The sequence below is a fragment of the Canis aureus genome, chromosome 7 (genome assembly GCF_053574225.1).
Source record: "Canis aureus isolate CA01 chromosome 7, VMU_Caureus_v.1.0, whole genome shotgun sequence".
Taxonomy (NCBI): Eukaryota; Metazoa; Chordata; class Mammalia; order Carnivora; family Canidae; genus Canis; species Canis aureus.
Window position 1 is genome coordinate 66,988,508 of NC_135617.1, and position 123,735 is coordinate 67,112,242.

Sequence of the window (123,735 nt, forward strand, 5' to 3'; positions counted from 1 at the left end):
TAGTATGAATAGACAACACTACTTAAACTGTAGTCTAGCCAAATGTTTAAATTGAGTTTCTTCCCCCCTTAGGTACAACTTTTTTTTTTTTTTTTTAAGATTTTATTTATTCATTCACGAGAGACAGAGAGAGAGGCAGAGACACAGGCAAAGGGAGAAGCAGGCTCCGTGCAGGGAGCCTGACGTGGGATTTGATCCTAGGTCTCCAGGATCAGGCCCTGGGCTGAAGGTGGTGCTAAACCACTGAGCCACCTGTGCTGCCCTTTCTTCTTCTTCTTCTTCTTCTTCTTCTTCTTCTTCTTCTTCTTCTTCTTCTTCTTCTTCTTCTTCTTCTTCTTTTCTTCTTCTTCTTCTTCTTCTTCTTCTTCTTCTTCTTCTTCTTCTTCTTTTCTTCTTCTTCTTCTTCTTCTTCTTCTTCTTCTTCTTCTTCTTCTTTTTTCTTTTTTTCTTTTTTTTTAAAGTAAGCTCTATGCCCAATGTGGGGCTTGAACTCAATGACTCTGAGTCAAGAGCTGGCTCTACCAGCTGAGCCAGCGTGGTGCCCCTAGATACAACTTTTAATTTACTGTAAACACAAGGTGCAAGATAAACACTGGCACAAGGAAGTAGACAGAGAAATCAGAAAGTAGAACATTCTGGAGGACACTGAGCCTGTTCTCTCTGAAAGTCAACTTCATGACAAAAGGAGAAGAAGCCGTTAAGGGTTGTAACAGCCAGATCAATGAACAGTACTGCACCCGTCCCAGTTTCTACAAATTTACTCTCTGAGAAGGACAATTTGGGGGAAATTTGAATTTAGTTTGGATATTAGATAAAATAAAAGTTTCAAGTGTGAAGAGGAAAAGATTGGTGACTGAAAAACAGTTGCAAAATAATATAAAGGAGATATATTTTTTAAAGATTTTATTTATTTATTTATGAGAGACAGAGAGAGAGGCAGAGGCAGAGGGAGAAGCAGGCTCCATACAGGACTCGATCCTGGGACTCCAGGATCATGCCCTGGGCCGAAGGCAGGCGCTCAACCGCTGAGCCACCCAGGCGTCCCACTAACAATATCTTTAAAGGAATATTCGGATTACACGAGACAACAGGTAATACAGATAAAGCACTTGGACTATGTTAGGTACACCTATGGCTACTTCACCAGGTCTACCACTATGATCATAACTAAGATTTATTAAGGGTCCACAGGGGTGCCCCCTCTACTTTTAATTGCTTTGCCTGTATTCATTCAGGGGTTTTCAAACCTTTTGGATGGTGACTCACAGTAACATTTTACAAAGCAATGCAGCACATTCATATGTATGTACTTTTAGGCCATATACAATGGAAACAAAAGCTCTCAGAAAACATAACCTTCCGCTACTATGTGTGATGCATTCTAATATCATTTTGAAAAATGTATTCTGATTTTACTTCATTAAAAAAATGCTGGTTAGGGACGCCTGGGCAGGGAGTCCTGGGATCAAGTCCCACATTGGGCTCCCTGCAAGGAACCTGCCTCTCCCTCTGTCTGTCTCTGCCTCTCTCTGTGTGTCTTTGATTAATAAATAAATAAAAAATATATTTTTTAAAAATGCTGGTTAACGCATTAAATTCATTTCATGATCTACCAACGGGTCATGACCTACAGTTTGAAAAACCCTTTTAACTTATTTAATACACACAGACATACATAAATTCCTGTGCAGTAGGAACTATTTTTATACCTATTTTTCAGAAGAGGAAATTCTGGCACAGAGAGGTAAAATAACTTGCCTAAGCACACACGGCTAAGGATGAAGTGGGGGAACAAGAATTCTAACCCAGGGAGTCAGGCCCAAAACCTGTCCTTTGAACCAATCTCTTACATTCCTCTCATCCCACCAGACACATGGTGAGAAATGAGTATCTGCTATTACATGTCTCTGATTCTCCAAACAAGTGATTTACGTAATATTTGAACAGAGTGCTCTGTAAAGGGTATTGGTGTATTATTCACAGTTATACAGATTTAGGAAGCATATTTTCTGACTTTTGCATTTTGTGATGAATAAGAGTTCTGTATGAAGAGCATAGATTTCAAAGTCAGATAATTCTGGGTTCACACAGTGACTCCACAGCAGGGGCAGATTCAGATTTGGTGGGGACTAAACTTTAAAAGATATTGAAAGCTCCTTTTAAGGAGAAGAATAAAGCTTATGGATACAGAATTAGGTGCAGTGTCTGGAAGGAGCTCCATGTAAGAGAGGGTACCTTCAGTCTCCTTAGTTTCATTAGCTTCCTGTTAATTTGCCTGTGTCTGCCCCTCATTGGCCCTATCTTTCTGACACTCAGTTTTTAGGTCTCTTAAATAGGGTTAACAATGCTTATTTCTTATGGATGCCAGAAGATTCGCCGGAGGCCCTAACACAATGTTTATGAGTAGGTATGCAATAACTGATTATTAACAATAATATAATAATAATGATTAAAAAAATAGGGCAACCCTCTAGGGTCCCCTCCCTCTTTGGGAGCTTTGTACTCTCTCATTCAATAAACTTTACTATTGCTCAAAAAACCTTGCTTTGCTGCTGACCAAAGGGGCGGGGGGAGAAAGAAAAGAAAAAAGAAAAAAAACTAGAATATTTCAATTAAAAGCCAGTTTCTAACCAGGGTTTTGAAATTAAAAACATGATGTGGAGAAAATTAGTTTGTCAGTTCATTTAAGCCTCAGCTCTGCAACTCAGCTCTCCCTGGAGTCCAATTATTCTGGTTTCTCTAAAGAGAAGTCTAAGTAAGAATAAGAAAACAGGGCGTCTAAAAACAAAGGCAGATAGAGTATCATGGGAGAAAGTCATCTGTAGGGGCCCCCAAAGGCCAGATTTCCACTGTGTGGATGTCAACAAGAAGAAAAGATATTTAACCATTTTAAGTCTTTCTCAATCAGCTGAAAAATGGTAGACTTCAAGGTATACTTTGCTATTGAGAGAGGAGGAAGCTGGATAGACCCTATCCTGGTCTGTATCAAGTTTTAGCCACCAGCAGACAGACACTTTGTGCTCGTTGTTCAGTTGTGTCCTGAAGGATTATCATAAACCAAGAGGCTTCTGGAGCTGGCTTCCTGCCCCCCTGGAAAACAAGCAGTATTTGAAGAAAAGCATGAGGTCACTTTGCCTTCAACTTGCATCTTCCCAGGGTTTGAGGTTCTAAACAACAACAACAACAACAACAACAACAACAAAAAACTATGCTAATACAGAATTACATGAAAATAAAATATAATGGGAGTCTTTCTCAACCATGCAGCTTCTCTTGGCTATCTGTGGGGTTTTTGTTTGGGGTGATCATGCTGTTTCATTTAGGTAATACACCATAAATGGAGATAGGTGGGAAGAGAAAGGTCAGAAGATGGTAGGAGGTAATTAGATTAATTAGATAATTAAGGGCAGATATGTGGGTGATGATTAACTTTCTTGCTAGCTACATTTAGGCACAAGTACATGTTTTATTTTCCTTAATGTTTACAAATGACTCATACCCTCTGTGATTCAACAATCACAAAATCTTCACATTTTCCTCCAAAAATTTCTCTGTGTAATGCCGGAGATCAAAGGGCCCTTCTTTTTCTACTCTCTGGCAAAATGATTTTTTTTTTCCTTCTGCCATATCTGTTTATTGCCTAAAGACATCAGGCAGTTCTGGATACATCTATTATCTCCAAACCCGTATTTCTCTAGATTCTCAATATCCACAGTACTGCATCAGGAGGCTCCTTTGGAATATCAACTCATGGCTTTTGTCCCCAGGATATTTTTTTTCTGCATGGCCTTTTTGCCCATTTGGTGAACTAAATCTTTGTTGTCTCAATTCAGGGCAGGGTGGACCCAGCAGAAAGAGGAATCTCTTTCTGGGGCTTGGGAGCTAGGACCCTGTGGGAAACAAAAGAGACTCATGTGAAAAGACAACACTCAAGGTTTGGAAGAGTCTACTCGACCTCTAGGTGAGATCCTCTAGGTGAGATCGGTGACCTCAGTGGTGGTTGTTAGGCATAATTTCATACGAAGAGGCTGTGTGGCCACCATCAGGCCACTCTCAGGGACTGCTGCTTTAATAATTTCCCGTGATCACTTTGGATAAAGCCTGGAAAAACAATTTAAATGTGTGAGGAGAATGAAGGAGAGTATTCAGATCCTTTTAAACTAGTATTCATGAGGACTGTAAACTCTTGGTACGTTTCGGCTGGAGAGCACAAGAAGAAATGTGCAGGAGCAGAAAGCCACCCTCCCCTGTGTCTTGTCACCACAGCAGTCTCTGGATAGTAGATACAACTCAGGGGGAAGGCTGGGGTGTAGAATGACCCTAACATATCTAATTGCAATCTGTGATAATTGCTACTCAGGTAAAACACAGAAAACTGTGCACACAGGTCTGAAGGAAAAGGGAAGGTGCTTTTGCTGAGATCTGAAGGGTGAGTTAGAGATAACGAGGTGTTTGTGAAGGGAGAAACCAAATATAATCTCTGGGCTGGCATTTACTTGGTGAGCCACCCAGAACCATTTATGAAATGTTGTCATAAGGAAAAGAGCAACAAAACAAGGAGGAGGGAGTGGTTGGTAGTGGTGAACACTGCAGAGAGGTCAAGCAATGTGAAGACCACTGGATTTAAAGAATACAGAAGACATTGGTGTTGACTTTGTCAAGTATAGTCTCAGCAGATGGCAGGGGGAAAAACAAAATTGCAGGAGGCTGAGACATGTGTGGGAGATGTAGAACTAAGGATGGTAAACAGAGACAACTCTAATGAAATTTGGCTGTGAAAGGAATGGTAAAGGGCAGTAGGTGAGAGACAGATATGGGGTCAAAGGAAGGGGCTTTTAAGTTGGGGAGCCTTTGAACATGCATACACATTGCTAGGAAGCAGCAAGAAGAGCTGGTTAGGAGAGAGGGGATGGAGTTGGGGGTGGACACTTAGTAGCAAAGGATTCCTAAGGAACTAGAAGTGATATAAGCCAAAGCCCTGGAGGAAATTGCCTGAATTTAGAAGAGAAAAGGTTGAGGGCTTGGGTGTCTGTAGATTTGGCGGCAGAAGGTGAGGGAGCTGTCTAATGGTCCCTGAAAAGTGGGAAGTGATAGAATCTGCTAATTGGGATGGGTTGGTGGGTGGGAAGGTTGGCAAAATCTAAGAATTGAGGAAGGTAGAAAAGATTCGAAATAGCTAGTAGAGTGGGTACAAATTTCAGATGCACACAAACCCCCTTCTATTTCAGTACTTTTACTCCTATTTTGAGCTGTCATTCCTCTAGGTGGCAGATGCTTCATCTCAGTCAATTTAAGCAGGGCTGACAGGAGGTCGGATTCAAGCTTAGAGAAGGGATATGGGCTGAAAACATCAATTTGGATTTCATCAGAACATGGTTTGCCCAGGAGTCATTGACATATTTCAGGGAGAGAAAAGAGGAAAGAGCCAGACTTGGAAAAACTCTAATATCTAAAGGCTGAGTAGAGGAAGAAGAATCAGCAGAGGAGATGGCAGAGGTAGGAAGCAAAGCAGAAGAACGTCATATCTCAGAGCTAAGGAAAGTGAATATTTTAAGTAAGTGAAATAAGAGGTCAACTAGGATTAGGATTATAAAATATCTGTGGGTGTCCCGTCTTCTTTCTTTGAGATTGGGCACACACAAAAAAGTGATAAGATATATAGTAACCACAATGCCCACTCTTTATTGAGTCCCAGCCCCTGATTATATCATTCAACCAACCAATCAGTCATATTTACCAGAACACATCATATGCCAAACTGTGCTAAGGACGTGTTTCCTCTCATGCTCATCAAGGCTCCTCAACCATTCTTGTGGCCACACATTAAAAAAGCAATAATATTTGGGGCACCTGAGTGGCTCAGTCGGCTAAGAATCTGCTTTTGGCTTTGTCTTGGGCCCTGATCTTGGGGTCCTGGGATCGCCCCCCTTCCCACAACTACATTAGGCTCCGTGCTCAGCTAGAAGTCTGCTTCTCCCTCTCCCTTTGCCCCTACTCCCCTTATGCTCTCTCCTTCTCTCTCTCTCAAATAAATAAATAAAAATCTTAAAAAGTAAAACAATAATATTTGTACATCTCTTGTGGTAAATGGATGATGAGGCTTCCAAGGCCACCTGGGTCCCTTTGGCTACACTGAAGGCTGGGAAATGCCATTACCCTTTACCTGCCTCTGATCAAGGTCTTTCTTTCTTTTTTATTTTTTTAAGATTTTATTTATTTATTCATAGAGACGCAGAGAGAGAGAGGCAGAGGGAGAAGCAGGCTCCATGCAGGAAGCCCGATGTGGGACTCGATCCTGGATCTTCAGGACCACGCCCTGGGCTGCAGGCGGCACTAAACCACTGCACCACCGGGCCTGCCCTCTTTCTTTCTTTTTTAAAAGGTTTTATTTATTTATTTGAGAGAGCGTGAGTCAGAGAGTGAGCACACCTGCACATGAGCAGGGGGAGGGGCAGAGGAGAAGCAGGCTCCCCACTGAGCCCCTGGCCCAATGCCTCCAGGGCTCCTTCCCCGAACTCTAGTATCTGGATCTGAGCTGAAGGCAGATGCTTAACCAACTAAGTGACCCAGGGTCCCCTGATCAAGGTTTTTCTTGTTCTTATAGTGAATATGATGGTAGAGAAGCTTTATTGTTGTGAGGGCAGAACTGGGAACCACCCGGAATAAAAACTGCCAGTGGTCATTATGAGGATTATTCAGAGCTTTGGAGAATGAGGGAGGTTTCAAAAGCTAGATGTTAAAAAAAAAAAAAAAAAAGCTACATTGGATTGTTCAGCTTTCAGTAATGAGGAAGGGATGGAGAAAGAGAGAGAGTAGGGGAGAGAGAGGGAGAGAGAGAGGGAAATAAGTTTATTCCAAAAATGAGGAACATTAAGACTTGAGGTTCTTGAAGCAATCTGAGATTCAGCCTTAGCAGTTAGGAGGTGAAAACACTTGTGAGTTTCTGTTTGGCACAGATAGTGCCAATAGTGAGCTCACTATTGAAAAGAACCCCCTGGGATCCCTGGGTGGTGCAGCGGTTTAGCACCTGCCTTTGGCCCAGGGTGTGATCCTGGAGACCCGGGATCGAATCCCACGTCGGGCTCCCAGTGCGTGGAGCCTGCCTCTCTCTCTCTCTCTCTCTATGACTATCATTAAAAAAATAATAATAATAATGAAAAGAACCCCCTTTAGATGAATTCATTTTGGTATATTGGTCATTGGAACATTATATAACCCTAAAAAAATGAGGCAGTTTTATTTGTCCTGATGTAAAATGATTTCCAAGATGTATTTTTCAGTGAAAAAGCATAAGGTGCAAAACAGTGTGTTTAGAATGCTATTTTCTTTTTTTTTTTTTTTAGAATGCTATTTTCAAAAAAGGATATATATGAATGTGTTTGCATATGTAAAAACTATGGAAAGATACACAAGAAATGGACAACAAAGATGACCCATGGGGAGGGAGGAGAACATGGTGACCAGAGATGAGGGTGGGGCATTTTCATTGTGTACTCTTTTGTATTTTGTACAAGGTATTATTTATTTAATAAATAAAATTTTATTTAATTTTAATTAATTTTATTTTATTTTATTTAATAAATAAAATATTAAATACATTAAATAGATAAATACATTAAAAGATGACTTGGTGAGTCATTTTGCAAGGTTCATTTGTAATACAAACAGCCACTCCCTCATTTGCTTTGGAAATGTTGACATTTGTGTTCTGGATTTTCTTAAAGCATGAAATACCAGAGTCTATAAACCACACCCTGAGTGTTCTAAATTTGAGGTCAACTGACAAAACTAGCCATGCAAGTGTGACTTTCCAAAAGACCAAACATTGCCAAGAGAGGCAGAATGAGTAGCAGGGGGCTTAATGTATGCCTGGCTTGTGAGAATGTCAGAGCGGCAGGCGAAGAGATTTGAAACAATATCCTTTCTTTATAAATAGGGAAATTAAGGCTTGAACAGGAAGAGACTTGCCTGATGAAGAGATCATGCCATTCGTGTAAATAAGGGAAAGAAATGACTCTATATGCATATGTGAATAAAGAACTCTGGAAGGAGGGGCCCTGGCTAGCTCAGTCTAAAGATCATGTGACTCTTGATCTCAGGGTTGCCCTGTGTTGGGTGTAGAGATTATTAAAAATGAATGAATGAATGAGTAAATGAATTTAAAAAAAGAACACTTGGGGTGCCTGGGTGGCTCAGTGGTTGAGCATCCAACTCTTTTTTTTTTTTAATATTTTATTTATTTATTCATGAGAAACACAAAGAGAGAGAAGCAGAGACACAGGCAGAGGGAGAAGCAGGCCCCATTCAGGGAGCCCAACGTGGGACTCGATCCTGGGTCTTCAGGATCACACCATCGGCTGAAGACAGGCGCCAAACCGCTGAGCCACCCAGGGATCCCAAGCATCCAACTCTTGATTTCAGCTCAGGTCTTGATCTCAGGGTGGTGAGTTTGAGCTCCACATTGGGCTCTGCACTGGGTGTAGAGCCTACTTAAAAAAAATGAGAGAACTCTGGAAGAAAATACAAAACACTAATAACAATGGCTAACAATGTGGAAATGGAAAGTAAGGTGCATGGGAGACAGAGGTAGGAATGAGACTTTCACTTTGAAATTTGTATAATCTTTGATCTATTTTTTGAACAATACAACCCCATTTTATTTTATTTTTAAAGATTTTATTTATTTATTTATTTTACAAAGAGGAGAGGGCAGAGAGAGAAGAGATTGAGAATCCCAGGCAGACTCCATGAGACACAGGGCTCTATCTCACGACCCTGAGATCATGACCTGAGTGGAAATCAAGAGTCTGATACTCAACCAATTGAGCCACCCAGAAGCTCCCACCCTATTTTAAAACTTTATAAGGAGAGATGGGCCATGACATCTACATGACTTAAAATTCAGTTTTCAAGGTAGACGTCATGAAGCTATGGCCTCAGAGATAAATGAAGAATCTGGTGCTGAAATCATGGGTCAAATCCTGCTGCTTCAAATGCCAATGACTGTGATGGTCTGAATTATTTTATCATATTGCAGTTTCTTTGAGATTGTATGAGCCACTAGTTGGTTTAGATCTCATTTTTGATAATAGACATATTTGTCAGAATTGTGCAATGACAGCCCATTGAAAGTCTGTGGATTCAGTCATATGGAGAGAGGCACCAAAAAGCAGGAGAAAGATCAATGGACAGGAAGTCAGGAAACCTGGCTCTAACTGAACTTTGCAATTTAATGTACCCATGATTTTGGGCAACTTAATTCTTGTCCGTAGGCCCGATTCCATCTGTAAAATGGAAGGATTAGTTGAGGTGATCTCTAGGTTCCCTTTTAGCTTGGATGATGTTGGATTCTAAAACATATGTTAGCAATTGAGAACCAAAGGGGAATTTATGAGATCATATTTCAAAGCCAGGAGGTGGTAACAGGCTGTTGGGTCTCCTCTTGCTCCTTTGGTCAGAAGCTACACAAGAACTAGCAGGTGATCCTGGCCCATCTCTCATATATCTCATATAACCATCTCCCCACACACACATACCCTGGTGGTAACTATCTAGTTCTGTGTTCCTCAAAGCACTAGTTTAGGGATATGTTAACTAGTGCTCCAAGAAACATCTCAGATACATCTATGGATTCCTTTACAATAAACGTTCCTAATGGAGAGTCACAATGCTATTAAAAGTCCTGAGAAGGCCTGCGGTAAAGAAACTCATATCATTATACTTAACCCAGTTTCAAACTTATGGATATAGAACATTTTAGTATGTTCTATTATGGAACAAATGGGCTTATCTATTTGGAACAAATGGGATTCACATGCCTCCACTTTTAGGGAATGTATGACATCAGCTATCAGTTGGCAGTTTGGACAGTTCTGGGCCCTCGGCAAACATGGAAAATTTAGTGCATTCCTAAGAGAGCCTGGGAATCTTAAGATTCTTGCAGCCCCCCACCCAACCAGTTAAAAGAAAACCTTTCAATAATGGGAGCCTCAGGAACTCCCTTGTTTTACAGGAAGTTTCCCATCTAAACACAATGAAGTCAATGACATCCCTTTCACTTCTGGTTTTGATTTATTTTTGCTTTAGGGATGGCTTCTTGGCCTTTTGGCTAAGATCAAGTGTATTTTTGCTTTGGGTAACCTGTTTTATTTTATTTTATTTTTTTAAAGACTATTTATTCATGAGAGATACAGAGAGGCAGAGACAGAGACAGAGGGAGAAGCAGGCTCCCTGCAGAGAGCCCGATGCGGGACTTGATCCCAGGACCCTGGGATCACATCCTGAGCCAAAGGCATATGCTCAACTGCTGAGCCACCCAGGCGTCCCAAGGAACTCGTTTTCATTACTCTTTTTGTTCTGCAGTTATTATTCTCTTTCTTTCCTTGCTCTATAAGGTTCGTATAATTTCTTCCCTCCTAATATTTCATACCAAAGGTTAGGTGGGAAAAGTTTATGCATCATTTGGTTACTGAACCTACCATGCTTCACATCCTTCATTTGTTTTTGAGATTTTTCACCCTCAATCCCCCAAAAAACATAGACTCATTATCATACACACACACACACACACACACACACACGGGTATACACAGTCACTTGGAAAAAAATGATTTAAAATCTGTATTTCTTAAGACTTCACAATTATTTTGGCCCCATCTTTAAGTAGTTTAGAGAAAATAAAAACCTCTAAGCAGGCAAAATCATATGATCAAAACTATTATTGTACTACGCGTTGGCATAGTTGTAAGTCTGCACCTAATAAACAATATGAAAAGCTAATGATTGCCTTTATTTTTTATTTATTTATTCATTCATGAGAGACACAGGGACACAGGCAGAGGGAGAAGCAGGCTCCATGCAGGGAGCCCGACGTGGGACTTGATCCCCGGTCTTCGGGATCACACCCTGGGCCAAAGAGAGGCGCTAAACCGCAGAGCCACCCAGGCTGCCCTAATGGTTGCCTTTAGTGCTTTCTTTATTGAGATTTTCAGGTTTGTAGCCTAAGCATTGGGCTAAAAAAGACCAGTAAGACAGCTGTGGCAGGCCCAGTCAATTATACTTATGCTTCTGAAGGACTGCAGCTGCAAATAAATTCTCCTCCTGGCCAGGCATGGTTATTGGCAGTTACCAGAGCATATATGCTGTGTGAGCTCTGCACTCTTCTGCTCTCCTAGGACTGTGGGAAAGAGATGGAGATGAGAAGGCAGCTGGATGGGGCTGGAGCAGGTGCCCAGTGACTCTCCCAATATTTATCTATTTATTTATTTTTTTAAGATTTTATTTATTTGTAAGAGAGAGCATGCATGCAAGCAAGGGGGATGGGTAGAGGGGGAGGGAGAAGCAGACTCCCCACTGAGCAGGAAGCCCCATGCAGCAGGACTCGATCCCAGGACCCTATCCCAGGACCCTGGGTTCATGACCCAAGCCAAAGGTAGATGCTTAACCGACTGAGTCACCCTGGCACCATGACCCTTTCAATATTTATATATTATGGTTGATATTGAAAGGGGACGGCTATGAAATTGAGTGGGAGGGGAACACTAATGAGAAAATAAAACCATAGTGGGAGAGACCACTTAGGAGGATGGTTAATTTCAGGGTTAACTTGGCTAGGCTATGGGGTTCAATCTGGCCACAAATACTAGTCTATATGTTGCTATGAAGGTATATTTTAGATGTGATTAACACTTATAATCCTTTGACTTTAAATTAAGCAGATTACCTTCCATAAGGTAAGTGGGTCTCATCGAGTCAGTTGAAGGCCTTTCAAGCAAAGGCTGAGATGTCCCAAGGAAGAAGCAATTCTGCCTCAAGATGACAACATAGGGGCAGCCCGGGTGGCTCAGCAGTTTAGCGCCTGCCTTCAGCCCAGGGCGTGATCCTGGAGACCCGGGATCAAGTCCCGCATCAGACTCCCTGCATGCAGACTGCTTCTCCCTCTGCCTGTGTCTCTGCCTCTCTTCTTTCTCTCTCTCTCTCTGTCTCTCATGAAGAAATAAATAAAATCTTAAAAAAAAAGATGACAACATAGAAATCCTGCCTGAGTTTCCAGCCTACTGGCCTATCCTGTGGACTTCAGACTCAAGACTGAAGCATCAACTCTTGCCTGGGTTTCCTGCCTGCCAGCCTGCCCTACCAATTTAGGACTTGCCAGCCCCCACAATCATATGAGCCAGATCCTTAAAACAAATCTTTCTATCCTATTTCTCCGGTTACTCTGGAGAACTCTAATACAGAGAGCTCCATGAAGGATGACCCTAGAGAAAAAACTGGAGCTGATAGACTGAGTTTGACCATAATATGAAAAAAGTTTTCCAGTTTTGACAAGAGAGATTGCAGACTAAATTAGTGATACATTTTTTTAATTTTAATTTTTTTTTTGAGAGAGAGAATGTGTGCACAGGTAGTGAGTGGGAGGGAGATGTGAGGGCAGAGGAGAGCGAGAATCTTAAGTAGGCTCTATGTCCAGAATGAAGCCTGAGGTGGGGCTTGATCTCAGAACCCTGAGAATCATGACCCGAGCCAAAATCAAGAGTTGGATGCCTGACTGGCTAAGCCACCCAGGTGGCCTGATGATAAATATTTTAAAACAAAACTGAACAAAGGAAAAAAACTGAGGCAATTATTAACTTTAGGGAAAACAAAAAATGGTCCAAGAAGGCAGAGTAATTATTCTGTCTTGTTTGGTTTAGTTTTTTTTTTTTTTTGGTTTAGTTTAAACACTGAATATTGACTTGAGAAAAGCAGTGGTGAAAGTTGTGTTGTGAGTTCTATCCTCACTTTCACTGTGAAAATTAAAAAAATTTAAAAAGACTGAAAATTTCAGAATCAGCAATGTTATTTAGAAGCAAGGAGGTAAAAAGCAGAAGAAACAACTATGTGTTGAAAACAACTGCTTATTATTATTTTTTTAAAGATTTACTTATTTGAGAGTGAGAGAGAGTGTGTGCGCACAGGGGGAGGGGCAGAGGGAGAGAGAGAGAGAGAGAGAGAAACTCAAGCAAAGTTTGAGTGCAGAGCCCAATGCAGGGCTCAATCCCAGGCCCCTGAGATCATGACCTGAGCCTAAATCAAGAGTTGGATGCTCAACTGACTGAACCATCCACGTGCCCAAAAGTAGCTGCCTCTGCTGAGTGAACCTGGTAGGAGTGGATGGGGCAAGGAATTGCTGTTAACATAAGTCTTGTAGATCGTTTTTTCCCCCCAGGTCTATATGTGTATTGCTTTGATAAAAATAAACTAAATTAAAAGTTATATGGGTACAATGTGGAACATTTTGAAAGAGAAATGTATGAAGAAGAAAATAATAGTCATTCATAACTCTTTCACTCACAGAAAGCAACAATGTACATTTTACAGGAGTAGGATTATTGAATGAATCTGAGATTTGGGACACCTGGGTGGCTCAGTTGGTTAAGCATCTGCCTTTGATTCAGGTTCTGATCCCAGGGACCTAGGATGGAGTCTGGCATTGTCCCCGCCCCCCTCAGTGGGGAGCCTGCTCCTCCCTGTCCCTCTGCCTGCTGCTCCCCTGCTTGTGCTCTCTCTCTGACAAATAAATATTTTAAAAATATGTAAATGAATTTGAGATTAAATTGTCAGAGCTTGCGGTTTACCAAATATCACAACTTAGATGTAAATGAATAAGAACAGTATAATACTGTGTGATATTGTAGGTATAATTACACACAATATAATCATACACCATATAATCCCCATTTGTTGATATGTGTATTAGAAAGTAGCCTGGAGGTGGGGTGCCTGGGTGGCCCAGTTGGTTAAGTGTCTGCCTTTGGCTTGGGTCATGATCCTGGGGTCCTAGGATTGAGTCTTGCTGAGCAGGGAGCCTGCTTCTCCCTTTCCCTCTGCCTGCCACTCCCCCCTGCTTGTGCTTTCTTTTGGCCAAATAAATAAAATCTTAAAAAAAAAAAAAAAGTAGTCCGGAGGGATAGTCACACCAAAATGTGACTTGGTAGTGAGTAGGGTGGGCAAACAAGGTGCTTGTATGCACAATATAAGGAGGCACTCACCTCATGGTCATGTAATGAAGTTGCTGAACTTGAGCCTAGGTGCCTCACTTGCCTCACTCAAGTCTGGCCATGGTCGGGACATAGGGCTGCTGGATCATGGGCACTTACTCCATATTTTTCACTTGGGTGTATGTTCAAGTTCCTTCCTACTCCAAATGTGGTACATGGACCTCCAGCATTAGCATCACCTGGGAGCTTGTTTGAAATGCAGACTCTTAGCTCTGCCCAGACCTTCTAAATTAGAATCTGTATTTTAATCGAATCTTCGGGGATTTGTGTGCTTGTTAACATTGGAGCAACCCTGGGCTAGCAGGCACCAAGAACAGTTCCTGTCTTCTTACTAAAGGAATATTCAGAGGCACATTGACAGGCGAGGTGAGACACACTGACAGGCGATAAGACGCCTATTCTTCAGAGGATTGTGGTCTTTGACTAGAGGATGAGCTTCAGCCAGTGAAGCAATTGCAGATCAACCTGATGGATGAGAAACAGGTGAATTGCTTGGGACAAAGAACAATTCGGGGCAACCTTTATTTTATTTTAAAGACTTATTTATTAAATATTTTATTCATTTATTCATGAGAGACACACAGAGAGAGGCAAAGACATAGGCAGAGGGAGAAGCAGGCTCCAAGCCTGATGTGGGACTCGATCCCAGGACCCCAGGATCGGGACCTGAGCCAAAGGCAGATGCTCAACCACTGAGCTACCCAGGTGCCCTATTTATTTATATTTTGAGAAAGGTGAGGGAGATGGGGCAGCCTGGGTGGCTCAGTGGTTTAGCACTGCCTTCAGCCCAGGAAGTGATTCTGGAGACCCAGGATCGAGTCCCACATCGGGCTCCCTGCATGGAGCCTGCTTTTCCCTCTGCTTGTATCTCTGCTGCACACGCATGCACTCGCGCTCTCTGTCTCTCATTAATAAATAAATAAAATCTTTTTTTTTTTTAAAAAGTAAGGGACAGAGAGTTCACTTGCTCTCACTAGGGGTGGGGAGGGGCAAAGGGAGAGGGGGAGAGAATCTCAAGCAGACTCCCTGCTGTGAGCAGAGCCTGAGGCAGGGCTCATCTTCTTGACCCTGATATCCTCACCTGAGCGGAAACCAAGAGTCTGATGCTCAATTGAGGGAGCAACCCGGCACCCCTGGGGCAACTTTTAAGCAGAAGGAAAAGATTAGTCCGTCTGAAACTGGGGAAAAGAGCAAGACAAAAGTGTTAGTATTTGTAGCACCTGTAGCACCTGGCTGGCTTAGTTGGCAGAGCATGCTACTCTTGATCTTGGGGTTGTAAGTTTGAGCCCCTGCTTTGAGCATAGAGCTTACCTAAAAAAAAAAAGTGCTATTATTCTGACCAAGTAATTCAAATCCATGGGGATGAAGAATAACTTAGTATACTATAAGGTTGTTGGTTTTCCAACAGCTTTTAAAGATATCTGTAATAGAACCGAGAATCTTGCAGGGTGCCTGGTTGACTCAGTTGGTAGAGCATGTGACTCTTGATCTGGAGGTTGTAAGTTCGAGCTCACTCCTTTGGGTGTAGCAATTACTTAAAAATAAAATCTTAAAAACAAAACCAAAACCAAAATGGAGGTCTCTTGCTGCAGCAACAGGAGTGGGTGCATCAGCCACGGGGCTCGAAGGGGAATTTCATGGATCGCTTTAAGAAAATGGCAGACAAGCCAGGCATGGGGGAAATCGCCCCCAAGCTGAAGATGGACCCAAGAGATGGTTGAATGGAGAAGTGGAGTGAAATTTCCTAAGAACCTTTAGGATTCTCTACCCCCAGTCATCTTCAAGACACCTCAGTCCTGACGTGGAGGAAGAAGAATCACCTGCAAGATGGACGTAAGTGCATGGTGAACCCGGGCATTCTGTGCTGATCCCACTGGCCTGTGGGTCTCTCAGGGGACTCCCAATCAGACTGCTAAATTCTCCACCTTGCTCTGGGATATTACAGGAAATTATTTGTATGGTGAATGAAAATAACATGTACTTTGTGGCAAAAAGATGTCAGAAAACCAAAACCTAAAACAAAACCCCCCAAAATAAAACCCCAAACTGAGAATCTTGAATAGGTGGATTGTATTGTAGTTATAATTATATGAGGGCAGAGATAATACAAAATAGAAAATAAAAAGGGATGTTCCCATTAACCAGTAGTCAATTAATATGGGTCCTGTAGGGGCACCTGGATGGAACTCCTGGAGAAGCATGTGACTCTTGATCTTGGGGTCTTGAGTTCAAGCTCCATGTTCAGTGTAGAGCTTACTAAAGAAAATAAATAAAATTTAAAAATAAAGCATCCTGCAATATGCCATTCTGCACTTAGATTAGGAAGTTAGAGGGATCCCTGGGTGGCGCAGCGGTTTAGCGCCTGCCTTTGGCCCAGGGCGTGATCCTGGAGACCCGGGATCGAATCCCACGTCGGGCTCCCGGTGCATGGAGCCTGCTTCTCCCTCTGCCTGTGTCTCTGCCTCTCTCTCTCTCTCTCACTGTGTGCCTATCATTAAAAAAAAAAAAAAAAAAAAGATTAGGAAGTTAGATTAAGGGGGCAACTGGGTAGCTCAGTGGTTGAGTGTCTGCCTTTGGCTCAGATCATGATCCTGGGGACCCGGGATTGAGTCCTGTATTGGGCTCCCTGTGGAAGCCTGCTTCTCCCTCTGCTTATGTCTCTGCCTCTTTCTCTGTGTCTCTCATGAATAAATAGATAAAATCTTAAAAAAAAAAAAAAAAGGAAATTGGATTAAAAGAGAACAGCAAAGTAATGTATACTCCATGGCAGTCATTATTGGCTGGATCACTCAACATCCATTTTCACTTCCTTTCTTTTCTGTCTGCCTCCATTACAGAATATAACAAAAGCTGAGTACTTGCTTTCCCAGAAAGGGTGGCCGTGTTACACATGACCATCCTGGTCTGAGATCTCTATGAAGGTCTCTAGAAACTGTATGTAGCAGCTACCACTCTGACCAGAATGGATTCAGAGTGATCGTTCCAGGGTCTGGAGTAGGGTGAGGTGAGCAAGACACTTACTTCCCTTGGTACAAGATTTATGAGGGTAGCAAAAGAATCAGTAATCAAGATAACATTTTAATGCAACATTTAAAAAAATAAAAATTAATGCAAAAAATGCATGATGAAAAAAATAGCAGCATTTATTATTTTTTAAAGACTTTATTTATGGGATCCCTGGGTGGCGCAGCGGTTTGGCGCCTGCCTTTGGCCCAGGGCGTGATCCTGGAGACCCGGGATCGAATCCCACATCAGGCTCCCCGTGCATGGAGCCTGCTTCTCCCTCTGCCTGTGTCTCTGCCTCTCTCTCTCTCTCTGTGACTATCATGAATAAATAAATAAATAAAAATTTAAAAAAAAAAAAAAAAAAGACTTTATTTATTTATTCATGAGAGACACAGAGAGAGAGAGGCAGAGACACAGGCAGAGGGAGAAGCAGGCTCCATGCAAGGAGCCCAATGTGGGACTCGATCCCAGGCCTCTAGAATCACACCCTGGGCTGCAGGCGGCGCTAAACCGCTGCACCACCGGGGCTGCCCAGATGGCATTTAAAATAAAAGCGGGATCCAACAACACAGTATTATAGGGAGGCAAATAAGGCCCCGTCCTGTGGGTGTAAGGGTCAGCTCACACTTGCTTCTGCTTCCAACTCACAGTCTGGGGTGGGTATAAGTGACTGGTGGCACTTAGGTTTTGTTTCTATTTGCTGGAAGTAGAGAAGAGCAGCATATTCTGGTTGAGCAATTTTGAGTAAAATTTTAGTGTTTATTAGAGTTAAGGTATAGATAAATTAATATAGAACTATAGAGAATAGAGGATGGGATATGTATCCTCTGGTGAAATTGGGAAGGCTCCAAGGAAAAGATAAGGTTTCAGCTGGGGAAAGGGGAAAGCAGAAAGAACATTGGATTTGCAATCAGAGAATGAGTCTCCTCTTGCTTTACTAGCTGTGACAATTCAGGCAAGTTCCTTCACTTCTCTCAGTGCTAGTTACTTTATGTGTAAAGTTACTCATCCTATGTGACCTGCCAAAGACTTGCGAGGATGAACTGAGATCAGATGAACGAATGGGGTTTCTAAACTGGAAAGTGCGCTAAGCAAACATCTTGCACTGTTATTAAGTCATTAAGGACTGGTAGGACTTTGACAAAAGGCATTGGTGGAGAAGGGCCTTTGGACAGAGAATGAAGGATGAATTCTTTTTAGTTTGAGGCGACACAAAGGAAACAGGGCTTTGAAGTCTAGGAAGATAAAAGCAGTCACGGAATGCCTACGTTTTTTAAGACCATTAAGGAAACAAAGCCCAGGACCCCAAGTTTGAACGGCAAAACCAAGCTTTATAGTCTTAGAATAAGCCAAGAATGAGGCACCAAGCTAGCACAAAATACCCTAATGAATGACTTACACATTTTGCTACCTACATGGTCTTTTTGAAGGCAAGCAGGCACCCTATCTTACTCATCTATAATGTTTCCAGGAGCCTGACGCTTTCTAGTCAAGAGCTCTGTGCTCCTTTCTCAAGAAAAGAATGAGCGTCCTGAAGGCTTGGGGCTTCTTTACTCGGGGTTGCACAGACTAAGCGGTTGCGTTGCCTTGAAAAGCAGGTTCTTCTGTGCAGACTGGGATGCTCCCCCCCCCCCCCCCCACGCCATAGCCTGACGTTACGAAAGCTCTCCAGATCCCAAGTAAGTCCTTAGTGTTAGTCCTTATTTTAAGGAAGAGTAAGATGGGGTGGGGTCAGGGGTTCTAGCCGACTTATTGCTACGATGATCAAAAATCAGGGGAAGGCGGGGGATGACGACTACACAAGTAATACAATTTAATACAACTACAGATGAATGCGAGCACGCAAGCACTCACAGACACACCAACGAGTGCATGGCAAACTGGTAAAATCCGAGTAAGGTCTGCAATCTAGTCAATCGTATTGGTTTAGTTAGTTGTGTTGTGCCGATGTCAATTTCCTGGTTTTGATCATGTACTAGTTGTGTAAGATGGTGAGGGAACTGGGTGGGTGATGGGTACACGGGACTTCCTCGTATTAGCCTTGCAGCCTTCTGCGAGTCTGTAATTATCTCCAAATAAAGCAAACAAAGAAACCAGAAAACACAGGGCACCTCCCCCGAGCCCGGCCTAGCCCACCCCGAAACCCCCACTGCACACGGCGCGCTGCCGCCCTCCGCACCGCCTCCCTCTCCCTCCGACCCTCTCCCAGGTGAGGCGGGGAGGATGGGTGCGGCGGGGCCGCGCACGCGCAGTCCCGAAGCCCCCCCCCCCCGCCGCGTCGCGGGGCAGTCACGCCTGCGCAGTGCGGGCCCCCGGCCCCCGCGCCAGCCCCTCTCCGCGGCGGGGGACTGGGCTGCCTTGGCCCCTCCGCGCTGCCGTCTTTTCCGGCGGTTGGAGCGCTTCCTGTTGTCCTTACGCGCTCCCGCCCCCGGCCGCAGCCTCGGAGCCCCTTGCGCGTCCCCCGGTCGTGGCTGGTCGGCGCGGGGCTGCCGCTGGGGCTTCGCGTGTCTGCCGGTCGGAGAGGTCGCTGGCCGGGCGGCGTCCGCGGCCGTCCGCCGTCCCCAGCCCTTCTTTCCCGGGGCTCTGGTGAGTCTTCAGCCCACCCCAGGCTGCCCCCTCCTTTAGGGGCTCTCCCTCCCCCCGGCGCCCTCTTTCCAGCCGTTGTGCGGGCCGGCCCTCGGCGGCTCTCCTCAGCCGCTGGCACCCCTGGCACCCCTGGCACCCCGCCGCGCCCGGCTGCTCTCCCGGTCGGTCCTCGCCACACTTCCCCCGTCGCAGGCTCCCCACCCCATTCTTTCTTTCTTTCTTTCTTTCTTTCTTTTTGTGCGGTTGGGGCGGGGAGCCGGGCTCTCTTCTCTTTTTCCGTGTTGCCAGCTTTGCTCGCTGCTACAGCTCAGGTCTCCTCTGGGATCGCAGTCATTACCATTTTGCACCTCTTTTCTTTTTTCTTTTTTTCTGGGGTCTGAGAACCTAGGAGCTGTTGTGTGAGGCAGAGATGTGGAAAGCCCACGCTGGGGTGTGGCTCCTTCGAGTGTGCCCCCTTCCCCACGGCGAGTCTTAGGGTACAGGGCTTCAGATCATCTTAAAATCACAGGAAAATTGAGTGACGGTTTTTTGTTGTTGTTTTTTTAAAGAAATAATGGAAAAGGAAAGTGTGTATCACAAAGTGTGCAGAAACAGCTACTAGCTGATCTACTAAAGATCAGATCTCCCAGTTTGCACTTTGAATCGACTAAAAGACACAAAGAGAAGCCTTTTTTTTTTTTTTTTTTTTAATGTGCAGAGGGAGGTTGATGTGAGGCACACCTGCTGCTTCCTCTCCCTTTCAGCTCACCTTGGCTCTGAATTAGAATTAGCCAGGCAGTAGCTGTGGTTTCCCTAAACAGACGACATCAGGCTAACAGGCTCCGCTGGTAAGAGGACCAGAACTTCATCCCCCAACTTGGCGGAGAAAACCATTTCACCTCCCAATACCGTTCCTGTCCTACATACATATTCTCAGCTCCCAGGAATGGTGAGGAAAGATGAGTGCTTTCTTGGCAAATCTTTTATAAGGTGCTTACTAAGTACATTGAGCATGAGATGGGAGAAGGATATTAAGAGTAGTGTAAGACAGATGCTTGCTTTGCCTTGGCTTACAGTTCAGGAGGAGAAATTCAGATACATGATTCTTAAGGAATAGTCTTAGCATCCGTGTTCATTGGCCCAAATGAAAGATACAGGATTGTCTGTTACAAAGAAGTAAGTAAAGAATTGGTGAGAGAAGGGGTCTTCATTAGAGATGACAGTGCCATTGTAGAGTTAGAGCCAGTCAACCAAGGATAATCATCTGGGTTGAATAAAACAATGCATTCATTCAGTCTACTTTTATGTTTACACTACCTACCCCTAACTTCTGAAGATCACATTCTTTTAAACTTTTAACACCTTTAAGGATTTTTTACCTACCTGTTCCCTAATCCTGCAGAGTTGGAGAATGAAACAAATAGGACAGGGGCCTCCATTGGCTTGTAGGTCAGGGCATGAAGGCTTGAATGATCAAAAAGTGTGAGTGTGATCCCTGTCTTATAAAAAGTACTTGGTTGACCCAGTAAAGCTATAAATTGCTATAGGGCAATAGTGATTGTATCTTTTGATGAAAGGTTATTAGAAAAGGCTATACCTTTTATGAGTAGAGGAAGGGGAGGAGGAGGAGGTTTTGAAGAAAGGTCAAAGGGAAGGGCAGTGCCACCTTTGCCATTACATTAGAGACTATCATTCTACTAGAAAATTTGTTGGTCTGTTATATGAGCATCTTTGAATACACTTATCTGTCGATCTTTTTAAAAGCTTAGAAAGCCATGCCAATGACTTAAATGAGTCAAAACTTTCTTCACCCCAGTATTTATATACAGATCAATGTAAATGTAATTTTGTTCTTTAGTTTTTTTGACAACCAAAAAATCATGAACTTGCTCAACTTATATTTATTAACAACCTATTATATGAAAGACATTGTTTGTCTTAGGTTTAAACACTAGTTGCATTTTTATGTTGAAATAATTTCAGTTGTTAGAATGTAACCACATGTATGTGTTATATATATATAAAAGGGTCTCTAGAAGTGTTCAGGCAAGGGAGGAGTACAAAGCACTCCCTTGCTTCAGACTTGTTTTTAAATTTGGTTTAAAATTTCTTCACCAGACTTAGAGTGCATGTGGTTTTCATTGTGGGTGGAGGGGGTACAGGCTGACAAATAAGGAACCACACCCAAGCTTCATAAACCAGAGGTTTTTAAAAAATTCTACTGTTATCCTAAAAATATTTGGGTTAGCTGTTGCTATTAGCAGAAACCGCCCATAAAAAGTAACAGTAACGAATAACATTGTAAGGTAGAGCTGAGTTCACTTTCTTGAATTTGTGATTACTAATCATTTTGGCACATCATGAATAAAAATGTTTGAAGTAGAGCCTTGATCTTGAATCTCTTTGCTCTGAAAGGATTATTCTTTTACGTGACTTTTGCCTGAATATCTTTTATGTTAAGCCTTTTGTCTTAGTAATAATAAGTGCACACTCCTAAATAGCCTTAATCTAAGAAGCTGCTAAGTATTTTTTTTTTTTAAGATTTTATTTATTTATGAGAGACACAGAGAAAGAGAAAGAGAGGCAGAGACACAGGCAGAGAGAGAAGCAGGCTTCCTGCAGGGAGCCCAATGTGGGACTCATAATGTGGGGATCCCGCATCTCCAAGATCACGCCTGGGGCTGAAGGCAGCGCTAAACCGCTGAGCCACCCGGGCTGCCCGAAGCTGCTAAGTATTAAGGGAAGAACCTTAAGGAAACTTTCCATAAAGTGTACTTTTAAAAAAAAATTGTTATATTTCTCTTCTCTTCTTCTCTTCTCTTCTCTTCTCTTCTCTTCTCTTCTCTTCTCTTCTCTTCTTTTTTTCTTTCTTTTCTTCCGACTTTGTTTATTCATGAGAGACACAGAGAGAAAGGCAAAGAAGTAGGCAGAGGGAGATGCAGGCTCCCTGCAAAGAACCTGCTACGGGACAAGTTCCAGGGACTCCGGGATCACGCCCTGAGCTAAAGCAGGCAGATGCTCAACCGCTGAGCCACCTAGGCGTCCCAAATGTACTTTTGAAAATGGCCCTTGGTCGCTTCTGATTTTTACTCAGCTTCATATTGGGATGAAAGGACAAACTTAGAAACAGGTCATATTGGAGGAAGGCATGATAAGGTTAAAATATCTAGCATTATTCTCAACCCTGGAGCAAGTCCAGAGTGGTGAATGGTTTGGCCAACTGTGACAGTATGGGCTGGGGAAAATGAGATTTAAATTTAGGGAAAAAATGGGGGATCTCTGGGTGGCTCATCGGTTTAGAGCCTGCCTTTGGCCCAGGGCGTGACCCTGGAATCCTGGAATCCTGGGATCGAGTCCCACGTCGGGATCCTCGCATGGAGCCTGCTTCTTCCTCTGCCTGTGTCTCTGCTTCTCTCTCTCTGTGTCTCTTGTGAATAAATAAATAAAATCTTTTAAAATAAATAAATTTAGGGAAAAATGTTCTGTAAGTTGTTTAAACCGTGTTGGTATCAGTTTTCTCATATGTAAATTAAGTTAGGGTTTCTTGTTTTTAATCTATCTTTTATAGCTAAAATTATGATTCAGGTTTTTTCTTTGTAACATTGTTTTTATCATAGGTTTTAATTTAATTTATAAATCCAAATAGCATGCATTTATCAAATACTATAAGACATGTCAGAGTACATCTATACCTGCAGATAAGCATTTTATTTTATTTTTTCTTAAGATTTTTTTTAAAAAAGATTTTATTTATTTATTCATGAGGAACAGAGAGAGAGACAGAGATACAGGCAGAGGGAGAATCAGACTCTATGCAGGGAGCCCGACCTGGGACTCGATCCTGGGTCTCCAGGATCACGCCCTGGGCTGAAGGCGGTGCTAAACCACTGAGCCACCCAGGCTGTCCTTTTTTAAGATTTTATTTATTCATGAGAGACACAGAGAGAGGCAGAGACATAGGCAGAGGGAGAAGCAGGCTCCCTGTGAGGAGCCCGATGTGGGACTCAATCTCAGGACCCTGGGATCATGACCTGGGCAGAAGGTAGATGCTCAACCACTGAGCCACCCAGGTGCCCCTGTAGATGAGCATTTGTTATAGATTTTTAACTGTAGAAAGTTTATAAATTTAAAAATTATTGATAATTTGGGGCACCTGGCTGGCTTAGTCAGTAGAGCATGCAACTCTTGATCTTGGGTTGTAAGTTTGAGCCCCACGTTGGGTGGAAAGATTACTTAAAAATAAAATCTTTAGGGACACCTGAGTGACTCCAGCGGTTGAGTGTCTGCCTCTGGCTCAGGGTGTAATCCCAGGATCTGGTATCGAGTCCCACATCGGGCTCCCTGCATGGAGCTTGCTTCTCCCTCTGCCCATGTCTCTGCATCTCCCTCTCTCTGTATCTCTCATAAATAAATAAATCTTTAAAAAAAATCTTTAAAAATTATTGGTAATTTAGTAGCAATAGTACATGCTCATTTAAGAAAATATATAAAATAGGGATCCCTGGGTGGCGCAGTGGTTTGGCGCCTGCCTTTGGCCCAGGGCGCGATCCTGGAGACCCGGGGTCGAATCCCACGTCGGGCTCCTGGTGCATGGAGCCTGCTTCTCCCTCTGCCTGTGTCTCTGCCTCTCTCTCTCTCTCTCCTCTGTGACTATCATGAATGAATAAATAAAATCTTTAAAAAAAAAAAAATATATAAAATATGGAAAAGCCCACATAAATGATCTTTATGCCACAAAAGAATGGCATTCTTACTGCCTAAAGTTAAACCATTAGTCACATTTTGATACATATTTTATTTTATTAAAAAATTTTTTTTAAAAGATTTTATTTCTTCAAGGTAGATTCTTGGATGGCAAAGTTTTATTCTGTGTCTATATTATATATTCTTAGTATACATTTATGGTATTGTGATCTTGTTCTCTTCCTTTTTAAAGTTATAGCATATGTTTTAAAGATATATTCATGTCACTTTTAGGTACAGATAGATTTGCTTCTGACTGCTGCATGTTATTTCTTTATGTGCATCCACAACATTTTCTTTATTTCCTTACTGAATTGGCTTCAACTTCCTATAACACAAATGAGGGCATAATAAACATTGTGTATTATATACATCCTTGTGCATTTCTTTCTTTTTTTAATTTTTAAAAGATTTTATTTATTTATTTGAGAGAGAGAAACACAAAGAGCATGAGAGAGAGAGCAAGCAGGGGGAAGGGCAGAGGAGAAGGAGAGCAGGGAGCAGGGAGCCCAATGTGGGGCGCCATCTCAGGACCGTGGTATCATGACCTGAACCAAAGGATAGACGCTTAACTGACTGAACCACTCACGCACCCCCTTTATGCATTTCGTAAGAGCCCGTGTGACAATTTCTTTAGGTCTTATACCTAGCAATGGTATTTCTGGGTCATAGGACATTAATATATACTTATTTTCACCAAATATTCTCTTTGTCTGGCTTTTGTTATATATTATATGTTTGTCCTCCAGAAAACTTAAACAAATTTACTTTCCTACCAGTGGAGTAAGAGAGTACATAGTTGGTGGGTTCTTTTTTTTTTTTTTTTTTTTAATTTTTATTTATTTATGATAGTCACACACAACACAGAGAGAGAGAGAAAGACACAGGCAGAGACACAGGCAGAGGGAGAAGCAGGCTCCATGCACTGGGAGCCCGACGTGGGACTCGATCCTGGATCTCCAGGATCGCGCCCTGGGCCAAAGGCAGGCGCTAAACGGCTGTGCCACCCAGGGATCCCTTTTTTTTTTTTTTTTTTTTAAAGATTTTATTCACTTGGGCAGCCCGGGTGGCGCAGCGGTTTAGCACCGCCTTCAGCCCAGGGCGTGATCCTGGAGACCTGGGATCGAGTCCCATGTCGGGCTCCGTGCATGGAGCCTGCTTCTCCCTCTGCCTGTGTCTCTGCCTCTCTCTCTGTGTCTGTGTCTCTCATGAGTAAATAAATAAAATCTTAAAAAAAAAAAGATTTTATTCACTTATTCATGAGAGAGAGAGAGAGAGGGGCACAGGCAGAAGCAGTCTAGCACCCCTAGTTGGTGGGTTCTTTTTTTTTTTTTTTTTTTTTAATTTTTTCTTTATTTATTTATGATAGTCACAGAGAGAGAGAGAGAGAGAGAGAGAGGCAGAGACACAGGCAGAGGGAGAAGCAGGCTCCATGCACCGGGAACCCGACGTGGGATTCGATCCGGGGTCTCCAGGATCGCGCCCTGGGCCAAAGGCAGGCGCCAAACCGCTGCGCCACCCAGGGATCCCTAGTTGGTGGGTTCTAATCCAAAACTAATACCTCTTCTTTTTTTGTTTCTAGCAGCCATGGCAATGACAGGCTCAACACCTTGTTCCTCCATGAGTAATCACACAAAGGAAAGAGTGACCATGACCAAAGTGACACTGGAGAATTTTTATAGCAACCTTATCGCTCAACATGAAGAACGAGAAATGAGGTAAAGAACTGTGTTTGAGAAAATTGTGTCATGGTTTTGGCATTCATGTCTAGTATCATAAAACACATTCATAATATTGTTGAAAGGAGATAAGAATAGCAGCAGCCATGCAGTAGCTATCCCATTACAGTGGAAGGACAGGGTCATTGATTTCCAAAACCCTTGCTATTTAACCCACTCATTTTTACTACTAGTCATAACACAGGGACACCTGGCTGACTCAGTTGGTAGAGCATGTGACTCTTGATCTTGGGGTTGTGAGCTTGAGCTCACATTGGGTGCAGAGATTACTTAAACTCTTAGGAAAAAGAACAATGCAGAATTCCATAGTATAAAAATATTAATTGGGTCAAATCCTTGGATTTATTGTTAAAACAGTATGATGTAACGGAAAGAGCAGCCCTTACGGAATCAGAGCTGCGTATAGAGTCATGCTTTTACCATTTATTAGCTGTCTGAGTCTGGAATAAGTTTCTTAGTCTTTTTGTGTATCAGTTCCCTATCTGGAAAGTGGAGATAATACTTGCTTTGCAGGATTGCTATGGGGATTATATATAACATATGTGAGTAACCACCATAGTGCTTCTCACGTAGTAATCACTTAATCACTTGGCACCTGTTGTTATTGATCTGGTGTAGAGTATTCATGTGGTAACTTGTAATTAAAATTTTATTCCCAGCATTTTATTATGAAAATATTTAAAAGTGCAGAAAAGTTGAAGGAATAATATACTGAATACCCTTATATACATCAAGATTCTACGTTTATTGTTCATTTTATTACATATTCATCTATCCATCCCTCTATTCATTCATTAAACCATCTTGATTTTTTGCTATACTTCAAATTATGATGGAGATGTCAGTATGTTTTACTTCTGAATATGATGTCTGCTTATATAACAAGTTCAATATTTATATATACGTATATATTTAAGAGAGTGTAAATTTTGCATACAATGAAATGCACAGTCATTGTTTTTTTCTGTCTTTTTAAGTAATCTCTTTTTTTTTTTTTTTTTAATATTTTTTTTTGGTTTTTTTTTTTGTTTTTTTAAGTAATCTCTATACCCACGTTGGGATTCCAACCAAAATGCACAATCTAAGGGTACCATTCAGCAAGTTTTGACAAATGGAAATACCTGTAGAACTTAGTCCTATCAAGACAGAATGGTACCATCGTCCCAGAAAGTTCTTTTATTCTTGGAGATGTTCCTTCAACCCCAGGCAACCACTGTTGTAATTTTGTTTCTATATTAGATTACTCTTGCTGGTTCCATGCAAATGGAGCATGTAAATGGATTCATATAGTAAGTACTCGTTTGAGTAAGGCATCTTTCACTCATCCTAATGTTTTCAAGGTTCATCCATGTTGCTCTTGTATCAGTAGTTTGTTCCTTTGTATTGGCTGAGTACCATTCTGTTTTCTGACTATACCTCTGTTTTTACATTCTTCTGTTAATAAACATCTGGGCTTTTCTCAGTTTTTGGCTGTTTTTTTTTTTTTTTTTTTTTAAAGATTTATTTAGGGATCCCTGGGTGGCACAGCGGTTTGGCGCCTGCCTTTGTCCCAGGGCGCGATCCTGGAGACCCAGGATCGAATCCCACGTCGGGCTCCCGGTGCATGGAGCCTGCTTCTCCCTCTGCCTGTGTCTCTGCCTCTCTCTCTCTCTGTGTGACTATCATAAATAAATAAAAATTAAAAAAAAATAAATAAAGATTTATTTATTTGTGATAGACACAGAGAGAGAGAGAGAGGCAGAGACACAGGCAGAGGGAGAAGCAGGCTCCATGCCGGGAGCCCAATGCGGGACTCAATCCCGGAACTCCAGGATCGCGCCCTGGGCCAAAGGCAGGTGCCAAACCGCTGAGCCACCCAGGGATCCCCAGTTTTTGGCTGTTTTGAATAAGTTTCTGCTGACATTTGTGTACAGATCTTTTTGTGAACATGTGTTTTCAATTCTTGGGTAAATATTTCAGAGTGGAATTGCTGGATCATAAATATACATAAGTATATATTTAGTTTTATGAAAAACTGCTAGATTTTTTTTCTAAAATATTACCAACAATGTGTGAGAGTTCCAGTTGCTTTACATTTTTGCTAACAAAATGTCAGCCTTTTTTTCCTCTTAAGATTTTATTCATTTGGGATCCCTGGGTGGCGCAGCGGTTTAGCGCCTGCCTTTGGCCCAGGGCGTGATCCTGGAGACCCGGGATCGAATCCCACGTCGGGCTCCCAGTGCATGGAGCCTGCTTCTCCCTCTGCCTATGTCTCTGTCTCTCTCTCTCTCTCTCTCTCTCTGTCACTATCATAAATAAATAAAAATTAAAAAAAAAAAAAAAGATTTTATTCATTTATTTATTTGAGAGAGAGAGTGTGTATGTGCACACACTCATGAGAGCTGGGGGGAGAAGCAAAAGGAAAGGGAGTGGGAGGGGAAAGAATCTACAGCAGATCCCTTGCTGAGCTCACAGCCCAATGCAGTGCTTGATCTCATGACCCTGAGATCATGACCTGAGCAAAATCAAGAGAGGCCTAACTGTGCCACCCAGGTGCCCCTCCTGTTTCTTTTCTTTTTTTTTAAGACTTATTTGAGAGAGAGGGAGAGAGAGAACGAGTAGGGAGAGGGGCAGAGGGAGAAACAGACTCACTGCAGAGAAGAGAGCCCAATGTGGGACTTGATGCCAGCACCTCGGGATTATGACCTTAGCCGAAGGCAGATGCTTAACCGACTGAGCCACCCAGGTTCCCTCCTGTTTGTTGTCTTTAGATGAGCAGAAGTTTTAAATTTTGATGAACTCTAATTTGACATTTTTTTCTTTTATAGTTCTTGCATTCTGTGACCTCTAAGAAACCTTTGCTGCCCCCCAAGTCATAAAGATATTCTGTATCTTCTTTGGAAACTTTTATTTTTTTATTTTATTTTATTTTTAAAGATTTTATTTATTTATTCATGAGAGACACACAGAGAGAGGCAGAGACACAGGCAGAGGGAGAAGCAGAGGGAGAAGCAGGCTCCATGCAGGGAGCCTGACGCGGGACTCGATCCCTGGTCTCCAGGATCACATCCTGGGCTGAAGGCGGCGCTAAACCACTGAACCACCAGGGCTGCCCTTTGGAAACTTTTTTTTTTTTTTTTTTTAATTTTTATTTATTTATGATAGTCACAGGGGGAGAGAGAGAGAGAGAGAGGCAGAGACATAGGCAGAGAGAGAAGCAGGCTCCATGCACGGGGAGCCCGACGTGGGATTCGATTCCGGGTCTCCAGGATCACGCCCTGGGCCAAAGGCAGGTGCTAAACCGCTGCGCCACCCAGGGATCCCTGGAAACTTTTATAATTTAGTTTTTACATTTAATTCTATGATCCATCTTGAGTTAATAAGTGTATGAGATGAGAACACTAGATCTAGATGACTCTAATCAAGAGTCACATGCTCTACCAACTGAACCAGAAATTGAACCCTAATATGGTTTTCTACTGTCTTTCATTGATCATTTGTCCTTCGGCCGGTATCATACTGACTTGGTTACTGTAGCATTGTGGTAAGTTTTGAAGTCATGTAGTGTAAATCTTCAACTACATTGTTTTGTTTTCTTTTCCCCCTAAGATTGTTTTGGATATTTTAGATTCTTTGCATTTTCATATAATTTCATTTTATTGTATTGTATTTTAAGGTTTTATTTATTTATTAATGAGAGACACAGAGACATAGTCAGAGGGAGGAGGAACAGCCTCCCTGCAGGAGCCCAGTGCAGGACTTGATCCCAAAACTCTGGGATCACGTCCTGAGCCGAAGGCAAACTTTCAACCACTGAGCCACCCAGCCGTTCCTCACATACATTTTAGAATCAGCTTGTCAATTTCTAGAGAAAAGCTTGATGGAATTATGATTATAATTGTATTGAGTCTGTAGATTAGTTTGGGGGAGAATTGACATCAGTATTGAATCTTCTGATGCATGAACATGGTGTATCTCTCTATTCTCTTAGGTCTTTAATTTTTCTCAGCAGTGTTTTGTAGTGTTTACTGTGGGGATCTTACGTGTTATTTTGTTCATCTGTTACTAGTATTTTGGAGTTTTTTTTGAGCTGTTAATTGGATGTTTAAAAAATTTTTTCCAATTATTTGCTGCTAGCATATAGAAATATAATTGAATTTTGTATATTGACTTTATATCCTGCAACTTGCTAATTTACTTATTCTACTAGCTTTTTTGTAGATTCCTTAGGATTTTCTGTGTAAACAATCAGGTCATATTCATTTTTCTTAAAGATTTAGTTTATTTATTAGAGACGGGACAGTAGGGAGGGGTAGAGGGAGAGGAAGAAGCAGACTCCCCACTGAGCAGGGAGTCCAATGTGGGGGCTTGATCCTAGGACCCTGAGATCATGATCTGAGCCAAAGGTAGACACTTAACTGGTTGACTGAGCCATCCAGGAGCCCCTGGTTTTGCTTTTCTTAAAGACCAAATTAATTAAAAGATCGTAAGAAGGGAATATTAAACATTTAAGAGGATTAGAATGTTTTTGGTAATTTTTGTTATCAAATCATTATTTTTCATTAAAAAAAAGTAGTAAATACGTTGAAGGTCTCAGATATCCTTGCTAATCTTTTTCATTTAGTGCCCCCTTTTTTTGGTGCGCCCTTTTTGGGAAATGAGTTGATCTTTGTTGTGGGTTTGTTATACCAATTGATAAGACTATTTAGGTTTTATTGCTAGAAATTTTAAAAATTAAAAAAGGAAAACAGCGATTGGCAGGAGTTACTACCACATTTAGAACTACATTTAGAACTGTCAGATGGAAAAAAAAAAAAAAGAACTGTCAGATGGGGGGTGCACCTGGATGGCTCAGTGGTTCAGCATTTGCCTTTGGCTCAGATCGTGAATCCTGGGTCCTGGGATCGAGTCAGGGAGCCTGCTTCTTCCTCTGCCGGTGTCTCTGCCTCTTTGTCTCTCATGAATAAATGAATAAAATCTTAAAAAAAAAAAAAAAAAAGACTGTCAGATGGGGAACTGAGTTTCTTAGTCAGTTGTGTCTGACTTCTGATTTCAACTCAGGTCTTGATCCCAAGGTTGTGAGTTCAAGCCTCAGACTGGACTCCATGCTGGGTGTGGAGCCTACTTGGAAACAACAACAACAAAAACCCTATCAGAAATGGATTTTCAGGCTTTTTGATGTTATGGATGGAAATGTCATAGAACCTTGAGAAATAAGCAGAGTTTAAGTGATATGAGACACTCATTGATAAAGAAACTTTTATTTATTTATTTGTTTATTTATATATTTTTAAAAATTTTTATTTATTTATGATAGTCACAGAGAGAGAGAGAGGCAGAGACATAGGCAGAGGGAGAAACAGGCTCCATGCACCGGGAGCCCGACGTGGGATTCGATCCCGGGTCTCCAGGATGGTGCCCTGGGCCAAAGGCAGGCGCTAAACCGCTGCGTCACCCAGGGATCCCTTATTTATTTTTTTTAAAGAAACTTTTATTATGAGTATATCACTAATATGTGATGATGAGTGGTTTGAAATAAGTATTGCTAGTAAATTTTGAGATCAGATTGTAACAAATTTTCATTTTGTTCCTCCCTTGGATGCCTTTAAAATCTCTAGCATTTCTGCCACATACATGCACTTTTGCATTGTTCCATGTGTAGTAGAGCAGTAGGTTATATTTGAAACAAAGTACCTAACGGCAGGGGAGATGAAACCAAAACCTAGAGGTGGGGAGACGAAACCAAAACCTAGAGGTAGAAGAAAGAATAAAAATCATTTAGGATTGGTTTTCTGTATAAAAGTAAAATGTGAGAACATTGGCTGGGATTGGAAACATTACAGCAAGTTCTACTAATGGATTTAAAAACAATTAAACCCCCTGAGTCTGGTGTCTGATGGTCTCCTGTTAATGCTACTGGTAGGCTATAAGCTGAATCCCCTCAAGAATGCAAGTTTCTCTTCTTTATATATATATATGGGTGTGTGTGTATGTGTGTGTGTATATATATATGTATATAATTTGTATACATACTATTTTTTTTGTATACATACTATTTTTTTTGTATACATACTATTTTAATCTTTGTTTTGCATCTGATGGTAAGGTTATCTAAGAATAGCAGTTCTCCTTCTATTCTCTCATGTGACCCTAAGTACCCAGTAAATATTGATAATTGCCTAGTTTTTCATATAAAAAATATGATTATAGCAGCCTGAAATCAAAACTGAGGAAGCTGGAATTTTTTCTTATTAAATATTCTGTGTTGTTTCTGTTTTTCATAAATACTGTTTTGGTGGATTAATTAAGGCCACAAAAACCCAATTTTTTTTAAATTTTTTTTTTAAATTTTTATTTATTTACTTATGATAGTCACAGAGAGAGAGAGAGGCAGAGACACAGGCAGAGGGAGAAGCAGGCTCCATGCACCGGGAGCCTGACGTGGGATTCGATCCCGGGTCTCCAGGATCGCGCCCTGGGCCAAAGGCAGGCGCCAAACTGCTGCGCCACCCAGGGATCCCAAAAACCCAATTTAATAGGAAGTAATGGTATGCTTCCCTCACCTTCCGCCCCTAAATCAAATAAGAACTTTTCTACATTTTACCCTTTGAGAACCAGCACTGTCTGCTACTCCTTTTAGATATTCATTCTTACCCAGGTTTTCCTGTGTATTTGGTCTGATCTGATACGGAGTTGCAATATGTGATTATTATTAGTGAGCAACTGTCAGTTTTTTGGGGGTTTTTGGTTTTTTAAGATTTTATTTATTTATTTGAGAGGGAAGGAGCAGGGGGAAAGGCAGAGGGAGAGGGAGAAACAGACTTCCTGCTGAGCAGGGAGCCTGAAGTGGGCCTCCATCCCAGGACTCTGGGATCATGACCTGAGCTGAAGGTGGACACTTAATAGACTGAGCCACCTAGGTGCCTACAAGTGTCAGTTTTATCTAAGTCCTAGGGATGAGTAAGTCTTGACCTTTGAATGTTGTTCACTGATTAGATGTATCAGTCAAACCAAAGTAATTTGTTGAGTTGTATGTATGTATGTATGTATGTATTTATTTATTTATTTTGAGCACACACCAGGGAGGGGCAGAGAAAGAGGGATAGCAGACTCAGTGCTGAGCATGGAGCTGACCTGGGGCTCGATCTCAGGGCCTTGAGGTCATGGCCTGAGCCAAAACCAAGAGTCATACACTTAACCTACTGTACCACCCCAGCACCCCAATTTGTTGAGATTTTTAAAAAATCTGTGTAATATTTATTTTTAGGGTATTTCTTGAGAATATTTTCAATTTTAATCATAGAAATAACAACTAGTGCTTATTTCTATACTATTTTTACTGGATTTTCAAATGTCTCATCAACAGAAATTAGAAATATTATCTGGTCAACTCTCATAGAATGGACTAGCCCTTTTCTCCTATCCCTGGAACCTCTGAATCAAGATGTGCTGTGAGGTGAACTGAAATCTTAGCAGAGGGAGCTAATTACACATAGTCATGAATGTGTCTGCACATCATTACATACTCTGATTTTCTTTTTCTCACCCTTTGGAAACATAAATTTTATAAAGTTGGTGTGTACAAAGCACTATTAGTGGAAAAGAAGGATTCAGATATGGGCCATCCCTTCAAAAGAACTTACTGTCTCATGAGAGGTGGGCTCACATGCAAGTAAATGGAGTTCATGGAAGGCCATGATGGAGTTAGGTTGAGTGTGGCCTGTAAGTGTGAAAGTGGCCAATCTCTTTCCCGGGGTTCTGCTCTGGATCATTGCAGTTGAGTGCAAGAGTGACTTCACCAAAGCTTGGAGTGTTAGCTAAACTGGCTCTTCAATCAGAGACATACCAGTGGAGGGGCCTGCTTTTCTTTTTTGTTATGAACACTTTTAAACACACACATAGAAAGATTAATACAATGAACCCCTGTATATTCATCCCTCAGATTCAGTAATTATCAAGATTTTGCTAAATTTGTTTCATCTGTTCCATTTTATTTTTTCTTGCTGTGTGTTTTAAAGCAAATTTCAAACATTTATGATTTCTTTTTTTAAAATTATTTATTTATTTATTTATTTATTTATTTATTTATTTATTTGGGACAGAGAGCGAGAGAGAGAGAGAGGCAGAGATACAGGCAGAGGAAGAAGCAGGCTCCACGCAGGGAGCCCGACGCGGGACTCGATCCCAGTCTCCAGGATCACACCCCAGGCCAAAGGCAGCGCCAAACTGCTGAGCCACCGGGGCTGCCCAAGCATTTATGATTTCAATCCTATGTATTTCAGTGTACATCTCTAAAAATAGGCCATTTACTTGTGTCATTGCAGTGCCACCATGAATCTAACAAAGTTAACAGTAATTTCTTCATGTCATCTCATAGAGGATGTCACTAGTAAGCCTCATTTTAGGTTATGCTTGCCATTTTGGGGGTCTTTAAGGTCTTCATTGGCTTGGGCCCAATAAATTATTACCATGGAGAATTCTGCATGATAGGCTTTTTCTGGATACTTTTTCTAATGAAAGAATCTGATTGTGTTCAAGGAGTTGATTCTAATAACTTTACCCTCAGGTAGGTATTCTACAGAACCCATTTAATTACTCTTGCAAGTATACTCAAGCTACGGAAAACTTCTTAGTTTGAATTAAGATTTAAATATAGTCAGAAGCAACTGTCTCTGGGTCATTCTTTGTATGATAGCATATTGGACTTCCCACTCTGGTATGGTCATTCAAAAAAAAATATAGTCAGAAAGTATGATGGTGTTTGATATTCAAGGCACAAAAAGAGCTGACCATGGTGGAGTTATAGTTCTTGCCATGATGTTTTCTTTCTTTCTTTCTTTCTTTCTTTCTTTCTTTCTTTCTTTCTTTCTTTCTTTCTTTCTTTCTTTCTTTCTTTCTTTCTTTCTTTCTTTCTTTCTTTCTTTCTTTCTTTCTTTCTTTCTTTCTTTCTTTCTTTCTTCCTTCCTTCCTTCCTTCCTTCCTTCCTTCCTTCCTTCCTTCCTTCCTTCTTTCTTTCTTTCTTTCTTGATTTTATTTATTTATTTGACAGAGCACAAGCAGAGGGAGTGACAGAGGGAGAGGGAGAAGGAGACTCCTTACTGGGCTGGGAGCTCGATGCAGGGCTCAATCTCAGGACTCTGGGATCATGACCTGAGCCGAAGGCAGACACTTAACTGACTGAGCCTCCCAGGTGCCCCTCTTTGATTATTTTTACTTCAACTAATTAACTTATACTCCTGAAAGTACCAGCAGTATAGCCTTATCCTTTTAACACACATGCAGACAAAGATGTGTATCATAAAATATTGTGGGAACTCAGAGAAGTGAAGTAGGCAGACTGGGAACCATGTAGGGTTTTTTTGTTTTTTGTTTTTTAAAGATTTTATTTATTTATTCATGAGAGACACACAGAGAGAGAGAGAGAAGACAGAGACATAGGCAGAGGGAGAAGCAGGCTCCAAGCAGGGAGCCTGAGCCACCCAGGGATCCCCATGATCCTGTGGATTTGTAATATGATTTCTAACACAATACAAATTTTAATTACTATTATTGCAATAATTATATATTGACCAAAATTAATTCCATTACCTTCACATGGTCCTTTCTCTGTGTTTCCTGTCTTGGTTGGTGGCATCATTATCCCCCCGCCCATGAGAAAGTCTAAGATTTTTCCTTTGACTCCTACTACCAGTTAGTCATCTTTGTAGTAACCCCCTTTACTTCATTCTGGGTTTCCAGCTCTTGGTCCAGATCTTGACTCTGAAGAATCATTAGGAGAGCTTTCAATTTGCCTTAGTCTTTGTTTGTTGCTTTCCCAGCCAATCCATCAGCTCCTTACTGCTGGCTGTCATTTTAAAACAGAAATCTCATCACATCACTCCTTTACACACCAACCCCTGGCTCGGTCTGTAGCCCTTAGTTGTCTACAGACCGAGCCAGCCCTCTTAGTGTGACATTTGAAGTGCTGTGTGCCTCTGCCACATTAGACTACATGCTGTTGCTTCATGTATTTCCTACTTTCTTTACTTTTTTTTTTTTTTTTTTTAAGATTTATTTATGTATTTGAGAGAGTAACAATGTGCATGCCCACAGATTGTGGGGAGGGAGAGGGAGAGCAAGTCTTAAGCAGACTCTGTGCCTAGCTGGAGCCTGACTTGGCCTGATCCAATGACCTTGAGGTCACAACCCCAGCTGAAAACCAAGAGTCGGGCGCTCAACTGGCTGCGGCACCCCAGCACCCTATATTTCCTACTTACATTCTTCCCTGCTCTGTCCACATTGCCTGTTATCTGGAATGCTGATAAGGGATAGAGATCCCAGTCAATATGCTTTCGTTTATTATGCTAAATAAATACAGGTGGAATCAGTTATAAGGAAGTTTTTCTTGTGTCTTTGAGTTTTATCAAGTCAGTATGAGACTATAGATCAAAAATATTCATGGATGGGGATTCCTGGGTGGCTCAGCAGTTTAGCACCTGCCTTTGGCCCAGGGCGTGATCCTGGAGACCCCGGATTGAGTCCTACGTTGGGCTCCCTGCATGGAGCCTGCTTCTCCCTCTGCCTGTGTCTCTGCCCCCCCCGCCCCCCCCCTCTGTCTCTCATGAATAAATAAATAAAATCTTTAAAAAAAATATTCGTGGGGCAGCCCCGGTGGTTCAGCAGTTTAGCGCCGCCTGCAGCCCAGGGCGTGATCCTGGAGACCCTGGATCGAGTCACGCTTCGGGCTCCCTGCATGGAGCCTGCTTTTCCCTCTGCCTGTGTCTCTGCCTCTCATTCTCTCTCTGTGTTTCTATGAATAAATAAATAAAATCTTTAAAAAAATATTCGTGGATGCAGTTTTTAAAGTTTAATACTCTACGGATTTAGAGCCTTAAATTTTAACAGTGGTGCCAGTTGCCTGTTTTGATCATTCCTGCCCCCCCCCCCTTGAATCTCTAAATTCTGCCTTTACTATTGTTTATCACTCTTTGCTTGTGTACGGAGGGGGAGGAAGATGTAAAAATAAAGGAAGTAGATTTCAGTCAGGGACAGAGAGACATCCTGATAGAAGAGGTTATCAAACACCAGCTGTTTGTGGTTTGCTAAGGAGGAAATACTTTTAAAAAAGAGAGAGAACTTTTCATATTGAAATAGGATTCTTTGTTGCATTAATGTCTTATATAGTCTTTTTCAAAATGTAGAACTAACAAAGGGTGGGGATCTTTTTAGTTGTCTTAGTAACTGTAATTTTTTTTTTTTTAAAGATTTATTTTTGAGAGAGAGGGTGTGTATGCATAAGTAGAGAGGGCAGGGGGGAGTTGGGGGTGGCTGGGGGCAGAGGGGCAGGGGAGAGGGAGACAGAGAATCTTTATAAACAGATTCCTTGCTGAGGGTGGAGCCTGATGTGGGGCTCTGTCTCACAACTCTGAGATCATGACCTGAGCTGAAACCAAGAGTTGGTAACCCAACAGACTTCACCACCCAGGCAGCCCTGTAATTGTTTTAATGAGGCATTTTGAGATTTACCTGTTTATATCATTAAAAAGATACTATGTTTATATAGACTTTTCAGAAAAGTATTCAGTTATTTCAAATATCTTTATTTATTTTTAGACAAAAGAAGTTAGAAAAAGTGATGGAAGAAGAAGGCCTAAAAGATGAAGAGGTAATTCATATTGGGAAATTTTTCCTTGAACCCAGCATGGCAGATCTTGCCCAGCAAGTTGTTAGCCTTGGAGCATAGGGAAAGGGTCTTGGCTTAGTAACAGAAGAACTTATGAGAGCTGGTGTACTTCTGGATTTAGGTATTTATGCAAAGGGAGAAATTAATTACTAAGTACCAGGGAGAAGAATATTTATCTAGGCACAATTATAGTAAATTAACTAGATTGAGAATTCTAAGAAAGAGATGAGATCACATTAAAATTTAAAAAAGCAAATTATAGCATATTTACAGAAATCATGGGAAAGTCTTTAAGAAGTAGTGCCAATTTCTGAAATCATTATCAAGGCAAAATATCAAATCAGCTCTTCCCCCAATGCCTACAGATGCAGTAGGAAAAAATACAGTTAAACTGTGCAAAGAACTGAAATGAGAGTGGAAATGCTTTCAAAAATAGGAATGAAAAAAAAAATAGGAATGAATCATAGAATCCAGGAAAACCCAAAAAACCCCAACAAACCCAGAAGGAAATTTAAAAAAGCTCATACCCTTTTATTTTATATGCAGAAATTAAAGGAAAACATTGATTGTTTATTCTTCCTTCATTAGAAAAGTTCAAATAGTTGATTGCCAAAGTTGGTAGAGTCCTCAGAGGAGGCAGGCACCCATCTGTTCTCTATGGTTTGGTTATTGTGTCCAAATGCTGGGGAGGGGAGATTTGACCTCTTAAGGGTTCTTCTGTTCCTCTTAAGAACCCTTCTTAAGGGTTCTTCACGTGTGAGAAGGTTGTGCTTAGTCTGTGTGGCCCTGCTTTCCAATCACAAATAAGACTGTTAAGGAGTTGCAGTGTTTTAGTTCCTCCCCTTCCCACCTCTCTTTCCCTTTATTTAAACATTAGAAGCGACTGAGGAGATCCGCGCATGCTCGGAAGGAAACAGAGTTTCTTCGTTTGAAGAGAACAAGACTTGGATTGGAAGATTTTGAGTCCTTAAAAGTGATAGGCAGAGGAGCATTTGGTGAGGTAAAAAAAACCACAGCTACTTATCAGATATAAAAACACCACAGAACTTTGAAGCTGCTGACATATTCATGATTCATGATTGTTAATAGAACTGAAATATGGGGTAGATAGGTCAGGCATGCCAGCCCCACATTTTAACTGCTCTCTCTGTCCTTTCTTTCTTTCTCCCTCCCCTGTCCCAGATCTCTGATTATTCTTCTGTTTTGCCAGAGATGATGTTGATGTTCTAAGTATTGATCTAGAGGGAGAGTTGAAAGGTAGAAGGAAATCAGTATTTATTATTTACTGAGTGCTTCTCTCCTACAAGAACTCATTTTATGGATGATGAAATTAAGACTCAAGGGGGATATATAATGTTCTGTTGTCACATGGCCATTGAGCAGCAGCCCCAGAAGTTGGGCCCAGGAATTCCTGAATTTTTCTTAAAGTTTTTTTTTTTTTTTCTTTTTTAAGATTTTATTTATTTATTCATGTGAGACACACACAGAGAGAGGCAGAGACACAGGCAGAGGCTCCCCACGGGGAGCCCGATATGGGACTCGATTCCAGGACCCTGGGATCACAGCCTGAGCCAGAGGCAGATACTCAACCACTGAGCCACTCAGGCATCCCTTTCTTAAAGTTTTTAATCACCCAGTGCTCATGATGACAAAGTGCTCTCCTTAATCCCCATTACCTATTTCACCCATCCTCCTGCTCACCTCCCCTATGGTAACCATCAGTTTATTCTCTGTAGTTGAGAGTCTGTTTCTTGGTTTGTCTCTCTCTTTTTCCTCCTTGACCCATTATTTTTGTATCTTAAAGGAGTTCCTGATCTTACATAAGCTCTTGCTTTTCCCAGCATCACACTGCCTCTCTAAGAGCAAACTAACAGCATATCTGTACCCTTCATTTCTTCCCCCAGATTGCTATTGCTCTGAAAATAGTTCCAGGAGACAGAATTTATAGAAATAGGTTATGCAGATAGTGGTAGAGAGCTGAAAGCATCTGCAGCTTTGTCCTACCTGGTCTCGTAGATGCATCCTGCTAGGTCATAAGGGCAGTCTGGTGGGGAGGGTTTGAATGAGCCCATGTGAGGTCATCATTGTTAATGGTAAACACCCAAAGTGGACTACTTACTGATGCAATAGTTTCATTAACTTTGTATAAAAGGAGTAGCATATTATTAAAAACCCATACCTAGGGGAAATGTGAGTACCTACTGAGAAGCACAAGTCAAAAAATTAAATTGATCCCTCAGTGTTCAGAATCCCTGTTGGCTCCTGGGGAGAGGGAAAGGTACGGTACTCCCTCTGGAAGGACTGTTTAGTGAGGAAGGGACATCAGACTCAGGAAAAACAGGAAGAAAGGTACAGGGGGAAGAAAGCATACATATCTTATGAGGGTAGGGGGAGGATGTGTGGGGACTTGCCAAGAGATTTGTCTTTGGGTTGATAGACCATTAGTTTTCTTTTCATCATAAAATTATCTGTTCTTTCTAAAAACATTGGAAGATAAAGAAAAAGGAAAACTGCATAAAACTCCATTTCCCTAATTATACCTTTTAGGTTTTTTCCTTCTTGACGTTTTTTCTACCCATAAGCTTTTGCTGTTGTTTTAAACATTGTTGTAATTGATTCCTTAGGTTTTCTGAGCTGACTGGATGGATATGTGGCATGGGTATAATGAATCCTTAAATTTGAAAGTGAGGGTTTTAAATTAGATGGATTTATTCAACGAAGGAGTGAAACCTGTTCAGATGTGGAGATGTTTGAGAATGTTTTCAGGGCTGACTTCATGATATTAATAAATATATCCATTCTGGAACATTAAAAAAGCGCTTTTTTCTGCTTTGTTATTGCTGGTTGCTTGTATTAATAGTGTAATACTTTTTCAGTTTAAATTATTTCTTAAAACACATGAAAGCGTTAGCATGGCATTGTGGACTTTTGACTTGACATTTCTTTTATAACTTTTAGGTGCGGCTTGTTCAGAAGAAAGATACAGGGCATGTGTATGCAATGAAAATACTCCGTAAAGCAGATATGCTTGAAAAAGAGCAGGTAAACCACAATTGTAGGAGTGATTTTAGTCAGCTGATAAATTTTGTGTCATGTAAAACTGTTCTTTTTGTTTATTTGAAATGTATTTTATTACAGTTTTCTTTAGCACTGATTCATGTATGAATGTACATATAATTACTTTTCTTTCCCCAACGAAGAAGCAGTTACATTAGTACAACTAATGCCTTATGTTGTATGGTCTTTTAAACGTTGTAAACCTATTAGAAGCATCTGCTGTTCGTGTCTCCCATTTGATCACAAGCTGTGGTTGTCACGAGGAGCCTGTTTTTGAGGTCACCCTTGCTGTGGTACCGTGTTCCTACTGAATGCTGAGAGAAATTGTATATATATACCTTGGAACTGAGACTTAGGAATTAGCAATCTAAAATGTGTCTTAATACGCTTCATTCTGTACACTCGAACCAAAGTTGGGTCTTCTGACCCACTCATTATTACCCAAGAGAGGAGACCCGCTCATTATTACCCAAGAGAGGAGACCAGTCTTCATTCTGAGTGAATTTGAAAAAACCTAATGCAAACGGCAGAGCAGTGCAAATTCTCCTTTAAGGAGTAAGAACGCTTTCTAAAACCTAAACCTACTTTGCATTTAGATTTAAAAGATGCAGAAATACTTTATGCAAAATAAAATGTTAAATATTGGACAGTATGTTAAAAACAAAAATGCAGCCTTTCTGTAAATCTAATATCATCAGCAGTTTGCTTAAGAATAGATTGTAGTGGGTGATGCCTGCATAGGTCCTGTAAAGGATCAGATGCCCTAGGAGAGAACAGAGAGACTGTGGCAAGGAGAGCTCTGGGTATAGAGTGTAAGAGCAGGAATGGAGACCAGCCTCACGCCCAATCCCTTTCTGCCTCATGAAAGGAGGCATAATCACTAAGGCTTCTCTGCCCTTCTTTTAAGTGCCAGTCACCATTTGGAGTTTTTATTTTCTCTTTAATTTTCATGTATTATCCATAAGCTTAGACTCATGGTTATTTTTTTTTTAATTTATTTTTATTTTTTTTATGATAGTCACAGAGAGAGAGAGAGAGAGAGAGAGGCAGAGACACAGGCAGAGGGAGAAGCAGGCCCCATGCACCGGGAGCCTGACGTGGGATTCGATCCTGGGTCTCCAGGATCGCGCCCTGGGCCAAAGGCAGATGCTAAACCGCTGCGCCACCCAGGGATCCCGACTCATGGGAATTTTGATTGAGAGTATCAAATACTCTGGCAGTGAACCTTCAGACACCATAGCTTATGCTAATACCAACCTCATTCAGAATGCTCAAGAGCCCTGTTTGTGTATTATCTAAAAATTAGTGTGCACTATGGGTATAGGCACTGAAAGAGTTTCAGTCTTGGAAAGGGAAAAGTACAACGGTATGGATTAGTCACTATACTTTGTATTTCACAAGTAAGCTTTATTTTTACAAGACCTATTTCCTGTAGTTTTAACCAACGCTCGAAATGTTTCTTTATCAAAGAGTGTTCAGAATCAAATTGTAAAAAGAAGTGTGCATGATGACTTTCACTTATTGATCCCTCATAGTTCGTGCCAGTTGCCCAGCATAGTCACAGATGGTGATCCAAACATATGGTGTAAAATATTTTTTCAAGTTGTACTTTCTTCAAAAATCATTTTCGAAAGTTTTCCTACATGAGAGTAGAGGGACTTTGTGAAAATTAGGGTTTTTATTTTTATTTTTTATTTTTTAAAGATTTTATTTATTCATAGAGATGCAGAGAGAGAGAGAGAGAGAGAGAGGCAGAGACACAGGCAGAGGGAGAAGCAGGCTCCATGCAGAGAGCCTGACGTGGGACTCGATCCAAGGTCTCCAGGATCATGCCCTGGGCTGCAGGCGGCACTAAACCGCTGCGCCACCAGGGCTGCCCAAAATTAGGGTTTTTAAACAGTGCATTAACTGAATTGTTAGCTCACCTTGCTGCTGGACTCTGCTCCCTGGGTTGAGTCTCAGTGTGGTCTAGTTAAAGTTTCTGGCTGTAGACATGGCCTGGATCAGCCATCTTGAAGAAGCATAGTTTGTGCTAGGGTGTGAGGGGAGGTAGACCAACCAGTGCAAATCCATTACTTTTGGGTAGGGCTGACAAAATTTAGATTCAGAGCCTAACTTTTTGTTAGGTAGAGTACCTTATCCATAGGAAAAGTTTTTTGTTTGCTTTTACTAAACTGAATAGGAATTAAAGCTACTCGCTGAGAGTTCAGGTTGTTATTCTCATCCTTAGGATAGAAATTTTGCTATCTGGAAAATTTTAAAGGATAAGAGACCAGCACTTAGTTTTTTCATGTGTCTCTTACATTGCAAAAGGAAAACCTCCAGTTGTGATGCCAGTATAGTATTAGGATGGAACAAAAGATAGACTTATCTCTGCTCTTTTCTTTTAGTGTTTAGGATAGCAACTAGCATGTAACTGTCCACTCCATTAAATATTTATGGAACAAGGAAAAGGAATCTCTGATGTGAATTGCACCTCTGGTTCTTCCCTCCCTGATCCTATATTTACCTGACTCCACTACTATCTGGATCTTGAGGTTCCTAGCTGCTGTTTCAGCCCCAGGAAAGAAGGGCAAGATGTGCACAGGTTGCCTATAGCTTTCCGCTTGACAAACAGTGAATGTTTCACTCACTTCCAAGGTGAGTGATGAGTGGGAGTGGTTGTGCCTTGCTTTTTCTTTGACTCCCTACACCAAGTAGAAGCTCTTCTCTGGAGCCAGGAGAGCAGAGGCAGGTGGAGGTTGACTTGCGCAGTCTTCACATCTGCTAATGCCAGGGGCATATCCCCAGCTGCAGTTGAGCAAGTGACATTTGTGTTTTCCACAAGCTTTGCTTCTGTAGGAAAGCCGAGGAAAAGCATCTGCTCCTACACAGCTTCTTTGTGATTTCCTAGCACTGTTCCTTACCACCCTTCTTCCATTTCCCCACCCTTGTACCCTAAATAGAGATGTACAAAAGGAAAGTTTTCTGCCACCTTGAAGCTTTTTAAAAAGTTCCCAAACAATATTAGTAGAGCCTTGAAACCGAAATCTGTAAACTCAAGTGCTCTGAGGCCCGCGGGAAGAATGGGGCAGGTTCCATGTAAGATGGGAGAGAGGAATGAGAGCTGTGTCTTACTGGAGGAGCAAGTGCCTGGCTTTGCTAAAGACATTCCAATAAAACAAGCATATAGAACACTGTATCAAACAAAACAACAGCCATGGGCTGAGTTTGCCACAGAAGTGCCAGTTTGTGAGCTATGGTACATCTTCACCTCCTAACATGGAGTAGAACTCAAGCCCTTCAACATATGTTAAGAATAAAATCTCTACTCAAGAATTGGACTGGGTCTTAATAAACATAGATCTGATTGAACTCAGTTTTACATTTTGTGACACATAAGAGGAGAGGGAGTGGGATTTGATAACACACAACAGTGTTTTGATTACTATTACATATTTAAAGTAGATAAGATAAATTTGATAATGAAGCATTGTTTTAATGAAGTAATTCTGCTGGTTCTCCCAAACCTTTGGTGACTTGGTCTCCTTAGCTAGGTAAGTTTAGTAAGAGCAGAAAACTGGCAATAGAAATTTGAATCAGTAACTTTTCTTAGGTATCCTTATATTACAATTCAGTAAGAACTGAGCACTTAACTCTGTGAATAGCAGTGAACTGAATGCTGTGGAATAGTATTCTAGAATTGTCAACTAGGGCATTGTCATTGCTGATCTCATCGCAGACCCGAGCCAGGACTTAGTTATTTAGAGAGTCTCATCTCGGGGCCTTATTTTTGTCATAAAAGATTATTGGAACAAAAAGCTGTGCAAAGAATGGTAGTTTTAATTAATCAGAGGTTCAATTTATAGCACTGTGAAAGTTGCCGTTTGCATTATAGCCATTCATTGTGTTATTTTTTTAAGCCTTTCATCACTCAGGTGTTCATGACTGAATACCTTCAAGTCAAATGTTGTCTGTTTTGAGTTCATACGTTTGCCTGAGCAGAAATTAGTTCTTTTGCATCATCACAATTTAATACTCAAACAGTATTTAAATTGTTTAAACAAATATACAGTCGAATAAAGCAGAGCAAGGCTTGTCATTAATCAAATGCGTATACCTCCAGGTTGGCCACATTCGTGCGGAGCGTGACATTCTAGTGGAGGCAGACAGTTTGTGGGTTGTGAAAATGTTCTATAGTTTTCAGGATAAGCTAAACCTCTACCTAATCATGGAGTTCCTGCCTGGAGGTAATTACTTGACGATGAAAGGTCATTTTTCCTTTTTGTTCTGTGGTTTCTCTCTCACGTCAATTAACCCTCCTACTTTTAATCGTGCTCACAAAGTTGCTTTCTATATCTTTTTTAGGTCTGTAAAGGAGGTCAGTAACCTGTCTTGTGCTGGGGTGCCTTCCTACAATTCTTAGTGCCATAAAAGTAACCTCATTCATTCTCATGATTTCAGATGGACATTTCTTTCTTTTCTTTTTCTTTTTCAATATAGGAATACAATAGGGACTCTGCTTGCTCTCCTGTCAATGGGAATCATGTATAATCAGTACCCAAGTGACCAAATTGAAGCTATTACTTTTTTTGCTTCAACTTTTTTGTTCTTTTTCTGTAACTTCTATTAATGAATGAATCTCTCATTACATTATATTAGTAGTCAGAATCAATTTCTCATATTTGAGATTTCAAGTTTTATATAACCCAGCATGTGTATCTCCTAAGACTGCTCCAAAGTAAACCCATAACAGAACATACCATCTATTCTGGGGAAGACAGTCTGTTTGCCAGTGAGCTGATGAGCTGTGAGCAAACTCTGGTGGCCAAAAAAGAAAACTTTTTTTCTCTTTGGTTCTATAGCAAAGCAAAATGCAACTGTAGTATAATATTTTGATCCTGTGAGAACCTTTAATTAGATCTAGGGTCATCAATTTTTAATGAACAATTAAAGAAAGTTAGGAGTCTATGTAGTAGAATGAGGAAAAACTTTTGAACATTTAGAAGCCAGTTCTTAAATAGGAATAAAACCCAGCTCAGCCACCAGCCCCTTGACACATGTCTCCTCAAGCTTTTAAGTACACCATCTTCCATAGCTTCTCATGTCTCCTGGACCCTGCCCTTTGCACTTGGTGAAGCTGGCCTGCAGAGCCATAGACCATCTGACTTGAGCTCTCTGATCATCTGGGCAAACTTGCACAGGTGAGGCCATTGGCTATTCTCCTGGGCCACAGCACTAAGGTCACATAGCTACCCTAAAGCTAGCCTGAGTGCACCATGTCTCTGTTGTGCCTCCAGATTGAATAGGTAGCTGCCAGGAGTGATTAGGGTATCCTGGTTTTCAAGTCTTGGGTCAAAAAAGAGAGCATTTTAATAAATGGTTTAATTTTTTGCCTGAGCATAAAATATCCACTCTTCCAAGAACACATGAAATTCCCCCAAAGTTATAAATGAAATTCACAAAGTGGCATGATGCTGTATTAAAATCAGAGGTTTCTTTCTCTTTTCCTTTTTTCTGACCATAAATGGCTTTATATGGAATCTAAACTGAATCTTTCCTGTTTCTCTTAGCTTTAAACTACTTATACATATTTTTTCTTTGCTTTGCTTTTTGTCTAACCATTGAGTTAGGATCAGAATCTTTTTTTTTTTTCCATTTTATGTTGCTGATATTAAGCAGAGATAATTAAATTTTGACTTTGCAGAAAACTAGGGAGTTTACCTTTTACCTGATAGAATACTGATACTGTGTCATAAAAGTTGCATAAAGCCTATCGGTGTATATTTAACTACCTATAATAAAACTCTGGAGAAGAAACTCCACTGATCTCGGGAGGTGTTCACTTTGCACTTTGGGGAGGCAGCCATTACATATCTCAGTACATAGCATTTTCAGTTCCTTTTTACCTTTTGTTGACTTAAACTCTGCTACCTAAATCACACCTTTTTATGTTCAAGTGTTTTGTAAGTAGAGACTGGAGACCTTGTTTTCAGCTTTCTCATATATTTAGTTTTTGTTTGGCATTTCGACCTCTCTCTATAATAGTGGCAGTACTGCCTGTGTGGAAATGCCATTTGGTTCTGGGTTATAGAGAAGTTGGCAGGCAAAATGAAAAGTAAAGTAATTTTTTCCCACTCCAAAAATTACTGTAAGCAAATTGTGTGTGTGTGTGTGTGTGTGTGTGTGTGAGCGTGTGTGTGTGTCTGTGTGTGTGTGTGTGAGAGAGAGAGAGAGAAAGGGATTTCCTTTTTCTCTCTAAATTACAACGTAAATCAATGCTCAGTGGTCAGCATCAGGTTAGGTTAAAAACATTTTTCTCTCCGTGGCTGTGAATTTTACTTTTAAGTCTAAGTCTTAGAGACTGTTTACCATTTCCACCCATATTGGCAGTGTGGGGTCAGTTTCTGGAACACAAAAGAGGCTTGTTTATTACTGCCTTATGTAGGCTGATAGGGAAGACCAATCTGGAAACTGGCGCTTACTTATGTATTGTGTGTGTGTGTGTGTGTGTGTGTGTGTATGTGTGTGTGTGTGTGTGTGGTGTCTTATATCTTCTTGTTTGCAGGGGACATGATGACCCTATTAATGAAAAAAGATACCCTGACAGAAGAGGAGACTCAGTTTTATATAGCAGAAACAGTATTAGCCATAGACTCTATTCACCAACTTGGATTCATCCACAGAGACATCAAGCCAGACAACCTTCTCCTGGACAGCAAGGTACTGTGGTAGGGGAGAAGCGTGCCTGATGTGTGTTTCCTCATCTGAGGAGTCTCTGCTTTCACAACTGTACCATTTATAATCACAGTAAGGAAGCTGGGCACTGCCTTTTGGGGTGGGGGTGGGTGGGCAGTAAGCTTGCTGTTACTTCCTTTCTCTGAAATACGTATGATTTTATAATTTGATTGAATATTCTTTTTAAAAGTAAAGGACATTTTCAAAAATGATTAAGAGGAAAATTGACTTAGAAGCTTATTTTATGATAAAGCCAAAGATAGTCATCTTTTCCTAGCATATAATTAACTATTCAAATGCATCACCTATTGGGAACCCCTCTGTTGGCAAACCTTATTAGTTGAGGAACCAGCTAGGAACCAGGAAGTAAGACAAACAAAAACAACAAAAGTCTCTCCCAAAGTTCAGGTTCTAGATCTTTTGTCCTCTGTGTAAAGAAGAGTCCTGCTTAACCTCTGTACTGCTCTGTTTGTAATTTTCTTCAGACATGCAAATGAGTTCAGTCGCTTAGTTCTTAAACTCATAGCAAATGAGAAGAGAATCGCTGTGCTGCTAGATTGCTGGCTGCTCCTTGGCACGTCTCCCCACTGTCCAGAACTCACGTATTTATAAAGTGGATATATTGTTCCAGAGAAGCTCCAAAATCTTTTCCAGCTGTAAAATTTTAGGATGTTTTGTTCTATTACACAGTTGTCTGGACTGAACTTTTAAGTAGAACAGTGAATGTGATTCTTATATTTTTCTTTTTTTAAAAGTTTTACTTATTTATGTTATCTATCTTTTTTTAAAAGTTTTACTTATTTATGTTATCTATCTCTACACCCAGTATGGGGCTTGAACTCACGACTCTAAGATCAAGAGTCACATGCTCCACTGACTCAGCCAGCCAGGTGCCCCTCTTCCTGTCTTTTGATAATTTTCTTGGGATCTTTGAAAAACTTGAACTTTTGGTATACTTTCTTTAAAAAACTTTTATCTTAAAAAATTTTTATCTTTCTATTTCAAAATGGCAGGAGATTTACCAAATAATTGCTTCTGGTTAGTAGCTTTTTTCTTTGTCCTAAGAGTATATACATAGTAGAAAATTTGGACAGTACCAAGAGTTATAAAGAAGAAAAATACCTATAATCTGATCATTCAAAGATAATTACTGTTTTGGTATAAAAGCCTCAGTACCTTTTCTGTTTGTGTCTGTAATTTATATACAGTTAATATCCTAAAAGTACTTTAAAAATATTAATGTGTATAAATTATTCTTTAAGATTTTATTGAAAAAAAAAAGATTTTATTGATTTATTTGAGAGAGAGAGTATGAGCAGGGGAAGGAGCAGAGGGAGAAGCAGGCTCCCCATTGAGCAGAGAGCCTGATTAGGGGCTGAATCCCAGTACCCTAGGACCCTGGGATCATGACTGGAGCTGAAGGTGGATGCTTAACTGACAGCCACCCAGGCGCCCCTCAGATTTTTCTTCTATGTCATTATGTTCAGATATATTTTTAATAGAGTACTGGCCCTACTTTCTGTGGTTGGATTCAGATCCCCTGGTCCTGTATCCAAATGAATTAGTGCAGGCTTAGTTGAACCCTGTAGTCTGTGTTGAGGTCCAGCAAGCATATTGAAGGGAAAGACATTGGGGCTTCAATATAACTGAGGAGTGAGGAACCCTTGTAGGTGCACATTTGCTCTCTACAAGATGCTAGCCCAAACTTGTAGAAAAATGTTCTCACGAACAAGCTCATTTAGGTGTTCAGCCATACAGATTCTAGAAGTGAAACTGGATGTTTTGAGTTCCTGCTTACTTAAAAAAGCTACAAAATTCCCTGAAATTAGGCTTGATTAGCATCTGCTCCAGTACTGCTTTTTCCATTCCTGTCTTAGAGGTATCTAGGTAAAATGTAGTTTTGAGAACTATAAATTAAACTCTAGCCCTTGACTTGTATAACATATTTGCAGATCTCAAACAAGTGGTACCAAGTTAGCAAGCTCAAGGCTGTCTTCGTTTGGCAGTTTACGTTATTGTGCATGCATACACGTGTATGCAACACACACAAGGCCAAACCTAAGGGGATTTCTTCAAAATAAAACTTGACCCACCTGGCAGGGTTTCTGTTGCCTCCTTGTATCCTGAGAAGTTTGTATGTTAAAGTATGTCTGAAGGAAGGTGGTGGAAAGACCACAGATGTTGAAATCACTGGGGCTTAACCCTTGCCATGCCACTTCTAATTGTACGACCTTGAGCAGTGTGTAGATCCCTGCACATCAGGATTCCCTCCCGTAATTTTGGCTTTATTTCCTTATCCACTTGAAATTTCACTACTCCAAGGACACCTACCTCTTTCTCAGGACTGGTTATGTGCACTAGGTAAGGAGCTTTATGTGCATTAATTCTCATCATTCCTACCAGGAAGATACCTTTATTTCCATTTTCCAGATGAGATCAGGGGGTTGGAGAGGGTAGGTAATCCTGGTCTGGGGAGAAGGAACATGGATTGATTTCTGGCTTTGGTTCTCCCATTTCACCAGTAAGCCATTTAACAAGTCTGAGTCAGTGAAGTGCGGCTTAAGAGTTATAAATGAGATGATACATTTAAAGCATGAGGCCTGGCTCAGAGGAGGTGTGAGTGTTCCTTGAAGAGAATGATAAATCATAAGTGTCTACTTATGATTAAAATATAGTATAGCAACATTTGTCAGGAACTATGTAATAACATTCATTCTCTGTTTTTGGAATAATTTATCCTTTGGACTGTAGCCTAATGAAACAATTCAAGAGTAAAAGTTACATGAACAAAGACTTGTTCATTTATTCATTATTTAACAATCATTTGTTGAAACCATCCTCTGTACCTCTATCACAGCGGTGCTTATAATCTACATCACATGAGAATGAGAATTAGAAACAGATATTTTGAAGAGCCAGAAAATACAACGTCTGTTCCACATCTGAGAATGTTCATCTTCCATTACCTTATTTCTTCCCCACAGGGCCATGTGAAGCTTTCTGACTTCGGCCTTTGCACAGGACTGAAGAAAGCACATAGGACAGAATTTTATAGGAATCTGAACCACAGCCTCCCCAGTGATTTCAGTAAGTGTCAGTAGTGGTGTTAGCCTTTTTATCCCTTACCTGGGCCTAGAAGAGCTGTTCCCCAGGTAACCAAAATATCCAGGACGGATTAGGAGATTCTCACAACCTGAGTCTAGAGAATGAAAGTATCTTCCCAGGTGTGCCTGTGGTTTTTATTGTATGGAGAGGCAAGATGAGTGCTGCCGGGTATATTAAGGTGGATTTTGGGAAGAGCCTTCTTTGGACCTCTGCTGAGAAGCGGGGGATGTATATGGGGCAGGCAAGCAGTAGAGGAAAAAGTCCTGGGACCAGCTCTGGATGAGATTTATCCTAGGTGCTTCTTTCTGTCATGGCAGAAAGAAATTGATCTTTGTAAGTGTTATTTTCACTCCAGCACCGTTAAACTATTAAAACTATGCAGTACAATTACAGTTCATCCTGGAGAAGGTTATGCCAAAAATGTATTCTAAATTCAGAAGTCTTTGAATACATGCTAATTATTACTCTTGGAAACTTGATGGTAATTTTGAGAAATTATGAATATCTTAGGTCTACTTTGGGACCTTCGCTTCTGATGAAACTGTATTTCCTGTAATTCTGATGAAGGCCTGTATCCTCTATGGCCGCATGACCCATGTGACTGTGTGATTCTTCGAGCTAATGCTTCAGTGACTTTGATTTGGGTTTATAGACTTGCTGGGAGGTGTGTTAGATCTAGAGTTACTGATGTACAAGCTGGAAAAGCAAGACCGAAGTCTCATGTGGCTTGAATCAGAGCCTGAAAAAATATTAAACATACCTGTCTGAACTTTGACTAGAACTTGTTCTCTCTACTTTTAGCTTTCCAGAACATGAATTCCAAAAGGAAAGCAGAAACCTGGAAAAGAAATAGACGTCAGCTAGTAAGTAATATCTGTGGCTTCCTAAATTGCTGCAAACTGAGTATGAGTAAATTTTAAAAATAGGCACAGAAATTTGCATCCAATAAATGTTGACAGCATATCTATTCCTTGCTTTTAAGATTACCTTGACAGAACACTGTCGTGTTGCCAGTGGCACCAAAGGTAGTATTTTGATGAAGGGAAGATAATTTTAGGTTGTTTTGGTTGTGACATTTTTAGTGGGGGACCTCATCCTGACCTTTTACGAGACAACCCCATTCCTTCCTATTCAATCTGTTCTCTATTTTTACGGTGTTGTAAAGGGGTTATTTTTGAATTGGAGATCTCTCAAAATGAAACTAAGTTACAGATACCTACCCAGAGCTTTAAGGCCGCGGTTCTCATACTTTTAAAATTTTGATTCACTTAGGCAAGTGAAGACTCTTCAGTTCACCTGCCCCATCCTACTTTGTGGTAGAAAAGAGAACTTAGTGATAAAAATTGGAGAGAAATTTAAGGAAAGTGCTTATAACTTACTGTATAAATATATACACAAAATTATGAGCTACAAGCTTAAAAATAAGTAACATTATTGCATTTACCTTGATGATATGTTGGAAGTGATTTTAAATATACAAAGTCACCAGTGAAATATTGATGTCTAGGCAAACTTTTATTCTCATTCATTGGATTATATCTGAAGTATAATCTTGTGTCCAAATGTCTAGTTATTGACCAGAGATAATAGAAGTGTGTATCACCACATACTTAGACTTTGCTAGAAGCCCATAGCGAATGGAATAAATGATCGTAAAGCTAAACTAACAGTTGGTCATAGAAAGCAAAAATAGCAGCTGTGGAAAATGATGACTAACTTGGAATGATGGTCATGCACGTGTATCCTCTAGAAATGGTGGCATTTCTGCTTGTTGGTTGGTGTATACAGTAGTAACTTGGCGGGTTTGCCAAATACTTATTTGGGTCAGCCTTCTTAGTAAAATACTGAATTAGAGTTCTCTGTAGTATTTAGTAAGTCACTGGTAAGTAGTTGTCCGTCCTAGTGAAAATGGATGCCTGTAGGGTTGTTTGAAGAAAGCATCAAAAGAAAGGCTTGCAGTTTTTGAGGCCCATTGGTGGGCCTCAGACCAGACCATGGTTTGAATATGATGATTTTTTTATTCAACCTTGGTCCTGGGAGAGGCATTATCTTAAACACTTCTAGAGATGTAGTAACTGAAATTCATCTTTGAGATCTTGTCCTAACATTAACTTGGGGATACTTTGGTTGGTATGTCAGTCACATCATGATCTCCTTTCCTTAGGAACTCTGATGCTCTTTAAGTGTCTGAATCTTGTATGTGGTTGAAAAACTGTTTACATAGCTTGTTGAGGGTTAGGAAATGTCAGGAACAAATTTGGTCAGGTGCTTCTATTATGTCTCTCCATAGAGTAGTAGATCTTAACCTTGGCTGCACATCAGAATGACCTGGGGGACTTTAGAACCTATTGATGGCTGGGTCCTACTCCCAGAGATAGATTGAGTTGTATTGGGGTATATAATCTGGGTATCTGGTTTTTTGAGAGGACTCTTGGTGATTTTACTGTGCAGTGAAGGTTAAGATCCTCCACTGAAGAGACTGTTTCTCAATAGCTTCTGCATTATTGGGAAACTGATATTTACCTGTGTTTTGGAAGCTAATGAAAGGTAAAAAAATCTTCTGATTTTTAAATTAAAAAAAAAAAGATTTTATTTATTCATTCATGAGAGACACAGAGAGAGAGAGAGAGAGGCAGAGACACAGGCAGAGGGAGAAGCAGGCCCCATGCAGGGATCCCGACGTGGGACTCGAGCCCGGGTCTCCAGGATCACACCCTGGGCCAAAGGCGGCGCTAAACCGCTGAGCCACCCGGGCTGCCCCTACACTTTTTTTAAAGTAAGCCAAGAGTTAACCTTTGGCTACAGTGCTAGTATATTTACTTTTGTTTTTTAAAGTGATTTCTATGCCCAGTATGGGGCTCAAACTCACAGCCCCAAGATTAAGAGTTGCATGCTCTACCAACTGAGCCAGTCATTTCTGGTTTTGTAATAGAAATTTCTTTAACAAAAAAAAAAGAATTTTTTTTTGACAAATAAGATATACTTAATATTCAGTTTTGCTGGAATAAATCTAGTTTCTAAGTGGAAGGGTTTCTGTAGTTTCTTAACCTTTATAATTAGACCGAAAATACTTCTCGGGGAGACCACAGTCCATGTCTCAGACTTTAAAGCTTTAAAAACAACAACTGGCATTTATATTTGTTAATACATGTATTTAAAAGAAAACAGTATACAATTCTATCTGGAACAAATGAATTCCTACTTTATAGTATACATAACAATAAGTTGTAGATGGAAAATAAAACTTTAAAATTTTAGAGGAAAGTATAGGGTGGTATGCTCATGATCTTGGAGTAAGGAAGGATTTCAAAAAATCCTTTAATTTTATTTTATTTTATTTATTTATTTTTTGTTTTTTTATTTTTTTTAAAAAAATCCTTTAATTTTAAAGGAAAATTTAACTTCTTGTTAAGATACAAGAAGTACAGATCATAAAGGAAAACTTGATTTTACTTTAAAGACAGAACCCTTCAGTATATTGAAAGACATAAACAAATGAAAAAATAAGCCACATGGTCCCACTATTTTGGGATTATGTTACAATTCATATGCATACCCTGCAACCCAGGGAGTCTACCCCTCCCTATTCATATGGTCTGGAGAAATTTGCACTTGTAAAGCAGGAGCCATATATAAGAACGTTTATTGCATTTTTTAATAGCAAGAAACTGGAAATAACCCCGTGTCAGAACCCCATTGACAGGAAAGTGGTTACATTTTGGGATAGAATATTTTACAGCAGTGAAAATGAATGAATTCTAGCTACATGTGACATCATGGATCAATTTTAGGAGCAAAACATGGAGAAGAAAAATCAAACAGCAGAAGACTGATGTAGTGTGATACCATTTTTACAAAGCCCCAGAATAAAACCAAGATCTCATTTAGAGGCAGATATGGGGCAAAATTAAATTTCTTTTTAAAAGCAGAGGAATGATAACAAAATTGAACCATAGGGGTTAGGAGAGGTAAGAGGATGGAAGGGACAGGAGTACATGTTTAGTTCTAATGACATTGGTAATAATTCATTTCTTCAGTTGAACTCGTGGTTATTCATTTTTATTATTATGCTTCATAATTTGATAATTACACACTTTTTGGTATGTAACAAATATTACATCACTTAAAGGTCATAATAAAAATGATGATCCTCACACTGGGATAAGTTATTTCCAATATGTAAAACTATAAAGAATTAATGTCCTGGATTCATAGAGAATTCCTACGAACCAATTAAAAAAAAAAAGATAATGCAACTGAAAAACGAGTGGGCAAAGGATCTAAATGGGAATTCAGAGACAAAAGACCTGAATGGCTTATTAGTGGATGAATATATACTCAACCTTACTAGAAATAAAGGAAATACAAATTAAAACATCCCATTTCATATTCATCAGATTGGCGAAAATTTAAAAGAGTCTATCAGAGCCAAGTGTTGGTGAGATCTGGAACATCAGGAACTCATCCCCCCTGGGGGTGTTGCAATAGGTAATAACCACTTTGGAGGACAGTTGGAAGATGTCTAGTTAAATTAGAAGATGTTTGTAATGCAAGACCCAGTGATACTCCTCCTTTAGAGAAATTCTTGCTCTACTGCCCAGGAGGTGTCACAGGAATGTTTATTCGGGTGTTGTCATAGTGAAACATTGGAAGCAATAGAAGAATGGATAAAAAAAACACTGTGACATTTGTATAACAGAATACATTTGCAGTAGTGAAATGGGTGAATCAGAGCTACATGAATAAATCTTAAAATCATAATGTTAAGTTAAAACAAGTTGTAGCATTGTAGACTAATGAAGTGCCAAAGGAAACCCTTTATTAAAAGTTGAAATATTCAGGAGATCATATTATGTTATTTATGCAAATATGCATATAAGCATGGCACAGCAACTTCAGAGTGGTTTTGACTTCAGTAGGGGAAGAGGGAAGGGCTATCTGGTTTTAATCGTTTCTATAGTTTTATGTCTTTTAAAAAAACAATTGATCTGAGACAAATATGGGAGATTATTAACTTCTCTTTAATATGGGCAGTAGGTGTTGTGTGTTGTATTGTCTGTTGTTTTTTTTTCTGTATCTTTGCAGTATTCCATAATAAATATTTTCAAAAGACAACACATGTTATTTTCTATCTTAGAAGTTCTGTAATGTCAAAAGCACTTAGATTAGAGCCTTCTATGTGGTAAATCCTCAAATGCTGAGCACACTGGAAGGCTTTGAGTGCACATCCCCCTAGTATCATAGTCCTCATTATGAGAGTAGATTACTTGAGTTTAGAAAATATTCCCGTAAGAACTATTTACATAAATGAATATGTTTGGTAAATGGACATAAATCTCTAATCTGTAGGATACTACTACCTTGTAATAATAAAGCTTCCCTTTATTTAGGTTTTATCAAATTAAGGAATATTTAGGATAGAAAGAGGGATGATTTAGACAAGGTATTTCATTTTCAAACTGGCCTCTGCCACTTAACTAGTTCTCAGCCTATGAACAAAGCTGTTTTGGGCGTCAGATTTTTTTTTTTTTTATCTGCTAATAAAGTCCTTTGCTGACTTGTGCCAGGACTACATAGGCTCAGAAGCATGTAAGAAATATGGAGCCTCGCACTCACTGGGTGCTCAGTCAGTCACAATGCTGGTTGTTGAGATGGGTACCTTTGTCCTGATCAACCATGGGCTTTGGGTGTATTTAGGAAGGGTCTCTTGCCTTGCTGACAAAGCTTTATTGTTCATTTTGGAAGTGCTCTGGCAAATCAGACTTGCCATTGGGCTACTGGGGCCATCCATTCTGCTTGGTTAGTTTGTGGGTCCCCGTAGGTGGTGCTTGAAACTTTCTGTCTCTAGAACAGAACTCTGAGCACCGTCCTGGCTGTGGCCACCCCCCTCCCTGATGTATGGTACATGTTTCAGGCCTTCTCCACAGTAGGCACTCCCGACTACATTGCTCCTGAAGTGTTCATGCAGACCGGGTACAACAAGCTCTGTGATTGGTGGTCGCTTGGGGTGATCATGTATGAGATGCTCATCGGTAAGTTGCATGCTTTCAGAGGACATTTTGGTGCAACCAGAAGAGAGTCCCGTATTGATAATAGATGATTTCAGTTGAGGGTGGTCTAAGCACTTTTCTCCTTGTGTCTTTCAATGTGAATTTTCCTAAGCAGAAAGCTCTTGGCCATCAAAGAGCCAACTATGTTCTCTGGCCTCCTGCATCCTGTAGTTGCTTTGCTGATCATTTATCCTGTTCTTCCCCTATTTCATCCTCTCCTTCTAGCAGCTCTTTCAGTCACTTAAATATTCATTATTTGCAGAGAGCTTTAATTGGGCATTGCCTCACATACTCTTCACTTCTTTGCTGTCCCCTTCCTCTCTCTAAGCCTTCAAAGCATGGACCCCTCTGATCTCTCTCCCTCTCCCTCTAATTTGGATGATGTGTCTGTGTATTTAGAGGACACTCCAGGGGTGGGTGGCCATATTCCCAAGAGCACTAGGAGAGTAAATATGTCCATGGCAGTACCGAGTGCATGAGTCTGTGGATGACTAGAATGGTTTCTGGCTGTGTTGTCTTCCGGAACATTGGGTGGATGCCTGTGGAAGCGCATGAGATCTGTGTGGAGGGCATGTGGAGTAATGTGGTGTGAGAGTACTTATCCCCTTATCTGTAGTTCTCAAAAAGAGGCATGGTAGTCACCTTTAAAACCTAGGCTTTTTTCTTATTCAGCTTGTTTGGCACTTTACTCATATAGGGATATTCCTGGAACAGAGTCATTTTTCAATGATGTTGTTTCTTTTCATTTCTTCTTTGGGCGTGGTGATTTCCACCTGTGCAATGCTATGTATGTCCTCCTTTCTTTTCCCGGCTTCAGCTGTTAGCTGCTTCTCTTGTGGTACCAGAAGCACAAATTCACTTTGGGCTTAGAAGTTTGGGGGGAAATGAAAAATCAGTTTAGATGTTTTCTGGAATGAGTGGAAGTCCTGTGCATGTCATGGAGGGTTAAAGATAAAATCCTATTAAGGAGAGTACTCTCAGATTCAAAGTTCTGGGGAGTAAAAGCTCCGAAGTGTCTCTCTTATTACAGGGTACCCACCTTTCTGTTCTGAGACCCCCCAAGAGACCTATAAGAAGGTGATGAACTGGAAAGAAACTCTGACTTTTCCTCCAGAAGTTCCTATCTCTGAGAAAGCCAAGGACCTTATTTTGAGGTATTAGAGAACATCTCCCCCGCCTTTCACCCAGGTTTTTTGACATGCCAAAATTCTTTTTTTTTTTTAAACTTAAATTATTACCTGGATCTGCCCCCTGCTGTCTCCCATTCCTCTGTTTAGGTTATTCCATATCTTCTTCTAAAGAGACTACTTGAGGTTTGCTGAAAGACCTCTGTCTTTTCCAGATTCTGCTCTGAGTGGGAACATAGAATTGGAGCCCCTGGAGTTGAGGAAATCAAAAGTAATTCTTTTTTTGAAGGCGTTGACTGGGAACATATCAGGTATATCCACATAAAGGCTTTCAGGATTATTTCCGAAAGGGTGTAATTTGCTTACCACTAATATAGAGGCCCCAGTATTGGCAAGCCAGGTAAGGGAAGAGGGCTTCGGAGACAGTGAGCGTCCTTTCTTGATTTTCATTCTTGGCGGGGCTCAGGAGTCAGGGCTTGCTGTCGGCCATGTGCCCGGGGACATGGGGAAGCCAGCAGTTATTTCCAAAGTGAAGGGACATTTGAGTTCCGTGGTGAAGACAGCACTTTAAGCGTGTTGCCCTTGCTCTTACCTAGAACACACCAACCTCTGTAGCGTCGGCCACCGGAGCCGGGGTAGGAAGGAAGGAACTGGCCCCGGTGTGGGCTGCGGGGTGTGGCCAGCGCGCCGCCTCTTGCCCCCGGCCCAGCGCTGCTTCCTAGGCATTCGGTGGTTCCCAAACAAGGTGGGGACGTTGTCCTCTCCTCATAATTGTGTTCTGTTTTGCACTCTCATAAGTTTTACCTTTACCTCCCTTTTGCCACATTTTTAGCCCTCTCCTTATTAACACCTGTGGTGGAAAGTGAGAGCCCCGCGCAAGAGGGCGCCCGGAGGTTTAGTTCCCCTTTTAACAACTGGGCAGGCCACAAGGGCAGTGCGTTAACCTTGGATTTGACTTTCTCCTCATGGGTTTTGTCTTTCTTCCCAGCTCTGGATAATTGTTAGTTATATTCTCTCATTTGGATGTGGCCAAGTGGCGTGGTCGCTTGGTGTCAGAAGCTCTTCAGAGAAAGGAAATGCTGCCTGCCAGTGGGGTGGTCTTCCCGTGTCAGGCCAGGGTTCTTTTTGGAGAAAAAAATCAGCTGTGAGCCATGTGAGTACTAACTATAGTAATTTTTGGCATGTCTGTTCTTGGCAGAGAGAGACCTGCTGCAATATCTATTGAAATCAAAAGCATTGATGATACCTCAAACTTCGATGAATTTCCAGAATCTGATATTCTTAAGCCAACAGGTAACATCGCCAACACTGCCTCCTGCTGCATTATAGGCCCATTACGTCCTGCCAGTTTAGGGGTTGTATTCACAGGTCAGCTAGAGGAACTTTAGTTCTTTGGGTTCTTTGTAAGTATTTTTGTGGTGCTAACGCTGGGTAGCAGTGACCCGTTGTCGAATGGAGAATGAATATAAACTCTCATGGTCTCTTTCCTTATTTATTAATTTATTTTTTTAAGATCTTTAAAATTGATTTTAGAGAGTGAGCATGAGTGGGGGGAGGGGCAGGGGGAGAAGGAGAGAGAGGATCTCCAGCAGGCTCTCCATTGGCTCTCGTGACCCTGAGATCATCACCTGAGCCAAAATCAAGAGCCCGGCGCTTAACCAACTGAGCCACCCAAATGCCCCCACGGACTCCCAGTGTTTACCTGCTAAATGGAGTGGGTAAATCACAAAGGTTTGTTCTTTTGTTTTATTTATTAAGGGTTAGGTAACCTGAAATGACAGAAAAGGGAAAATGGAACTTTTAAAATATTTGTGACAAATGGGAGATTCAAAGACCATAGACACGCAAATGTAGAAAATTTGCAGAGTGAAAAGCAGTTTTTCCCAAATACAGACTGTGCTATCTTCTTCAGAATGTCCTGTCCTCAGTACTGAGCAGTCCATCGGGGTAAGGCAGTGAATCAACTCTCACATCTATTTCTTTCCCAGTAGCTACAAGTAATCACCCTGAGACTGACTACAAGAACAAAGACTGGGTCTTCATCAATTACACATACAAGCGCTTTGAGGGCCTGACGGCTCGGGGGGCAATACCTTCCTACATGAAAGCAGCTAAATAGTGTCCTCGAAATAGAATCCTAAATGGAGCAGAGCTCTTTGTACAACGTTGCGGTTTTCCTCTTACACATTCTTTGAAAAGAGTTTCCAAGAAGTTTATGGAACCTGCCAGTATGTCATGGTAAACTCTCCTGAAATGTGACAGTAAGTGGATTCTCTTCCATAAAGCATTGGAAACCTGCAGAACAAAGACAACCATTTCTACTACGTCGGCCATAAACATCTGTACCGCTTCTTCAGAAGCCTCATGAGCCAATTTGATAGAGTTCTTAAAAAACTCGTTTTCCTAAGTTCCTCAGAATGAAGGAGAAAAAAAAAAACAGCCATCATCAAACATTATTAAGATTGTAACATACACTTAACTGAGTATCAGCCAATTTCTGTGATTTTTGTGACAGACCTGCTTTCTGCCAAGCCCACCAAGTATTTCTTTTTCCTTTACAGCTAAAAGTTCCATAGTACTAAGGAAATAAAGCAATAATGAAAGCCTCAGCAGCCAGCGTTCTGGCTGAAGGAAATGATCCACCATCCTCTGAGCGGGTGGTGAGGGTAGTGTCTCCCATACCTCGGCCTCTGGTGAGTGGCTCCTCACAGCCTCCATTCATGGTGCACTTTATTTATGGTACTAGGATAAAGACCCTGAGTCCACTGATTTATCTCCTGCCCATCTAAAACACTCATGCTGCTTTTCTGAGTGTTGGTGGGGGATCCTAGCGTGATCCATCGTCGCTCTCAGAAGACCCAGAAGCCACTGGGCTTTGCCAAGGAGTCCCAGATCATGTGGAAAACCCTTACTGTCCCTTCATGGCTGGATCAAAAAATCCTTAAGATGGATGTTGTCGCGGACCAGCAGTAGCCACAAGTGCTGTCAGCAGGAACTCGGTTTGTTCCTGGGAACACAACAGGGAGAGTCCAGGCAGAGGCAGGAGGCCTGGAACCCTCTTGGCCAAGGTGCTGTTCCTGCTCGGTCTCCAGAACCTCCTCCGAAGTGAAGGAGCCAGCCCAGTAGAAGGCGAAAGCTGGCCTACAGGGCCCTGTAAAGCTCGCTCCTCCTCAGTCCTTGGTGCAACTGTGTTTGGTGTCTCTCTCTCTCTCTCTCTCTATTTGTATTTGTCCTCTCCAATTTAAGTAACCATTTTGCCTTGGAATCATGATTACTGATTTTTCCTTTGCAGATGCCTTCCAGGGCAGGGCAGGGGGGGTGCTTCTCTCCAACTTAAAGGGCAGCCTGCTGCTCAGGCTGACCGGTCCTCTCTGCTGTGGCACTCTCCCAAGAGACCCTCTGAATTTTAGCACAAAGTGCCTTTTCTTTCACACCTGCCACCACCTTAAGAGGAATTTTGTGGCATCAGAAAAATGTGGAGGTTCCATACTAATGCATTAAGATTTTTGATAACTCTGAAAGCATCATTTGCACCTCTGTGGTAATTTTGCCTATGGCAAAGCGTCATGGCCAAGCGACAACAGGGAGTCCGCTTTCTGCCAGTCTTGAGGTTAAGATCGACTTGAAAGGAACGTATGTCCTGGCTTAGCCATTCCGAAAAGAAAAATGGGATATCAGAGTTACAGTAAATGAAACTGCTTTGAGTTTCAACGTCTTAGAGGAAGGAGAAAGAGAGTAATAGGGAAGCATTAACTTTGGTTGAAGGTAATGTTTGCCCTTTAATCTTTCACTCATGGTCTGCTAGTGAAAAGGAAGTAAATGAGATTCTTTTGTGTAACTTTGTCATTTCGTTGTATTACCAAATAGCTGAGGTTTTGATCCCGAGGTGTTTTGCAAGTATGTTTGGTAAGCACAGTAAAGAGAAGTTAGCAGGAGTGGTGATAGTCTGTGTGTGGGGACTGGCAGGGGATGATTTGTTTTAGGGGAAGATGCCCATATTTTAAACTTCTGAATAAACTGTGTGAAACGGTGTGAATCTGATGTGTTTTAAAGCCAGCATGGTTCATAACTGAAAGGGGCAGAGTGCTGTGGCTTCTTTTAGCCCGTTTATCTGCAGACCATCGGAACTATTCATCACCATGTTTAAGTAAAGCGCTCTTCTGTCTCAGGGAGGCTGGGGCCTGCTTTTTTGTTCCCCGAGGATGAGCCTTCTGAGTTGGTTTGTATAAAGAGACCATCTTCTGTTGGCGCCATGCATGTGTTCTTTCTGCCTGGTTCAGGGCTGCGGGGCAGTGGGGCCTCCCCCTGCAGCAAGGCCAAGGGGACACCTGCTGACAAAAGTCCTGTTAGTTGTTGGACTTCCGTACAGCTGTTTACCCACCTGGGGTCGACCAGGACCCTCACAGGCTCCTGGGATGGGACTTTGGCAGAGCCTTTTGGGCCCTTTGGGTCTACCTGCTGGGGCCCCACATCAGCCCCTTCTCTGGTCTAGGGAAAGGAGCCTCAGAAAGAGGAAAGAAGAGCAAAGGCCATCCCGGGTCAGAACCGCAGGCAGAAGGAAGCCGAATGCAGCCAGAATGGCTGTTGTCTTTGCAAAACTTAAGAGTTTCAAGAAACATGTTAGGAGCCGCTGGTTCAGCGTTGGTCCTCTTCACGGATAGTACTGCCCCCTGCTCTCTTAGGGGGAGTCAGGAAATAGGACTTGGACCGTACTGCATACTGAAGTGAAACAATGCTGATGTCATTCAGCCTCCTCTTGATTTGGGGCTACATCAGGATTTTCTTCGGTACCTGTTTCTTTTTATTTTTAAATTTTTTCAAAGTAGGCTCCACACCCAACACAGGGCTTGAATACCGACTCTGAGGTCATGCGTCCCATGCTCTACCGGCTGAGCCAGCCAGGCATCCCCCCGCCCCGCCCCTGTACATTTCTTTTTAGAATTACTTTGAAAAGCTATGAATGGGTTCCTTCAGGATTAATATTCAGGCTCTGGATAGCAGGCTGCAATGTCAAAGCTCATGTATATGGCATAATATCTGCCATCAACTGTTAATGCTTTTTCTCTGAATTGGTTCCTTGGGAGGTGTGTTTGGGTTTCACTCTTTCCTGGGGCTCTGTGTGGAACCCCACATGGTATTTTTTTCTTGAATTCAAAAAGGATTCAGTGAATGGTATTTCCCTTTCCTAGCTAGCATATATTTCCCTGGAATGATCTACAAAAGCCAGCACTGACTTGAAAACCACCTCCATGATGCTTTTCAGGCGTACTTTCAGGGAAGAGCATCTTGCCTAAATCACATGAAGCACCCATCATATACAGAGCACAGTACTGGGCACCCTGGGATGCACCCGGGGAGCCCCCTTTGGTCCTGAACTGCAGAGCAGTTGGAGAGTTCCCACTAAGTGGCCTAAGGGCACGCGGCACCAGCTGTGAAGTCCTGGCGAAGCAGTGTGATAGCTGACCTGGAGCTGTTGGGGGACCTGGTGGTGTTGGGGAGCTGAGGGAAGCTTCCCGGAGAGGTTTCTTTTAAGATTTATCTATTCCGGAGAGGTTTCTTAATAGCAGTGACTTGGCAGAGTCGTGGAGCTGTTACTTCCTCATTTCCCCGCTCCCACCTCACTTCATCTGACTTCCGTCCCTAGTGTGAAACATGTATTCATTATCCCAGGTATAAAACCTACTAGTTTTTGTTTTTATAGTCATTTCTCTGGTCATGGATGTCCTGTCATAGCCTTTGGCTTCCATTCAGTCCTCATTAAGATTTATTAAAGAAGAGGGGGTAGAGGGGAGGAGGAGGGAGGCTGAGGGAGAAGCAGACCCCCCGTCGAGCAGGGAGCCCGCCTTGGGGCTCCATCCCAAGACCTTGGGATCATGACCTGAGCTACCCAGGCAGCCCTTCAGCCCTCCTTACTTGATCAACCTGTTGCATGCATACTGTTGACTTAAAAAACAAAACCAAGACTACTCTCACCCAGCTTTCTTCTTGGTGGTTTCCTTGCCACCGACTGAAATGCTCAGGATCGTCTGAGCAATGCCTTTGCCCTCTTTTGACTCACGTGGTCTTGGTGATCTCCCCAACACCGGGGCTTCAGCGCCCCTTTTTGTGGGGAGTTCCTCAAAGTGACCAACTTCCAGCCCTAGCCCTGGAACACTAGATCCCACGAAGCCAGGTGCCCACTAGACACCGCAGTGTGGAAGGCCTCGTTCAGGCTCAAACTACTGCAGTCCAGACGGAACTCCTGTTGCTTCCCACTGGCCTTTTTGACTCTGCCTACTCAGCTGTCCAGCCAGAAACTTCTTTCCCGGCTCCCATCGGTAAACACGCACAGCTGGGGCACAGCCATCTGTCTTACTGGTGCCTTCATTTGCTGAATCTACTGCTGTGGCCCCTTAGCTGACCTCTGTCCCTGGGCCTTCCCCCTTCAAGTCCACGGGCCTCCCTGCTGCCAAAGAAAGTCAAGTCTGACCATGTCATTCTCCTGCATAAAACCCTTCAGGGCTCCCAATAGTTTATATGAACAAGACCAAACACCTTTTCTGAGGTAGAAGAGTCCTTCCTTACTCTGGCTTCATCTCTGCATCTCTCCGTCTTCCCTGATGATTATCTCACCTTTGCATCTTTTCTCAAATAGTGGTGTTGGCCTGGAACACCTCCTGGCATGTTCACGGATCCAAAAACAACTCGTGTTTGTTCTTCAGAATTCGGTTCACATATCACTTGTAGAGCACTCTTGCAAACTCTCCTCATGCTGAAGAACTGGCTACTGCATGCTCTTGGGTTTTCTGGGTGACTTGGACTATAGATAGAGGTTTTCCCCACACAAATCTAAAAATCCCTTGGAGAGGAACTGTCCTGGTCATTGTGTCCCTGTGGTCATATAGGACTTGGCACAGAATATGTTTAATAGGCCGTGTCTACAGAGACGTTCTTTTTTTTTTTTTTTTTTATTATTTTTTTTACAGAGACGTTCTTAACCTCTTTGTTGATAAAGGCAGGCCTGCTGGGAGGTGTTAGTAGCACCCCTTGAAATTACCATCATCGATAAACTCCTAGGCTAAGGGAGCTGAGGAAACTCAGTAGGCACCAGACTGGAGTCAGGCCAAGTCACAGAGACCAGAGGAGGAGCCCACAGCTCTACAGCAGTGTTTTCCAGGGACCTGCTCTTCATTCCTGTTGCAGTTCCTCATTTGTTTGAAACCAGAACATCAAAGTCTGAGTCCTCTTACCTTCCAAATTTGTATTTGGCTTTGTGGGGCCCTACTAGGTTGGACTGGAGGATTCAGGAGGGCTTGAATGCCAATGAACCAGGAACTCAAGAAGGCAGACTCTTAGGGTTCTGGAACCCGGGAGTGATTAATAGGATAAGAAGGGTGCACATTGGCTCCAAGTGACCCTGTGGCCTTGTAGGAAAGGAAGAGGCTCTGCTCTGGATAGTCGAGGTGCTGCTACTTCAGTCCCTTTTAATGTCCTGGCTTCCAATTTTATTTTCTGCTCAAAAACAACACGGACACAAATGATAATACTTTATTATAGAAAAAGCATCCCAAGTAATAGGATATCGTAAACACTGGTAGGTGAACAAGTGCAACTTTAAAAGTAAATACAAAGTAAAGAGGCAAAATCTACAAGCATTTTGCCTTTGAGAGAAAATGTAATGTTCTCGTGCAGAGGCAATCCCACCCAGAGCACAGTGTGGCTCCATCTCCCCCAGTGAAGCCATCAGGTTTGCTTTCTGAACTCTTACCCATTTTAACAATTTCAAAATAATGGCAAGAAGTGGCATTGAATAAATTACTAAAACCCCCTGATTCTTAACCTTCTGTTGACACTTAATAAAAAAAGACTCTATGTCACACTCCGACAATTTGAGTTAAAGCCTGTGCTGATTGTTTCCTGCAAGTATATCTGTCCTTCCTGGGCTTATTCTACAGTATTTTCAGAGACCTGTATACGTTAGATGACATTCTACTTTCTTCAAATTTAGCTTAAAATAATATATAGGCTATTATACATTATGCAGTAAATTTACTTTCTAGCTTCCTTACCATTTTTGCTGGCATCTTTTCTATACTTTTCCTCCACTTGGGAGAAACCATGACGTCATCTCATGTTAACACTCTGCCCACTCTCCAGCTCAATGCCAAATGTTTCCTAATCAACGATGCATGATGATGATGCATTCACAAACTCAGATTCTAAACTCCAAGTTCAGGTTCCTCTTGGCTCGCTGAGCTACCTCTGAGTTAGACAGTCTGAGCAAAACCATCTTCATAAGAAGATGTATGAACAGCCTGGCTTCCTTATTTAGGCACTTAGAGAAAAAAAAAAAAAATCACCAAACCTGAGTTCCACCTTTATTAGAAATATCTCTTGCCGAACTGGCCAGTGGTGGACTCTGAAGGGAATGACTGCAACCCAGCCCCCTTGTCCCTGCAGCGACTGAACGGTCCTGCCATTAATGGAATGTCCTGGCCCTGGGAACAGAGCAGCCATGGCTAAGGGGAGCTACTAAATTACAGTGATGCTGAGCTCCAGGTTGGAAGGGTGGTGGGTCCATAAGACACCTCCCTCTTCACCAGAAGGGACCTTTAGGCCCCACTTTTCCCTTTGTCACCACTATCCAGTGACACCAGCAGATTTACCTGTACGGGTTTACCTGTGAGGCTCACTCACCCCCATGGATTGCGGCCAAAAGCACATTACCCACCTTTTGTGTGTGTGGGGGACCTACTTCTTGAAAGCCTGAGGAAATGAGTCATTTACATAGAACAGAGTGCTACATGCATGCCATACTTTCATACCTGGCTTTTTACCTAGGCAAGGACTAACTGGTTTTACAGTGTCAGCTGCGGCATGTTCACACTTGAATGGTAATACAGAAGACGTAGAATGAAGTTATTACACTACACAGTTAATTCAGATTTCCTTTGTGATGGCATAGAAGGAAGTCAACTGAGAAGCAGAAAGGAAGCACCATTAAACGATTATCTGGGCTGGACAGCTATTGGTAGGAATGAAGTACTGGTAAGGTCAAAGCCAAACCAGACCTCAAACAAGAGTCAGTGAGTTTCACAGACATAAAAGTCCCCTCTGGAAAAACAAAACAAAACAAAAAAATAAAAAATAAAAGTCCCCTCTGGCTACAAAAAGACCTAACCCCAAATTGAACCATTACCATCAGCCTTACAAATTGGATGCCAGTGGTAGAACGACTATAGGTGGGAGATGGCTCAGTTTAACTACTTATTACTACTTTTTTCTGAGTAATGAACAGAGCATTGATTTCCACTGTGATGCTGGTCACATGTACAGAGAACACACTTCTTAAGAACGTTCTTGTTCTTCAAGCCTTGGAAAGAGTAGCTTTCAACACCCATCTGACTTTATACCTTTGGAGGACTATGATTAGGGCAAACTGGAATCGACTAGTTTGCCTTATGGTGTCTTATGGGAATGGAATTTAAGAAAACTAGTCATGTTACCTTAAAGAACTTGAAGGAAACTATGTACCTCTGAAATGTGTGAGGACTACAGGCTCTGGGTAGGTGGCCAACCTTTACCACAAGATGGGAGATTAGTCCCAGACACTTAATGTCTGGCTCTAGACTCTAGATTTAGCTCTGCTGTTAACAGCCAAGGGGCCATGAGGGAAAATGGTTCAGTACCGGGGTGGGGGGGGGAGTGGTCTGGGTTGTCACACACCATGCCATACTAACCCAGAGCCGACAGATCAAACAAAATTATTAGGCCTAACATCCCTTCAACTCATCCTTTGGGGATGACGGTACTATGGTTTTCTAACCCAGTGTGAGCAGTGTGATAGGCCACTTCAAAAACAAATATCCTGATATCCAAAAAAGAATTCCATTGTATGAAAAGAATATATAAAGTAAAATCCTGTACTGGGGTAAAACCTGGGTAGGTGATGTTTCCCCACCCAGCTTCACCCCAAATGCCCCCTTCCCTGGAGCTCTTAGAAGTCTTTTCTATTGAGAAACAGAGCACTTGTCAGAAGTTTCTGCCCATCTCTTGAAAGCCTTTAAGCCCATATCATCTAAGGTTTCCAAGCCACACTTACAGTAGTGTGCTGCCTACAGTGAAGACCTACAGCTTCTTCACATCAGATTCCAAGCCAGATAATTAAAGTGGCCTGATTCAAAAGATTCTTCTGGAGCTGTGAATTTGATTCCAAATGGTCATTCCAAATAATTCCTTTAGACTTGAACCTGACAAGGTTTCATAAACATTGTTACACTATTATAGTCAAAGAATCTGTCTGGTTTTGAGTTATTCACTGAATGAATGAAAAACAAAACTGAATTTAAACTCTTAAGAAATCCCCTTTGGACATTTTGATGAGAGCCTAGTTCTTCCCAGATGTGATCTGGGCACAGAGGCCACCAGGAGTGGCATTTTCATTGACCCCTAACAAGAATCCCATTAGCGCCAGCTTATGGGAGCTAGAGATTGTCTTTTTTTAAGGTTTGGTCCCTTTGCTGCCAAGTAATTTGCCTGGTATAAAACAAACAAAAAAGCCAAGAACAAAGTATAAAGGATGAGAGGACTGCTTTGATGAATACGAAGCCACAAGAGTCTTGACTTCCTTTCCTGCTTTTTGCAGTTATGCAAAGACTCTGTAAACGGCACCAGATTTTTCAAGTTACCAGGGCTGCTACAAAGTTGGTAGCTTAATTACCAGTCAGTGCTTTTTTATCCACTGCCGGAGGCACAGACTTTTCAGTAATGAAAAGGACACACGCTAACTGTGGGAAAAACGGAAAGGACGGAGAAGCAGGTCTCCTACTCAGGGTGAGACAAACCATGGGAAGGGCTAGCTGTGGGCATCCAGTACAAAGAAGGGCTCCGAAGAGGCGTGGGTCCACAGCTGCCCCTAATCCTGAAAGTCGTTAGAGGCCATCTGAGAAAGTGGGGCGTTCAGCCGGTCAAGTTCATCCACTTGGGGTGGGTGGTGCATTAATATCTCATGGTCCTCCAAGACATCTTCTCCAGCAGCTACCAGATTGGTGAGGGATTTGCTTCGGACACACTGGAAATCCACATGGCGACTTTTCCCTTCTTCCTTTTCCCAGGACATCTGAATAAAGGGGCGCTGCACATAGTTATAGATTACTTCAGACCGGCCACCAGGTCTCCTCTTAATTTTTTCTTTACAGGTAGGGTAACCTGAAACACAGAAGGCCATTCTCATGACTCCAGGAAATTGCTCACTCTAGATTCCACGCTTTCTCTTTGCCTAACCACGGTAATTTCCTCCCAAATTCAAAGACTGTGCATAAGAACTACTGGAGAAATGGACAGCCCCGGTGGCACAGTGGTTTAGCGCTGCCTTCAGCCCGGAGCGTGATCCTGGAGACCCAGATCGAGTCCCACATCGGGCTCCCTCCATGGAGCCTGCTTCTCCCTCTGCCTGTGTCTCTGCCTCTCTCTCTGTGTCTGTCATGAATAAATAAATTAAAAATCTTAAAAAAAAAAAAAAAAAAACTACTGGGGAAATGACCTCTGACCATGTCCTGCCACTCCCAACCCTCTGTGCTACACTCACCTCCCATCTATCCAGGTTAGCAGGTCTTGTCCCTAGAAGGGAAGTAACAAAAATTCTATCCCCTCTAATGGCAGGGTGAGAAGAGCCTCTTAGTAATTTCAGAAGCCTGTACTCACTGGCAGCAATGCCAGAGAACAGAAATCCTGCTAGGCCATGGTGAACTCCAGTCTCTAATTCTAGTGCTTAGAGAGCACACTGTAGGAGGAGTAGTTTAAGGTATACATTACACGCTTTCTTAAAGAAAAAACAGGGAAGTTGCCTGAAGTATCTGAAATGCTATCACATGGAAATGGGAGTAGAAATCTTAGAGTAGCTTCAGAGATTAGAACTGGAAGACAGAAGAGAGAGGAAGTTATGCACTAGATATGCGGAAGAATGTTCTAGTGGTAGGACAGTATGACAGGCTGCTCTGGGAAATGGAGTAATCCTTATCACCCTGTTCCTGGGGTTTCTCGTGAAAAGGAGGGACGCAGTGAAAGGTTTAATAGACCTCAAAAATCTCTTCCCACCTGCAATTCCAACCTAAGTCAGACACAGTGAAGATCTGATATGTCTCAGTAGGCTAGACTGAGACAGCAAGAATAGTAAAACACAAGAGTCAAAGACTCACAGAGGGGAAACCAGCACAACTTCAGCGTACTCTAAGAGTCAGCGGCTAAGACCCTTTCATGGAGACCATAGGTTGGGAGCCACTGCTCAACATCATTTAAAACCATTCTATCAATACAGAAATTCCTCAAAGGTATGTAGTGGAATAAATTCAAATTATAAGTCTCTAGGCTATAGTTTTCAGAAGGACCCTTCCAGATTCCAAAGAGATCCTTAGCACTTGGTGAGCCCCTGGGGCTCTGCTCCATTCACCCAGTAGTGTCCCTAGCCCTTACTGCTCTTTATCCCGAAGCAGTATGCTGGGACTTATTCCTCCAGCTGTTTTAAAGCATTTACAACTGGAAATAAAATGGAAAGGAAATGTAAGGGCGAACAAAAGCAGAACCAGGAATCCTTTCAACAGGTAGGAATGTAGTTCTCACAGGTGTCTATTCTCTAGGTCCTCTGGAAGCCAAGTTTGAAGGACATAAGCGGTGCCCAGAGATACAGCCTATTCCAGAAGCCATGCAAACTGAATACTAACTGGGATATTTATTACCTTCAATTCCAATGCGAATATTTTTCAGGCCTCGCTCCTTTAACACCGTTTTAGCAACATCACGGTTCTCAATATATTTGAAGAATCTATAGAGCTTGGAGCTATAAAGAACTGGAAAAAGAAAAATTGAGTTAGTCATGGAATGAAGACTTCTGAAAAAGGAGGGAGATGAGCTAACAGAATCAGTCTAATGAAAGGTATACCTGACCCTGATGCCAAAAACAAAATCCAGGTAGATCACAGATTAAATGTTAAGCAATAGATCAAACATAAGAAAGAAACCACCTGAGAAATTGTTATAGTCTCAGGGTGGGGAAGTCTTTTCTGGGTATGACCTAAAACCCAGAAGCCATAAAATAAAAATTAATACATTTAAAATAAAAATTAATACATTCAGCTACCTAGAAATGCAACATTTCTGCTTAGCTAAAACCACTTTTAATAAAGCTAAAAACAAATAGTCAACTGGGAAAAATACCTGCAGCTCACATTACAAAGGGCTAATTTCCTTAATATATATACAAAGAGAGAGCCTTCACAAATCACTAAGCAAGACTATCCAATTCTGTAATAGGCAAAAGGCAAAATAAAGTTACAGAAAAGGAAATTAAAATGGTTTCTTAAAAATGAAAAAGATGGTAAATCTTGATTGTGGAATGCGAAATGCAAATTTAAGTGTAAATGCAACGCTATTTTTTATCTGAGTGGCAATGATAAAAGTTTAGTAAAACATTGTTTGTTTTGGTGAGGGAACAAACCTGTCATATGTTGCTTTGTGAGTGTAATATGGAGGAGAATCTGGCCACATTTATCAAATTATAAAGGAACATGGCTTTGGCACAGAAATTCCATTTCTAGGAATATTATTCTATAGAATTATACATATGAATAGACTGTTTAAAAGGAAATTTATTGCAGCATCATTTATAATTTGTAGCTTAAAAGCCCACCAACAGAACCAGTTAAATCAACTATGGCACAGTCATACGGTGGAATAGTAAATAACCATTAAAAAGATCGTGGAAGCTTTTTATGTAAGACATGGTGTTGAACAGTCCATAGAATATGGTAGCATTTGAAAAAAAGGGAAAAACATGGACATAATTGCTTATGTGTGTGCACTGAATACATCTGAAGGGTATAAAAGAAACTGAGATGAGGCAGGGGTAGGATCAAGACTTCAATGTATATCCAACCTTTTGTACTTTTTGAATTATTACCAATTCAAAAGGATTTAAAAATAAGACCAACGGAGAGAAGAGGGACACCACCATTTAATAGGCTCCGTATCACCACAGTATCCGACACTGGGCGCAGCAGTCGGAGTTGTAGATGCTCAGCATAAGTGTTAGCCCTGCATCAGCACTACACTGCACTCATCATCCAGGTGAGTGTGCTCATTGCCAGCTCAATAAGTGATATTCGCACTGCTTCTAGGATCTAGCTGCTACTCTGGGCAGCATGTTTCTTGCAGAAAACATGTACACCATGCAGGGGGCTCCTACTTTGGGAATATTCCTCCCCCATGGGAGGAGGGTGGTCTTCATCCCAGTCCACAGAATCCTCATCTGTTAGCACAACGATGTGGCACTCTCGCTCCCCTTTCTTGGCACAGCCCACCATGATGGGCAAGATCAATTCTTCAAGGTAGTGGTCAAACTGCTTGTGAGCACCATCATTAGACAATTCATGCAGTAAAGCACCTGGGGAGAGAAACTATAGGTGAATATCCTCTCTGCCCAAATGCAGATATTACTGGAGCAAAAAGACTATGAGGTAATGGCTGTTATTACTGAGAAGTTCCAGAGAGGTTGCCCATTAAAGGCAGAAACTGTTTCTTGCTCCAAGACGCTAATTAAGCTGATTTTGCTAGATGGGTCTCACATTTTACCACTCTTTAACTTCCTCATGTTTATTTATTTTATTAGAGAGAGAGGGAGGGAGGGGTGAGGGGTGGAAGGAGAGAGAGAATCCCAAGCAGGTTCCACCGCCCAACATGCCCAGCATGGAGCTGATGCAGGCCTCAATCCCACAACCCAGAGGATCAAGATGTGAGCAAAAACCAAGAGTTGGATGCTTAATCAACTAAGCCACCCAAGCACCCCCCTCATGTTTAATAATCCCTGAGCATTCTGACCAACTGAGGTTTTGTTAGCTATACAATGTCAGACCACACACATTAATAATACCAGAGACAGAACTAGCATTTGTAGTACTCGTTCTGAAGATGCTCTGGACCCCAATTTCATGGATTTACAGTACCACAAAGAGGAATCATCTGAAGTTTGAGGACACCAAGGGATTTGCTCTAAGTGTGCGCTAGACCCAGTAGAGAAACCACAAGTCTAGAGAACTTCATGGAATATGCAGGGAAATGTATCGTGAACCTCAATTATTTTAAAAATAATTTCAGGAAGCCTAGGTGATAATAAGAGAATGGTGTTTATAGTCAGACAATCAGTTCTAATCCTAGCTTTAACGCTTATAGCTTTGAACAAGCTAATTTCTCGGTCTTCTCATTTGTTAAATGGGGTTATCGCCCACCCTGCAGGGCTCACTGTTTTAAGAATGAAGCAAGTTCACATCTAGAAAGGACTTAGTACACACGAAGTTAATAATAATGGTAAAAATAATTAGAAGAACCCAGCCAGTTTATGTTGTTTGACTCTATGGGAGAGAGAATCAGGGGACCTGGAGACTAATGTCCAAGAATCAGTATCCCTATTTATTAGTTGAGACACCAAGGTTCCAAGAGGAGTAGTAGTTAGCTCGGTGCTTTGCTGGACAAGCTAGATTCAGAACCCACCACATGTTCTGGTTTGTTTACTCCACACTTCCTCACAGTGCTCTGAAGCAGGAAGAGGGAACAAGTTAGTATCACGTCTCTGCCTCTGCAGAGATTTTCAACCATGCCTGAAACTGTTTAGTGATCAAAAATATCAGTTGATTCCAAGCAAACTCAAAGTTCAGTGGCTCAAATGCAGATGGGAGCTGCTCCTGTACTCACTCAAATCTTGACATCGGATAGTGTTGAAGTCAAAGTTAATGCAGAGATAATCACATGTATCTCTAAGGTCTGGAATCGAGATGCCATCAGGACAATTGATGATACCAGTTTTATAATAATCCTGTAAACAGATTAAAAAGAAATGTAGGCAAAGAACGAGACGAAGAATGACCTCTTCAACCCTCTATTCATTCCTGGTTCTGTTAAAATGACAGGTTACTAGAACTATCACCAAGTTGGCTGACTTGTCAGCTGGCAAAGTAGCCCCTGGTCTCTCCTGGCATGCTTAACCACAACCTGGTACCTGACTGAGCTTGCACAAGCAAGAAGTACCTAAAAGTTACAGGAATGGAAAACAGAGGGAAGGGCACCTGGGTGGCTCAGTTGGTTAAGCGTCTTGCTTTTGCCTCAGGTCATGATCTCCAGGTCCTGGGACAGAGGCCCAAGTCAGGCTCCCTGCTCAGGGGGATTTTGCTTCTCCCTCTCCCCCTTCCCCCTGTTTATGCTCTCCTTCTCAAATATTTGAAAAAAGAAAGATAAACTAATTAAAAAAGAAAATGGAAAGGAAACTGGGAACCAGAGACTCTAAAGTCAGTAACAATTTGATGGAACTCTGAAGGCTTCTGACTATGCTTGCGCCTGGGGAAGAGGATGTCAGAAAGAGGCTCCTACACACCAGCACTGTTCGAAATACGGTAGCACTGATTCCTTCCGCGATCTCATACTCTCCCTTCTCATTGGGCCGAGTGAAGTTGTACTCTCTTCCTGGTCCAAACATTCTGAAAGACATCAGGCAACTATGTTAACCTTCTCTAGTTCAAGGGATTCTTCACACATGAGGACTGCTCCCATCTTCATTCTGGAAGACTCCATTCCATGTTCTCATAGTATAAATTAAAAAAACAGCAATGGGACCCAACCCCTTTGAAGAAGCTCCCTCCAGGTGGTAGCAATTGCTTTCAACATTAGAATCCAAGCAGAGATGAAGCAGCAAGTCCTCAAGAAACACCTGTGGTAAGCATCTGTGACAGTAATGAAATAAAGCGGCATCTGCAGAGTTAGCCCCTGGAAAATCTCTGGCGTGTGTGAGGGTTGCTTCCCACACGCTCCCCACTGCTCAGGAACCTGCCTGTGTGCCGGCAGCTCAGGAAGACCGCGTGTCTCATGCTCCTGACCCTTCCTGGTCCTTTCCGCCCCCTGTTACCGTTACTTATCCAGTATGCCAATTCTCAGTAGTTCTGAGTTTTGCTTTTCAACACCTGTGTGACAGATGTATCTGCACTGGTGGGTGCACATGTTACTGTTCTCCCTCTCCTGGTACCTTTTAATACTGGGCTCTGGGAAAATGTCCTCCTTCAACCCAAGGAGTAACCCTAATGATGGGAACTTCAGGTCAAGTAGACAGGGACGGGAGGTATTAGGCTCATCAGTGGTCTGCCACAGGTTAGAGAGGCAAGCCTGCTCTGTGGATGAACTCAGAGGTCATGAGGGTACAAGGAGATCTTACTTTTTCTTACTCATATTTTCCCATGCTTCCTCCCTTCTCTCAGATCCCGTCCAGTACAACTGGCCCCATGACTTCTACCACTCAGATTACATTTCTGAGCCGTGGAGTGGGAAAACAGTGTGAGGGAGGGACAGGGCAGGCAGGTAGGATCTTTGGCCAGCCTGATTTAAGTTCCTAATGGGGCCTCACTGCCATATCCTTCCTTCACCTGCTGGGAGTCCTGCTGTTCAATGTAAAGCTGTTACCCTCCACCCTAAATTGGCTGCTTTTCAGAATTCTGAAAAAGACTCCAAATCACATGCTTTCCAAACCACGAACACCATATATAAGAAATCCATCCTGATAAGTGTCTTCAAAGAATGCTGACATTTTTCTGGAACATTCTGGTTGAAGTCTAGCCAAGACAGTTATGAGTCAAAATAGTGAACACGGACAGCCTGGGTGGCTCAGTGGTTTAGCGCCGCCTTCGGCCCAGGGTATGATACTGGCGACCCAGGATCGAGTCCCACGTCAGGCTCCCTGCATGGAGCCTGTGTCTCTGCTTCTCTCTCATGAATAAATAAATAAAATTAAAACAAAACAAAAAAACCAAAATAGTGAACACATGCCATGTAACCAGTCCCCCCAACTATCATCAGCAAGACCTAAGCTCAAAGTTATTTATCTGGTAGTGGCGTGGGTTAACATAAATCCATTCGCAATCTCTCAGCTTGTCCATCTTGTGACCAGTGGCCCATATTTGTAAGCTCACTGCCTAGGCTTATGAACACTGTATGTAACCTCAGGACAGAGCAACCTAAGTATCTCTCAGAACTGATAACCTCAGCTGATGAACCACCTAGACAAAGAATCAGACTCTCTTGCCATGGGACAACTCATAACCAGATTCAAAGAGTGTCACTCAAGAATCTATTAATCTATCACTCAGAAAATGCTTGCCTTCCTTCTTGCAATTGCTACCTTCAGGGGCAATCTATCTCAAAGAGCCAGCCAGCACTGAGGGAACAGTTTCAGGGGGTGGGGATGGGTGGGGGCAGTGCAATAGTGGTAGTGACACCAAACCTGAGGACAAGAGGTCAAGTCTGATAAAATGTAGGGCCAATTTGGAAAATGTTTTAATGTTCTAGTTTAGTCTTACTTTAGATGTTTGAGAAATATACAGGTTTGGTTCTGGTTAAAAATGGTTCTTCATGAATCTGTATGTGTATGTTCAAATATAAATATATTTGAATAGCTAGATTCCACTGATCCTAAAATTCAACAAATGAGTGTGGTCCATTCTGATTTCTAAATCAGTTCAAATTAGTTCAAGGTCCTGAGTGAAGTTAGATCTTTAAATAAGATCTACTTCCAAGGAGATGAAAGTCCTCACAAATCAAATGTTTGTGTGTATATACACACAGATTATTATTATTTTTACTCTTATCCCAACTTGCTATTCCTCATGTCAAGGTCTATGGTTGGCCAGAAAGAGAACTTCCTAATTCTCAGCCCAGGCTCCCAAGAATTCTTTCTGGCCAGTACTCCTCCCTGGCAGGCTCTGCTTGTATTTCCTAAACTCTTAACTCTAAAATGCTGGAGGCAGGAGATGGTGAGGAGAGTTAAGACTATGGTCTAAATGAAGCAGCACAGAGAATGGAATATGAAGAAAAGAAAGAAATCATGAAACACTAAAACAGCCAGATACAAAGATTTTATTTGAGAAAACTTGGAATAGTGATGGAGGCATTAGAAAATGACAGCATGACACCTACTGCCAAGCCTGATGGATGGCAGACAAAATGGTAGTAAAATGGCTTTGCTGTTGTGTCATGTGAAACACGTGTCTAATTCTATTTATTGAAAGATTAAAGAAAAAAAAACAAACACGACTTAGATCTCACCTAATCCTGTCTTTGACCTGTGGAACTCAGACAAGATTACTTTTGAGAGTATACAAATTATGGATAATAGAAATTAGGTATCTAAAAAAAAAAAAAAAGAAAAGAAATTAGGTATCTGACTTCTGTTTTAGACTGAGTTTATAGAGAAATTGGGAGGGATATTCAGCAGATTACTTCCCACAGTTCTAACTGACTACACTCCCTTCTGCGGAGGCTCAAAGCTGTACTGGCTTTGTAAATAAGTACCTCCCCTAAATCATCAACACATATAAGGCTTTTTATAAGCTTGCCCTCCCTATTTCACAAAAGTATGAAGGTAGAAAAATAAGCAATGCAGTGCTTCTTTTCCTCACATCTAGTGCAAGATTAACAGGTACTTCTATTCATAGAGAACAGAGTGAATTTGGAAGGAAATTATTGTCAATTACCTTCCCAACATGGTATCCGGATGAGCAGTGAAAATTTGTGGATTCACAACAAAACGTGTGCCATCTACAAGAAGTGTCACTTTCTCTGGCGCCTGGGAATGAACGTTACTGCCAAAGCCCACAGTGCTGTTTCCAAATCGTTCTGGAGCCATAAAAGGTTCATGGTTCCGTTTATTCCCATTTTGGAAGCAGGAGCCTTTGACGTCTTCGGGAAGTGGCATTATGTGAGGGAACTGAAGATTTGCTGGCTGAGAGGCATAGTCAAGTGAAAGGTCTAAAAGATCATACAAACAAACCAAAATAACTTGACAGCAAAAAAGGCTTGGGGGAAAAAGAAACTTCATCTCTTTAAAAAACAACAAAACCCCCCCCAAACTTTTAGATGTTTGCAGGCAAAAAAAAAAACAAAAACAAAAAACCCAAAAAACCTCTTGCTTTGAACAAGTAAAGGAAAAATAAGCTAGAGACTCATATTGGACCCCTCTGAGCTTTTTTCCCAGGTTTATATTTTGGAGAGGAGAGAAGGCAGGCAATAATGCCCACACTTTAAAATGTTTTAAAAAATTTAAAGTAAACTATGTGTATGGCTTAAAAAAATTTAAACACTAGAGAATTCTTGTGGCCAATCAGCAAGGCCCTGCCACACTCCAAGCCCTCCCCTGGTCTTGTTCACAGAGGCAGTCACTTTTTACTTCTGTTTCTACTTCTGGCTCTAAATAATACTCTTGTACTTCTTATGATTTATTTAAGGAAACTGCTACCTCTGTGTGCAAAAACTTCATTTTTCACATTCTTCAAAAATTTCTAAATGTTTCTAAATTTTATTTCCTAAAAGGGATGACAGTTGTTGCATTACTTTTTCTAGAAATTCCCATAAAAATGCATTGTCACTATGCACTGGAGAATCCTAACATCACCAATACCATTTCTTGAAAGAGGTTCAAAATGAGGTTAGGTTTGCCCTCAACAGAAAAGTTCCAATGCTGGTGGCCTTGAGTTAGGATTCCTTCACAGAACCTGTTTTTGTCCTGGTATCACCAAGCAGCCATTTGCTTTAAGCAGTTTATTTAATTTTCTAAACCTGGTTCATTTTTAAAAAAATAAGAATCATGTTCATTCCACCTCCCTCACAGGATTATTCTATCAGCTGAAATAAAGTATTGTGAGAGATTTCAAAGTGTGCTAATACCATATCATGCAAAAAAAGAAAAAAAAAAAGGCTTTTAACTAAATATCTGAAATTGGGATGCATGCAGTAGACAATTAGGGGGAAATATTTATCAAATGACTACTATAGGATTCTTTTAAATTGGCAGTTGTCCTAATATATTTTACTTTAATGTAAAAAGAAGTCTGTTATTTTAATGTAAAAAAATATTTTTATGAAAAATTTCAAACATACCAAGGTTATTAACACAATATATAATATGCATATCCTGTCACCTAGATTTGACAAGCTTAATTAACACTTTTCTACGTTTTCTTCAAATCTTTTTTTTTAAAGAGTAAAAGGTTAGAAATACAACTGAATGTCTCACTCCCATCCCTCACATATTTTAAGTTTGTATACAATATTTTATGAACATGATCACTGCTCATGACTTCTGGGAAATCAGTCTGATTTCGGACCCTTAGATAACCAAAAAAATTGTGAGCTAGCATACACACACTTTTCTTCTCCATTCGCTTTTCAAGAAAAAAACCCCAAAATCTAGACCAAAAACCTATTGACTTTTGACAAATTTTCAGTGTGGCCCTGTGTTTGCACACCAAGAGTTAAATTTCCACACGGCCCACAAGCAAGCTTCTAGCAAGAAACATTTTAATCACTAAGATGGGCTTTTGAATTCAAAGTGCTGTTCTAAAAAATGAAAGTAAATACCTATGTCACAAATTCAGGATGCCTGACCCCGCCCGCCCACCAAGGAAGCAGTTCAGGTGGCCTGATTCCTGAACGGTGCAAGTCCCACCGGGCATACATGGGTGAGCAGGAAAAGGGACTCAGTGCATAAACTCTCCCTAATGGCACCCTCTAGGATGGCAGGCACACCCTGCTCCTCTGCCAGCGGATGCATCTAGAATGCTTCTAGCACTCTCTGCTTCTCTAGCAGAGCCTGGTCAGAAAGACACATGTTTAAATGGTGGCTGCCCACCTCCTACCGGTGTGGGCCTGGGCACGTTCTGTAAGCTTATGAAACTTCTGTTTCCTCATCTGCACAAGGAGGATGAATCTAAGCAGGGATCAGCACACTTTCTATAAGGGGCCAGAAAGCTTTGCCGGTCAGTTTCTGCCACTGTAGGAAAGCAGCCAAAGACCGTGGGTCAACAAACGGGCATGATGGCTGCATTTTTGAACTTTATGCACAAAAACAGGCGGTGGTTTAGATTTGGCCACAGTTTGCCACCCTTTATCTAAAAACATGTATGTAAAGTTCCTAGCACAGTGAAGGTGAACGCTCAATAAACAGTAACTCAGTAACTGTTATTATTAGTGTTGCCACTGCCTTTTAAAGTTAAAAAGAACCTGACAGTTTATCAAGAGCTTGCACATCCATGAACTCCAAAGTCTTCCAGTCTCATGAAGAATAATATTAATATCCCTGTTTTCTAGATTAAGAAAGCAGGGCTCAGAAAGATTAAAGAGCTCATCTATGGTTATAGGTGATTAGTAGCAGAGCTAGAATTTGCATCTGTCTTCTGACTGCAGACCCAGGACTATTTTTCTTATACTGTTGTTGCTGAGTTGGGTGTGCTGGACTGATTAAGTAAGCAGGGATTTTTGGTGACAGTCAGCTTTATGTAACAGTGATATGTGAGCTAAGCCAATTAGCTGGGGATTTTTTTTTTATATGCCTTCTGGGTAGAGTGAATGCTCGAGTGTCAGAAAGCCCTCCCAAGGAAGTTAAGCTCTAACCCTCGTACCATCACTCCTGGGACCTGGAGGGTAAGTGAGGTTCTGAAGAACAGCAGCAGCCAAGCTGTTTGTTTCTCTTTCTGGCGCTGGGGCTGTGGGCCCGTCAGTTGGGCCGCTCGCTTCCTGCCACAGCCCTCTGTCACTCTCACTGCCACGATGAACGTTCATGCTTGGATTCGGAATCCTGAACTGTCTGCTTGACCAGAAAAAAAAAGCCTGGAAGACAGGAATATGCATGATCTAGAACATTCTCCAAACACGTTCCCAAGGAACTCCAAGGCATGAAAGGCAAGCTGGAGAACTCACAGATGCCTCGCATTCTTGCTCTGAAAAGAAATGACATCTTAAACATTCCTGTGATTTTATACTGGGAGGAACTGGGCTTATCGAAATGGTCTTTACCAAACCACTGACAATGTAAAAACATTGACCACCTTGTTACTTGAGAATAATTTTAAGCTGTATCCAAAAAGAGACCTCAAATCCACAATTCTTGCTGCAGTCATGATCAGTTCTACAAATTAAATGGTAGTGCAATAATTTGGTGGTGTTTAGATCACAGACACAAAAGAGGGCAAGAATCCAACTGGTCAGTTAAAGAAAACCTGCCCATGTATTAAAAATAATCTAGGCACATATGCTCCTCTAACAAGCATTAGGAAATGCAAACTATCAAGCACTGTAAGGCTCATCCAAGAGTTGGAACAAGAAGTCATCTGCCCTCAAATAAGCAGTTTGACTTACAGTGCTCAACTTCCTATTCATAAGTCCTCTCTCACTTTCTGTACCTTATGCTTAACCCTCAGCCCCTATGTCAAAATTACACCACAATGTCACTGGCTAGAAGGCTAACTCTCCCTCAAGCAGGGGAGTCATGTAAGGAACAAGTAATGAGCTACTGCCTCATGCAAGGCATTTGCTCCCAAGGCACAATGGGGAGGGGGCTATGTGGGAAGCTTCATCCCTCTCTTTCAGGTAATCACACCCCCCAACCCCTCTATACTTTGGGGGATGGCCAACTATTCAAAATACTCCCGAAGTTCACCCTACTTATTGTATTAGCACTTTCGGTTTATACTGTCCTGATTCCCATTGGTGCTCTGGTGGAAGAATGATCTTATGTCACCACCAATTTTTATGCAAATGGACTGCATCCTAACACCAGTTAACGAAAAAGTTAGGTCACTAAGGGCAATAACATGTAGCATGGAGAGGTTAAAACAGATCCCTAGCCACTGGTAAAGTCAAATAAAACCACTATTGCTCTCAAGTTTGATTCAGAAGATGTCAAAGTCAGGTCTACGGAACAGGAAAAGAAAAAGATCCGTAAAATCAGAAAATGCTTATTGCCGACAAGGGAAAGACCAAAATGGGGTCTTATTTTTTAATAAGGTTTAATCTATTTCAAAAGTACGCTTTTAGACTGTTCATTTTTTAAAGATTTTATTTATTCATTTGAGAGAGAGAGTGAGCGCACAAGCAGGGGAAGGAGCAGAAGGAGATGGAGAGGGAGAAACAGACCTCCTGCTGAGCAAGGAGCCCAACATAGGGCTGGATCCCAGGACCCCGAGAAGGTCTTGGGTATGATCTTTTAAAAGGCAGTACCTTTTTACTTCAGAGTAAGCTGAGTGGTGGAGATGAGGTAGGATGCCACAGAATTCAGTAAATAAACCAGTCCACCCTTCATCCATACTCCATAATTAGCTTTAGAAAATAATTACATCTTTGCCCAAACTTAATTCTAAACAAGTCTCGGTCTTTTCAGTCTGTTCTTCTTTTTTTTTTTTTTTTTTAAGATTTTATTTATTTATTCATGAGAGACACAGAGAGAGAGAGAGAGGCAGAGACACAGGCAGAGGGAGAAGCAGGCTCCATGCAGGCCTGATGTGGGATTCGATCCCGGGACTCCAGGATCACACCTAGGCTGAAGGCAGGCGCTAAACTGCTGAGCCACCCAGGGATCCCTTCAGTCTATTCTTATGTGAAAACTACTACATTTCTTTAACTGTTTTAATGGCATATTGTTGACTTTGGCCTAGTTCCATTATTTATGCATAGTAATGACAACCCTGCTAATGTTTTTTATTTAAAGTTGAACAGGTTTTCATTTTGCTTCACATATATTCTCTGATGATACCCAGGATTTCTGGAAATAGTTAAAAAGGGCTAATAGTAGGGGAGGAGAGAGACAACAAAGATATAATCTAAAATGTCTTCATGATCACCTTCTAAGGTATTAATGGATGGATTGCAAAGAGGCTGCAATTTTAAAACATTTATTTATTATTTTTAAAAGATTTTATTTATTCATGAGAGACAGACAGACACACACACACACACACACACACACACACACACACACACACACACAGGGAGAGGGAGAAGCAGGCTCCATGCAGGGAGCCTGATGTGGGACTTGATCCCAGGACTCCAGGATCACACCCTGAGCCAAAGGCAGACGCTCAAGCCACCCAAGAATCCTCAAGGCTACCATTTTTAGAATATACTCCAGGTATCCATTTTTTTTAAACCAACTCTACCGAAGCTTTTCTGTCATAGTTCTATTCACTTCCTTTGCATGTGTGACCCTAATGTTCCAATTTCTGAAGAAATTCAGTCTTCTAACTATTGAAGGCTTCTGGTTTTCCTTTTCCCAGAATATTTCTAAAAATCTTAAGTAAGACCACTCCAGATAAAGCCCATATAAATTCTGTTAACATTTTTAAATCTTGGAATTGTCCTACAATAGGTCCCTAAATCCATAATAATTTAGCTGTTTAAATGAGCAATGAGACCCTTGTTAGTAAATTATTTCTACTGGGTCCCCCCTACACACGTGCTTCCTTGAACTCTGGCAGACTGGTGAGACATGAATCACTTCTTAGAGCTCTCCTGCCACACTTCCCCCCCACGTATGATCTTTTATCATGGCTCTAACTTTTATAACATGGCCCTGTGCAGGCCCTATAAGTCTGTGTCTCAACTTTCTCACTTGTCAGAAAGGAAATAACTATTAATTACACAAAGCTGATATAAGGATTAAATGAGGTAATACATTTAAAGTGCTTAGTACAATGCTTGGCATGTATAGTGATTACTGTTCTATTCCTAAACCAGAGAGTCTACAAAGAGATTTTACCAACCTAATCTTATTTGCTACTGAAACAACTCCAGGAGGGATACTTTAATTATCCTCACTCAAATCGGGGGTGGGGGTGGGGGTGGGGGTGGGAATTAAGCTTTAGAGAGGTTAGCAACTTTCTCCAAATCATAACTCTAGCTAAAAGGCAAAGGTAGATTCCAGAATTAGGTCCCTGGATTCCTGTATTCTTTCCATTCAGTCACAGTGTTTCCTGCAAACCATCTTGCCTTTAATCCATTACTGACTCTAGAAGTTATTCCTTCTATTGTTTGTCACAAATGAAAGAGAAAGCCAGTAGTGTCACTGCTGCTATTCTTAACATGTAGGGGTTACGGCAGTAAGAATCCTGTGATAGCATGGTTATATTCTTCCATAAAATAAGCATTATTAGTATTTTACTGCTTATAAAAGCAATATGTACTCACTGAAAAAAAAAAAAGCAGTCAATATAGAAAGATACTTGAAAAATCAACAAAGCTGGGGCACCTAGGTGGCCTGGTTGGTTAAGTGTCAGACTTTTTTTTTTTTTTTTTTTTTTTTTAAGATTTTATTTATTTCAGAGAGAGAGAGCGTGAGAGTGCATGAGGGGAGATGGGTGAGGGGGCAAAGGGAGAAGCAGATTCCCCACCGAGCAGGGAGCCCAATGAGGGGCTTGATCTGAGCCAATGACAGATGCTTAACTGACTGAGCTACCCAGGGGCCCAAAGCATCAGACTCTCGATTTTGACTCAGGTCATGAGCTCAGGGTCCTGGGACTGAGCCCCGTGTCGCCGGCTCCTCACTCAGCAGGGAGTCTGCTGAAGATTCTCTTCCTCTCCCTTTGCCCCTGCCTCCTGCTCTAAAATAAACAAAATCTAAAAAAAAAAAACAACAAAAAACAAAAACAAAAAAAACAATAAAGCTGTGGTGAAATCTTTGCACGTATTATTATAACTTTGGGCATCTCCCCATTATATCCTTGGAATAAACTCTTAGAAGTAAAACTGATAATGAAAAAGGTAAACAGGGCAGCCCCCGTGGCTCAGTGGTTTAGTGCTGCCTTTAGCCCAGGGTGTGATCCCTGAGTCCCGGGATCGAGTCCCACGTCGGGCTCCCTGCATGGAGCCTGCTTCTCTCTCTGCTTGTGTCTCTGTCTCTCTCTCATGAATAAATATAATCTTTTAAAAAAAAAGGTAAATAATTTTTAAGTTTTGATAGATACTGCCAGATTATCCTCTATAAATATACCCATTTAAAGTATCTCTAGGGGCACCTGGGTGGCTCAGTTAGTTGAACATCTACCTTTGGCTCAGGTCATGACCACGGGTTCCTAGGATCAAGCCCCACATTGGGCTCCCTGCTCAGGGAGGGTGGGAAGGGGTGGGGGTAGTGTCTGCTTATCCCTCTCTCTCTGCCATTCCCCCTGCTTGTGCTATCTGCCAAATAAATAAAATCTTAAAAAAAATAAATAAAATCTTTCCAGCAACATGGGGCATTCACTTTCCAGAACTCTTGCTAGTGTTTCAGTTTTCTTCATCTTTGCTATTCTGATGAGTGAAATACAAATATAACTCATTTTTTGATATTCATTTTAATGTAGTAAATTAACATCATTTTTTTCATCAAAAATTTCACCTTCAAGAGCCTTAAAAGTAGGGACACCTGGGTGGCTCAGCCAGTTGGTGCCTGACTTTAGCTCACGGCATGATCCTGGAGTCCCTGGATGGAGTCCCGCATTGGGCTCCCTGCATGGAGCCTGCTTCTCCCTCTGCCTAAGTCTCTGCCTCTCTTTCTGTGTCTCTCATAAATAAATAAATAAAATCTTAAAAAAAAAAAAAAAGCCTTAAATTCTGGGTGGGTGGGGAAAAACAACCACACTGGGCAGGTATTAGGTAATAGAGATTTATTCATATCAAGTTTGTCAGGCTTGACCAGAATCACTGGATGTTTCCCAGGACTGCTCTCATCTCCCTGGAAGTCTGAGAAAACAACATATGATTACAAGACCACCCACTAGACTAAAGCAAAGCAGCTTCTGGCTTTGGCTTCATTATTAACTAGCCATGTCACCAAAACATTCTTTAAGCTTCAATGTTTTCATCTATGAAAATAGAGGAAGATATCTGCCGTTACCAAGTCAGACAAACCTGTCTCAAACAGGATGCATGGAAAAGCTCTCAAAAATCATGAGACAAAAGCTCTCAAAAATCATGAGACAACATACAAAAGACACGAGATAAACTTGGAGATGTGTCAATTTCTCTTATACAACTGCTCAGTACTTATTTAGCTCTCTAAGCACATCATGCTTATCCTCCACTTCTGAATGTTTATTATGTTCTGACTATTGTCTGGTTCTGACTTGAGCCACCTTTCTCTTTTTTTTTAAACATGTCTTTTTATTTTTTTAAAGATTTTATTTATTTATTCACAAGAGACACAGAGAGAGAGAGAGGCAGAGGGAGAAGCAGGCTCCATGCAGGGAGCCCGATGTGGGACTCGATCCCGAGTCTCCAGGATCACACCCTGGGCTGAAGGCGCTAAACCGCTGAGCCACCTGGGCTGCTCGCCTTTCTCATTTCGATTCAGTAAGACAACACCCTGTACTATTTTTGGAATTCCACATAGTATTTTTTGCCTCAGTTGCCTAACTTTTCCTTACATTTTTTTCTGCAATGAATAACATGTTTTATTAGTTTAGAATTACTGTGATAAGAACATTACATTTAATGGATAGCAGTTGTACACAGATTCCCTGTAACAGTTTGTTACCCAAACTGTAGCTTTGTTTGTAAAGATTTTATTTTGTAAGCAATCTCTATACCCAATGTGGGACTTAAACTAACAGCCCCAAGAGTTGCATGCTCTACCAACTGAGCCAGCCTGGCACCCATTTGTTCCAACTTTTATTATAGGAAGTAAAACTTCGCTTTACCTGAAAAGATTACTGCCATTAACTCATTCCAATGGAATATTAAAAATATGTGTGGGTGATTGAAACTATTAATACTAGAGTGATTTTGCTGTTTATTGTTGAGACAGTGTTTAGTCAAAAAAATTTTTTAAAAGATTTATTTATTCATGAGAGACACAGAGAGAGAGAGAGAGAGAGAGCAGAGACACAGGCAGAGGAAGAAGCAGGATCCCTGCGGGGAGCCTGATGTGGGACTCGATCCCAGGACCCCGGGATCATGCCCTGGGCCAAAGGCAGATGCTCAACCACTGAGCCATCCAGGCGCCCCTTTGTTTGTCTTTTTTTGTTTGTTTAAAAGATTTTATTTATGTATTCATGAGAGACACCCAGAGAGAGGCAGAGACACAGGCAGAGGGAGAAGCAGGATCCTGGCAGGGAGCCTGAAGTAATATCTATTTGGAAGAAGGATTACGAATACTTCAGATCATGCACAATCTCCGGCATATGAAGAAGAAACTGAAGAAACTGTTAGCTGTTACTATTCATATATTCAAATCTAGCTTCAAGCTTTTCTTTTTGGCTTCAAGCTTATAAAAAAATCATATTTCAATCATACTCAAAAACATTTTTTAATCTTTGCTTGTTTCTTTTTTGCATTACCCACCTACCATATCATCCCTCATCTCAGCTCCAATACCAACAACCTTCTATTATCTCTGTGTATTTGTATTTTTTATTTTTTTTAAAGATTTTATTTTATTCATGAGAGACACAGAGCGAGAGAGAGAGAGGCAGAGAGAGAGAGAGGCAGAGACACAGGCAGAGGAGAAGAAGGCTCCATGAAGGGAGCCCGATGTGGGACTCGATCCCAGGACTCCAGGATCACGCCCTGGGCCGCAGGCGGTGCTAAACCACTGTGCCAGCGGGGCTGCCCTGTATCTGTATTTTTTAATGTTAAGAATAACTACTGGATTCTGAATATGTTCGTCTGCAGAGATAATAAAATTTAGTTATGGGGCAGCCTTGGTGGCGCAGCGGTTTAGCGTTGCCTGCAGCCCGGGGTGTGATCCTGGAGACCTGGGATCAGGTCCCACGTCGGGCTCCCTGCATGGAGCCTGCTTCTACCTCTGCCTGTGTCTCTGCCTCTCTCTCTCTCTCTCTGTGACTATCATTAAAAAAAAAAAAAAATTTAGTTATGATACCACTGTTAAGTCTTAATTTCAAACATTTACTGATAAGACATGTTATTTCTGTAAACCAAACCTGTAATTTTAGACCTAAAAACTACACAGCTTCTTTTTTTGAAAGTAGGCTCCATGGCCAATGTGGGGCTTGAAATAATGACCCTGAGACCAAGAGTTGTGTTATCTACCAACTGAGCCAGTCAAGTGCCCCAAAATTACACAGCCTTCTAATGAATCTTTTGTCTTGACTAAAAACTTTTATCAGCTATGTTTCTTTTTTAAGCTCTCAAAATGTGAGAAGTTTCTGGTAATCTCTTCAGATTATCTACCTATTAGTCAACATATATAGTCAGCATATATTTACCAAACATCTACTTTGTGGAACATACATAATATTGTGTGCCAGCAATGAGGGACACAAAGTATTGAGTAACAACTTCAGGGTTGGGCTGTTTAGGTGGGGATATGTGAAAAAGATAAATAAAGTAATATATACAGAATAAGTGGTTCTAAAAACACCAGTTCGATTCTCAGGTCTATCCTCCCACAGTAGTTGCCATAGGCTCACAGTGGGATCCAGCAGTTTGTAATTTTTTTTTTTTAAAGTCAACTCCTCAGGCAGCTCCCATGTGCATTTAGTTTTGGGGATCGTAAGAGAAAAAGTCATAAAAATTTATACAAGAGGGATCCCTGGGTGGCGCAGTGGTTTGGCACCTGCCTTTGGCCCAGGACGTGATCCTGGAGACCCGGGATCGAATCCCACGTCGGGCTCCCGGTGCATGGAGCCTGCTTCTCCCTCTGCCTGTGTCTCTGCCTCTCTCTCTCTGTGACTATCATAAACAAACAAACAAACAAACAAACAAACAAACAAATAAATAAAATAATAAAATAAAAAAATAAAATAAAACAAAATAAGATAAAACAAAATAAAGTCTTAAAAAAAATTTATATGAGAAAATCATCTCGAGCTAGTGTGGCTAGGAAAACAAAGTCTTCATCAGAAAAAAATCTGTGCTGGGCTCTGAAGATAAGATTTTTTTCTCCCCAATTTTTTATTTATTTATTTATTTTTTTAATAATTTTTTATTTATTTATGATAGTCACACACAGAGAGAGAGAGAGAGGCAGAGACACAGGCAGAGAGAGAAGCAGGCTCCACGCACCGGGAGCCCGACGTGGGACTCGATCCCGGGCCTCCAGGATTGCGCCCTGGGCCGAAGGCAGGCGCCAAACCGCTGTGCCACCCAGGGATCCTCAATTTTTTATTTTGAAACTTTTCATATCTACAGGAAAATGGAAAAATCATTACAATCAGTACCCTCATATGTACCCCTCAGACTTACCAGTGATCATCCTGTCTCATTTGTCTGTGCTTATGCTTCCTCCTCCACAATTTTCCAAATCACCTGTTAGGTATCACATTTGATAATCCTAATACTTCAGTATACATAGTCTAAGAATCACAACATTCTCCTACAAAATGCTACAGTACCATTTTCATCTAAGAAAATGAACAATTCTATAATCTCAACATATAATCTATAATTAAATTTATTAATTTGGCTTCATATTTTCTTTTACAGCCTTTTTGGGGATCCATAATTCAATCAAGGCCCATTCCTTGCATTTGGTTGTTCTGAATCTTTTAATTTTGCATATTCCCTCCCTCCATTTAAAAAAAATGAAATTGACATTTTACTTATTTTTAATTTATTTTACAGAGAGAGCTGAAAGAGAGTACAGAGAGGGAGAGAAGTAGACTTCTTACTGAGCACTCTATAGGGAGTACAGGGTTCCATCTCAAAATCTCATGACCTGGGCCAAAATGAAGAGTTGGAAGCTCAACTGATAGCCACCTAGGCACCCCTGAAACTGACATTTTAAAAGAGTCTAGGTCAGTTCCAACATACTGGATCTGATTGTTTCCAAATGAGTAAAAAATTTTGCGTCTAAACTAGAATACAACATAGATGGCAGTTGTACCCTTCCAAACACCATTACATTAGGGGCACATAATGCCAGGTTACCCCACTACAGGAGATAAGTTTGATGACTCAGCTAAATGGTGACTCTATATCTCTCTCCATTGTAAAGAGAGAAGTTAATAATCTTACCCTGTGGTTTTGGCAATCTACTGAGGATTCTTGCCTGCATCAGTTATTACATTTCAGACTGTAAAATGATGGCTTTCTAATTGTGTAATTCTTCCTACATCTACAATATAGCAGTATTCCATGAAGTAGAACTATTTTTTCACCCTTCCCTTATTTCTCCTTAAGTATCATTGTGAACTCATTTGTTTTAATCTAGTATAATAATCCATTACCATAACTTTTTTTTCAAATTGTCCCCAATTTTTGGTTCAAACTATTCCAAATATTGCCAGTGGGATTCTCTTCAAGTTATCATCTGTGTCATTTTCACACAATTCTATTTGCTTTTGAGGCTATTTGTTGACATAAGATTTCTCTAAGCTCACCTTTTGCCATCTCTGCCCCAGACCTGGAATCAGCCACTTCTCCCTGGAGCCTCTGTTTCTTCTAGTGGGCAATGGCATTTATAAATCAAGATCTGAGCACTAGTTGTCCTCATAGTTACAGGAATGTCACTACTTCTAAGCTATTTTAATAGACAAACTTTGTGACTTTTTTTTTTTTAACAATTATGAGTTTATACTGATATTTTCTTCTTTTTTTAAAATTTTTATTTATTTGAGAGAGAGAGAGTACAATCGGGGGGGGAGGAGGAGGAGAGGAAGAAGCAGACTCCCTGCTGAGCAAGGAGCCCAAAGCAGGGCTTGATTCTAGGACCTTGAGATCATGACTTGAGCCAAAGGCAGACACTTAACCAACTGAGCCACCCAGGCCCCCCATACTGATATTTTCAACTCTAATTCAACACTATAGTTTTTCCTTATATATCTTTTCCCTCACAATGAAAATCTTGGTTCATAAACTAGTTCAAATTTATAACATCTAGGGACACCTGGGTGGTTCAGTGGTTTAGTGCCTGCCTTCAGCCCAGGGTGTGATCCTGGGGTCCTGGGATCGAGTCTTGCATCAGGCTCCCTGCATGGAGCCTGCTTCTCCCTCTGCCTGTGTCTCTGCCTCTCTGTGTCTCTCATGAATAAAAAATAAAATCTTTAAAAAAACAAAATTATAACATCTATATTATTACTTACAATAAAGAATATACTAAATTTTAAGTACATATTAGGGGGCAGCTCTTTTTGTCCTTAAAGTATACCCTACTAGGGATGTACTATCAGTATGCTATGTTCAACTTATTTTTCCTCTATATATCCTCCTGTAGGTTAGGTTCATTTCTCTTTATACTTACTATGTAAAACCTTTACATGGTTCAAAAGTCCAGGTGTTATGGGGCACCTAGGTGGCTTAGTCATGTGGGCATCTGACTTTTGATTTCAGTTCAGGTCCTGGTCTTGGGGGCATAAGATGGAGCCCTATGTGGGGCTCCAAGCTCAGCAGGAAGTCTGCTTGAGATTCTCTGTCTCCCTCCCCCTCTGCCTCCATACCTGCAGAATAAATGGATGAATCGTAATTAAAAAAGAAAAGAATGCTCAGAGAAGTATCTTTCCCTTCCCTTTTCCCTCCAATCTTTCCCCATCTATTCCCCACAACCAGTTTTATTAATTTATTTACCCTTCATATTTCTTTTTGAAGAAATAAGCATAAAATGTGTATATACAGATAGATTCAAAATTCCTTTTTCTTATACAGAAGATGGAACGCTATTATCTAATCCTCCTATCTTTGGCTATTTTTACTAAACTGGAATTTACGCCAAAAGAGTGATTAGAAACCATCCTCATTCTCTTTATTACTATGTAATACTCCACTCTGTAGATGTTAACATGTAGAACTTTGATAGAGAAAAGAAGAAAGAGCATGCTAGATAGCGTATACGACATATAACAGGCAGGAAAGTAAGAGTGAATAAAGCTTTATTACTATATATAAGGGGGGTGGGGTAGAAGACCAATCAGGCTAGAGTAAAGGGTTAATGCAAAAGGATGGGAGAAACCAGGGTCATCATCATATCATACAACTCCAGGAAACCCCATGTATACCATCATTTAAGGAACTGTACAATGTATAACTTAGATGAGTATACACAACAGTCCTGGGGGCAGATAAAATTAAAAAACAAGATGGAACCAGCTTATGGAGGCCTTGAATTACAAAGTAAAACAGTTAGAATTTTGTCCTATAGCCAATGTTTTTACATATAGAAAGTTCATATTCAGGTGCCTGGGTGGCTCAGTCAGTAAAGTGTCTTGACTTCAGCTCAGGTCATGATCCCGGGGTCCTGGGATCAAGCCCTGCATTGCATCATTGTGATCTCTGCTCAGTGGGGAGCCTGCTTCTCCCTCTCCCATGCCCCCTGCTTGTGCTGTCAAATAAATAATAAAATCTTTAAAAAAAAAAAAGGCTCATGTTCAAAATGTTTGAAGATGAATGCTTCAAGATAAATACAGCCACAGACAGACTGGAATAATTAAAAGAAGAGGCTATTAGAACTGTCCAAGAGTGAAGTAATAGGATCTCAATAGGTTAATGGCAAGAAGGGTAGTACGTAAGACATAGTCCTGCCTACATTCAAAGAGCTTATAGTCTAGTTGTTAAGAAAACTCCAAACACAAGAGTTACATAATACAGAAAAGTAATATTTTAGAAAAAGAGACCTTAGGGTGATTATATTTCCAGTAGTTCTCAAGTCTAGTTGATAATCAGTATCACTCAGAAGAACTGGTTAAAAACATATTCTTGGGCTCCATTCCGCAAAGATTCTGATTGGGGTAGGATCTGAGAATGAATGTTTAGGGGATCCCTGGGTGGCTCAGCGGTTTAGCACCTGCCTTCAGCCCAGGGCGTAATCTTGGAGTTGCAGGATCGAGTCTCACATCTGGCTCCCTGTGTGGAGCCTGCTTCTCCCTCTGCCTGTGTCTCTGCCTCTCTCTCTCTTTCTCTGTGTCTCTCATGAATAAATAAATAAAACCTTTAAAAAAAAAAGAGAGAGAATGAATTTTTAATAAGCTCCTCAGGTGATCCTGTAGACTGATGATGTTTAGGAACAAATGATTTAGTATAACTTTTCATTTCATGGATGAGAGACTGAATCACAGCAATATTCTTTTTAAAGAATATTCTAGGAGACTTACAATCTTGGGATAGAGAGACCTTTTTAATTTTTTTTTTAAAAGATTTTATTTATTCATTTGAGAGAGTGTGAGTGCGGTAGCAGAAAAGAGGGAAGGGCAGATGAAGAGGGAGAAGGAGACTCCCTGCTGAGCAGGGAGCACAACACAGGGCCTGATCCCAGAGATCATGACCTGAGCAGAAGGCAGACTTTAACACATTGAGCCACCCAGGCGCCCCAAGAGAGGCAGGCCTTTTTAATCAGGACCCAAAACCCAAAAGCTAAAAGAAAAAAGACAAATTTGACTCCAAAACTCCCCACCCCCAAAACAAAAAACTAAAAATTTTTGTATGACAAGGGATGCTATAAAAATAGATTTGAAAAATGTATTTGCAACAGGCTACACAGAGTTATTATCACAATATTCAGTGAGGGCTTATGAGAATGCATGAAACTAACAACAGAAAAACGGGCAAAGGATGGAAAAAGAAACTCACCCAAAAGAGAGATGGTGAAAATATATTAATAGCCTACAAAATAGAATTTAAGGCAAAAAACAAGTTGGGGAAGGCATAAAATTCAAAGATGTCTATTGGCACAACCACCTCTGTTCCTCATTTTTTTCTATCTTGGAAGAAAGCCACAATGAGAGAAGAGATGCAAGAGAGAAGAGGACATTCCAATTCCACAGAAAGGCTGGAGCTCTAATTCCACTTCCCCTTTCTTTCCTTCTTCCCTATGAATTGCTGAGGACAGGTTAAAAGGCTGGCAGATAAAAGCACAATGACAGTAGTGAAAGATCATAATTGCTTGGACACTATTTCTTGTCTTTTCTACTTGACATTCCCAATTTACTGCCTCTAGTACTTTTTGTGATTACTTATGTCCAAGAACAGGTTTTGTTCACAGAGACTATATTATAATTACTTGGATTTAAATTAAGATTTAAGACCTTGTGTCCAATTTAAAACTAAGACTGCCCTTAATCAGTTTCTTTTACACATTTTTCAAATTAATTAAAAAACTACTGTACTTGAAAAAAAAAGATTTAAACAATAAAAACTTTTATACTTACCACCCAGTTTAAAACAAAAAACATGATAATATAGTTGAATCCTCTATAACCACTATCCTAAGTTTGGTATTTCTTTTTTTAGGATTTTATTTATTTGACAGAGAGAGAGAGAATACAAGTAGGCAGAGCAGCAGGCAGAGGGAGAGGGAGAGAAGCAGGCTCCCCGCTGAGCAGGGATTTCCCCACATGGGGCTCAATCCCAGGATCCTGGGATCATGACCTGAGTGAAAGGCAGACCTTAACTGACTGAGCCACCCATGTGCCCCTAAGTTTGGTATTTCTATCAAATATTTCAAACTATACCTATAGTCTTAATATATTCTCTTTTCTTGTTTTAGCACTTCAACTGCATACCAAGCAAATCTTTAAGCAATGAAAAGAAACTGGTAGATCCTAAAAAAAGTTAAACTGATGAATCTAGTGTATCTCAAGAAGTTCTTAAATATTGCAACTCTTTCAAACAGCAAAGTTATCTTATATTCTTAAACTAGTAATCAAATCTAAAGCCCAACTAATTACTCAAGAACACATTCTACATTACAATCACAAATGAATCAGCTGAGATTGTTCAATATGTCAAATTACTACAAATCCTACATCTTAAGTACAGATGGCCATAAACTTTATTCACACATATCATGTGCCACATATGGTTCTAAGTACTTTATAAATGTTAAAACTTTACAAAGTAGGTGCCATTATTACCCTCATTTTATAGGTGAGTAAACAGAGGAAGAAAGAGGTTAAGGAAAGTTCTCAGTCACACAGCTAATAAATAGTGGAGCCAAGCTTCAAACCCAGGCTTCTGGCTTCACTATCTATGTTACCCATCATGCTGTGTTATAGGTCTGATTTACCTCACAATTTCTACTTAAGTCACAGAGGTTTGGAATTATTTCAAGCCCAAGATCTGTAGCCTGGGCACACAGCTTTTCTGTGCCAATAATGGGCATACTCAGCACCTTTTTGGTTTAAATAGTTGCTATAAAAGGATTTCTAAATCAATTAACTCCATGTGGAGGGTCGATTTTACAATGTGAATTCCGAGTTCAAAGATCTTACCTAATTCTGCTTCAACTTTCAACTTTATTACCTAAAAAACGGTGTAGATGAAATTTTATAATTTCCACACAGCTGTTTCGATCTTTTGATTGGATTCAACTAGTTCTATTCATGTTAGTGACAACATTATGCTAAGAACGACCCAAGGCACATAATAGACCAGGCAAAGCTTATGACTACTAAGAAGCCAGTCAACATATTATATAATCTCCAGGGTGATGTTCCTAATGTCCAAGACACTCTTCTGCTTGTTAAAAACCTGAAAACCTTTAAAGGAAGAGATACACAAAGATTACTTTGGCAAACTTCCAGGAAATCTCCAAGGGATATACTATTAGTAATAGTGTCTTAAAAGGTATAGTGCAAGGCAGTGCAATTAAAAAATTTAAAAATGGGGCACCTGGATGACTCAATGGTTGACCATCGGCCTTTGGCTCAGGTCATGATCCTGGGGTCCTGGGATCGAGCTCTGCACCAGGCACCCTGCAGTGAGACTCTTTCTCCCTCTGACTACGTGTCTGCCTCTCTGTGTGTCTCACATGAATAAATAAATAAAATCTTAAAAAAAAAAAAAGTACTAGTTAACATAGCAGGTCATTTTAGAAAAAAAAAGCTAGATGTACATATGGCAAGAAAGATCTGAAGGTCTCTGGAGACAGATCCATGGATCAGTACTGTAGCTACAGAAGATGCTGAAAATTTTGGAGACAATCCAAAAATCATTGTCAGAAGATGCTTGCTTCAAGGACCAGTACCATTAGTGTCAAAAGTTTCCACTGAATTCTTAGCAGAAATGAGGACAATGCAATATACACATAAACAGACAAGTCATTCCAGTTCAAAGACACTGGACATTGATGGAGACATCATCAATCTAATAATAACAGCTTTGTAGGAAAAAGTACTAGTGTATTAGATATATACATGATTTTAAGATACCCCATAATTCCAAAAATATTAAAATGTTAACTAAAGAATTATGGTATAGGTGTAGTGCTTTCTTGGGAAGGGCAGTCCTTTGTACCTAAATTATACCTTTCTTTTTTGATATTAAATGTCTTTTCTTTTATGAAATAATGGTAACAGAAAATGATGGCCAGGTTTGTTTTTTTGTTTTGTTTTTGTTTTTAATGTGCTAAGATACTGGCAAGCTTATGATAGGCTCCCAATTTCCTCCCCCACAATTTTACCAATCATGACTCTCAAAAAAATCTGGACTCCAATAACCTTCCACCTAGGACTACAAAAACACTTCTACCAGTTTAGTCCAGCCTACCTAAAAACATTCAAAAATAAGAGTCTCTTGTTTTGCTCATTCACTCAATCGTTGAATAGCAATCCTTGGGGGAAAATTTCTCTTTTTTCGAGTTGAACCCAAGTTTGTCTTCTTCCCCAGACCCACCATAACTTCCATGTTTGGTTTTAGTCTATCCCCTAGAATAATACATCCTTCAGAAAAATGGGCAAAACAGAAAAAGACAATTGCTTGAAGGCATCAGACAAGTAAAGTAGCCAAGTCTTGAAGACTGGAGAGAAGCTATGATGGTCAGTTTCATATGTAAACTTGCTTAAGTTACAGTCACAGTTCAAACACTAATCTAGGTGTTACTGTGAAAGTGTGGTAGATGTGATTAAAAGTCTATAATCACTTTAATTAAGGAAGGTAATTTTAGATATTCTGAGTGGGCCTGATCCAGTCAATTGAAAGGCTCTAAGAGCAGAACTAAGGTTTCTCTATTAGGAAAGAAAAAATTCACCTTTGGACTATAGCTTCAACTCCTGTCCAGAGTTTCAACCTGCCCTTCCTGATGGTCTAGTCCAGCCCCCACGATTCTATAAGCCAACTCCCTATGATAAATATCTTAACATATATAATATAGGTGTGTATATTTATAGATAGAAGATACATATATTATCATATACATACACACAGAATCATAATCCATAATTAAAACCTTTCCATAAAGAAAACTCCAGGACCAAATGGCTTGGCTAGCAAATTTTTCCACATCTTTAAGGAAGAAATTACATCAATCTTATACAAACTCTTTCTGAAAGCAGAAAAAGGAGGAATATTTCCCCAGTTAATTTTCTGAGGTTATTTTCTCTCATAAACATAAGCACAAAAATCCTAAACATTATTAAAAAACCAAAGGGGTAACATATTATGAGGAAAGTTGGTTTAACAGTCTAAAAAATTAATATAACTTATAATACAATTCACATTCAAAGACTAAAAAGAAATAAGTTTTATATTATGACTAAAGTAGCATGGAACAATATTGATTGAAAAAAGCAGATTGAAATATTCATAGAAAAAAGTTTGATAATATTAATTATTCTCCATTGTAGGCTTATCATGTGTGTTTAATTGTATTTTATTTTAAAGATTTTATTCAGGGATCCCTAGGTGGCGCAGCGGTTTGGCGCCTGCCTTCGGCCTAGGGCGCGATCCTGGAGACCCAGGATCGAATCCCACATCGGGCTCCCAGTGCATGGAGCCTGCTTCTCCCTCTGCCTGTGTCTCTGCCTCTCTCTCTCTCTGTGACTATCATAAATAAATAAAAAAAAAAAAAAAAAAAAAAAAAAAGTAAAGATTTTATTCATTTATTTGAAAGAGTGAGAGACATCATGAGCAGGGGGAGAGGCAGAAGCAGACTCCCCACTCATCAGGAAGCCTGATGTGGGGCTCCATCCCAGGATTCTGGAATCATGACAGGAGCTGAAGGCAGATGTTTAACCAACTGAGCCACTCAGGCACCCCATTAAATTGTATTTTATTGAATATTCCGAAGTCCCTAAAATAAAAGTGTTATTACTTTTAAAATGGGAAAAAAGGGGCAGCCCCAGTGGCTCAGCAGTTTAGTGCTGCCTTCAGCCCAGGGTGTGATCCTGGAGACCTGAGATCAAGTCCCATCTCCAGCTCCCTGCTTGGAGCCTGCTTCTCCCTCTGCCTGTGTCTCTGCCCCCCTGCCCCCCTGTGTGTCTTTCATGAGTGAATGAATAAAATCTTAAAAAAAAGGGGGGGGGAGGAAAATGTATCTTAAAACAGAGAACTCTTCAAGAAAATGTGAGAACTTTTTTTCAAACAACAACAACAACAAAAAAAAAAAACCTTTTTTTTTTTCTTAGAAAAGGCTTAGGGCAGCCCCAGTGGTGTAGCGGTTTAAGGCCGCCTTCAGCCCGGGGTGTGATCCTGGAGTCCTGGGATGGAGTCCCATGTTGGACTCCCTGCATGGAGCCTACTTCTCCCTCTGCCTGTGTCTATGCCTCTCTCTCTCTCTCATGAATAAATAAATAAAATCTTAAAAAAAGAAAAGAAAAAAGGCTTAAAACAGTTTAAGAACAAATTTTAAAAGTTAAAAAAAATTAATACATAAGAAATTTTGAAATTCTTCCATTTAGATGAAAGAAATATGCTTACCAAATAAATTAGGAATTTATTAGATTAAATATATGGTATAGTTTCTCAAGCAGATTCTTGCTTTAAGTCCAAATGCAGGGGCACCTGGGTGGCTCGGTGGTTGAGCATCTGCCTTTGGCTCAGGGTGTGATCCTGGGGTCCTGGGGGAGTCCTGCATCAGGCTCCCCAAAGGGAGCCTGCTCCTCCCTCTGCCTGTGTCTCTGCCTCTCTCTCTGTGTCTCTCATGAATAAATAAATATATATATATTTAAAATATCCAAACACGGGACACCTGGGTGGCTCAGCAGTTAAAGTGCCTGCCTTCGGCCCAGGGGGTGATCCCGGAGTCCCAGGATCGAGTTCCACATCGGGCTCCCTGCATGGAGCCTGCTTCTCCTTCTGCTGCCACCCCCCCCCCCCCCCCCGCCGCCTTCTCTCTCTGTTCTCTCATAAATAAATCTTTAAAAAAAAACCCAAACGCAATGACTTAATGCAGAGGCATGATGTGTTTCTTAGGGTACTCGACAGCAAGCATGGTTCTAAGTAACAGATGGAAGGTAAGATAGGGCAGGCATGGGGATAAAGGATGTTGCTTGAGACCTAGGGCACTCAACAATAAGGGCAATGGAACATTCAGATTAGCTGGCACAGAATTTCCTAAATAAAAAACAAATTTTCCTAAAATTTCCTAAAAAAAATAAAATTTTCTAAATAGAAAATTTTTAATCCCCTAAACAGACTGTTATAAGCTAAATTGTGTTCCCTTCAACATTTGTATGTTGAAATCCCAACTCCTAAATCCTCAGTGGGACTGTTTGGAAATAAGGACTTTAAAAGAGGTAATTAAGGTTAAATGAAGTCATTAGAGCAGGCCCTAAACTAATAGAATTTTTAAGAAAAGGAAGTGAGGACATAAACAAAGCAAGAAGGCCTCAGAAGAAACCAATCCTGCCAACATCTTGATCTCAGACCTCCAGCCTTCGGAATTGTAGGAAAATAAATTTCTGTTAGTTAACAGTCTGTGATACTTTTTTTTTTTTTTTTTTATGGCAGCCCTAGCAAACTAATATAACAGATACAACTGCAAAAAAAAAAATAAATTTCAGGCTCTACCACCAAAAAAGAGATGTAGGACAAACACATGGAAGGACTCTTATGTGGTTTTATGGTATGGACTGTGATCTTCCTATAGAACTGTAAATCACTAGCTGTTTTAAGGAAGTCAAACTTTCTTTTAAAAATCTTATCAAAAAAAAAATCTTATCAATAATTTACTGCAACTTTCCTCTCTAATTTTAATAACTGTATATGCTATACAAATGTAAAATTCCATTTGTATTTGTTACTTCATCTGATTCGTACAACCTTCTCTATGAAACAAACAGAAACTAAACCCTCTGGTCCCAATTACAGATCTTTGCACTATACCCCAGTATTTTCCAAAATTTTAATAAGGCTCCCTCTGTTTTAGTAAGAACAGAGATAGTTTGTCTATATTTATCATAATGCCTTAGTAATTTAACAGTAGGAAGGACCATCTGAATCTAAAGAAAAGAGTATCTTGATTAAAAAAAAAAAAAAAAAAAAGCCAACATTTCCTGAGAATTTACTGTGTCAGGCACAGTTCTAAGTACTTTATGTGAATTAACTTGACCCTAACAGCCCTCTGAGGTAGGTAACTATGACAATCTCCATTTCAGAGACATAGAAACGGAGGAGTACTTTATCCAGTTAGTAAATAAAGGAGCCAGGATTTGAACCCAGGAAAGGCTGGGCTCAATGCCCACATTCTGAACCCAATGAAGTATAATGAGGGCACTATTGAGCATAAATCTTAATAGCTTTGGGGGCATGCAGATTTAAGTTTGAACAGTGGCTCTGCCACTTACTAGGTGCATGACTTTGAACAAACTTAAGCTCTTTGTATCTTAGATTCCTCAGCTATATAATGGAAATAAATAAAACAATGGATGTAGAAGCATTTAGTACATTAGCCCTTACTCCTCTAATTCTACTTTCATCAAGATACAAGGAGAATCCAACAATGTCTAATTTGGGGACTAAAAGCAAAAATATCAAAAGGTTCTCTTGGGACTCAGTCACTCAAGTATCAAACTCTTGATTTTGGTTCACGTCGTGATCTCAGGGTCATGAGATAGAGCCCCATGTCCAGCTTCACACTGGGCATACAGCATGATTAGGATTCTCTCTCTCCTTCTCCCTTTGCCCCCATACATGTGTATGTGCGTGTGCACTCACTCTCTAAGAACAAAACAAAAGCTTCTTTTTCCATCCATACTTCTTTCCTGCCTACATCTCAGAAATGCATTTGTATCCCATTAATCTCATTTCTCCTAAGAAAATATATTAAATCAGATTAGTAGTTAGATCAGTTTTATGTTCTGTCTTCCACAGAATATCTAATAACTTTGATATGGACAACAATATAGTTATGTAACAACCTCAAAACAATACGTACAGGGTCGCCTGGGTGGCTCAGCGGTTTACCGTCTGCCTTCAGCCCAGGGCATGATCCCCGAGTCCCGGGATAGAGTCCCACATCGGGCTCCCTGTATGGAGCCTGCTTCTCCCTCTGCCTGTGTCACTCATGAATAAATAAAATCTTTAAAAACAAAACAAACAACAACATTCTGGATATTGCTCAAACACCTAATATTTAATAAAAATTCACCAAGGTACTCATCTTAACCTTTACTGAATTTTTAAAAAATTTTAAGTTCACAATGTCTCTTGGGATTACAAGGTATCTGCTTATTTAAACTTTTACTACCTATTTCATGCTTCAGAGTCCTTCAATCTCCTACATTTTCCTTCAATCTCTATTTTTCTAGAAAATACTGCTTTTGTGGTCATGTAAAAGTCTCTCCACTGTCATCTTCTTATAACTGAATTTCTTTCAACCTTTTCTTAAAGATTTTTATTTATTCATGAAAGACACACACACACACACACACAGAGGCAAAGACACAGGCAGAGGGAGAAGCAGGCTCCATGCAGGGAGCCTGATGTGGGACTCGATCCGGGACTCCAGGATCACGCCCTGAGGCAAAGGCAGGTGCTCAACCGCTGAGCCACCCAGGGATCCCACTGAAGCATTTTTCTTGAGAAGATTTAACAGGAAGAACACTGGGTTAGGAGCCAGGCATCCTCACCTCTGCCATCTCATCTCCTAGATTCTTCATCTGAAAGACGAGAGGACTGCACCAGACACATTTGTAATAGGTTTCCTTATATCTCTAAGCCTCATATTTCCATGATTCTGGGTCTTCCTACTAGAAGTCATTCAACATTCCAACGACTTCCCTCAACTTTTTACTCCAGTTAGCCAAGGAGAGGCAGGCATTCAGATTCTGGGGGAGAGGCAAGACAATAAATAGGAAGTCTGGGGCCACAGAAGGAAAAGATATGACATTTGTGAACCAACGGGAAAAGATTAATATAGAAAAAAAGATGTCAAAAACAGGAAAGTCCAGCAGCCTATCTAACCTCACCCTTACATATCTATTTGAAGAGGAACTAGGAAATAGAAAAAGCTCTTAGCAGCAGACGTTATTCAGCTCTGGTTTCCATGTCAAGGGAGCAATGTGACTGTGTACCATCTTTGCAATGTTGTTGCTAAAGTGGCCCCCTACAGGCTTTGCAACAAAATAGGGCATTACTAGGATATTCGGTGACTGGTATTCAGCGAAACTGAAAGCTCTCATAAATGCTACCAGGACCGCTAGGTACCATGAAATCTGAGGACTCGAGTCCATGGGAATTACATAGCATTGGCTGCCCTGGTTCTAACGGGAAGACTGAGACTGAGTTAGGATGGGAAGATGTGACCTAATGGCACTGCTTAAATTCTCATGATACTGGAAGTACAGTACAGACTAATAGGCACAGGCCATCTCTAACCCACCGAGGCAAGATCAGAATATGTATGAAAGTCATTTCCTACCCTGGTGTCAGAGTCCAAGAAAGCACTAGCTCAAGGCCAGCTTCTTGGCTCATGGCTGGCTGGAGGGAAGGGGACAGTAAATCAACCAAGGGATGCGGGAGTTGGGCACTTCTGGAGATTCTCAGGCCAGCCCTATGGTGGTGTTTCTCAAAGTGTGGTATAACACACCAAGGAAGGGGGTGCCTGCTTAAAATGCAGTTTCAGGGACCCATCACAGATCTCTAGAATCAAATTGGCATTTTTTAAGGGGCAAACTTACGTTTGAGAACTACTGCCCCAGAATGACAGGTGGGGATGGGGGTGGGGCAGCGATAGGCATTGAAGTGAGGTTCTTTTGCTTCTGGATTACATTGGACTACACCACTCTGTTTTGGGGACCATTACTGAAACCCCTCAATACCTGTTTCTCAGGTAACAGCTGCAGCTAAGTTGTCTAACAGCTCACAGGGGCCCAATGAAAGGGCTTGGAAAATGTTTTTTTGGGAACTGGTTAAACAGCTCCTCCAGGACCTTGTTTACCGGGTTTCGTTTGTTCACTGGTTTCTTTTCTTTCTTTCTTTCTTTCTTTCTTTTTTTTTTTGTTCACTGGTTTCTTGTTTACAAAATATGCCGGTTCAACCCAGGAATTTTTAGAAAGAATCACAAACTCCAAAATAGAAGAGATCTGGGTTTTTGTTTTTTTTTTTTTGATAGTGCAGAACTAGGCTTGTAAACCCGAAGTCGCTGTCTACTATAAAAAAAAATAGGGTTTCACTTGAAAAAAAAAAAAAGGAGCTCGCGGGTTCAGGCTCTGCCCAGCTCTGGTGCCCTCGGAGCCACTAACGAAAGGCAGTATCTTGGGGGGCACGAAGGACTGTGAAGCCGAGGTGGGGAGGCGAGCGAGAGCGCTCTCCGCTCCAGAGTTGGACAAGAAGTCCGATCAACTACCTGGTTTCTAAGGAGTTCCAGTAACTGCCGGCAGAAAACGCGCCTGCAAAGGCGCTATCAACAGCCGCCCGGGGTCGCCGTCGCCGTCGCCGCCGCGCGGGCGGGACGAAAACACCCCAGGCCTGCAGAAGACCGACGAGTTACACGTCGCCCCCCAGCCCCGCGGCGTTTACCGTCTCCCTGTGAGGGGACAGCCCTGTCCGGGTTACTAGACTTCGGCCTCCGCACGCACACCCGCGCCCCACACGCAGCCGCGGACATGCCTCCGCGCGACGACTTTACTCCCGCGGCCTTTCCACCCGGGCCCGAGCCGGCGGGGTCCGCACGAGCGGCGGCCGGAGGAGACGCCCCCGCCCTGACACAAAGGCCAAGTCCGGGCGCTGCCCACGGCCACCCTCGCCCTTCCGGGCTCCCGGCCACCGCTTACCTGACGCTCCCCGCCGCGCTCTCGCGCTCGGGCCCGAACCCGCCCTGGAGGCGCGCGCACACGTCGCCGCGAGGAGCCGCCGTGCCGCAGCGGCGCGCCCCCCACGCCCCCCACGCCCCCCACCCGGGCCGGCGCGGCCACGCGGCTGAGTCACCCGGCGCTTCACGTTAAGAGTCCCCTCGGCGCGCGGGGCACGCCGGGAAGGCCGTCCGGGCCCGCCGCCTGGGGCGGCCGCTGATAGGTGCCCGCTCTCCTTGCCGCCCCGCCCACCGACCCGGGAGGACGCAGCGGCACCTGCTCGGCGGGTCGGAGCGGGGTCTGCGCTGTGGATGCCCGCTTTCAATTGTTAAAGGTAGAAAACGGAAAGTTAGGGCAGCCCGGGTGGCTCAGCGGTTTAGCGCCGCCTTTGGCCCGGGGCGTGATCCTGGGGTCCCGGGCTCCCTGCATGGAGCCTGCTTCTCCCTCTGCCTGTGTCTCTGCGTGTCTCTCATGAATAAATAAAATCTTTTAAAAAAAGAAAACGGAAAGTTAGCAGTTACCTGAGTTGTAAAATAATCTCGTGCAGCCCCCGGGACAGCTAAGCTTAAAGAAGATTGGGAGCTTGGGGAAGGGAGTAGGTAGGTAGGTAGAATAACGGAGCCCCTTAAACACGTGTTGCTTAGAAGCCCCTATCCTGGGAATGCATTCTGACCAAAGGAGGAAAAAAAACAACAACCTATACTTTTCTCAGATTTTGAGCTCATGAAATCACATGCTATGTATAGCAAACAAAGTTGAATTACAAGTCTAAAATAAACCGGAAGCGAATTATTGGAAAACTGGTCGTGTTACGAGTAAACTATTTCAACACTCGAAAAACATGAACACACGGTCCTTGTCCTAGAACAGGAGTGCTGAAAATATGAAGGAAACGGTATCAGCCCTCATTGTCCTGATTTCTAGTGGCTTTTGTACTTTTAAAAGTTATGAAGTTGTACTGATTATGCAGTTTTGTTTTAAAATAAAAATTAAAATAACAATTTTGAAAACTAGGGCACCTGGGTGGCGCCGTAGGTTAAGCGTGGGACACGGTGTCGGCTCAGGTTGGGACCTCAGGGTGGTGGGATAGAGCCGGCTAAGGGCTACTCTCTCTGCCCTTCCCTCCCCACCATTCTCTCATAAATAAAAATAAAATATTTAAAAAATAATGAGCTCGCTCCTGAAGCCGCCACCTCTGCCGGAGGCCGCAGCGGGACCCGCGCCGGAACCATGTTTCGCAACCAGTATGACAATGACGTCACTGTTTGGAGCCCTCAGGGCAGGATTCATCAAACTGAATATGCAATGGAAGCTGTCAAACAAGATTCAGCCACACTTGGTCTGAAATCAAAAACCCATGCAGTGTTGGTTGCATTGAAGAGAGCACAGTCAGAGCTTGCAGCTCAACAGAAGAAAATTCTTCATGTTGCTAACCATATTGGTATCTCAATTGCGGGACTTACTGCTGATGCTAGACTGTTATGTAATTTTATGCGCCAGGAGTGTTTGGATTCCAGATTTGTATTTGACAGACCACTTCCTGTGTCTCGTCTTGTATCTCTAATTGGAAGCAAGACCCAGATACCAACACAACGGTATGGCCGCAGACCATATGGTGTTGGACTGTTTATTGCTGGTTATGATGATATGGGCCCTCACATTTTCCAAACCTGTCCATCTGCCAACTATTTTGACTGTAGAGCCATGTCCATTGGAGCCCGTTTTCAATCAGCTCCTACTTACTTGGAGAGACATATGTCTGGGTTTATGGAATGCAATTTGAATGAACTGGTTAAACATGGTCTGCGTGCCTTACGAGAGACACTTCCTGCAGAACAGGACCTAACTACAAAGAATGTTTCCATTGGAATTGTTGGTAAAGACTTGGAGTTTACAATTTATGATGATGATGATGTATCTCCGTTCCTGGAAGGTCTTGAAGAAAGACCACAGAGAAAGGCACAGCCTGCTCAACCTGCTGATGAACCTGCAGAAAAGGCTGATGAACCAATGGAGCATTAAGTCACAAACCAGTCTATATGTGTATTATCAAATATGTAAGAATGCAGGAGCCCTTACTGATGACAGTAATCTATACTTTGAACCAAAAGATGCAGCGTGGTCTTCTGGTATGTTTTAGGTATCGGTCCAGATGTGTTTTTCCCAAGTAACTTGTCTGAACCATATAATGGTGTGCATTTTTCTTTGAGAGGGTCTATATAATCATTTTCTAGAAAGTATAGTTATCTGTACTAATGTTTTTATATGAAGAACATAGTGTCTTTGTGGTTTTAAAGACAACTGTGAAATAAAGTTGTTTCACCTGCCTGTGGAAAAAAAAATAATGAAATTGTTGAAAACCGTGTAAGTTAATAGCATGATTTCTTAAAATTCTGAGTCCAGTTTTTTGTTAGAAAAGTCTCTAGGGGGCAGCCCTGGTGGCTCAGCGGTTTAGCGCCGCCTTTAGCCCAGGGCGTGATCCTGGGGTCCTGGGATTGAGTCCCACGTTGGGCTCCCTGTGTGGAGCCTGCTTCTCCCTCTGCCTGTGTCTCTGCCTCTCTCTCTCTCTCTCTGTATCTCTCATAAATAAATAAATAAATAAATAAATAAATAAATAAATAAATAAAATCTTTAAAAAAAGTCTCTAGAAATTAATTTGAGGCCAAAGATCAGGATTAGAGTTGAAGTGGAAGGAACATGATTAAATTGTTTTGATTCTCATTCTAACAGGTTGCAAATGGTTGTTGGATACTTGTATGGCAAAATTGCATTATTAGCAACTTTAATTTAAAAAAACTGAAGCTATGTTTTTTCATTGTAATTTGACTTTAGAGGTCTTTGAGAATCTTAGGATCCAAACTTTACAGTCAAAGAGGATTGTTGGGAAGCCTGGGTGGCTCCGCGGTTGAGTGGCTGCCTTTGGCTCAGGTCATGATCCCGGGGTCCTGGGATCGAGTCCCACATTGGGCTCCCCGCAGGGAGCCTGCTTCTTCCTCTGCCTATGTCTCTGCCTCTCTCTCTCTGTATCTTTCATTAATAAATAAATAAAATCTTTAATTAAAAAGAGAGGATTGTCCAAATTAATACCTTTATTTCCATTTCTATAAAGTACAATGTTATGCCTGAGGCAAAAAAGAAGGAAAGGAGGAAAACCTTTTGATATTCCTGCAGGATAGTTCTTGAAGCAAATTCTTCCTTTCTGGAAAGTTTTCTTTCTGCAGATTTGTAATACACAAAAATCTGGCACAAAGATCAGACAGTCAGGCTAATGACTGTGCCTTTTAATTAATAGTTAAGACTAAATTGTTTTATTTTTGTCTATACTTTCATGTAGTGAACAGCGTATCAGATCTAGCACTTTTTCAGGGTAGACACTGAGGAGATGAATGAAGTATGAGAAATGTATATTCACAGGAAGCACCGGTGTGTGCAGATTTTTATCATTCGCCTGTAAGTTAATGCATCTCCAAACTGGAATCTCTCAGATGCATTTATATCTGAAGCTGAAACCCTTTCAAATATCAAGTTGGCAGACCTGGAATTTTCCACTGCCATAATGGCTGATTCAAAAGGCAGTTCAGTTCATCTGATTAACTGTGTTAAGTCTCCTTGAATAGGATACTTACTACCAGCAAATATTACAAGGCACCTTTTCCAATATTAATTAACAATTCTGGGAGATAGATTTTATTACTTAGATTTACAAATGAGCAGAACAAGACAAACAAGTATCTAAGGTTATTAAATACATAGTGGTACTGGTGGGCTGAGAAACCTGGATCATCTGACCCCCAAATTCTTGCTCAGCATCCACTGAGCATATGGCAAATCTCCCTAATTGCTTCCAGGTGAACTCTGGAGTGCTTTCAGGAGGCACCTTAAATGCCTTCAGCTGTCAACACCAAACAATTTTAAGGTTAACTTAGAATGAAAATATTTTTATTATTTTTATTTTATTATTTTTTAGAATGAAAATATTTTTAAATAGCTGTTAACATTAGTATAAGAAAATAATTATCCTTTCTACATTATATGTAGTAAATGTAAAAACAATGCAAAAATCCCAAGATTTTTGAACTCCCAAAGTAATTATATTTACATTTTAAAAAACTAAGTGATTTAGGTTGTATGATTTCTAGGTCACTGCAGACATGTAAAATGAGACTTTTTGAAAGAATAATCACTTTCATTTGGAAGTCCAAAATTGTGATCAAATATCGATGTAAATAACTATTTAACTTCTGACTTTCTAGAGGGAGGCTGGAACTCTGCATGTTAGCCCAAAATAGATTCACAAGAATCTTTTTTCCTTTACTCTATCAGTTCACTTTTGTTAACAACTTTCTCTTCATGAAAGTCACAAAGGTTAATGACCAGCAGGAAACAAAGACTGGATCTTGAAAACATAATCAACCAGAGGAGCATGAATTTTAAGTTTCTAGTGGCTGGAATTTGCTACTGGATCTTTATTTGGATACATCTGCTTTACATACAACTTCAGTGAGCTTTTTAGTCTTGTTTATAATGTCTCATCTGCAAATTCAACAAACATGTAGTACAATCCAAAGGTATAGGACCCCAAAAGAATTATGTAGATGATGATTGCAAGATCTCTTCTCTAAAGGAACTTTAAAAAGTTTGGTTATTTGGGTAACCAAATAGATAAGGGGAAGTGAATCTAGATAAAAGTATTCCAGTATTAAGTAAAAGGAAAATGATAAAATATCCCAATTTTGTAACTCCCTATGAATTAATAGATACAGTCATTGTGCCCCAGCAGCTCCTAAGATCATAAAAAAGAGAGAGAACTAGACATTTTGTACCTCCTGAGGGAAGACCACACCACCACTTAAATTGCTGCTGAAGAGATCAAACCTAAATCTGTTACAGACTTGAGATCCGGCTGCCAGTTTGTAGGAAACAGAAATATGTTGAACACTACATGATCATGCAATCCCACAGTCCTGACTGTGGGAAACTCTACAAGTCAAAGGGCCTCCATTCTTCGAGAGATAAACATAAAGTTGGAAAAAAAATTATTTAAAGGATATATAAAAAAATTTTAAGTGTCCTGTATGTGTTGGGGGAGAGACTATACCACCTGGGGTAAACATCTGGGTGGAGAAACCATTAAAGAAAAAAGGAAGTGAAGGTGATACTATTAAAAGTTAAGATAATGTCACTTCTGAGATGGTGGTGATAGGAAATGATTGAGAAGGGATACTTGGAAGAAGTTCCTAAGAGTAGGTAGCAAAGTTCTGTTTCCTGACCTGGTGATGGTTACAAGAGTGTTTGCCTTAGAATAATTTATTAAGGCAAACATTTCCTTTATAGTGTCATCTGTTTCTGTGTTTTGTTTTATGATAAAAATATTAAAATAAAAAAAAAAAGAGGGACAGGCCAGTCCTACCTTAGAGCTGAAATATATTTTCTCCACACCAAGCTATTTGCAAATGTATTCATTTGGTCTCCTGGAACAATATTACGTTTAAATTATTTTTTTTAAAGATTTTATTTATTTATTCATGAGAGACAGAGAGAGGCAGAGACATAGGCAGAGGGAAAAGCAGGCTCTCCGCAGGGAGCCTAATGCAGGATTCGATCCCTGGACCCTGGGATCACCACCTGAGCTGAAGTCAGACACTCAGCCACCCAGGTGTCCCGGTTAAATTATTTTTAAAAGAAAGATGCTTTAAAAAAAAAAAAAAAAAAAAAGGGATCCCTGGGTGGCGCAGCGGTTTGGCACCTGCCTTTGGCCCAGGGCACGATCCTGGAGACCCAGAATCGAATCCCACGTCGGGCTCCCAGTGCATGGAGCCTGCTTCTCCCTCTGCCTGTGTCTCTGCCCCTCTCTCTCTCTCTCTCTCTCTCTGTGTGACTATCATAAATAATAAATAAAAATTAAAAAAATAAAAAACCCAATCCAGGATGCCTGGGTGGCTCAGTTTGAGATTTTGCCAAGGGCAGGAGCTCCCTCCTTTGCCCACCCATCAGTGAAGACAATTCATCTCCGAATTCTATGACTTCTTAAAGGGACATAAAATGCTCAGCTTGAGATTCAAGATCAAATAAACCCCTGTAAATAGAAGTCCTGCTGGGAGTCAGAATGGAGGCTTCGGAAAATGTAGAAATATGTTACCCTGGGGCTTCAGCAGGCTGGGTGTAAACTGATAATATGTTTATCTCTCATTACTCCTGTTACAGTTTACAAACAGACTCTGACCTTCCAGATCTCATGCACAGGCTCTGACAGCACAGGATGTCTCTGTTTATGAACACAGAAGTCTCATTCTTGAACACAATACTGAGAATGCTGGGAATTTTTTTTTATTTTTTTATTTTTTATTTTTTTTACTTCATACACGTTTTCAATGAACTGCATCAGAAAAAGAAAACAAACAGGTTCCAAAGTATACATTCTTCAAACCAGGGTTTGAACAAGTAAACTTTAGGCTTGCAAAATAGACTCCAGTTATCCATTGAGCCACCATAGAAAATCAAGAGATTGTTTTACATGCTCAAATCATACCTCCTCTTTCCCCTGAAACTTTCAGTAACTGAAATAAAGCAAAATCTGCTTACCACAGCATGTGCCCTGGCCCATACCTCCACTTTTGGGGAAACTTTATAATGAAAAACAGACAGTAAATAATAGGGACTAGGTAAATTCAGAAAGGTTTCTTCTGCTGTTAACCAAGAGCCCAAAGTGTTCTTGTTTACTTGGAGTTATGATGCCTCCTTGGAAGTACATCAGTGTTTGTGAATGTACAAAGTACATAAAAAAGGAAGTACAAAAACATGAAGTGATATCCGATTCATAGGGCAGGCAGTACGATGTAGTGAAGAAAACAACATTGGAAAAAGAGCCAGATGACCTCAGTTTGAGGCCATTCCACCACTTACTGGCTCAGCAAGTCATGCAAAAGCTTGGGTTTCCTAATTTGTAACATGATAACTGACCTACCTTTGCCTTGAAGTTGTTATGAGGAAGAAAATATAGTCAAAATGTATGCAGAAGTATATAATCTCAAAGCACTAGAGAAATTAGGTACTATTAGTATTAGAGAAAAAGGTACTATCAGTATTAATGTTATTTTTGTACTTAAAACAATTTTTATTGAAGTATTTACTCTTAATGTCATATTCACACATTCCATTCCAACCAATATTATCTTTAAAAGGAATACCAAGGGGCGGCCTGGGTGGCTCAGCGGTTTAATGCCACCTTTGGTCCAGGGCCTGACTCTGGAGACCCAGGATCGAGTCCCACTTCGGGCTCCCTGCATGGAGCCTGCTTCTCCCTTTGCCTGTGTCTCTGCCTCTCTCTCTGTGTGTCTCTCATGAATAAATAAATAAAATCTTTAAAAAAAAAAGAAAGAAACTTTCTTAATATTTAAAAAAAATAAATAAATAAAAAATAAAAGGAATACCAAAAGACTTTCTTGTGAGATAAAGTTGACCTCGTCAATGTCAACCATTAATTATTATGTATCAAAATATACTGCTTTCCTTAACATTATGCAGTTTGAATGAAAATAAAACCATGTTATAATGGCAAAATAGTTTCAGTATTTTCTCCTTTCATTCATAATCATTGGTAACAATCGAGTTACATTTAAAGAGAATTTAACATCTTTTCTTTTTTGAATTTAAATTGTTTATTTAAATTCAATTAGTTAACATATAGTATATTATTAGTTTCAGGAGTAGAATTTAGTGATTCATCAGTTGCATATAACACCCAGTGCTCATCACATCAAGTGCCCTCCTTAATGCCCATCACCCAGTTACAGTTACCCTATACCCCCACCCACCTCCCTTTAACATCTTAAAAGGACATTTGGTTCTTTATGTAATGTGTCCTTTTTAATGGAGCAATTTTTTAATGGTGCAGTAAGTAATTGCCCTCATAGATTCTTATTTTTAAAGGGCTATAGTGGGCACATGCCACCCCCCGACACACACACACACTCCCCTGGCTGAAGAAATTATGGGAAATTTCCTAACTCAGTCCTTCCTCAGCCATGCTATGATTTTTTTTTTTTTTTTTTTTTTTTAAATGTAAGCCCAGAGTCAGGCTTGAACTCACAAACCTGAGATCAAGGGTCACAGGTTGGGGCAGCCCAGGTGGCTCAGCAGTTTAGTGCTGCTTTCAGCTCAGGGCCTGATTTTGAAGACCTGGGATCGAGTCCCATGTCAGGTTCCCTGCATGGAGCCTGCTTCTCCCTCTGCCTGTGTTTCTGCCTCTCTCTTTCTCTCTCTCTGTGTCTCTCATGAATAAATAAATAAAATCTTAAAAAAAAAATGGTCACAGGTTGTACTGACTGAGCCAGCCAGGCACCCCCACCATTCCTTTTTTTTTTTTTATTTTATTTTTTTTTTTTTCCCACCATTCCTTTTTAATCACATGATAGCAGCATACAAACAAGGTTGAAGAGAGCAATTTCAGAAAGTTTGTTTTCTTGCTCTGAGTTTCTAAAGCATTTAACACTTAAGTTTAGATAGCAATTTGGGTTATTCTCTCTTTTTCTTTATTGTAAATGCTGGTAGGCCCTAGGATGCTGAAAATTAGTAGATGTTCAGGCCTTGGGGTGGAGATTATATACAAATATCCCTTGATTTTTGGGACACCTGGGTGGCTCAGCGGTTGAGCCTCTGTTTTTGGCTCAGGGCCTGATCCCAGGGTTTCGGGAAACAGTCCCACATCGGGCTCCCTGTGAAGAGCCTGCTTCTCCCTCTGCCTATGTTTCTGTCTCTCATGAATAAACATATACAATCTTAAAAAAAAGAAAAACTTCTTGATTTCTGAAAATTTGAATTATGCTGCATTGTTTTTAAAAGACCTGCATGAGGAACTGTTTTTGCCAACTGAAAGAAATCCAAAGAGAATTTTCGTTTTTTACAAGAAAAAAGGCAAAAAGCAAAAATAGCATTCAGCATTTATTTTGCAGCAAACCCTTAGAGAGGCAGCGTGTACCTGACACAAGTCCCTGTACCCCCCATCTCCCCGCCTCTGAAGTACACTCAGCATCTCAGGATCAAGGTGCCATGGCTTTGATTTGTGTCTGTGAGCATCTTTGCTTTACCTCAATTTATTTTGTGCTTTTGTTAGCAAGATGTGTCCTTAAGGTATCAGAAAAGCTTAAGAGAGGTTATTCGCTTGGGTCTGGGAATGCTAAAAAAATGTTCCACATAAATTACTGTTGATTTCTTCTTCTTTATGCCATTTTGGCTTATGAAAGTTTTCATAAGAATCCTCTACTTTGAGGGACACCTGGGTGGCTCAGTGGTTGAGCATCTGCCTTTGGCTCAGGTCGTGATCCTGGGGCCTGGGAGGGAGCTCCACATCAGGCTCCCTGCTCAGCAGGGAGTCTGCTTTTCCCTCTGACCTTCCCCTTCACTGGTGTTCTCTCTCTCAAATAAATACATAAATCTTTTAAAAAAAAAGTTAGGAGTTTTAGATGAAATGATAACTGCCATTTATTCGCCACATTCCATAAAGTAGTGTTAAAAGGTAAACTGAGTCACATTAAAGATTTTAAGAATTTACAGCCATAGGGCAGCCTGGGTGGCTCAGCGGTTTAGCACTGCCTTAAGCCCAGGGCGTGATCCTGGGGACCCGGGATCGAGTCCCACGTCGGGCTCCTTGCATGGAGCCTGCTTCTTCCTCTGCTTGTGTCTCTGCCTCTCTCTCTCTCTCTCTCTCTCTCTCTGTCTCTCATGAATAAATAAATAAATAAATAAATAAATAAATAAATAAATGTTTAACTGATCTATCTTTCAAGCTAGAATACATACAAAGTTCAAAGAATTAAAAAAAAGAGCTTACAGTCATAAAAAAAGTATGAAATCTTGACATTTGCAACAATGTGGATGGACCTAGAGAGTATAATGCTAAGTGAAATAAGTCGGACAGAAAGAGACAAATACTGTATCATTTCACTCATATGTGGAATCTAAAAAACAAAATAGGTGAGCAAACAAAACAAAACAGAAGCCAACTCAGAGATACAGAGAACAAACTGATGGTTGGCAGAGGGGAGGAGGGGATGCATGAAACAGGTAAAGGGGATTAAGAAGTACAATCTTCCTGTTATAAAATAAATAGAATGTGGAGATGTAACATAGAGGGTAGGGAGTATAGTCAATAATATTATAACAACTTTCTATGGTGACAGAAGGTAACTGGAGTTTACTGTGGTAACCATTTCATAATGCCTATAAATATTGGATCACTGTGTTGTGCACTGGAAACTAATATGATATTGTATGTCAATTATTCTTCAATAAATACACATAAATTAAAAAAATAAGAGTTTATTTGGCATCATCCAATCTAGTAAACAGAGAGAAGCTCTGAGGAGTTGTGAAAATGAAAGGCTTATAGGCAGAAGGGAGCAGGAACAAGGACATTATTATTAGGCACAAAAAGCAGGTTAGTTATTGCAAAGTTACTTTCCTTAAGGGTATTTCAGAGGGTCTAGTAGGCAGATTACCTCAAGAGTGCTGATCAGTGATTCCTGATTGACTGATTTAAGATTCCATTTCTGAGAGAGCCAAACTTATAATTAAGTCTCCATTTAGTGCTGTGGGGCTGAGCATGAGCAATTCATTTTGGGCCTGTTGTCATGTTTTTTAGCAGTAGGCAGATAGTAGCTCTAATTCGCCTAGCAGCCTGGCAAGACTGGGTTTGTAGTCCCATATTACAGGTAGAGAAATCAAGGTTCAAAGACATGAAGTTATTGCAGGTCACATTAGGTGAACGCCATGGAACCACTTTAGCTTTGAAATTCTAGGATTACTGAGAAAATCTACCTCTTGGGTTTCATGTTTCCCTTTTAGAAATCCCACTGTTTGAGATTCAGTCATGAAATGCCAAATGTGGAAAGGGCCTTAGAAATCATCAGTGTCAGGTTTTTTAGTTCTCAAGAAGGAATCTAAGGTCCAAAGAGGATGAGTGATCAGCCCATGGTTTTAATTTATTTTCTTTTCTGAGTTTGCCTGTACTGCTCATTGTAACCTGATTCTACCTGGGTAGAAATATATATAGGGAGATGTCTCAGGAGGTGGAATTTGGCCTGGACTCCAAAAGTTTCTTAAAGGTGACCTTGGTTATGTGCGTAAATATTGTCCAAATAAGCAGAATTTCCAGGACCTGAAGGTCACTGGAGGACAGTCCTTTTCTTTGGAGAGGTATAAAATGAGGCAGTGAAACTTTCACAGAGAATTACTGACCCCTGAAAAGTTAAGAAAGAATCACACATAATGAAAAAGCAATTTAATTTAGCTATTTTTAAGAAAGATTTTATTTGTTTGACAGAGAGAGCGCACAAGTAGATAGAGTGACAGGTAGAGGAAGAGGGAGAGGCAGGCTCCCCACTAAGCAAGGAGCTCAATGTGGGGCTCCATCTCAGGATCTTGGGGTCATGATCTGAGCTAAAGGCAGATACTTCACTGACTGAGCCCCCCAGGTGCCCCTTAATTTAGCTATTAATATGTTATTAAAATAATCCTTAGAAATTAAGCATTGCTGTAGATACATTTTTACATTTTAAAATTATTCAAACACTAAAAGCAGGTAAATTTCTGTAAATAATAAACTTTCAATAAATACTATAAGAATTTATTATGGCTAGCTAAGAGTTAGAATTTCCATAGAAGGAGGAGAGAAGAAAGAGAGGTGGAGGCAATACTAGATTAAAGAGAAAAAAGGAGAGAAACATGGGCAGAAAAAATTAGAGCTGGAGAGAAGGAAAAAAGAATGACAAAGAACAGTGGGGAAGAGAGTGCTTGAGTAGCTCAGCCACTGAAGCATCCAACTCTCTCTCTCTCTCTCTCTTTTTTTTTTTTTAGCATCCAACTCTTGATTTTGGATCAGATCATGATCTCAGGGTTATGAGATGGAGCCTGATGTCAGGCTCTGGGCCGGGCATGGAGCCTGCTTAAGATTCTCTTCCTCTCTCTCTCTTCTCCCTTCCTGCACCCTGCCCTACTCCTCCTGCCTTTCTGCCTGTGCTCACACTCTCTCTCTTCCTAAGGAAAAAAAAAAAAAAGATTATAAAATGCTGGGACAATATAGAGAATAAATTATTATTATTATTTTTAAAGATTTTATTTATTTATTCATAAGAGATACATTGAGAGACAGAGACACAGGCAGAGGGAGAAGCAGGCTTCCTGCAAGGAGCTGGATGTGGGACTCGATCCTAGGACCCCAGGATCACACCCGAGCTGAAGGCAAATGCTCAACCACTGAGCCACCCAGGCGTCCCTAGAGAATAAATTATTAATTAAAAAAAGAAGAAGAAGAAGAAGAAGAAGAAGAAGAAGAAGAAGAAGAAGAAGAAGAAGAAGAAGAAGAAGAAGAAGAAGAGTTAGGGAAGGAGAAGGGGGAGTCAGGGAGAGAGAAACCAGAAGTGGAGAAAAGGAGGAAGCTGGTATAAGAAGGGAGAAGACTGAGAACAAAGATTACCCAGGAGACATGAGTTAAGAGGGTTCCTTGTTTCATCAACAATTGTTTATTGCCTACTGTGTGCACTTTGAGAAATTCACGTCCTAGAAGAAATAAATATGCATTACTCCACTGCAAGAAGAGTTAATGGTTTTCTTTCATTAGTGACCTTTTCATCTTCTGAGAATGAAAAGTAATTTATGCTCATTTAGAAATTTTGGAAAATAGTGGAATAAGGAATCTCTTTCTCTAGGAGAAAGTGGGGGGGTGGGGTGGGAAACGAATCCCTAATTCTATCCTATTGACTTTTTGCTGGCTTCTGTTTTGCATTCCTTCTGGTTTGAGGGGCAGCAGCTACCCAGGGAAAACTCTTCTGGAGAAGACAGGAAGTACAAATTGGCAGGCAGAGACACATTAGGCCCCTTCAGGCCCAGGTTGGAGCTAGCACAGTTGTAAGTGTCCCAGTCTCATGAAGCCAGTGAAGTAAAATGGGGCCAATAATCATGTGGATCTAATTTCATATCATATAAAAAGTATAACTTCCTAAGTATAACATAAATTCGCATTTGTACTTTTACCTCTCCTGGGACAATGCAAGGGCCTTAGAACACTTTGAAAGTCCCTTTGTAAAGCAACTATGTTTCACACCTCCTCTTCTATCCTAGAATGTATGGTTAATAAATATATACAAATCCAATTTTATAAATTTGTATATATTTTTAAAGATTTTATTTATTTATTCATGAGAGACACACAGAGAGAGGCAGAGACATTGGCAGAGGGAGAAGCAGGCTCCCTCAAGGAGCCTGATGCAAGACTCGATCACCGATCCTGGGATCACGCCAAGAGCCAAAGGCAGATGCTCAAACACTGAGACACCCAGGCGTTGCCAATTTAAAAAAATCTATATAACGCCCTTCTCATAGAGAAGAATAAAAGGAAAGTAATTTACAATAGCAGTTACTATAAAATAATATATATATCAGTATACTACACAGGCACTACCCAGGCATAATATAAGAGAAGACTTAAGCACTTATTTGGTTGAACCTATACATAGAATCACTGGGAATGTGACAGCCACAAATACAATCTGATATGTATGTTAAATTAGGAACTCAATTAGCATGAATGGTATTGTAGTCCATAACCTGATTTTTTCTTTTTCTTTCTTTCTTTTTTTAAGATTTTATTTATTTACTCATGAGAGGCACACAGAAAGAGGCAGAGACACAGCTGAGGGAGAATCAGGCTCCCTAGATCCCAGGACCCCAGGATCACACCCTGAGCCAGACAGATGCTCAACCACTGAGCTACCCAGGTGCCCCCATAATCTGATTTTCTGATATAGTAAACAAATTTTGGTAAAGTTCAGAAAGACATAAAAGTATGTTTCTCTTGATTTCTCTGAATTTATGCTGTAATGAATTCTTAGAAAATCCAGTGTGGGGATGCCTGGGTGGCTCAGCAGTTGACCATCTGCCTTTGGCTCAAGACGTGATCCCAGGGTCTCCGGATGGAGTTCTACATCAGGCTTCCTGCATGGAGTCTGCTTCTCCCTCTGCCTGTGTCTCTGCCTCTCTCTGTGTGTCTCTCATGAATATAAAAAAGAAAAGAAAAAAAAAAAAAAGAAAATCTAGTGTGTATAAAACCCATGCAAAAAATCTTTGGGTTTATATGTGAAACAGACTTAAGTTCTAAACACAGATAATTATACATGCATTTTTTAAAAAGATTTTATTTATTTATTCATAGAAACACAGAGAGAGAATGAGAGGCAGAGACACAGGCAGAGGGAGAAGCAGGCTCCATGCAGAGAGCCTGAAGTGGGACTTGATCCAGGGTCTCCAGGATCACGCCCTGGGCTGCAGGTGGTGCTAAACCACTGTGCCACCAGGGCTGCCCCTATACATGCATTTTTTTAACCTATATGAATATCCAGAGGAACAGAACAAATACAGTACACAGGTTATAAGACAATTTTTTTGTGGGCAGGATCTTGGCAGGATTGGAGTATGTCTGTGGTACATAATTTGATCGGTTAAATCTGAATATAACCCTTTATTAATATCACTCTACAAATACACAACAACACTTTCAACAACACCCTGTAAGGACTGGTACTGCTCACAGTGCAGTCCACTTATATATCCCATACCATAGACATTTTGCTCACAATTGCAACCTAGCACTTAACACAGTGCCTGGCACATACTAGAAGTTTAATAAATATTTCTTTAGTTATTGAACGTAAGAGTGTTCTTTTCACTTACACAGCATTTTTTATTTTCTCTAAGATAATGACTCACTTAACTTTAATTTTAAATTTAAATTTCTAGCCCTGATCTGTCTTCTGAGATCCAAATTTCTCTTGGCAAGTTGTCTAAGCTGTTAAAAGAAGAATAAAAAGAGAATTATAACATTTCAGTTAATACATTTTATTACTTTAGTTAAAAATCTAAAAACAAAATCAAAAAAGAATCTAGCAAATTTTAGCAGTTTTGCCACTTAAATATAACTCTTTTCAAATTGTATACATTTAAATATTTTATTTCTTCACATACCTTAATTGATTGACAAGCTTTTTTAAGTACTTGTGCTTTTATATTTATAAATATGAGTGATTGTTAGTTCTTTTATACTCCAAATTCTCTTGGATATCTCAAAAATAGATTTGATTTCACTTGTCCTTTATATACCCAAACTGTTCCACTAAAAGTAAGGAGGATTTCAATTATATCGTTAACTAATTTTCAATCTGATTAGGACTGATTTCAGTCTGATTAGCTACCTCGCTTGATTGGATTCAGCCAATTTATTTACTGCTTCATTCTATTTTGAATTCTTCTCAAAAGAGGCCACAATTCAAAACATACAAAAAATGAACTATTGGGACTTCATCAGGATAAAAAGCTTTTGCATAGCAAAGGAAACAATAAAAAAAACTAGAAGGCAGCCTACAGAATGGGAGAGGATATTCGTAAATGTCTTATCAGATAAAGGCCTAGTATTCAAAATTTATAAAGAACTTATCAGGCTCAACACCCAAAAAACAAACAAACAAAAACCCAGTCAAGAAATGGGCAGAAGACATAAACAGACATTTCTCCATAGAAGACCTACACGTGTCCAACAGACACATGAAAAAATGCTCAACATCACTCAGCATCAGGGAAATTACAAATCAAAACCACAGTGAGATACCACCTCACACCAGTCAGAATGGCTAAAATTAACAAGTCAGGAAACAACAGATGTTGATGAGGATGCAGAGAAAAGGGAACCTTCCTACACTGTTGGTGGGAATGCAAGCTGGTACAGCTGCTCTAGAAAACAGAATGGAGGTTTCCCCCAAAAGTTCAAAATAGAACTACCCTACCACCCAGCAATTGCACTTTATCCAAAAGATACAAACATAGTAATTTGAAGGGGCACATGCACCCCAATGTTTATAGAAACAATGTCCACAATAGCCAAAGTATGGAAAGAGACCAGATGTCTATCAACAGATGAATGCATAAAGAAGATGTGGGGGTATCCCAGGTGACTCAATGGTTTAGCGCTGCCTTTCAGCCCAGGGCGTTATCTTGGAGACGTGGGATCGAGTTCCACGTCGGGCTCCAGGCACAGAGCCTGCTTCTCCCTCTGCCTGTGTCTCTGCCTCTGTCTCTGCATCTCTCCGTGTCTCTCATGGATAAATAAATAAAATCTTAAAAAAAAAAAAAAAAAAAAAGGAGGGCACTTGATGGGATGACTACTGGGTGTTGTTTAGTGATGAATCACTAAATCCTACCCCTGACACACTAATAATACACTATGTTAGCTAAATTGAATTTATTCATTTTTAAAGATTTTATTTATTTATTCATGGAAGACGCACAGAGAGAGGCAGAGACACAGGCAGAGGGAGAAGTAGGCTCCATGCTGGGAAGCAGGGAGCCCGACAAGGGATTTGATCCTGGGACTCCAGGATCACTTCCTGGGCTGAAGGCGGCGCTAAACCGCTGAGCCACCCAGGCTGCCCTTTATTTTTTATAACAATTTATTATGAAAAATTCAAAGTTGAGAGAATAGCATGATCAACACTAGGATATCCATTATTTAGACTAAACAATTGTCAACATTTCCCTATATTTGCTTTATCTATTTGACTATTTTGGCGACCTATTTGGAAGTAAGTGGCAGACAACAGGACATTACATTGCCAAACATTTTAAAATATAACTCCTAAAAATAAGGACTATCCCTGTATGCCTGTAATAGCACTATCCTGCTGAGGAAAAGTAACAATAATTCTTCAGTAATATTTTTTATAGCAGTTTTTCTTTTCTTTTTTTTTTTTTTTTTTTTAAGATTTTTATTTATTCATGAGAAACACAAAGAAAGAGAGAGAAAGAGAGAGGCAGAGACACAGGCAGAGGGAGAAGCAGGCTCCCTGCAGGGAGCTCGATGTAGGACTCGATCCTGGGACTAGGTCTTGGGACTCGATCCTAGGACTCCATCCTGGGACTCCAGGATCATGCCCCGGGCTAAAAGCAGGTGCTAAAGCGCTGAGCCATCCAGGAGTCCCTCTTTTTTTGTTTGTTTGTTTTTTAAAGCCAGGATCCAGGGACACCTGGGTGTCTTAGCGGTTGAGTGTCTGCCTTTGGCTCAGGTCATGATCCCAGGGTCCTGGGATCTAGTCCCACATCAGGCTCCCCCACAGGGAGCCTGGTTCCCCCTCTGCCTGTGTCTCTGCCTCTCTCTGTGTCTCTCATGAATAAATAAATCTTAAAAAAAAAAAAAAAAAAAAAGCCAGGATCCAAAGTTCACACATTGCATTTTATTGTTTTATTTCTTTAGAGTTTTTAAATCTAGAGCAATGCTCCCCATCTGCCTACCATTTTATCTCCCTCTAAGACTTATTTATTTATTATTTTTTAAGACTAATTAAAAAAAAAAAAGATCAGCAAGTTATTTTTTAGAATGTCCTCATGACTTTTTCTGACCTGTGTCAGTTTCCAAGTTCATTCTACTTCAGAGGATTTATCTTTCAATATATAATTTTTTACTGAATTTTAAATAGTTTTAGTATTTGTAATTTTCAACTGGTTTTCCTTGCTCTTAGACTATTTCTTCTTTTAGTATCCTGTTCTTGTTTTACAGATACAATATTTTTCTGATGATACTCTTAATTTCTTTGAAGTATGTATATGCTCCCTGCATTGTCTCTGTTTCTTGTGATTCCTTTTCTCTCCCTGATTCTTACATGTTGGAGGTTTTTTACTTTTTCATGTTGGAGGGTTCCCTCTGGTATATGGTGATTTTTATCTGTTCATATTTTAGGAGTGAAGTCCTAAAAGCTGATCAGAGGCCCCAAATGTGTGTTTGAGTCTTGGCAATTGAAGAGTTTTCCTTTGGGGAGCCCCAGATGTCAGTGTCTTTGGCTTTTTTTCTGACATGGCTCAGTTTTTCCTGAGAATAAAGTTTTTACCTTTTATTTTTTGCTAGAGAGTAGAACTTGGCTGCAAAGTTCTACAAGCAGGAGAAGCAGACTGGGTGTCTTATTTTCAGTTTCAGACTTAATTCCTCTTTTTTTTTTTTAAGATTTTATTTATTTATTCATGAGAGACAGAGAAAAGGCAGAGACACAGGCAGAGACATAGGCAGAGGGAGAAGCAGGCACCACCCAGGTACCCCTTATTTCTTCTTTTTTCAGTGAGATATCTCACTCTCTGATCTATGCCTCATGCTGCCACATCTAGAACTCATCTGGTTTACTTTCTCCAGAGGTGACATTTCCTGTCTCCTGTGAAAGTAAAAGCAGTAGCCTGATTATATCAGGTAGAATGGGGATGTGAGGATCTGTCTGCTTATTAAACAGATTTTTAAACAAATCTCCCTTTTCTGCATTACACTTCTCCCATTTTTCACTCTAGCTTCCTTCCTGCACTTTACCTACTTACAGTTTGTGAGTCTTTTCTAGGGTTCCTCAGGGTGACCTGCCTTGCTTCTCCTTGGTTTCTCCTCTAACCACTTCAGCTTGACCTTCCTTGAGTCTGCTAAGTGCTTCACCATCCTCGATCCATTTTTCATTTTCGTGTATTGTGGTTTGGGGTGACTACCAGTTCAATAAAGATGAAATCTGTTTTCTCTTTTTCCTCCTTGTTATTTTTAAGAAAAGTGGTATGGGGAAGTTCTCAGCTATCTTGAATTGAAAGGCTCCACTGTTTTTATTTTTAGTTCTTCAAGTCCCATGAAGTCTTTACTGCCTTTGGGCTTTTGCATGTGGTACTCTAGCTCTCTGAGACTTTCTTTTTCCCTCTCTCCTCTTCCCTCTTGGCCAATTCCAAGTCATCTTTTAGATCATAGCTTAAACATCATTCCTAGATGAGTCCTGTCTGACGACCCAGACTAGGTTAGTCCACTCCCTATATTTTCATATCACCTACCATGATTCTAATTAAGTGTATATATCTGCCTCCCCTGCTAGATTGTTACCTCCATGAGGGAAGGGAGTATTTCTGTCTTGATGACTGCTATATCCCCAGTGGGTAGCCCTAGCATTTAGTAGGGCTAAATATATATATTTCATTGTTGATCAACATATATTACTCATTATAAAGATTTTTAGCTAGGGGCACCAGGCTGGCTCAGTCCATAGAACATGTGACTCTTGATCTTGGAATTGTGAGTTCAATCAAGCCCCATGTTGGATGTAGAGATTACTTTTAAAAAAGTAGCTGGATTTACAGTTGCTACCACCAATAAGTTATTTAGAGTTTAACAATCTTAGTTACAGTGATTGTCTAGTTATTATTATAGAAACACTATCAAATGGACTCTTGTCCATCTCCAAACTTATTTTACACGAACGCTGTTAAGATGATAATGTACTGATAGTAATATCCATTCAGATGAGCATAGTGTATAAGTTTTCTATTTCTCATTTTGCCACATAAGGTAAAATATCCACACATCCAATTAGGATGTGAACATCTTTGGGGGGACCATTATTAAGTCTAGCACACAAGACAGTAAAATGTAAATGCATACATGAATTAGTTATTGCAAGAAATGATAAGAACTTTGTTCATATATACTTTAAACTTTATATCAGAACAACTTCCAGAGTAGGTGACATAATTTATTTATTTATTTATTTATTTATTTTTAAAAGATTTATTTACGGGGATCCCTGGGTGGCGCAGCGGTTTGGCGCCTGCCTTTGGCCCGGGGCGCGATCCTGGAGACCCGGGATCGAATCCCACATCGGGCTCCCAGTGCATGGAGCCTGCTTCTCCCTCTGCCTGTGTCTCTGCCTCTCTCTCTCACTGTGTGCCTATCATAAATAAATAAAAAAAATTAAAAAAAAAAAAAAAAGATTTATTTATGATAGACAGAGAGAGAGAGAGAGAAGCAGAGACACAGGCAGAGGGAGAAGCAGGCTCCATCCCGGGAGCCTGACGTGGGATTCGATCCCGGGTCTCCAGGATCGTGCCCCGGGCCAAAGGCAGGCGCTAAACCGCTGCGCCACCCAGGGATCCCGATGACATAATTTATTAAGTGAAAAATATCATAAATATATATTGAAAGAAGACAAGCATAAACCAAAGATTATTAAATAGACAACATACATCATCAGCTCAGTAGTTGCCTTGCTTCCATGTGCATATCCACTATAATGCTTTCATGAAACCTGGGATTTCCTGCTGTTTTCAGGTACACACACCGTTTCCTAAAGGCAATTATATAATTATACAAACAACTATATATAACAGCATAGTGCTTTTCTTACATATGTCTAAA

General features: G+C 40.9%; 2 protein-coding genes, 1 long non-coding RNA gene and 1 pseudogene across 14 annotated transcripts; 2 read left to right on the forward strand and 2 right to left on the reverse strand.

The window, feature by feature from the left end:
* The first annotated feature begins 19,376 nt into the window (after positions 1-19,376).
* Positions 19,377-61,825, forward strand: STK38 (serine/threonine kinase 38). 6 transcript variants are annotated; one of them, XM_077904236.1, is made up of 14 exons: positions 19,377-19,631; positions 25,939-26,071; positions 37,664-37,715; positions 38,611-38,733; positions 40,692-40,775; positions 44,896-45,019; positions 47,338-47,492; positions 50,492-50,594; positions 51,414-51,475; positions 56,527-56,644; positions 57,693-57,816; positions 58,005-58,100; positions 58,988-59,082; positions 59,781-61,825. In XM_077904236.1, exons 2-14 carry the CDS (start codon positions 25,941-25,943, stop codon positions 59,906-59,908), a joined length of 1,395 nt encoding a protein of 464 aa, XP_077760362.1. In that variant the 5' UTR covers positions 19,377-19,631; positions 25,939-25,940; the 3' UTR covers positions 59,909-61,825. The 6 variants fall into 6 exon arrangements, with proteins under 6 accessions (XP_077760362.1, XP_077760361.1, XP_077760360.1 ...); XM_077904235.1 differs by having other exon boundaries at positions 19,380-19,631; positions 25,936-26,071; positions 59,778-61,825; XM_077904234.1 differs by having other exon boundaries at positions 19,381-19,631; positions 59,778-61,825.
* LOC144317613 (uncharacterized) lies at positions 42,202-44,446 on the reverse strand. 2 transcript variants are annotated; one of them, XR_013383617.1, is made up of 3 exons: positions 43,424-44,446; positions 42,716-42,822; positions 42,202-42,429 (listed from the first exon to the last, which is right to left on the reverse strand). It is a non-coding gene; the product is annotated as an uncharacterized LOC144317613 (long non-coding RNA). The 2 variants fall into 2 exon arrangements; XR_013383616.1 differs by having other exon boundaries at positions 43,300-44,446.
* A 3,477-nt stretch (positions 61,826-65,302) lies between the features above and the next one.
* On the reverse strand, positions 65,303-103,574 carry KCTD20 (potassium channel tetramerization domain containing 20). Of its 6 annotated transcripts, XM_077904241.1 has the most exons (9): positions 103,479-103,563; positions 101,334-101,531; positions 80,250-80,457; positions 77,328-77,601; positions 74,186-74,288; positions 73,510-73,630; positions 72,008-72,205; positions 70,503-70,613; positions 65,303-68,976 (listed from the first exon to the last, which is right to left on the reverse strand). In XM_077904241.1, the coding sequence occupies exons 2-9, from the start codon at positions 101,361-101,363 to the stop codon at positions 68,684-68,686; spliced, it is 1,338 nt and encodes a 445-aa protein (XP_077760367.1). In that variant the 5' UTR covers positions 101,364-101,531; positions 103,479-103,563; the 3' UTR covers positions 65,303-68,683. The 6 variants fall into 6 exon arrangements, with proteins under 6 accessions (XP_077760367.1, XP_077760368.1, XP_077760372.1 ...); XM_077904242.1 differs by lacking the exon at positions 101,334-101,531 and having other exon boundaries at positions 103,479-103,574; XM_077904246.1 differs by lacking the exon at positions 77,328-77,601 and having other exon boundaries at positions 103,479-103,564.
* Positions 103,575-104,646: 1,072 nt separating this feature from the next.
* On the forward strand, positions 104,647-105,565 carry LOC144317612 (proteasome subunit alpha type-1 pseudogene; annotated as a pseudogene).
* Positions 105,566-123,735: the final 18,170 nt, after the last annotated feature.

What these genes read in the sequence shown, in the direction of transcription:
- KCTD20 (XM_077904241.1), bottom strand. Translation starts at nt 101,363, where the DNA reads ATGAAGAATCTAGGAGATGAGATGGCAGAG. An exon ending in TAGGAGATGAGATGGCAGAG is followed by an intron (nt 80,458 to 101,333) that starts GTGAGGATGCCT and finishes CCTGTCTTCCAG; the next exon opens with GCTTTTTTTTTCTGGTCAAG. An exon ending in TATTCGCATTGGAATTGAAG is followed by an intron (nt 68,977 to 70,502) that starts GTAATAAATATC and finishes TCTGTGTTTCAG; the next exon opens with GTTACCCTACCTGTAAAGAA.
- STK38 (XM_077904235.1), top strand. Translation starts at nt 25,941, where the DNA reads ATGGCAATGACAGGCTCAACACCTTGTTCCTCCATGAGTAATCACACA. An exon ending in GCCAAGGACCTTATTTTGAG is followed by an intron (nt 57,817 to 58,004) that starts GTATTAGAGAAC and finishes TGTCTTTTCCAG; the next exon opens with ATTCTGCTCTGAGTGGGAAC. An exon ending in GTTGACTGGGAACATATCAG is followed by an intron (nt 58,101 to 58,987) that starts GTATATCCACAT and finishes TGTTCTTGGCAG; the next exon opens with AGAGAGACCTGCTGCAATAT.